At 41.0% G+C, this 101,879-nt stretch overlaps 2 protein-coding genes across 2 annotated transcripts; one reads left to right on the forward strand and one right to left on the reverse strand.

Annotated features, from left to right (window-relative positions):
- Positions 1 to 6,965: 6,965 nt before the first annotated feature.
- Positions 6,966 to 16,772, forward strand: LOC144513202 (zinc finger protein ZFPM1-like; the record flags this gene model as incomplete). Its single annotated transcript, XM_078244192.1, has 5 exons — positions 6,966 to 7,113; positions 9,206 to 9,448; positions 10,546 to 10,779; positions 10,951 to 11,193; positions 11,345 to 16,772. Coding segments are annotated over 5 exons (3,498 nt in total), but the record flags the coding sequence as incomplete, so codon positions are not given.
- Positions 16,773 to 28,801: 12,029 nt separating this feature from the next.
- Positions 28,802 to 88,651, reverse strand: trhr2 (thyrotropin releasing hormone receptor 2). Its single transcript, XM_078244193.1, has 6 exons — positions 88,269 to 88,651; positions 83,065 to 83,197; positions 81,117 to 81,268; positions 79,265 to 79,388; positions 64,859 to 65,448; positions 28,802 to 28,985 (listed from the first exon to the last, which is right to left on the reverse strand). Exons 1-6 carry the CDS (start codon positions 88,649 to 88,651, stop codon positions 28,802 to 28,804), a joined length of 1,566 nt encoding a protein of 521 aa, XP_078100319.1.
- Between the last annotated feature and the right edge of the window lie 13,228 nt (positions 88,652 to 101,879).

Here is a 101,879-nt window from a genome sequence, read left to right on the forward strand (position 1 = left end):
CATACACTAACATGGACTATTGACTATGTTTTTCATTTAATGACCATGACACTGTCCTGTTGAGACTGTCACAGAGCAGTGTAAACCATATTAGACAATGTGAAACAGTATACACCACTGATACATAGATGTGCTAGATGTGCCAGTAATGATTTGCATATACAAACATACTTATTCCCCAGTGGTAGCAGTAAAACTGTGGCCGTTGACAGCTGTACAGAGAAAGCTTAATCTGCTCATCTGCAGGGTAGGGTGGTGGTGGTGGTGCTGAGAGGGGGGCAGAGGTTTCTCTATTTCCTCCCCTTTAATTGAAGTGCATGTATAGCATGAGGCGATGTGAGATGGGGTGAGACGTTCCCATCGCAGTCATCATCATCATCATCATCATCATCCCTTACCCATGATTGGCTTCAGAGAGAGAGAGAGAGAGAGAGAGAGAGAGAGAGGTGCCATTCTGATACTGAACAGGGGAATGGAGGAAGAAAATTAAGAAATGAAATCAGCCTGGCATCATTTGCATTCAAGTTTTATCAGTGTTGAGGAGGGCGTTTTTGGGCCTGATAAGAAGTGGGTGTCGCAGGCTGCGCTGGAGGTGGAGGGGGGTTGGTGGAGGTGTGTGTGTGTGTGTGTGTGTGTGTGTGTGTGTGTGTGAGAATGGTGTATGCATGTTTTATGTGAACTGACTTTGGCAAAAGAAGGTGGCTCTGGAGTTCAGTTGGTGTCAGTTTGCACTAACACACAAATGTTAATGTTACAGCAGCTATAGTGAGGACAGGACATTGGGGCTGGGAATGGTGGATGTGTGGTGGGGGTGTGGGAGCGGGGGGTTAATATCAGACCAAATAATTAGATTCACTATCGTCTCGGCGGCAGCAGTGCGGGGATCAGGCAGATTAAAGCCAGGCTCGGGGCTGGTTAATATTCATGAGGGGACCGGGGTCCGGGCGAGGGGCTTAGACTGCAGCTCAAAGACTGTCCTCCGGCTGATGAGGCTTAAGGCAGCGCTCTCAACCAAGATGTAGTTCTGCCGGGGAGGCCTGACATCCCACTGATAGATGAAGGACTGAGCAGATAGTTAGGGTCAGACAAGAGGAAAAGAGGGTGACAAGGTATCTTAAGGTCTTGCATTTATGTGGATCTATAAATCTATTTTTTGATGATGTTGGGTTTTTTTCATTGCGGAGAACCTGACATTTCTGGTCAATCATCCTGGTCCTCTTTTCTTTTCTTTTCTCCTTTTTTTTTCATCCTCTCCAAACTGTCGCTACTTACTATATACAGTCCTGACACCTGTAGTCTCCCAGGAGCGTTCATCTTCTTCTCAGAAAGAGGAAACACACATACTATGAATACATTTCCATGTCTCGTGTGAACATTTTCAATACTGTTGCAATACGATACCTGACTTTCTATACTAATACCAAAACAACCTGATGCCTAAGTTCGGGGAATACAAAAATTAGCCACTTTTTTTCCTTTTACCAAAACCATCCATTCCTCTAAATGACTAAATGTACTGCATTCTAAAGCTAGACATATCTGATCAGATAATAAGGCAAGCATAAAATCTGACTAGACATTCTATGTAAACTTTTATATAACTTTGATACTCTGCACTAAGGACACATTTAGTTCAGTACCAAACAAGTATGAAGGTTCAATACTGTACCCAGCTTTACTGTTAGGTACTGTAGAGGCTACATTTGTACTGCACTGCTCTCTGTGGGGTGAAACGTTGTCCAGTCAGTGAGAACACAGCAGGTGTTTTCTAGCTGCTGTCAAAGGAAAAATAATCTTTTTTATTATTATTGATGGGGGTGTGGCCAGTCCCCGCAGTGAACACCACAACTCGTGAATTAAACAATGTGCTTGAGTTTGTTGAGTTTGTTTTATTTCTTATCTTGACATAATACACTGAATACACAGTCCAAAAACCTTTTGGCGCAGCCCAGGTTGACTCTTGGTGGGTCCAGACACGTTCCTCAAGTGACTGTTGGCTATTTGAGTCAGACCAAGAGACGTGAACAAGGTTTTAATACCATCCAGTGGCCTTCTACGCTCTCCTTAACTCACACCCACATCTTTGGCATCTGTATCCTTTACTGGCCTGGTTAATTACACCCACACACACACAAAGTGGGATTTGGCCCCGTGCCTCTCTGATTCTCATTATCTCATTTGAAGTTGTGTGTGTATTCATGGCTTTACATTGTGTATAGTAGCATGTCTTTTCTTGTTGCAGGGTTACATTAGAGATAATCTATTTACTGTAATTGGTGGTTATGTTGCAATTTAGTTCCATGATTGAACACCTCCACTTTTGCTTTCTCAAAGTTTAACCAGCAGCAAACAAATGATCAGTATCTCCTTTAAATCCATATGTAGCCATATTGAGGACATGCTGTTTGAATGCCCAATAAACTTCCAAGTGATTTTACCCAGCATGTATATGTAGGTGCTTATATTTGCATTCTACTGTAGCTCCTGCAGTGTTTCCTGAATCCCAATGAAATAAGACTGCAGTCCTTCAGGCTTCTTGTCTTCACATCTGATCCTGAACTGCACTTGGCTGGAGTGTCTCTTTCTACTTGACGGTGCTTGAATATGCAAGAGCCTATATGGGATTAGAAAGGTTTCTGGAATGAAATTAGATCTTAAAATAGTTTAAGTTAAATGCTAGAGTTATGAACATTTCCCCTAGAAAGTTATTTTAATAGTTATTTTCAGGATAGAAGTACCTTTATAAAACATTTAGCTGCCACGTGCCACTGAAAGGATTTCTCCAGTCAGATATCAGATATGAAAAAATCATCAATGATGTTACATCAATAACTTTCCCCAATATACTGTGTATTATGTTTCTTTTGTTCTAGTGACTGTACTATAATAAAATCACGTTGATGTAGCTGTGGTCAGGGAGGAAACAGCGTAAGGGAGTGGACAACATTGACTTTTAATAAGTGTTATTAATTATCAAATAAGGAAATATAAGAGTATCACACTCACAGTGAGTAATTACATAATATTTTTTGAAGAACAAGTGTTTCATATTTTCTCTTGCTGTGTGTGTGTGTGTGTGTGTGTGTGTGTGTGTGTGTGTTTTCCACTTGTGCGTTACTGAGCTCTCCCCATTGCCCTATCATGGCGAATTCCAAAGCCGTGGCCGTGATGAATTAGTCTGAAACAAATTAGCAGTACTTACAGCTCAGACGGCTCCAGCATTGGGTTACAAATTAAAACAAAAGAAGCAGTATCTCCACATCAGCGCTAGTTCCCCATGAAATCCAATACGCTCTGCTTCAGTCTTCAACGTACAACAGACTGAGAGGCTTCCTTCCTTCTGTCCTTCCCTTCTCTCTTCTCACTGTCTTCCCAAGCTGTCCTACAGACACCGTCCATCTTCTGCAGGTATTTCAAGATTTACCTCTAGCTGTGTAGTATGATCCGTCTGATCATACATACAGTAAAGAAGTAAAGGTTTTCACCGCAGGTAAACGGATACCTTATGGAGCGGCAGGGCACTGATTAGGAATTTAACATATGGATCAGTGCAGTCTTTTTTTTTCATTTATCTACACAATATGAAGTTTTTCTATTTGTAATTTAGCAGAATATCTAAAAGACTATTATCTTATTTTAATGAATGAAGTTTGACTGTTTGAGGACCATACCAATGGTTTTGCATGTTATAGCCAACTCTTTCCTAACCGTTTTGTCTTTGACCCTTTTATAGCCATGAAATGTGAATCGCAACACTTGTGAACATGAAATGTGAGCTCGTCATACCTTTCGAGCGATGTTCCCTATTTAAAATTGTTTCATTTGAATGTTTTTAGAGTCAGTGTTTAGAGGTAAAACAGTCCAATGTTCAATCTCTTTTTGAACATTTAAGAAAAGACAGAATAAAATTAATACATTTGTGTGTGGCAGTAATTTTTTTTTGGGGGGTCCCAAAGCCCAGCTCAGATCTTTTACTAAAATTAGCAATACTACAGTGTAATACTCTGTTACAATTAAAAGTCCTAAGTACTAAGTATTGGTATCAACATATACTTACAGTACCAAAATGACTCACTATGCAGAATGGCCCTTTTCATAATTACATGTATGTAAATTATATCATTGGATTATAATTATTGATGCATTAATGTGTTCATCACTTTAATGCTGCAGATGGTAAAGGTGGAGCTAATTGTGACTGCTTTATACACTGCTGGGTAACTTTATCAATAGTAATATACTGTATTATAATGTATTAGTTGAATTATTCTGTTTTTTCAGGGGCACTTTAGCCTTTAATAGACAGGACAGCTGTAGACAGGAAAGGGGGAAGAGAGAGGGGGAAGACATGCAGCAAATGGCCCCAGGTCAGACTCGAACCCTGAGCCGCTATGTCGAGGACTGAGTCTCTGCATATGGGCGCCTGCTCAACCAGATGAGCTACCCAGGCGCCCAGTTGAGTTATATTTTGTATTAATAATAAGTACAGTACCTGATAAGTATACTTAAGTACAGTACTTGAGTAAATGTAGTTTCTTCCCACCATGCCACATTGGTAACCACTGTTTCATCCCATTTATTACAAATCTCAAACACTTTAAATCACAGGTAATCTTTTTTTTTTTTTAAACCACGCTTGTGTGCTTAGATTGTATGTATTTTTCTGCCATTGTAGGCTGCCATTGGGTGCCATTCAATTCATAACTAAAAAATGTATAATGCAGAGTCTACTAATACATTTTCATATCATACAGAAGTGAATGGAAAACCAATGGCTGCCCTGAATCACTGATACAATCATATACGTTCAGAAATCTAAACTGGCACTGTATGTTTTAATGAACTACTGCAGTCACAAGCTACTGCACATACTTACACTTCTGCACCTGTATCTAATGCAGATACAGATTCATATTTCAAAACATTCTCTATTAATAAATGAATAAAGAGGATTGTATGTACACTATGAGTACATTGTAGTACTCTAATGAAGGGCATTTAAGTAAGAATTGACTGGGAGGGGAACCAGGTTTTTGGCAGTTTATTACAGATGGAAAGAATAGAAGTCAGATACATGTGCAATGAGAATACTCATCAGTCTGGGCAATCCTTTTTTGGCCTAATGCATGAAATGTGCCAGTTTGTATCAAACACACTTCCTGTTCTGTGCTCTCACTGGTTTTCCACCATATCATACTGTCCACTGCTTAGTTTTCCTCCCAGAAAGCCAGTGATAGATCCCTTTGTCACTCACTTGGGGGTTCATTTTCACACTGATCAGCCCATCTTTATATATAGCAGTATTGACACAACACAAAGGAGTAGAAATCATTGTTAAAATGCTAGAATAGAAGAAGTAACATAGGATTTGAATTTGATGACAAAGTACTGATTTGCTCCAAAAGATTGTAAAAAGGCTCCCATTGGTCATGGCATTTCTTGAATATGTAATGTATTTAATAGTACTGATATTAAAGCTAACTATGGAGTGTGACAGAAGAAACCCTTAACAAGCAGGACACACCATCATGTCAACTTTGACCCTTATAGACTTAATTGCTCAGTGAGTGTGGCGTAAGCACTCTCAGGTCCAGTGCTGAGGGAATGCTGCCTCCTGGCGGAGAGTTAGCAGTACTGCATCACAACGCGGCGCTGCCGCTCACACACTGGGTTTGATAGAAAAGAGATGCAGCCATTGCATGGACATCATACATTTTAAGTGTTTTGTTCCCTTTTTAATTGTTGAATTAGTTATATTTTATATAAGATAGAAATGAAAAGACAACAGAATAGCTGAGCCATGCCATACATGAATAGAGAAGTGCTTCCTTATTCACCTTTATCTCGTCAGTTAGACGTTGGAACACCAGAAGCACAAACATACAGTACAGTACTTGTGCATGTACCACTTTAATAGTTATTTGTTAAAAGCTGTTAAAAATCACTTTTACTCACTAGTTTTTACCCTGTTTTGCAGTAAAATCATATGGGGTGATTGTGGCATAGTGAGGTACTGAAAAAAGTGCGTGCGTGCGTGTGTGCGTGCGTGCGCGAGGGAATGCTCCGGGAGCCTCATATGAACAAAGACAATATTGTACTCAGGACACACAGGTGTGTGTATATCTGTGTGTTTTACATGTTCTCCCTCCCTCCCTCCCTCCCTGTCTCTCTCTGTCATACCTCCACACATACAGAAACTGGATGTTGACCCTACACTCTTTGTCTAGTGTATTCACTGTGGATCTAATTATGGCAGCCGTCTGAATAGCAGCCTGTCGGCCACATCAGATCTTTCTCTTCCTTTTCTTCTCTCACTCTCTCCCGGGGTCTCTCTTCCTCTTTTATTCCTTTTCTTTCTCTTCTCCTTTTATTTTCTATGCAGCTTTGTTCAGCCCGTGCTCCCCTCATTTCCTCATTTCCTTCTTGGGTTGTAATCATCCTCTGACCGCTGGCGTTTTTTTTAATAAACGGGTGTTCACCACTGGCCACACACTGGACAGTACCGTGTGACTGTGTATTCCCAATTGACAGCAATTAATGCTTGGATTTTTGTGATTATCTCATGGTCTGCATACTATACAGAAGCCCAGTTAAGGAAGAGAATGGACACTTAAAAGTGACAATGGCATATACTTTAAGAGTCTCTCTCTTATTTCATTTGACTTGTTTCCTTTTGAAATGATGTTAAGGGAGGCATGAGAGGAAAATCAAGTATCATCAGGTTAGACTCTTGTCTTTTTGCCACTGTGGTCATTTTCAAAGAGAATGTTTCAAAATTCAGATACGATGCAAGGCACAATATAATTCTTTAATAGCTCATTTGTTTAAATTTAGGCATGGGTGGATTTTAGTTGATGTCAAGAAATAGTGAAAAAATACCATCACAGTTTCCCAGAGTTCAAGGTGGCATCTTTAACTAGTTTTTGTCAGACCAACAGTCCAAAACTCAAAGATGTATACAATGACATGGTTATGTTCATTCCTTATCTGCTTTCTGTGTTTGTGTGCAGAGCTCTAGGTTGACTCTGGTATGTGAAGATCTAGACTGTTGGATTGGTCTGCTCCCCCTGACCTCTGACGTCTCAGCTGCCAACTGTACCATCTACAGCCAAGGCGAGTTTTTCTATGTGACAATGGAGAACGCCTTAAGCATCATGTCCACCTGTATTTGGCTCTTTATGATGTACAGTGTATTCTAGGGGTGTGAATCTTCACTGGTCTCACAATTCAATTTGATTGTCCTGTCAACGATTCAAATCAATTCAATATCACAATGCATCACGATGCGTTACCTCCTCAATATTATTATATATTGTTACACATGGTTTTCATCAACAAATTCAAGCAGTCACATATATATGAACTCCCCTTATTATTGAATCTGCTCTTAAAGAAGACCCTTCCTGAATGTAACAGACAACAAACAGAAACAACAAACAGAAAAAGCAGCAACTGGAAAATCAACAAATAACATCAGTAGGCAATAATCCATTATGGTCTGTCACTGCATCGATACAGAATCGCCGAGGTCCGCATCGCGATGCAATGATTAATTTTACCGCCCCTAGTATATTCTTGTGAACCCTTCATAATGTGTGCTGACTGCCTTGAAAGTGAAAGTGTTCCTTATTTAGTGTTCTGTTAACAGTTTACTTTAGCTCTCCATATGAAGCATTTATACGCAGTATATATATATACATTTAATTAAATGGTTTATAGCACACTACAATGTATTTGCATGCAGAAATAAGTCATTATTAATGTATTTATCAACAACTATAACTCCTCCTATGGGCATCCATAAGTGGAGGCTGGTGATTATGAATGATAATATATTAAAACACAGTTGTGATTACATAAAATGTCTTCATATTAGAAGTTTACAAATTTACTTTTACATTAATGAACACCTAAATGTCCTTATATCTGTTTACAACTACATTGTAGTAGGTTATAGACATTTATTAAATGTTTATATACTGATTATAAATGCAAAATATAGGGGTTGAAGTAAAATGTTACCAGTTGTCCTGCTAGTACTACCGTCATTACTAACCAATTACCATCTTTTCAATAGTCCTTTTTCAGGGCAGACATTCTGGCAAGAAAAGCACAGGGGTAATTAATCCTCAATGATAGCTTCATTCTATTTAGGTGTCAGTTCCAGGGCTTTGCTTATGTGGACTTAATGGGACACTAGAATGTCCATATTTGTGTTTCCTGCTACTACAGTTCAAAATGTCTCCAATCTCTCTGCAACTACCACCTCCAAAAAATAATCAATTGAGTTTGTTTTACAATATATGTATTGTTTTTTATTAATTTTTTTTTCCACAAGAACAATAATAATGACACCAAACAAAGATATAGACAATACTAACAAGCAAAAACAAAACAAAAACAAAATGCAGCTCATGTCAACAGATATATTTGAGGCCACAGGAAACAGTCCACATTACAGGAAGTTACATCACAGGTCACAAGAGCCTATGTTCAGGAGATTCCTTGCATAATAATCAAAGAATTGTCGGGTCCTAAATAGTTCAAATAGGGCTGCCAGACTTTGTAAAACTGCTCCGCTTTGTGATGTATATTTGTTAAATATTCCAGAGGAATCAATTCCAATCTAACCTTAAACCAAACCTTAACAGAAGGGCCCTTATCATTAATCCACTGTAACAATATACTTTTTCTCGCAGCAAAAGTAAGAATGTTCTATAACCTTTTGCCACTTGTAGTAGGTATACGTCTACTTGGAAGGCCCAAAATCAGAACTAATGGATCCATTTCTAAATCTTTACCAAATATTATTCATAATTAATCTAATATGTCAGACCAATATTTCTGTAATTTATGACAAGACCATAAGCAATGAGTTAGGGTACCTATTTCTGTTTTACATTTAAGACACAGGAGAAAGTGATGGGTTGAAAGAATGCCTGCGATTAGGAGATATATGCACCCTATGTACTATTATTTTTAACTGGATTGCTTTCGTCCGAGTACAGATGGAAATCTTTTTAGCGTAACTCCAAATATCCTCCCATGTCTTCTCAACAATAATGATAATTCCGTCTGCCATACACCTTTAATCCTATTTGTATTGGTCATATGAAAATTAAAAAGTGAACTGTTACCATATCTTACCACACTAGGGATGTGCCTTGTCAGTTTCCAAATGTGACCCAAGCTTGTGTGTTTTCAGGTGAGGAGTTGTTCTGTAAGGTGACCAGAGAACTTGGGGCTGGTGAAAGGCTCCTGGCTTCCTTGTTGCCTCCTCCAGGATCCTCCTCCTCCCCCCATCTCTCTCCTCCACTCAGCCTCGTCACCCAGAAACAAGCTGGGGTAAAGGAGGAGTCACTGTACCCGCCGGCGCTGCGCTCAGAAATCCAGCTCCTCCCACAGCAAGCTGGCATGGCCGCCATCTTGGCTACTGCCGTTGTCAATAGTGAGTGTTGTATTTAAGGCATGACAATATGTATTATTTATTTGCTAGCAGTTAGCTGCTTTTTTGTTTATATAATAGAGGATAGAGAAATAAAAAGACATACAGACACACATTACACATAGGCCTGGAAAAAAGAAAAGTTTTAATTTGGCTGACTAAGTTATAACAGATGGATTGGTATTTTGTGGTATGAAAAGATACTAGAAACACAAGTAATATAGTATAAATACAAAGAAGAAGATAATTCCTTAGGACTATATATTTAAAATGTACAAGACATATGGGATATGGCCCATGAAGTATTACATCAAAAACAGTATTCCATTCTAATCGTTTATACTACACATTTTTTGTCTTGTCAGCCTTTACATCTTTTATTCAAGCATGGTTATTATGATCACTGCAATATAAGCTACAATGATATGATATACTGTTATTTGTGTATATGTGTCAGTTGCAATGATGTCTTTGGCCACAAGATGGCACTGCAGTTATTTAACTCTCCTGTCAGATCCACTCAATAAAGTTTCCCTTGGGCCATGTGCTATGCTGATGTCTGTGGCTGATGCCTAAACACAGACATGATGTGGCCGTTGGTAATCATCCTAGATCATAACACATTCCTATATCTGGTAACACTGCAGCAAATAATTGTAATGTTATTAAAAATAACCCAGATGATAAGATATGATAATTAGTTTCCTGTTGCCTTGGATACTCATAGCAATTGTGTGTGTGTGTGCGTGCGTGCGTGCGTGCATGCGTGTGTGTGTGTGTGTGTGTGTGTGTGTGTGTGTGTGTGTGTTTCTATTTTTCTATTAGAGCTGTAGATCGACTTCTGAAATGTGGTTCATGTGACATATGCACATACTTTATGTATATTAACATCTTCGGAATAAGGGTATAGGTAAAGACTAGTATATTCAAATTAGAACAACATTTTTACTTAAGGTACTTGAAGTTGAACATCCACACCTTACCTTACCAAAACAGGTCTCTATTTGATCAGTGGTGCTTTTCATCAAGTTGCTCAAACCTACGAATTTGTGTTTCTGTTCAGTTAACTAACTCTAAATGTATGTTCTGCTGTCTATCAGAGGACATTTTCCCATGCAAGGACTGTGGAATCTGGTACCGCAGTGAGAGGAACCTGCAGGCCCACCTTATGTACTACTGCGCTAGCCGTCAGAAGCAGCCAGCCACAGCCTCGTCCCCGCCACAAGACAAACCCAAGGAGTCTTATCCCAATGAACGCATCTGCCCCTTTCCACAGTGCAACAAGAGCTGCCCCAGTGCCAGCTCACTAGAGATCCACATGCGCACCCACAGTGGTGAGAGCAAGACTTTCTGTATATGTATGCCAAACAGACAAAGGATCAGAACATTGAGATCTACCTTGTTACTTGACTAGTGTGCCTTAATCAACCACTTCATTTGACTGTGCGGTAGATGAGCTCATTGATTGTCCCTCTAACTTATTGTCTCTCTCGGTCCTTCCACAGGTGAGCGTCCATTTGTCTGTCTCATCTGTCTATCAGCCTTTACCACAAAAGCAAACTGTGAGCGCCACCTTAAGGTCCACACAGACACACTGAACGGGGTGTGTCATGGCTGTGGCTTTGTCTCCACCACAAGGGACATCCTCTACAGCCATCTGGTCACCAGCCACATGGTTTGCCAGCCTGGATCTCACAGTGAGGTCTACTCCCCTGGGCCAGGACTTCCAAAGCTGCCCCTTTCCACTGGTAACACATATCATCATTATGATAGCTGATTTTCAAGATTATCAGTTTTGTGGATCAATGTAAATCTTGACCAAACTTGAATTTTGCCATTCTCAAACCATTCAAATCTAAGCAACTGTTATAGTTCGCTAATTTTGACTCTCTTCTTCAGGTCTCAGTCCAGGAGACTCAGGTGTGGTGCTGAAGTGTCAAGTGTGTGGTCACAACTCTGACTCCCCTGCCCAGCTTCAGCAGCATGTGCGGACTCACCTAGAGGTTAGAGTCCCAGCCGAAAGGAGTCCCACCCCTCGCCAAAGTACGCCATCATCAGTTGACCACCCCCAGCTCCAGCTGTCTCCCCAGGAAAGGGAGCCCCTAGCCTGTGTCCCTTTGCCAGACTCATCCAGCCCTGGCGCAAACGGCGGCTCAGCCACGCCTCGAGACTGCAGTCCTCCTGATGCTCCAACCACTGACCTAAAGATCAAAGAGGAGCCTCATTCAGACTCAGAGACAGAAGAGGAGCAAATGGAGTTTAAGGAGGATGGGCAGGAAGAGGAGCTTGGTGGAGAGGAGGGAGATCAAGAAGCAAAAAGGAAGACAAAGGAGGAGCAAATTGCCACATCCTCCTGCCAGACATTAACCTCTCCGAAGAGTCCAGCCACCGCAACCGTGAAGGCAGAACCAACTAGTCCCACCCCTGGTTCTAGCCCTGCACATTTGGGAGGTACAGGGTCAGTTCTTCCTGGAGGAGCAATGTTCTTGCCTCAGTACATGTTTAATCCTGAGGCAGCCATTTTGCCTCAAGCCTCGGAGATATTGGCTAAAATGTCAGAGATGGTCCACAGCCGTCTGAAACAGGGCCAGGCAGTTCCTCAGAACAACCCAGCGGCTTTCTTCCCATCTGGACCGACTGCGCCTACAGCCGCAGCCACTCCCCCTCCTAAAGGAGCCACCTGCTTTGAGTGTGATATCACCTTCAACAACATTAACAACTTCTATGCACATAAGAGGCTGTACTGCTCCAGTAGGCACCATGGAGAAGGTGCAACCTCAGCTTCAGGCCCTGGATCGACAAGGGATGCAGCCCCAGCCACGATGCCTTCCAGTGGGGCACATGGCTCGTCCGCATCTCCTCAGGGTGGAGCAGCAAGTAGAGCAGCCTCTGCTTCTCCTACTGACTCTGAACCCCTTGCAGGAAGTGGAGTAACAGAATCCAGGAGGATGGTGGAGGTGAAGACAGAAAACCCGGTGGTGAGAGAGGGAATATCATCCTCTTCTGAAGGGGAAGGTGGAGGTGGAAGTGTGGGAGGAGGAGGTGGAGGAGGAAGAGCCAGTGAAGGCAGCCAAAGTCCTGCTAGTGGTTCTGCAGAGGACCAAGAAGATGATCCCAATAGAACCTTCTGCGTGGCCTGCAACATTCGGTTCAGTCGTCATGAAAACTACACTGTTCACAAACGCTTCTACTGCGCATCACGCCATGACCCATCCAACCACCGAGCCGTACATATGGCCAAGGCAACCACCACAGCAGCCTTCCTTCCCCAGCCCATCCGCACACGCAAGAGGAAGAAGATGTACGAGATTCACATGGCCAGAACTGAAGCCTTAGCCAATGCCGCTGCTGCTGCTGCCGCTGCAGCCACTGCTGCTGCCTCAGCGCCATCCCCTTCTGTTCTGGGCTTGGCAGTGAAGCAAGAAGTTTCTCCCAGTGGGGCAGGCAGCTCCAGCTCTGAAGGAGATGGCCCGATTGACCTCAGCAAGAGGCCCCGTCTGAGAGAGGTTTCACGGCACAGCAGTAGCAGTAGCAGTATTCTCCCTGCCCTGCCTCTTACTGACTACCACAAGTGCACCGCCTGCAGTATCAGCTTCAATAGCATTGAGAACTACCTGGCTCATAAAACCTACTATTGCCCTGCCACCACCCTCCAGCCCCACACCTTGGAGCAGCTTCACAGGCTCAAGAGATCCACCTCCACCTCTCCCAAAAGCAAGCCTCAGCAGGAGCGCCCGGAACTTTTGCACCCTACGGAGGCTAAAGCTCTACCCGCTGAGTGGGTTGCTCAGGCTCAAGGCACATCATCCAGTCCTCACCCCTCTGCCTTACCAGCCTCTGATGCCACATCTTGTCCCAATACGACCCCCGCACTTGCAGCCACCCCAGGAACTGGAGCCAAAGGCATAGGCGGTGGTTCCTCTCAGGTGGTCTGCCCATACTGCCCAAACAGGCTCATCACCTGTGACCTGATGGAGCACTTCAAGACTACCCACGGTCTGGTTGTAACCATTCAGCCACCCCAGCCAGGCATTGCAGTCAGTCACAGCCCCAGCCTTAGTCCCAGGGATGGACCTGCTGCAACCACCTCCACCACCCCGACCAGCCAGCCCAGAGTGGTCTCTCGTGTTCACAGAGACCGCATCAACGGGCAGGCAAGAAGCGGTACAACTTCTCCTGTCTCCCCACCGCTTAACGGCAGCCCTTCCGGTGGGGATGGATCACCTTCGGCCTGTTCACCTCTACCGGTGTCTCCCCCAAGGGCTCCCTCTCTGACTTTATCACCTGTGCCTGAGGTCCTGAAGGAGACGGTGGGTTCATCCCATCTTCCAGACAAGGCTGTCACAACCACAGCCTCCACACCCCAGCCTGCCCCCATCCCCATCCCTAAAACCACGGTAATCTCCCCTGTCCTGAACGGTAACTCCCGCTTCTGTCGGCTTTGCAACATCAAGTTCAGCAGCCTCTCCACGTTCATAGCTCATAAGAAATATTACTGCTCCTCCCACAGTGCCGAACATGTCAAGTGAGCTGAGCATTTCACTTCTTCATCTTCCCCTTTCTTTATCTTTCTGAGTGTAGGCTTTCCTTTGCCAAAATAGCGCTCAGCTGGTATGACCATGAATGACAATGAATGACTGTTACTCACCTGGCAGGGCCTGATGCCCAACTGCTCCAGAGCAGAATTTGCAGGTGGTGTTACTAACATACATTAACTGATATTTCTCCTCTAATGGGTCAAAGTTTGTAGTACACTAAGAGCTGAGACGGATGCTATCTGTACACATTGGTGTGCCGTTGTCCCCTAGATCACTCTCTGTCTTCGTACCCCAGTCCCCAATTCAACATCTACCACTCCCAGGCCTCACAGTATGTTGCATTATGAGGGCGTTAAAAACATTTATTTCATCAGCCTCTTTTCTGTCTCATTGTTAAACTGTCAGTACCTAGAGTCTGACAGTTGGAGGCATTTATGACTGCTGATAATACAGGATGATGATGCTGATTATGATGAATCTCCAGTCTTCTCCTGAGCTCTTAATGTTCCAGACCTAAACAGAGGAATAATTTCTCTTGTGTGGAAAAGACTTGATCATTGTTAATGTTTTTATTATCTGTGCATAGTGTATGATGTCTGAAAAAAAGAATTCTATAATGCTTTTGGTTTCAACACTGGCTCTTTTTTGCTTACTAGAGAAGCTAAGGCATTTTTAGCTGAAAAACAAATATGTGGTATCACAATGTTACTAATTACTGAAGGATAATATTTCAAAATGGACAGTTTTTTTTCTTCTTTTATTTCATACACACAAATTTTTATTTTCTCTTTAAAATGCAAGGGAGAAAAAAATGTGAAATATTTATCTTTTGGTCCTCACTGATTTCATGTCAACAGAAAACTACCTACCTGGTGTCTGAGAGTACTTGTATTTTTTATTTGTATATTTTTCATACTGTTGGAAGGAACTGGGTGTGTTGAAGTGTATTTTCTAAGTGTAGATATATAATATCTTCTCACAGTAATCACTGGGATCACACTGAACTTCATGACGTTTGCATTTTGTGATACATTGTGTCACAATTTGGTTTTCTGTTTATGTAGCTGTTTATTTTGATCCCCTCTTGTAGCTTGCTGATGAGCAACACAATTAGTTTAGAACAGCTTCCTCACTTACAGCTTTTCACGTGAGAACGTTAAAGGGAGCACTTCTGAGACTGTTGTGTTTATACTTTAGTGAGAACATTGTAGCCTCCACATTTTAGGGTTACAAAATCCAAATATTGTGTTACCAGCCTCCATACCATGCAAAGTATGACCATCACGGACACTCCACTTTACATTATTTGTTGCACACTGCCATTTCATACGCATACTAAGGCATACACAAAATACAAAAAATGCTTCTGTGTCTAATACACATCTTAAAAGATGTTATTTTTCTTTTAAATTATTGTGTTTCTGTCCGGCAATGAAGGCATAGCAGGGAATAGTCGTTTCTTAGTACAACACTTCACACAGTAGATAGAGTAAGCACGTATGTAATAACCACTTATTGTGGCCCATGGTGTGTGTAAGAGAGAGACCCTTTCCACTCTTACTTTATTGCTCTCTCACTCATGCACACATACACAGACAGTTTACACTATGTTTCCATGCTGCTGTTGCAGTTGCAATACAGTGTTAGTTAGAACTGTGAAATGCTTTCTTTTTTTCCTTTCTTTTTTCAATTATTAATTATTATTAATATTGATGCAAACTTAGCAATGTACAGTAAGGATCATCTTAAGTTTTTTAGGGCCCAGACTTCATTTTAATTCATTAAAGCTGTCAATAGCCAATATTGCATTCAGATGCTCAATTCGTTACAAATGTAATCAATTTCCTCCCCCAAATTCTAAGAAATTTCCCTCTCGATTTTACTTTTGTCAATGTACAAGAGCCTCTAAAACGGCCTTTGGCCCTTTATGATATGCTAAAACTACAGAGTTGGGAATTAGTATTAGGTCATCGCAGTTTCATTGCAAGTTCTGAGACCAGTCCTCCCATACGGATTTCTTTGGTTAGCAAGGCAACACCTAAACCAGCTATTAGACATTTTTGCAAAAATGCTAATGTCAGTCAAAATGTAACACACGGACACCTAATCAAAGTCTTCACTCTCAGCAGTGGTTGTGATAAATATTGTCATACCTGCTAACCCTACAAGCTGTAAACATAACACTGACATATCAGCGTATGAAAGTGTTATGGTGACTGTGGCAATGTGAGCTCCTCATTCAGTGATTGTTCACCCCATTTGTCACGTAATTCAAAATTCCTGGTTGATTTTTATGCTCTGTTGTGGTTTGGAGCAGCACTGTACCAGACACATCTTTCTACTAAGTGTTTACAATAGTGCCGGTCTATCTCTCAGTTCAAAAGGAGAAAGAAAAAGCAGAAGAAAGTCACAGAGTCATGTCAACTAGTCACAAATCGAGTAAGCGAGTGCTGGAAAATCATTTGAACTTACTTTAACTGCACTGTGTTGTATAAAAATGTGCTGAATGTTTTAGGGATTTTTTTTGTAATCTATTTATGTTATACAGAACTTTTCCCCGTCCAAAGTCCGTCACCTTGAAGGTCTTTCTGAAAGATTTTAACCCTGACATAAAACCTTTTTTTCTAGTTGTTAACATGTTTTCTCAATGATTCCTCTCATGTCCATAATGGAGAAAATCACAATGAATGTCAAAACTTTTATTTCCATATTTTTCATTTCATTTCAGTTCCATTACACTCTTGTCCAAACTATGCATGGGAAATAAAAAAAGTTCTGAGAGACACTGATGGAGAATGTGACTGTATTTTATTTCTAGTGGCTTCAATCTTTTTTTATGTGAACGCCTACACAGAACTCTTGTCATGTTCCATGAGTGGAAATCCTTGACTTTTGTAGGTGCTTGATTCCTTCTTAAAAATCACTTCCTTTCATAAGAAAGTTTCCAGTGTGCTGTTTCTGTTTGATACTCTTAAATAACGGCTGAGTGAATCATCAGCTTTCTTTTTAAAAGTAAAGTGCATGAGCACTAGTACCTGTAAGAAGAAAAGTGTGCTCGGAGATCCAAGGCTGCCCCAATAATTGACGAAATAATGCAACGAAAAAAACACTGGTACCTTTAGTGTGCACGGAGAAAAAATGTATTGATGCATATTTATTGATGCATATTTTTGAGATCACCACTTTTGAGCAAAATTGAAATGTTGAGCATATCAAACACTTCATTACCTGCATTCTGGTGATTTTTTCTGCAACAAGTTTTGCCTTTTCTGCATCAATTTATTGCGCAAATGTCTAATTATGTAAAGGAAATTATTATTAGATATTTGGGGGGTTGCACTGGCCAATTTTGATCCCTGCAAATTACGCCTGTGTGTGTGTGTGTGTGTGTGTGTGTGTGTGTGTGTGTCTTTCAAATATCTCAAGAATTTTGTCGAGTCCAAGACAAGTCAAACACCAGGACTAGTCGAGTCCGAGTCAAGACAGAGTCCAAAGAGGTTCAAGTCCAAGTCAAGACCGAGTCCAAATGAGGGACAGTCAATACCGAGACAGAAAAAAAGAATCCTCTTCAAGACCACTCACGTACCTGTTTGTTCATAATGTATGTGATGTGAAAGACAGTATATATTCTACTTTCAGATGATAATTTTGCTTTATTATTTGTAATAATCAAAAAGAAAGTGCAGAGTAACACTAAAGGATTAAATTAGGCCATATTATTTTACTTTAAGTATAAAATGAAAGTGTTCCCTTTCTTGAACTTATTACTTGTCCTGAAGAATTCATGGTACAAAGTTCTCACTGACATTGTGTCTGTGGCCTAAATGAAAATGCTAGATACCTGGGGCCTCATGTATGAAAGACTGCGCAGCTTTCATACCAGAAGATGGCGTACGGCCAAAACTTAACAAATACCTACGCACAGAAATATTCACATGTATAAAACTGGGCTTACACCAGGACCTTTCCTTTATACATGACAATCCACGTGAAATTGAGCGCACGTGAACGAGCCACCGACCCCGCCTTGCCTCCTCCCATAAATTAATATGGAAATGACTATAAATGCGCCCCCGACGTCATTCTTTGTCCAATCACAACGGGTAATACCTCTGCAGACGGAAAAAAAACTTCACCGAATGTGAGGTTGAGGGGCTGATCACGGGGGTGGAGGCGAGAACAAAAATCTTCTGTTTGTAGTTTTGTCATCTTGGATAAGCAATAAAAGAAAATGCCCTGAGTGGCAAATGGTGACCGGGCGGTGAATGCACTGAACCATGGCAGAAATAAAAAAAAATATTCGTACTGGAAATCAAGAGAATAGTGGCAGCGCCACACCAGTTACCAAACAACATTCATCTCAGTGTCAGTCCAAATTACACACAATAAGCAGTTTGAAGTCACTGATGATTTATTTTCTAAGTGTTAGTAGGCTCAGTGAAAGACCCGACTCAGAGGAGGAGAGGTTAGTGAGGCCAGCGTCTCCACGGCAGGTGACTGCGCACGGATCCGCTGCGCCACGCATGGATGAAATAATTAAATAGTAAATAGGACTACAGCAACAGAAATATGTGCAGAATCAAGACAGTCAAGACGGCCCAGTGTTTGGTGGACCGGGTACACCTTGTTCACTTAATAGCCTACAAATCATCCACGGGATCAATTACGCATCACATGAGTTTGCCCCTCCCGACACAACATTTGTTTCTGGGGAGATGGATCCGTGTGTCCCGCCTCCTGTACGCCATGGATGTCTGAGCCTCAGCAACTACAGAATCACAGACACTATTGCATTTTCCATGCCGATCTTTTTGTTGCACAGTGAGTAGATATTTCATCTATGGGAAATACAGAGGATTACTGAAAGTATTTTCTAAGTGGATTTTTCATTCATTTCCCGTCCTCATGTTCAACAGAGGTTAAGTAGCCTGCAAATTAAACAGTAGTGTGAAAGATGTGAAACATTTTCCACATAAATGATCAAACTTTTATGGCGTATTGGCGGATACAATTATGTTTTCTCATAGACAACGTCACAGACATATGCCAGTAAGTGAAGTGGAAACTTTATTTTGTAATGTTTGGTGATTTTCGGCACTTATCAGTTAGAATTCGCCACGTTACAGAGCCAGACAAGACTTTGCGGACGGCCTGCACATTCTCACAACTGCATGACGAGAACGCTTCATCAATGGTTTGGTTTTGAAGGAGGAAGTTACTTTAGAACAAAAGCATATAGTGCTGGGGCCTCATTTATAAAACTGTGCATAGATACTATTCTGAAAGATTTTGTGTGCCAAAAAGTCAGAATATTCGTATGCAAAAACAACATTTTGAATTATAACACCTTGCGGCGCACACCGGTACGCACTCTTCTCGTTATAAATACGGCTGTGCGTTACCTTATGCGGTCGTGCACAAGCCTCACGCTCCTCCCAAGGTCGTCCCATATTTGTCCTAATAAGGTCCATGTTAATCAATCAATGAATATAGCAGCCTTGTAAAGAAGCCCTTGAAGACCAATCATCAACCCTAATCATCATCTAACCCTAACCCTAATCATTTTTTGTTCATATTTGCCATTTACCCCTGTGAGATCACATTTACGATCATATGATCATTTTCGTTTTTTTGTGAGAAAACAAGGAAATTCAATTATTAAAAAGGTAAAAAATAGAAACAAGATTTTTGATCATTATTGGTGCTTATTTCTTAGAACTTAATCAGAACAGGTGAAAATGAACATGTAACAATTTTGTAACTTTGTGTGGGAATAGCAGGTGCAGAAAGACAACATTCACACACACCGACACCTACAATCAGACATGCCCACATACAGACGCACAGACACACACAGAGACGCGCACACACACACACACACACACACACACAGCAGGCCCAGTTAGGAGGAGGACACAGTTAAGTTTCATAGCACCTACAATTATTACACTCGGGTCCAGTAGACCCGAACACCTCATATGTAATAGTTATGTGTAGGGGGTTGTAACGTGTGCAGTCATTGAAAATAAGTTATTTTTTATGTTCTTCACAGGAAATGAGCCAAGGCCAATGAGTCTGAGTTAGAAGAAATAATAAATAACATAATATTTCTGTATTGTTAAAATTTAGAGTATGCTCACATCAACAGATTCTCACTCCCATCTCGTAAAATACAGACGTTTGGTCAGGTGCCTTTGTCGTTCTTATTGACGCTAAAAGGCTCCTTTAGTGTCCGCTGCACGGTGTGGGAGGATCCCCTGCCTCTCCCCGTTGCTGGCAGCCCCTCGCCGGGTGCCGCAACCGGCTCTGGGTTGCCATTGGGTTCAGAAAACGGGGATACCATCGCATGGTCAAAAGGTTGCGGAAAACTGGGCACATTTTTACGCATGGAAATTCTTTATGAATCCCGGCTTTTGCGAGGAATGTTGCGACGGCAAATTTCACCCTGCTTCACGCAACTTTTTCTTGCGTAACAGGTTTTATAAATGAGGCCCCTGGACTCGGTCGAGACCAACTAGAATATTTTGCGAGTTGCAAGTTAAGTCAACTAACCTTTATCACATTATTTGAACACAGCATGTGTTGGTTAAACATAATATTAGTATTTGCATTCAACTCATTTGCATCTTGTTGAATTTATATTCAATTGTTTGTTCTTAGTTAATTTAGTGAAATCAATTTCAGTGTATTCTGCATTGGTCAAATACTTCAGTAGAACAAATCGGCAAGGAAAAAATTGGAACATCGGAACATCTCTAATAGATGAGCAATTTTGAGCAAGTTTACTCCATGAGCTTGTTTTTTAGGAATTGTGCCTTGGACGACAACCTCTGCCCATCCAGATTCATGAGAATCTTCTGCATCACTTCGAAAGTGCATTTGAGGTCTGCTGGGTAACTCAGGTTCAGACAGTATATCACAGAACACAGCCTCCCTATCTCCCCTTCTCTGCAGCTCTTAGTTATGCGGTTATAGTTTTAGACTACCAGGGTACCTCCTTGGACACACTGAGCTTCTCTCTCCTCTCTCTTTCCATCTGTGTGTATTTGTGTCACAGAAATGCTTGTTACTAACATAGCTCCAGGGAGCTTATTCCCTGGAGTCCTTATGTTCTTTTTCCGCCCAGCATCATCATCTTGGATCATGATGGCACCTACATCATGGTGGCAGCTGTTGCCGTGGTCCTGCCCTGCTGTGCCCTATTACACCCTGCTACGCACTGCAATGCCCGGCTTCGACTTGTTATGTCCGGCCAACGCCCTGCCACACCCTGTTACGCCCTGCTGTGCTCTACGACACCATGAGCTATTATAACTATTACAATATCTTTATTGTGACTATTATTGCCATTGTTCATCATACCCCCAACCGGCACCGTCAGACACCGCCTACCAAGAGTCTGGGTCTGTCCGAGGTTTCTTCCTAAAAGGGAATTTTTCCTTGCCACTGTCGCACTTACGCATTCATGCTTGCTCTTGGGGGAATCACTGGAATTGTTGGGTCCTTGTAAATTATAGAGTGTGGTCTAGACCGACTCTATCTGTAAAGTGTCCTGAGATAATTCCTGTTATGATTTGACACTATAAATAAAATTGAATTGAAATTGAATTGAATTATATTAGTCCAAATAACATACCTCAGGAGTCTCCAATGTTTCCTAACTCACTGAGGACCTCCACACCTTCGATCAGGACACCGATGTCCTCTGGGTTATCTTCAGGCTCTGCACCCTCCTTCAGTATGACATACACCCCCATCACAGTTTGCTCCATGGAAGCACAGTACTGTATACTCCGATCGAGCCGCCATTAAGGTTCTTTTCAAATTCGGGAGTAGCCCAATCCACGTGACGCGTTCGTCCAATCAGCTGCCGGTCAAGGGCATGGGGCATGCACAATAGCTGACAGTACAAGCGGTCGTTGTTTTGATTAATCCACTTCTCATTGCATTGAACTGTATGATAATAATTCATCTGAATTTTCTTTTAATCATGTTTTACAGACAAGCATGAATCATTTAATGAAGATAAACACCATTCATTCATGTAATTTAAGCAAACTCCTAATTTGCTAATCAAACACATGCCCAAGTTTATTTTTTGAGTGAATCATCCATATTGGAAGTTTACAAAGAGGGAGCAGGGAAGCTATAGCCTCACTCTGGCCTTTCAACGTAAATTAAAACAAGCATTACTGTAGAATAATTAAGAATTATTAGAGTGCAAATCCAACTAAATTGACTGCACTCATATTTGTAAATACAGAATAGTATTTTTGATTGTTGTTTGGATGAATCATTACAATGTATATTTGATTAATAAATTAACAATTTGGAAAAGTGTTTTTCCCCTTCTTTTTTCCGGGCCAGTAAAATATACAAGGGGCCAGTAAAACCCTGTTCTGGGGGAAAATGTTATGTTGGACCCTGCTAGGGCTTTACAATTAAATCAACTTTTGATCGTGATTTCAATTTTGGCTCAATTACAAAACAATTATATTTATTTTGCACATTACGTTTAGCAAGTAAAGTCTTATTTTGTCTTGTGTTCTGAATGAAATGCACACTTTCACCCCTCTAAAGGCTAAACTCACTTAGCCAACATGTGCACATATTTTTTATATTATTCAAAAAGTTTGGCAGGAAAATATTAAGGAACATTTCACAGTTCAAGGTGTTTTTTGTGTGTGTGTTTTTTTAAAGATTATTTTCGGCCTTTATTTTGACAGGACAGCTAAAGACAAGGAGTAAACCTCTATATATGGGTGCCCGCTCTACCAACTGAGCTATTTGGGCACCCCAAGACGTGTTCAATGTTGATTTGTTTATCTGTTTCACTGTTTTTTAAGTTCAGTAATGTTGGTGGGGTAGTCTCTTGGGGGAGTTGAAATGCACACCACGCTTCCCTCTGTAACAGCCCTGTACCCCACAGTCAAACTGACATAGCTCCACACACCCCTATAAAGGGGTTTTCCATTTATTTTTCCAGCCATTGAATCTCAGTCGGTTATTTTCCTCTGCCATCCGTCTCATTTTGATTCTTATTTCTTTCATGTCTGTAAGTCTGTCCATAGCTCAATACAAACCTCCATCGGATGTGCTGTTTCCAGAAGGGGATTAGCGTGCATGAGTGTTGGTATAGTCCAGCTTTAAATACTCTGTGGCTATCTCACAGCGGCCAGCGATGGTAAGGACCTCATTCAAATCGGTAGCCCCCAGCTCATGACATTTAGCTCTCAGGGCTGGGTCGAGTCTGGCCATAAATCTGCGGAACTTCTCTTTCTGAGCTATTTCACCATAGCCAGGGAATGCTCCATGCACTTCATGCCGCTGGGCCCAGCAGGGAAAACTTTCATTCACCTCTCCAGCAAAGTGTGGCGGGAGTTCAATCCTGACGTTTGATGACGACGCTCTCTGCAGTCCAGTGAGTCTCCTTTAAACTTCCACATCTTCTTCTTTTCTCTTACTACACTCTCCTACTATTACTGTGACGAGAAATTCCCGAATGCCAGGGGACCAGAATCTGATAGTCATGCTAATTATACACTGTTAAAAGTTAAGCTAGCTGAGGTAGCAGTGGCTAATGTTAACTGACATAACTTCAACAAACTGCCTAACACTATGCAGTAAACTTATGATGGGAGTCCAGGGAGAAAACATTTCACCACTGCCACCAATGTAACCGAGGGTTTGGTGTCGCCTGAACTTGGGAGAGTTATAAAATAAAATAACAACAACTTCTGAACCGAGACTCCACTGCATGTGAAAATATTCCCGGATGGATTTAACTTACAGAAGAAGGCAAATTTGTTTACAGTTCACAATAAATATATGTCAACAGTATAAGCCAATAGCTGAATTTCAGCTGTAGTCAGCATTGTGTTGGACAGTAAAATAGGCTACAAGCATTAAAAGTAGGTTAGGTATATTTATTAAGGTTAGCCTGACTATAGTCTCCAGCAACAATGAGCAGGATTATTAATTATTAATTCAGGTCTTTGCAAAGATTCAACATGCCATCCTCTGTACTCGCCTGTCGTGGAATGTAGACTGCTGTGATACTGACATATGTAAATTCCCTTGAAAGAAAGTATGACCTGCATTTGATGGACAATAAGTCCAGATCAGGTGAGCAGAAATACGATAGTGTTTTAATATTCCTGGTGTCCTTATTCTCTATAAAGCACAAGCCCCTTTTTTTCATTTCCGAAGTCCTCTGTTCTGTCAAAATTGTGTATAGATAGAGTCACCTGGTTAAATGGCACTGCCCGGTATCCCAGGATTAAGCCACGTTTTGGTGAAACATTACATTACAGTGATATATCCTGGTGATCATTCAGTTTTTGATCCAACCCCTAACCTTAACCCTATATATATATTCATGACTTCACATTAGTCATTCAAATGAAACCAAGGTGAAAAGTAGTGTGTGTCATTGTTAAATCAGCCATGGCTAGAAGTCAAGTAATAAATCACTAGTCTGCAAGTCTGAATGGTGCCTTCCTCTCAGCACTCTGACAAAGCTCTGTCTGACAGATAAATCCTTTGTGGATTAAGTTTTTCACAGGAGACTCTCTGCAATAGTTAAGTATGTCCTGGTCCCTCACCCTACATTCATGATACCATGCAATACTCCATGTCTTGTGTTGTCAGCCTTAGATATGGTGTGCTTGAGCTAAAGTTAAAAGATAAAAACTCTGTTGTGGCATCTGATGACAAGCTGGCCATGAGAAGGGATCTCAGGGAGTAGCTGCTACACATGCACTCAAGCATGCCCGCAAACACACACACACACACACACACACACACACACACACACACACACACACACACACACACACACAGAAAGCTGTCATCTTTCATTAGGAGACGGTATACCTCAACTAATCACACCTCACTACAGCGGGTATTGGTTCGCTGTATCATATCAGGTCATCAAGTCAGGTCATACACACATGTGTAAGTGAGTGAGCTTTCTCTGTGTTCTCCTTTTGAACTGTAGGTACAGTTTTTAAAGTGGTAATCTATGACTGTGGCCTTTCCTGACCTCATGATCCTTCCCATAATACCTTTTTATTCCTCGAAGAGAGACATACTTGTAGTGCAGAGAACACTGTGTTCAGAAACTCACAGCAGAAAACTGCCTGCCAATCAGAGAGATGAAATAGAGATTGGAAAGGCCACAGTGTGCATGAAAACCCTGAAAACGCCCTTGAAAATCTTATTATATACGTGCATGCGTTTAAACCCTCTGAGACCAAGCTTGTCATATACGATAGCAGTTTATTGATGATTTAATTACATCGGTAAATGCTGACTCCTTACCGTCTTCTTCCTCTGAAAGCTAACAGCTGTGCCTATCCGATGTTTTCCTGTTACTGGTGAGATCGTAGGACTTTCAAAAGCTTTTCTATCCAGTCTGGAACTTCTGCTTCTTTTCGGGGACTTGTGTACAATAAATCCATACTCTTTGATCCAGTATTGTTAGTCTTGTTGTCCATAATTGAACATCCATTAACATGTCGTTAGCTTTTGTTGATTAAAAAAGCGTTAGCATTCCCATGAGAGTCTAACCAATATCAGGGGTTTGTGTGTTTTTTGTGTGAGGTGGGTCAGTGCTAGTCTGACAAGCCAGACCCACATCCAGATGTTGGGTCTGGGAACTCACCATTGGCAGGGCTCAATCCGAGGGGCGGGATAAACGGTTGTCTTTCAAATTCCCTCTGCACTCATAGCCAACCAGAGCAACGCTAGTTGATAGATTAAACTTTTGCCGTATCCGGTCGGCAAAACTCCGAACGCTAGGGTGGTCTAGATTTCTAGGCTAGGTCAGTGCATATACTTTACTTCAAATACAGTTGGAAAGCACATAGGTGACTGACCCAAATGCTCTCTGGCTAATTGCAAACACACAACTGCTTTGTTTATAAGTTCAAGGTTATTGCCAGGTGAAAGCTAAAGGGGCTACAGCCATTACCAGGGGGGCGCTCAGCCCCTAAAGCCCTCCACTTCCAGCACTGGTCAGGAGGGATTTCAGGCTTGTAAACCAAAAAAAGCAGCAGGACCTGATGGTATCAGTGGGCAGGTCCTCAAACCAGCCTGCATGAAATACTACCACCCAGCTCACCTGGTAAAGCGTGCACCCATATACAGAGGCTCAGTCCTTGCCGCAGCAGCCGCAGGTGCGGTTCTGACCTGTGGCCATTTGCTGCATGTCTCTCTCATTTCCAGGATAATTGCCTGCGCCGGATGTCAAAATCTCTTCGCTTCGGGAAACAACAACAAACATCGAGGTAGCAAGCTATACGCTGAAAACGGCAGGTTTGAAGAAATTTGGATAGTGCAACAAGGCGGGTAATGATTGTAAAGATTTACAAAGAATATGACATTTCCTCTCTAACTGTGACGTTTTGGGACCGATTGGAGAGGATTGCTGTGGACGAAGTACACACGGTGATACACTGGTAAGAGCTAATTATGTTTAACCATTTATCCAGCTAATTTAAATAGCTAACATTACTGTATTGTGTGAACAGTTAATAATTAATATTTCATGTGGTGTTTTCTTCCCGAGACTATTTTGCAGAGCTGTTGCTGCTTCCGGAGCTTTGCTCGCCCAAGAAGATTGGGATTGGTTTTAAAGAAATGCAATCAAGAGTTTTTTTCTACTTTCCCAAAATATATGTGTGGTGTAGCCAGACCTTGCATTGCGAGACTACCCACACACCGACACCACCCACACACTGACACATACAGGGCAGAAATCTCTGTCTGTCTCTGTCATTAAAAATAACACAGTGAAGCTTTCCCCAACAACAGTGAGTATCAGTCTTGCCCTCTGTTCCACTTCCTTCCTCACAGGTTTGCCTCCTACTCCCTTCAGGCACAGTAGCCATAAACATATGCCTGCATACAGAGAGGCCAACAAAATATTATGTAAACATGCTTTTATTTATTTTGATTTAATGCATTTAATTTAGGGCTGTCAGCGTTAACGCGTTAATCGCAATGCGATTAAAGCCCGACGCAAATCGATAAATTTTTTGTAATCACATTAATCGCATGCCGGCATTTATTAATTTATTTTACACTTCACTCGGCTTTACGTCGTGCCTAACAGGCTACTATTTTGACCCTTTGCAGCACCATTACTTATCATCAAGCTGCCACTTCCTCCTAACACATCCTGCTGCTGCAGGCTGCAGGCATGACGGAGAAACACAGCAGCAATAACTCTGAATGGAGCTTTTTATTTTCCAAAACTCCCGGACGGCTCGTAGACAAGTCGAAAGCCATATGCACATTGTGTAAAGCTGAATTAAAATATCACCGAAGCACGTCAAGCTTGTGCTACCACCTACGGAGCTAAGCATAGTAGTACAGTTAACGTGATGCTACCAGCTAGCATAGCGTGCTACTTGCCGACCTGTGGATGAAACCAAATCCCCAAAAATGACTTGTGAAACGGGTGGCAACTAACTGCAGACCTGTCAGCATCGTAGAGGACTTGGGTCTTAAAAACGTACTACGGTTGGCACGTTCTGACCTGTCTCATTGTCATTGAGGTGGACAGTAGTTTTCACAGATACTCAGCCTGTAGGACACGGAGAAAGCAGCCACAGTGGAACTGCTGCAAGGTGCTGCAAACGCTGTCTCATTAACCGCTGATCACTGGACGTCAGTGAGGAATCTACATTATTTAGTAATTTAATTTTTTTTAATCGTATGAATCTCATGCTGCCATTTATTAATTTATTTTCACTTCACTCGGCTTTGCGTCGTGCCTAACAGGCTGTTATTTTGCCATACTTCCTCGTAACACATCCTGCTGCTGCAGGAATAGCAACGGCGATTTCGGTGCCTCATTCTGGTGCCACTGATATGTCTGCACTTCTCTGTGATGGTCTGAAACAGACGTTACAGACAACAGAAACACCTCTGCACATGACGCTAGTTAACACTATCCTCAACAGCAGCTAACGTTAGCCTACCGCTAGCTAGTTAACACTACACTCAACAGCAGCTAACGTTAGACTACCGCTAGCTAGTTAACACTACACTCAACAGCAGCTAACGTTAGCCTACCGCTAGCTAGTTAACACTACACTCAACAGCAGCTAACGTTAGCCTACCACTAGCTAGTAGCTGGATTAAACACGGTTACAATGCTGACAGCTAACGCTAAACAGTGTAAAGTTTGTCTGTGTTTCACTGTAGCGGATTCAACACCGGGATGTAACAATCTGCAGATGCTGTTGTCGGAAAAACACAGACGGTGCGTTCAATGAAACTGGTAATTTACAGCCTCATGGTGCATTCAAAGTTGTTGTTAAATTACCTTTTCCCATCTGGTGGTTGTTTTTGTCATTCAACAGCTATTTACTAGTGAAATAAGTTATTGTTATAGTGATTACATTATTATTAAACATTTAATTTTGACGATATGGCCTTAGCAATAAACACGCCATTCTTTAATGTCGCCAACTGTTTAATACCCCTTTTTTTTTAAACTAATATTAGATATTAAAGTATCGGTTCAGGCACCGGTACCGTTTTAAAAGTACCGCTTTAGCACCGGTATCCAAACAATACCCAACCCTAATATTGACTCTAGATTCAAATGTGTGACTAGATTAAATATATAATAAACAAACAAATCTTAAAATCAAGTTCATAAAGTCATTTTCTTTGCATTCATTTGATATGTTATTTATTTATGAATACTGTTATGAGGGAAGGACAGAACGGACCCAAATGCAAAATTCAAACAAAATGTTTAACAAATTGGGGAAGAAGGACGCCAGGAGCAGAGGCACGTGGACTAGGGAAGGTTGGCGAGGGACTCAAGACCGAGGAGGAAGTACTGGAGTCCAGGGAACAGGGAGAGTCCAAGAGGGGAAGCCTGGAAGCAGGAGCGGAGGCATAGTGAATTGGAGAGTTGTGAGGAGGGGACTGAATGGTGAAGCCAGCTGACTGAAGGCGGGAGCGGGCTGTGGAGTCGATGACTGCGGGGAGAAAGACAAGGAGAGGTAAGTATAGGCACAGGATACGACATGAATCTACAGCTGTTTGAAGTAAGCGCTCGTCGCGAGTGTAACTGGTGTGGCAGAGACAACAATCCAGCCTAAATGGTGAGTGGGGCCGGGGTTGAAAAACTGAGCTTGATTGTAGATGGCTGGCAGGTGTGTGTGTGGCGGGAGAGCGGTGATGGTGGAATGAGGAACAGGTGTGCATCGTCAGCTGGCAGTAGCAGGCTGGAGGGGGGAAAACACAGGAGACAGAGAAAGGCAGGGCCAACAAAACACAACAAAGAACAAAAAAAAAACCCAACCACAACAGTTACACTGGTAAGAATTGCTTTCCATTGTTAATATGTACTTAAAAACAGTTCTGAAATGCAAAATAATTAGAGATGCACCGATTGACCGGCCGGTGACCGGAATTGGCCGATTTTCACGTCATCGGCCATGACCGGCGACTTGCCGGTCAGACTGACATATGCCGATTTTATGCCGGTCAAATGCACTCGGGCGCCGCATGATTTACATCGCCGCAACATCACACGTGCACATGCAGGGTTTTCGCTGTATGCCTGTAGCAGCGGCGCACTGCCGCTCAATCAGCTGTTTATGAAATGTCATAAAGTCGTAATAATACACGGCTCGACCAGTCAGCCGCTCTCTCTCTCTCCCCTCTGAGGCTGAAAAACTGGAGCATGAAAACCGCACTCACGCGGGTCCCGTGAAATATGACAGCTACAGTTTATCGGAAAATAGCGTTGGGCACACTAACTTTGATGAGTTTATCAGACCCCAGATGAGACAAGAAGCTAACGTTAGCAAACGCTGTGTGGTCCCTCTGCCTCTGACGCTCCGCTGGCCGCTGTAGGAGACAAAAAAAAGAGACACTGTATTCCTCCGACATGCTGTATTAACGTTACTGGTTAGAACGCTTTCCAGGTTAGTGGGGGTACATACCGCTTAAAACCAACATTAAAAACACAGTAATCTTTAAAGAGTTTAGTTTTGTTGTTAAACTGTGTGTAAAATGAGCGGTGACGTTAAATCATCTGTTTCAGGTAACAGCACCCTAGGGTACCGTCTATTTGCTGGATTGTTCCGAGGTAACCATCGGTAGCTAGGGTTAGCAGATAAGCCCGTTGACAGCAACGGTAGTGTTCACATTTATGCACAACGACACATAAAGCAAACTTGCTAAAAAAGGAACTACACGCTGTTTTCAGGTAACGTTACTGTTGACGTTCAAACAGGCCTGTGTGTGTGTTTTGAGAAATATCTTTATACTGCATTAAGGCTATATTTATTTCATTTTTATTTGTTATTTTTATATTATTTTATTGCCATTACCTGTTTTCCCTGTTTTCATACATACAGAAGTTTAGTTTGCTAAATATATCACATTTGTTTAGTTGGATATTGGATGTGAAAAGAAGAAAATGGTTCTTCCATAACATTGAACTTTAGATGTGTGTTAATTTCCCACACCAGGAGTCATTTATATAGTTGTATTTTATAGCGATCAATTATCTATTTAAAAAATGTTCTATGCAAAATGTAACATTTTCTATTAAATAAAAGATAGAAAATAAATATTTGTGCGTGCTGTAAAGTGGTTAGAAAAAATGAAATCAGAATCGGCTAAAATCGGCTAAAAATATCTGGCCTAACTCAAAGAAAATCGGAAATCGGAATCGGCCTAGAAAGTTGTAATCGGTGCATCTCTAAAAATAATAGAATTTTAATCATGTGATAAAACATGCGATTAATTGCGACTATAGAAATTCAACGTTTAATCGCGATTAAGAAAATGTAATCGTTTGACAGCCCTAATTTAATTGTATTTAAATATATGATCCTCTGAATGTTTCTTGCTCTTACATAACACATAGTGATGATATGCACATGAATGCACTTAGATAAACTGTAACTCTACTCTAGTTTACTACTACTACTACTCTCTTTCTCTGTTGAATCTTCCTTCCTTTGTACTCATACTTATTAGCCAGCCAAAGTCAAAGTTGTCCTCAGTGCCATTTTTTCTGTTTTTTACATGTGTGTGTCTGTGTTCTTGTTTAACTATATTCGTGGGGTCCAAAAACCAGGAATGCAGTATACTTGTGGGGTCCAGACAGCTTTGTGGGGCCAAACTTTAAAGGGCTGTTTGAGGGTTAAAACTTGGTTTTAGGATTGGGGTTAGAATTAGGTTCTGGTGAGGGTAAGGGTTAAGGTTAGGCATTTAGTTGTGATGGTTAACGTTAGGGTAAGGTGCTAGGGAATGCATTATGTCAATCGGGTCCCCACAAAGATTGTGTGTGTGTGTGTGTGTGTGTGTGGAGAAGGGGTGGGGAAATACAGGAGAGGGAGATTGGGATTGAACTCCAGTTTGAGTGTATGTTATGTTCACTCTGGTGGAATCTGGAGGTCTGTAGAGAGGCAGATCTGTCCCATGAGAGCTCTTGTCTATTTCTAGAAAATTTCTGCATTTTTCCCATCTGCAAGCTCCAAGATTTAGTCGCTGAACAATGTATATCCATCTGAAAAGTACCCCATCATGCATCTATCATGTTCTCTTATCATCAATTATTTTCTGCAGCTGCTGTCTTGTCTGCACTGAAAGAGCTGAATATATGTCCTTTAACACAAACCTTTGAAATGACAAAAGATTGCAATTACTAAAAGGATAATAAGAGCAACATGTTTTCAAAAAAATATCTTTCAGGTATCTATATCATCACAGCACAGATTGTCATCTGAATAAAAACTATATGGATTATGGCTGTTTGTTTGCCCTTTAAAACCAGTTTAACCATTAAATTATTGTTGAAAGAGGCCCAACAAAAAAAGAACTTAAATCTGAGAGATCAAAGAGGAAAAGGTTTTTATTATTATGCCTCCATGCTAAGTGGTACAAAGCAAATGTGTACATCTGTCTAAAATTCAATCTCAACTAATATTGTATATATAACAAGGTGGACTAATACAAATACATTGAGAACATCTAGTCTGTGAAATGTTAAGTAGCAAAATAACCTTCCAATCCTAAGAGGTTCACCAACAGGTCAGCAGTACATCACAACACCACATATTAAAGTGAGACAATGTTTGCCAGGTGGCCAGAATCTCCATATCACTTATTATGTGATGATATTTTAGTGTTTACAACTTCCTTCTGCTTTCCCCAAGTGACCAAAACGGTTTTTGGTTAAAATATTTGTTTGCATTTTTCACACTGTGCAGACTTTTTAAGTATCTCATGTATCAATTGTAAAGCCTGTGCCCTACACTTTAAAAAAACGAGTTGAACGTGTTTCCTCTTACCTATGTTTTCATTGTGTTAAAGCAGACAATTAGATGTAATGGTGGTGACACAAGAGGAAAGGTCAGGGGGTCACCAAAATAATAGCGTATCATTGGAGCAAGAATATTCACAAAAATCACAAATTTGTATAGTGGTGCACACAGGAGCAATTTTCAGCAAAAATAGAATATTGTAAAAGTTCATAAATGACAGCACTTTATAAACTATGCTAAAATAGAATAAAATGTAATTTTAATAAGGAGCCACGCAACAGCAACAACCTCTCAATGAGCTGTTGTTACAATATTGTGTTAAGTCAATGAGCAGAAGTGTCCTTACAATATGATACAACTTTGTCAGTTCACACCGAAATTCATTTTGCATTCCCGAGCAGCTCCACTCAAAAGAAGAAATAAATAGAAAAATATACACAGAGCCAGACAACAATTATACATATAGTACAAGGATGAATACATATCAACATCCTATTTTTTCACCGAGCCGTCTGAGCTGCCTTCCGGAAGCGCTGCAACCTCTGCGAGCAATCAATACCATTCAAGTCAATGCTTGATATTCCGCCACCCGCGTCACGTCACGTCCCAGATGCGTGTGAAGTGGCTCTCCGCTCCGCCCATATACTCACACCCCCACTTTACGTTACACAATGCACAGAATATATACCATGTGTTAACAGCAGAACTTAAGAACGACGTATTGGAAGAAATTGGTTTGGTCGTCCTCCAAGCTCTCTGCAGAAGCTTGTAAATTGATGCTGAATTTCTTTGATGTAATAAACCTTTTTATAATCAAGAAACGGTGTCGGCGGATTCCTCTTCATACAGCATCACAGCATTACTATTAAAGACACCACACTATATAGTGTAGTAGTACTATGGGAAGGTGCCTGGGTTCTTTTTTTACTTTAGATGGCGCTATTACCGGTACTAACTAATGCTTGTTAGCAATCTATGTTTCTCAATAACATTAAAATAACTGGCGGTGCCACCAATATGAATTAGGTAAGTTTAGTGTTAACCTTGATTAGACAGAATGAAACCTCATGTACAAAATCTAAGTATTAAGATTTAACAAGTATACTTTAAATACAATAAACCAATTTATTTAGTACAAACATAATATGAAAACACATTTATGGTGTATTAGAAAAATAAACACAAGTGAGGCCAATACTAAGTACTTTTTGTACTTTTTTATGACACAAAATAATATTTTGCCTCAATATAGCTTTCAGAATATACTATAAATTGTTACCTCTGCTTAGGTTTTATTAAAATAAATGCATAAAACCTTTTGACATGTAAACCTCAATAATTATCTGTGGGCGCACACTGACACATTCATACTCAGCAATCAAAAAAACAAAGAAAAGAAAACCCTGTTGCAGGCCTGAGTAGAAGCTTGGGAGCGTGGAGGCCTAAAACTGTGACGGCTGTTTCACATGTTTACACAAGCAATAAAATAAAATGCACGTGCAATATACTAAGTACTCATGAATCCCGGTGATAGTCACAGTGATACAGTATATCAAAAAAAAGGTGAACTTGGCAATGGCAGCAGGCAGAGCACTGGAGAAACCACAGCAGCAAGATAACCGGAACAGAAAACAGCAGAGACAGTCTACATCACAATTATAAAAAAAAATTAAAATTGTAAAATTGAACTTCTAGCAAAAAACAGGTGTGGGGAGGGGGGGGGGGGCACTGCGGCAAATATTGGGATGGCTCCTCCCCTAACGCATGTAATCTCATTCCAAACTTTTGATAAAACTTGAGAACCCTGATAACGTGCATGTAATCATAGTCAGTGAGAACTCTGTGGTGTCTGTGGCTTGGAGTGCAAGGCACCTGGGTGTAACACTGAATGACCAGCTATTCGTCACTGCCAACAACCCACTACCAAAGATTCATGCTCCACAACATCAGAAAGACCTAAGAAGGTGACCCAGGTTTTGGGCCTTGCTCTTCTGATCTCGTGTCTAGGCTTCTGCAACTCCCACCTGTCATGATAGATCACAATCTATCATGGCCTCCTTACATAGAGAATATTTGTGCCTTTTGTTTTATGCTGTACTGCAGCACAGCCTTGTTTAGCAGCCTAGCTGTTACCAGCTACAGTAGAGGAATTACCGTATAGTACAGGAGAAGCGTGCAGGCAGTTTCGTCTCACATTAGCTGTTTAAGTGTAATTACTAATGTTAACTAGCATTTTAGTTAGCAATAATTAGCCTGTGCCTATGTTATCTCCTTACATATACCTACGCTCTCCGTCTCTGCAATATTCAGAATGATTGAGATTTCTCTTGGCACAGCTACCAGAAGACTTACAACTTTCAGACACGTTGCTCACGGCACATTTACGTCGTCTCTCTCAGTTGGAGGCTGCGCAGTAACGCTCGGCCATCACCAGAAAAGTGCTTCTAATGGCCTTCACTGGTCTCCGTCCAGAGCAACGGGATCTGTTGGTCCATTCTTATATACTGTCTATGGTAGTGTCCATCATTCCACACTGAACTTTTAGACCGTTTTTAGGGGGTCATCCGGGTACCTTCAGTGCACTGACTTTTTGCGTTATCTACACTATATACTTAAAACTAAGTGTTTGAAGTGTGCAAGTAGGCGGTTTGAGACACAGCTTCTCTCTTTCTCTCTCTCTCTCTCTCTCTCTCTCTCTCTCTCAGCAGTTTACAGATATTCATGGCCTACATGTCATATATTAAATATGTAGGTGTCACATATATACTATTCTACTATAATTACTATAAAATACTAAACAAATCTGTAATTTTGGGATCCTAAGTGGTTGTGAGTCCCTCAGGCTGTGGCAGGCAGATCCATATGTAGCTGTCAGTGTAGCTGCTGTCCCCTCTCCTAGGAGAACTTCCAGCTTCTTTTCTGGTGTTAACTTTGGTAAGTTTTTCCAAGTTTTTTGGCTATTTTTCCAAGGTGTAAATCTATTAGTGAAGGTAGTTTTTCCCAGTGGAGGAGGAAGTGCACCTCTGTCTGACCCAGTTGGTGGTCACTGAGCCTGTCTCTCTCTCTGACCTGTCTGTCTGACCCAGTTGGTGGTCACTGAGCCTGTATTTAGTCAGGATCTGTCTCTTCTTCGTATCTCTGACAGTGTGAAGATACTCTGTCAAATAACAATTTAGTTATTTGTTTGCTTTCTCCAATGTTCTAAATATTGGTCTTTTGAATGATCACCATAAGAAGCTCATCCCTGTGTATCACCGAATGTCCAGTGACAGTGCAGCGTGGAGGCACTCAGAATGCCATCGAATGCCTCAACTTGGTCATATGGGCCCGATGTCCAAAAATTTCAGCAGACAACCCTTTCTACCTTCAGTGAGGGTGCCTCTGCCATGCTGGCTGTGATGGAGAAATTGTGGCTTCAGAGCACAGATTGTCAATGCAATGAAGGATGACGACATGGTTAGGATCTCAAAAGCCAATAGTGTCCATTCCGCCAGTGCAAAGTGGAGCCTTAAAAGTGTAAGCACAGCCAAAAAAGTGAAAAGACACCAGCAGGAGATGGAGGAGGGCCCTACATATGGTGCTGGCATGGGTATGTAGACTGTAAACTAACTTGGGGGAACTAGGCTGTGTAATGGTTGTGTTCTGTCAGTTTGAAGTTTGTGATGTAATGGTGTTCAGTTGAAGGCCATGTTGATGTGTTGTTTTGGATGTTATGATCAGTGATGGATGAAGCAATAATGAGTTTTGGATGTTAAACAGTGTGATACATGGATTTTACTTGGACCTAACGTATATTTTGTCTGTAATTCATGGCTTTCAATAGAAATTAGTGGAATGTTGCCATAAAAATCTTTAAAGGCCGTTTTTTCTCACACTCCGCGTGACGATTTTCCACTTCTGTAACACCTACATACACCAAACTTTACAGTCATATTCCTAACTATATTGTGAAGGTTTGTCCAGAGGGATTTGTTGTTATGTCATTCTTGGCCTGATTTATGTGACATTTTATGCCTAAAAATAGGGCGGAAATTCATTTTTTAAGGCTATTGGCAGTATTTTCTGATTTACTGGGTAACAAAAAGAGATATTCATAATCCCCTCTGGTAATGTCTTTTCATTGAATATATCAACAAAATGCAAAAATAATTTTGAACCTTGTTTTTTTCAATGGTCAGATTCATCACGTCAAAATATATGCAAATTAGCACATATTTAATTAGATATAGCCTGATTAGCATATTTAAACATAAAATTACAGAAAACTTGCAATACATATTTTTCTCCTATTCATGTGAGTAATCAACTGGTAAAGTGTCATGGTGATATCTGTAAGTTAAAAATGTTACCCTATTCACCTGTAGTGTCTCACCTTAACATCACTTGTTGTCAGCTTACCTCACGCATTTAAACGATTTTCCTTTTAGTAAATCAGATAACCTATGGAGCTAGAACAGTGACAGTAACCTGTGGTATTGAAAATAAAAATTAGCATTGAAACAACAAATATTGGCACTGAAAAATGTTGAACTGAAATATAAAACACAAACATCAAAATGTATAAATCTCAAAATGCTATTATATTTTAATTTGATTTTTTTTAAATTTTTTTTGCATTTTTCAATGTCAATCTACATTTTTTCTTGATGTCTGTCTTCTTTTGTTTACACTGTCAGGATTTTTATGTCACTGATTTTTTAACTTTCTGTCACCGTTTTGGCATAGAGAGAGGGGCTTGAGGGGAGGGACAAAGAGGGCGCGGTTTACAGGTAATTTGCATATAATTTGCTTAATGGCGAGAGACCGCACCTCCACAGGCATCCTCACAGATGTGTTATAACTGCATATCTGCCATGGCTTCCACAAGTTCACCTGGAACCTCCACATCTCAAGTAAGTCTGTTTATCTCTGCCATTTCTTTTCACATAAAAGCTGGCTGGTTTAGTGTTAACTTTTAATTTCACTATCCTAAATGTCAACAATGTTCAAACCCAGAGAAATCCACCTGTCAGTGGTGTCATAAAGCCTTTGACCCCTAGAGTTCCTCTAACTTCCGTCAAAACACGGACATCCAGATGATACGTTCGAGAGTAATCGTAAATCATACAATGTCACAGAAAGAATATTACTCAGTAACTGTAATACAGCTTGCATTCTGCCACAGCATAATTTTGTATTGATTACATGCCACTTACAACACAGTAATACAGCAGAGATCTTATTTATTGATACAGTTCAATATCGATTGATCCAGCTTAACGTACTTTGTTGACAGCCCTGGGGGACACAACACATCCACAGTTAGCCAGCAGCCTGCCATTATTATAAACGTGAAGAATTATAGTCACTGACCAGGGTTCTCATGTAAAGATGTGTTCCTCTGGTGCAGGTGGGAGAAGGCAGCGTGGAGGACTAGGGTGATGATGTTGTCTAATGATTATTATTTCTGTTTATTTGAATAGGGACAGATACAAAATACATAGATTATTACACAAAGAACAATCCGATGCCTGTATCACAGTGTTTATAGCCATGGCTAATTCGCAACACCTGTCCCTAGAAGGGCTTTTAACAGTTAAAATAATATAGGAGTCAAATTTTTACAGTGAGTACAATAAAAAGTCCAAAAACCAGTTAGTAGCAATACAAATAAGTGTAGTAAATAAACACATTCACTCAAGCTCACACAGATGCACACCTCGCATACACACAGCTATACATTTCATATGTCATGATCACACTGCTGCTGCTGTATGAACCATGCTTTTGATAGTTTTTTAAAGGTGGACATTTTAGTTAGTCTAGAGTCTTTATATTTGTAGGAAGCCAGTTCCACAGATTGGCTCCTTTCACAGAAAAAACATTTTGGGCAAAAGATGTTTTACAAAATGGAACTTTACAGTCTCCACATACAGCAGCTCTTGTGGATCTGGAGGATTCCAGCCTGTTCACACATTTACAAAGTGGCTCAGGTGCAAGTCCAGTCAAACATTTAAAAAACAACTTTATGTATTTAAGATTAACAAAATTAACAAAGTTTAAGATTTTATGTTTATTTAAAATGTAACAGTGATGGAATCAAATGGGCTTTTTATCTAAAATTTTTAGGGCACGGTTATAAAGCCTCTCAATAGGCTTTAGGGTAGTTTGGCTAGCCTGGGACCAAACAGTGGTGCAGTACGACAGGTGGGACAGGATCATTGTGTTCAGAAAGACATGAGCACATTCAAATGTTAAACTGCTCCTGATCAACCTGAATCAGTTCATACTGGCCTTCATTTTTCTTGAGAAGTTTTTAATATGACTTTTAAAATTTAGCTGAGAATCTAAAATTACTCCTAAATAATTTTCTTCTTCTACCTGATCGATGAGTTCACCATTCATTTTAATGTTAAGATAATTTATTATCCGCTTTCTTGTTATAGAAAAACACATAGATTTAGTTTTCCTCAGATTAAGTGTTAAACATGAATTGTTTAGCCAATCAAACACTTTCTCAAGACTTTTATTCAATGTACTGCTGATAACAGGGCTTTTGCCGGACACATAAACCACAGTGTCATCGGCATACATCTGAATGCCAACTTCAGGACATACTTCAGGCAGCTCGTTCACGTAGGCCCCAGTATGGTTCCCTGTGGGATTCCGGTCTTAATTTCACATGGGGCAGATTTTGCATTATCAATAACTACACATTGTTCTCGATCCTGTAAGTATGACTCAAACCATGATAATGCCTGGTGTGATGTATTATAAGATGATAGTTTTGAGATAAGACAGCTATGATTTACGGTGTCGAATGCCCTCTTTAAGTCCAGGAATACTGCACCCACGATGTTTCCTTTATCAAGCGGCTGCACAATATTTTCCAATAATGAAATAGCTTCCAATACCACTGCCTGATTCACTTCTCTAATTTTAAAGGAATTCTCATTCTCTGATGACAATATGTTTAAGTTGCTACCATTAGGCTCGCCATCTAAAAAATTAGAAGCAAGATCTTGTACAGATTTAATAAAAAATTGATTAAAGGCATTAGCAACTTGAACAGGGTCTGATATGTCCTTTCCTTCACATTTTAGTTCATATGAATTATTTGTATTTGCATTAGGTTTAACTAGACTGTTTATTTGTTTCCACATTGCTTTACAATTTCCTTTAGCTTCAGTTAGAATTTTCATATAATAGTTTGCTTTTAAGTTGCGCAATTCTTTTACTACTTGATTTCGTAAACCTTTAAATAACATCAGATCTGTGTCATATCTGGTTTTAAGATAGGATTTTAGAGCAAAATCTCTTTTTTTAATTAGCTGTCGTACTGCATCACTTACCCATGGAAGCTGTAACTTTCTTTGTGGCCTTTTACATTGTTTTAAGAAGTTATTTAAAATGTTATTCATTGTAGTAGTAAATATATCACTCGTTCACTTGACTATGTTGTGAGACTTCATCCCAATTTGTGTTTGCTAACTCATTCTCAAATTTAATAAGATCCTTGCGGGGAATTAATTTGGTTGCCTTTCGGTCATACTTATATTCATTTAGACGTTTTTTTGAGATCCATCCATCTTCGTCTGCTTATCCGGTATCGGGTCGCGGGGGAAGCAGCTCCAGCAGGGGACCCCAAACTTCCCTTTCCTGAGCCACATTAACCAGCTCCGACTGGGGGATCCCGAGGCGTTCCCAGGCCAGGTTGGAGATATAATCCCTCCACCTAGTCCTGGGTCTTCCCCGAGGCCTCCTCCCAGCTGGACGTTCCTGGAACACCTCCCTAGGGAGGCACCCAGGGGGCATCCTTACCAGATGCCCGAACCACCTCAACTGGCTCCTTTTGACGCGAAGGAGCAGCGGCTCTACTCCGAGCTCCTCACGGATAACTGAGCTTCTCACCCTATCTCTAAGGGAGACGCCAGCTACCCTCCTGAAGAAAAACCCATTTTGGCCGCTTGTACCCTGTATCTTGTTCTTTCGGTCATGACCCACACTCGGCTGCGAACTGATCCAGTGAGTGCTGAAGGTCACAGGCCGATGATGCCATCAGGACCACATCATCTGCAAAAAGCAGCGATGAGATCCCCAGCCCACCGAACTGCAACCCCTTTCCACCCCGACTACGCCTCGATATCCTGTCCATAAATACTACAAACGGGATTGGTGACAAAGCGCAGCCCTGGCGGAGGCCAACTCTCACCTGAAACGAGTCTGACTTACTGCCGAGAACCCGGACACAGCTCTCGCTTTGGTTGTACAGAGATTGGATGGCCCTGAGAAGGGACCCCCTCACCCCGTACTCCCGCAGCACCTCCGACAGTATCTCCCGGGGGCACCCAGTCATACGCCTTCTCCAGATCCACAAAACACATGTAGACCGGTTGGGCATACTCCCAGGCTCCCTCCAGGATCCTTGCGAGAGTAAAGATCTGGTCCGTTGTTCCACGACCAGGACGGAATCCGCATTGTTCCTCTTCAACCTGAGGTTCGACTATCGACCAAACCCTCCTTTCCAGCACCTTGGAGTAGACTTTACCGGGGAGGCTGAGAAGTGTGATACCCCTGTAATTGTCACACACCCTCTGGTCCCCCTTTTTAAAAGGGGGAACCACCACCCCGGTCTGCCACTCCTTAGGCACCGTCCCAGACTTCCACGCAATGTTGAAGAGGCGTGTTAACCAAGATAACCCCTCCACATCCAGAGCTTTAAGCATTTCTGGACGGATCCTGAGGTGGCGAACGGTTTTCCAGAAGCACCTTGGTGCCGACCGAAAGTCCTTCACCATGTCTTCTCCGAACTTCTCCCACACCCGCTGCTTTGCCTCTTTCACGGCAGAGGCTGCAGCCCTTCGGGCCCTTCGGTACCTTGCAACTGCCTCCGGAGTCCTCTGGGATAACATATCACGGAAAGACTCCTTCTTCAGTCGGATGGCTTCCCTGACCACCGGTGTCCACCACGGTCAGACAATCCATGACTAGCACAGAAGTCCAACAACAAACAACCACTCTGGTTTAGATCAGGGAGGCCATTCCTCCCAATCACACCTCTCCATGTGTCTCCATCATTGCCCACATGCGCGTTGAAGTCCCCCAGCAGAACTATGGAGTCCCCCACTGGAGCCCCATGCAGGACTCCACTCAAGGTCTCCAAGAAGGCCGAATACTCCGAACTCTTGTTTGGTGCATATGCACAAACAACAGTCAGAGTTTTCCCCCCCACAACCCGCAGGCGTAGGGAGGCGACCCTCTCGTCCACCGGGTTAAACTCCAACGTAGCGGCGCTCAGCCGGGGTCTTGTGAGTACCCCCACACCCGCCTGGCGCCTCACACCCTGGGCAACTCCAGAGAAGAAAAGAGTCCAACCCCTATCCAGGAGTATGGTTCCAGAACCAAGACTGTGCGTAGAGGTAAGCCCCACCAGATCTAACCGGTAGCGCTCCACCTCCCGCACAAGTTCTGGCTCCTTCCCCCACAGAGAGGTGACATTCCGTGTCTGCTGCCCGGGTCTGGTCCGTCAAGGCCCCTGACCTTCACTGCCACCCATGTGGCAGCGCACCCGACCCCAGCGGTTCCTCCCACAGGTGGTGGGCCCATGGGATGGAGAGATGTATGCCACATAGCTGTTTCGGGCTGTGCCCGGCCGGGCTCCGTGGCAAACCCGGCCACCAGACGCTCGCTGACGAGCCCTCCATCTGGGCCTGGCTCCAGACGGGGGCCCCGGGCTTCCTCCAGGCAGGGTCACTCCATTTCTTCCTCGTTTTTTTGAGAGTTTTCTCTAATTTCTAAATTAATATCGTGTTATGATCTGATAAGCCACACACCAGATTGTATGTTTTTAAGACTCTTTCCGGCTTATTTGAGAAAGCTAAATCTATTGTAGTCTGTGATGTTTTTGTCAAGCGAATCGGTCCATTTACAAAGAAAAATATAAAATATTGTCTCTGCTTTATTATTGCTTGTGACTGCAAAGTTTTTATATTGTCAATAGTGTCCCTTTTTATTTCGCTTATACTTGACTGTATGAGTTGTATTGACATTACTCTTAGTATAATCAGTCTTACAGTTATGAGCGCCTCTGGATCCTTGCACACAGATGGATGATTTAAAATCCGTCTCCAGTATGGCGTCCTCCGCCTCGTCGACAGAAGAATCCGCGAGAAGAAGGGCGCAACTCTGGGCCAGGTCGTTCTAGCAGCCCGTTGGGCCATCCGCGGGTGCAACCCCCGCCGCAGAGCGGTCGACGCGGGCACACGGAGCCACTCCCTCCGTGTCCTCCGGTGCCGGTGCACAGTAGTCCGCACAGAGGACCCACAGCTATCTCCCACTGGAAATCCGCGAACCACCTCCGGGTCCGCCGGCCACCGCAGATGACGCACTAGCTCCGCCACGGAGGCTCCCGCGCGCCCACCAATCCAGCCTGTCGCTTCCCGCCCGCCTCCCAACCGGGACCCGACCCCACGCCGGCAGCATGGACCCGCTGTGCACAATCAGCGTCTGGACCGGGATTAAGCTGGATATCTCCCACTAACAGGACCAGGAAGGAGAGATATATTATAGCGCGCCCATTATCTTTTATCCTGCTACCCAGCTCCACTTTGGTGCGTAAGCCTATTACGCATGCATTTCCAAACTTCAGGAGGGAATAGTAGATGGTAAATCGGCCGTATCCATCATTGTTTAAGTATGGCGTGTGGCACAAAAGACCGTCAGGCTCGTTTTGTGGAATCCTTAGGACAAGTGATCCAAATATTAGCAGCAGAAGAAGCCACACCAAACAGGTGAACAGCAGGTCTGAACGCTGACGCTGCTTGTTTGCTCCACGCCGACATTTCATTTGTTGGTGTTGTTTATCCTTCTTACTTACGGCTTCTGGTTTAATAACATATTCACGTATTTGCTGCTTATTAATCTTGGTGTCAGTAAATAGTCTATTAGAGTGCGTATAATTGCCAGTTTTAAAAGGCAAAAGCAAGAGCAGCACAGAGCCCAACCAACCGTGTGCCATCTTGAATTCCAGGTAAAAATGAAGAAATCAGAGAATTGTTGTTTTCAACTGTTGTTGATACAACTGTTATTTCTAGTCTTTATTGTTACTATTACTGCCACTGTTCATCATTCCAACTGCTACAATTATTATGAATCATACTTGTCTATATCTGTATCAGTGTCTGTGTCCAAACTGGCAGTGACAGATGGCTGCCCACAAAGAGCATGGGACCCTAACCCTAACCCCGCAAACTGGGTGACATTACAGAAATAATCATCCTATAACAATAATCATCACAGCCCTGTTTGCACCATTATTGCTGCATGTGCAATAGTGCAACATACATGCTAGATGTGGTGCACCCTAGATATATACTGTCAGCTGTGTGAAACGATGTAATTGAGCCACACAACTGAACTGACCTACTATTTTAATTATAGATATTTATAACGTTAAAGCCTCGCAAATGGCTTGCCAAAGTTTACTTAGACTAGTTTTTTTAAGAGTTCCTAGAATCTAGCAAAACTAGGTGGCGTTGTCAGACAACATTTTATTTCAAGCGTCCGCCACTTACCTGGCGGCGCCCTGGCCACATATCCACGACGTTCCACTTCTGGGATAGCTCCGTTGCCGCCGGAAATTCCGCCGGATTTCACTCTTTTATGGCCGGATATCTGTTATCTTCCTCTTTCTCTGTGTTGGCTTTCTAACCTCCGGTGGATTTCTGAGGACTATGGTTAACTGCTCCTCAGATCTCTGCAGGGTAAATCCAGACAGCTAGCTAGACTATCTGTCCAATCTGAGTTTGTGCCTACGGAGCATCAGTGCTCGGACGTCCCACCTTAAAGACAGTTTTACCCTCAGGCAATGAGACTAATGAACAGCAGCACTTAGTGATGTAGTGGCTGTGGATATATTAGATTGTACTACTTATTTAGGACAATTTATTATATTTTATTTATATTATATTTATATATTGTTTATGAGAAGAGAGGGCCAGGACAAAACACATTTCATTGCATTGCCTCTGTACTTTTAAATGCACATAACTAATAAACTTTTCTGTTGCACGACTAAAACAACCTTTGAACGTACACATGTTCCTTCAAAACAAGTTCCATCCTGAGACTTTTTTGCAGAGGCACCGGGGCTCCAAGATGATTGATATTGGTTTTAAAGAAATGCCAAAAAACGAGCATGTTTTTCTCCCATCCCGGAATGCTGTGTGGACTAGCCAGACCTTCCTCCGCAGCGCTAACCCTAACCCTAATCCTCTGGCAAAGCAAGACTAATCACTATATATAATTAGAAATGTCAGCAATAACCCTCTATCTGCATTTTTTTTTTTTATTATTATTAGTTTATTTGTCAGGGACAATGCAACGCACATTATTACATATATAATTATCACAGTCAAAGCCATAACAATATGTGTAGATGTGTTGCATAAAAGGTTTCTAGCCAATTGGCTAATTTGCAACCCCAGTCCCTGGTCAAGCCTTTCTAAAAAGATAATCCAAGTATATTTTTTAAAAGAACGACATAGTGTGAGTTACACAATCAGTCAGCAGATACATTGTATACTAATATATTACATCAACATTTTTCAGAGTCGTGACCACATTACACAAAACAGCACATCACATAACAACACAAACCCCAAGCACCCGGCCACTCACACTTGCTCACCTAACCCTAACCCTAACCATAACCATAACCTTGGCAGCCATACACAACAGCCATGCATCTACAAACAATACATGATTACAACACAACTGACTCAGTGGTTACATGTTTGGTTTTCTTTCAGCCAGTATTTCACCATTCTATTAAATGTTTTCAGTTCGGTTTGTGTTTTTATTTCAGTTGGTAAATCATTCCAAAAATGGCTCCCTATCACTGAAAAACATGACTGGCCGAAAGTGGTTTTGCGCCCCTCTGCTATGCAGTTGCCACCCACTGCTCCCCTAGTGGCCACTCTCCTTGTATTTGTTTTTGTCACAAAAGGACAGAGTACGGCTGGAGCTAGATTATTTGCACATTTGAAAGTGAGTTTAAGAAAAGAAAACTTAATAAAGCTATCAAAATTTAAAAGCTTGTATTTCTGTACTATCAAACAGTGGTGCCACATTGTTGGTTTCTTATCCATTATTTTACATATCCCCACTGGGATATACCCTCCATTTCCTTGGTCAGGGTCTCTACTACTGCACTTGGTGTACTAGTTGATGGCTCATACTTTGTGGTCTGATTGAATTCATTTGCAATAGTTAAATTGTTAGTGCTGGTAACTCCACTTACTTCCAATTCTGTTATTATTTTTTGTTGACTAGGATTGAGTTTAGTAAGGCTGTTAGAAAAAGAGATGCGCTGTTTCCTCAATCAGTTGCATAAAATAGGCTGTCTTTACCTTACGAAGTTCTCTGACTACTGCATTTCTCAATCCTTTAAAGATGAGGAGATCGGTATTTGTTTTAGAGAGCAGCAATTTTTTTCAATGCATAGTCTATTTTTTTCATTAGCTGACGAGTGGCATTGTTCAGCCATGGTAGAGAGACTTTTCGTTGCATACCTTTAAATGTCTTAGTGTATTTCCCAATCAGGTTTGTGAGGTTTTTCATCAGGGAGTTACAAAAATTTTCTAAATCATTCGATTGCAGAATATTATTCCAGTCTAAATTATTTAAATCATTTTCAACTTGTGTTTCAACTTTATTTTTGGGGATACCCGGGTTCCCTGGTTTACTTTCGTTCGCGAATTTTGGTAAATGCTGTGTAGTAAGTTTTTGGACAGCCATGGTCATATTATGATCAGAGAGCCCCGTTAATAGATTGTACGTTCTAATGATTCGCTGAGGTCTGTTAGTGACTATCAGATCTACCATAGTTTTACTAGTTCGCGTAATCCTTGTTGGGCCCTTCATCATCTGCTGAAAAAAGATTTGACAGCAGCCTCTTTAAGTTTTTTCTATGGTTTTTCTCTAGCCAGTTAATATTAAAATCACCAAAAAAAATGGATTTGGTGCGACTATTTACATATTTAAAAAGTTTATCTAGGTTATCATAAAATGAAACATCATGGGATGGTGGATTATACAGCACTACAATGTTAAAATTCAGCTTAGGGGATAATACAACATTCAAAGCCAAACATTCTAATGGTGTATCCAGTTTGATTTCATTACAATTCAGAGTGTCTCTAATATAGAATAGTACTCCCCCCGCCACCTTTGTCAGATGTCCTTTCTGTGACAAGTGTAACCGGGGACATCAATCATGCTGGTTGGGATGTTACTGTGCAGCCATGTTTCGCTCAACGCCAAAAAAGTCTAAATTAGAGTCAGTTAGCAGATGTTGAATCTGATCACATTTTGGCAATATACTTCGACTGTTCAAGCGTCCCACCCAGAATGCCTTTAGGTTTAGACATAGGCTCCCCTATTACCCTTGCGTGATTTACAGTATGGAAAAATCAGAATTCTCGTTGTTTTCTTACTGATTGGATACCGTTGTAACCGTGTGGAATTCCTGTTACCTCGGCGAGGACGTCCGTCCCACCGGAGCTCCGCCGCCACCCGTGCAGTCCACCTGCCGGTGCACCCTCCAGGGAAGGTTAGTAGATGGACCTGGGTTTAATTGCACGTCCCCAGACAGTAGGATTAGAGTCAAGAGAACGTTGAAACCATGTCAATTGCTTCTTCTCTGGTTGTCCTGCTTTGTCGGCGTGCCGCGATGGGGGAACTCAAATTGTTTGGTGTTCGAGCAGATGGCAATGTTGTTGTGTTTGCTCGGTGTGCCGCGACGGGGGTGATCAGATTGTTTGTTGATCGAGTAGATGGCAAGATATCCATGTCCGAAAACGTTCAATCTCGGCATTCTATTTGTATTTACCCACTCGTCGTTATCGACCTGGGACATCTGTTTGTTTGCGCTTAGGTATTGACCAAGTGGTAACAGCAGAAGCCAACAGCAAAGTAGTCATGCACAGACATTTCCTTCATCTCTTTGATTGTTATTTGACTGGTTTCTTTGTTTTGTTCTTGAGCCAGTAACTAGTTGATTAAAAGCAAGGGCTATTCTGCCAATTAATAGCAGAAAAAATAAGTTAAAAAGGATTGGAGTGGAGCCTGACAAACCACCCAGCCCTTCAGCAGCCATCTTAACTTTCCATAAGATCATGTCATGGTATTTTCCAGATTGGAGTGTTTTTTTGTGTTTTTTTTCCCTCAGTTTTGCTCACCCCAGGCTATAGGTGGTAGGTGCCAATTAGGTGAGGCTGAGTTCAAAAAACTTCAGGAGAAGGGGAGAGGGATGAAGGATTGGGCTGCTTACTGAGAGGTTGCTGTTTTGCTTGTTTGCTGTTATTTGGCCATAGGTTAATTTTGTTTTTTGTATATATCTGGGATCAGTTTGTGCCCGTTGTTTGAGCATTCATTTTTGTTAATAAACACACCAGTTTTTGCACTTCAAAAGCTTCTTGTCCAGCTTCCCCAAAACGCCCCACCACCTCATTGGCCTTGGCATGAGATGGGTGGTTTGACCTAAGCATAACATACAAGATGTATTAATGTAATGCAATTTTTTGGATTTAAAAGTTACATTGTTTAACTTTGGATGAGCAGCAGGTAGGCCATCTACCTGCAGTGCTACCTATTAATAGCAACGATATTTATCTCTGCTCCTCTATGGCTTTATCCACTAAGCCCTGTCTGCACACCAATGATAGCGCAGTAAGAGCAGAAATCAATCTGCTCAGCAGTTGGCTGGCTGGTTGCTTGGTAATCGACAGGAGGGAATCGCAGGACTCACTTTGTCTGGAGATTTATGTAAGCTCAAAAAGCAAAGAATTTTCTGAGAACGACCTTCGACTATCACCACCATCACGTTTTCTGATGGGAACACAGAAGGAGGGTGAAAGAGGGAGGAGAAATGATTGTTGTCTCTTTCATTGGTTTTGATCCTGGTGAAGGGTCTTTTAGGATGATGACAAATGCCCCTACTGTGATCAGTTGCTCCACCTAAATAGCACCCACCCTAGCACCTGCAGATAATTCAACTGTTTACTGTATGCTTCAAAGAAGTACTGCATGTGGGTGGGAAGAGTAGGGGTTAGGCATTGTGTCTGACACTATGATAAATGGCTTTGAGACTTTGAAAGAAACACTGAAAATCAATCGAAGCAATGGATTTAATCTGTGGACCAACAAACAAAAGATCCACAGTAATGATGCAACATGTGGCTTGGCTATTTTTATTGTTGGACTTTTGTTGATGAGGTGGGTGGGACGGTACAACTGAGATAGTGTTTATGCAGAGCCTGCAGCAGTGCAACTTTGCACTTTTTGTTTCGTATAAAATGATGTCTCTTGTTTCTGCCTGATTAACCCACCTAGTATTGAAAGTGCAAGTGTGTGGAACAATTTATGTGGATTTATATGGCATTTGCACACACTCTAAAATCACAAAAACACTTTGATGTATGTTGAGTTTTATGCAACAATTAGTGCTGGTTTATCATGTATATGTTTGGTTCTAAAAATCAGCAGCTAACCCATTTTCAGTTAACGTTACATGAACGCTGGTACTTTTGTCACCGTCGTAATGTTACATAATTAACATGTGTTACTGTGTTACGTAACTGAAGTACGATAAATAACTAATACACAAGTTAGGAGGGTGCTGTTATGACATAACTAAATGGGTTTTGGATAAAATGAACATGCACACATGTTGCATTAATGTTATATAACAAGGCATGAAATAACACTAAATAACTGGCACTTGAACTTGTGCGGTTTCTCCGCCATCATGTTTAAATTTGCCAGCTGTAAGGGGCAGAGTTAACATCGGCTTTTATCTACACGGCTTTTGGGAAGGCTGCTCTTTTGTATCCTCACGTATGGCTCCTCGTAGATCCCTCCATTATCCACGCTCCTCAGTCCTCAGGGCATGAATAAGAACTTTAAGTTGAAATTTACGGGATAGTTCCGGTGCCGCTGGTGGTTCTTCAGGATGTCCCTCACCTCCTGCTTTCTTTGTGTTCCTTGTGGCATTCCAAACTCTTAACGATTTGGGAAACATCCTCTGATCTAGAACCAACAATCAAATTATATTTATCTTTTTTTTTATGAGGAAAGTTCTCATCACACACTCAACAGCCATTTTAATTCCAGAACTCACCTCGCTACGTCCACATGTTCCACCAAAACAAGTTCCGTCCCGAGGCTATTTAGCAGAGGCACCCCTGCACCCGGTGCTTAGCGCTGCCCAAGATGATTGTGATTGGTTTAAATGGAAATTGGAAAATGCCAATAAACCAGAGCACGTTTTCTCCTATCCTGGAATGTTGTGTGGATTAGCCTGACCCTCCTCTGCAGCGATGTGGACATAGGTCTGGCAATGCGAAAGGGATATTGGGGGACAGGTGAAACTAATCAGGTAGGCAGTCACACAGGCAGCAAAACAAGGGCAGGAAGTAAAGTATTTGAAACGAGACTAGAGGTTTGTATACTAAACAAAACTGCTAAATAAAATAATTAAATCAACAGACTGGGATGTGACAGATATTGTTTGAATATAATCAGGTCAGTTTGATTGTATTCAACATCACAGGGACATAAGGCTAATTCTATCCTGGGTACAGTGGGCAGTACCTGCTTCCCCCCCTCTCATCTCCATCACCTTCTCTCTTTCTTTTTCTATCAGTCTCCTCATCTCGTCCCGAAGTGGAGCTTTGATTGATGTCTTATCATTTTTGTCGGTCTCAGTGAAGAAAGTAAACACAGGGTCAATTGGTATTTATATGTAAATGTTAGCGGCTTCCACTAGGATCACCTTGCAATGAAAATAAAAATGTATAAGCCCTAGGGTGAAAGTAAAAGTAAAACTTATTAGCCAGCATCACGATGGATGGTAAGAAACTATCCGTCAGATGATGTCTGGATATATCAATTAGCTTTGGATGGACTCAGCTGCCTGTCTGGTTTCCTCAAGTTGTTGACATAATCAAAGAACCACCCTTGTTGATGAAGCTCATTCACTTTACCCACACACACACACACACACACACACACACACACACACACACACACACACACACACACACACACACACACAGACAGAGACTTTTCCTTTTTCAGCTTTAGCCCCAGACTTTTCTGCATCATTGTGTTGCACTAAAATAGCATATCATCAGCTCATAGGCGGTGCCAGGGGTGGCTTTGTGGTGCCTAAGCCCCAAATGTTTTCAGCAAGCCCAGAATCTTGACTGTTTATCACGTGTGGCATTTTTTGTACAAAACCCCAACCAGCGATGCGCTGATGGAATGGAAAACAGAATGGCACCCAAGGCCACCAAAATAAAGCAAGTAAAATAAACACAATGCAGGACAACTAAGTTTACTCAAAATGAAGTTGCCAAAGCTTTAAGAGTTCGCTGAAATTGATAATATTTTGGGCGCAAGCATTGTGTCTCTACATAATCATACAGATTATAAATCGTAAACATTACGTCAAGAAGCAAGTCCTTGACATAAAAGATCTCAGAAAGCCAAATGCTGCCTTGTCCCTGGTAATGATGAAACTGAAGTGTTGAAGTTGCCGCGGGCCACATATGGTTATCCTGCCTAGTCTGAGCCCAACCTGCAGACTGCCTGATTATCCCCCTCCCCTGGATCCCAAGATAAATTGCCGCTGAACAGCAGAGCCTCACAGGTGTGACTTTATACATAACTTACCCAGTTTGTTTATTCAGTTGCAGCTGATAATAACTCATTTATTAGCATTTTCTTTTGTTTGCCATTACATTTTTTAATTTGATTTTAGCGTTTGCTTGTTTGGAAATAAAAAACGAATGGACCACATCATTTTGTCTATCCATGCATCCATCCATCGTCATACGCTTATCTGGGGTCAGATCGTGGGGGGCAGCAGAACCAGCAGGGGACTCCAAACTTTCCTTTCCCGAGCCACATTTACCCAGCTCTGACTGGGGGATCCCGAGGCGTTCCCAGCCCAGGGTGGCAATATAATCCACCAAGTACTGGTTCTTCTCAGAGGCCTTCTCTCAGCTGATCATGTCTGGAACACCTCCCTAGGAAGGCGCCCAAACCACCTCAACTGGCTCCTTTTGACGCAAAGGAGCAGCGGCTCTACTCCGAGTTCCTCACGGATGACTGAGCTTCTTAACCTATCTCTAAGGGAGACGCTAGCCACCCTCCAGAGACAACCAGTTTCGGCTGCCTCTACCCTGGATCTCGGTCATGACCCAGCATTTATGAACATAGATGAAAATTGACCGGCAGATTGAGAGCTTTGCCTTATGGCTTAGCTCTCTTTTCGTCACAACGGTGCAATAAAGTGAGTGTAATACCGCCCTCGCTGCTCCGATTCTCCGGCCCATCTCCAGCTTCAGTGTCCCGTCACTCGTGAACGAGACACCAAGGTACTTGAACTCCTTCACTTGGGGTAAGGACTCATTCCCTACCTGGAGTAGGCACTCCATCGTTTTCCTGCTGAGAACCATGCCTCAGATTTAGAGGTGCTGGTCCTCATCCCAGCCGCTTCAAAATCTGCGTGAGTGCTGAAGGTCACAGGCCGATGATGCCATCAGGACCACATCATCTGCAAAAAGCAGTGAAGAGATCCCCAGCCCACCGAACTGCAATCCCTCACCACCACAACTATGCCTCGATATCCTGTCCATAAATATCAGAAACAGGATTGGTGACAAAGCGCAGCCCTGGCGGAGGCCAACCCTCACCTGAAACAAGTCAGACTTACTGCCGAGAACCCGGACACAGCTCTTGCTTTGGTTGTGTAAGGATTGGATGGCCCTGAGAAGGGACACCCTCTCCCCATACTCCTGCAGGCACCTCCCACAGTATCTCCCGGGGGACCCGGTCATACGCCTTCTCCAGATCCACAAAACACATTTAGACCAGATGGTACGTAATTTTGTTAGTTACAAAAACAAAAAACGTGCCTTTCCTTGTTGGTTTCAAACAATATAACATATTGTACAGTAGTGTTGTTTTCGTCAACGAAAATTATGACTAAATATCGTCGTCAACGAACCTTTATCACATGACTAAAACGCTGGCTGGTCATGTGATGATGACTATAATTAAATGTGCAATATTGTTGACAAATAAAACCGAGACTAAATGTGGTTTACAAAATAAAATGTCTCCATTTCGTCATGTCATAATGTGACGTGTAATAATAACTCAACAAAAACATCATACAATTTTAGAAATATGTATTCACAATGTATTCAACAATAACACCAATACATAAAATGTAGCCTACATATGGTCATAAATATGTAAACAGTCTACACAAGACGCAGTATGTGCAAAATGTGTAAGTGACGTGTTCCAGGAAAAAAAACTAAATAACCAACAGACTAAAGAAGACATGAACAGGTGTTTTCAACTTTGGTTCGAGTAAAGTGGCGAACTTTTTGAAGTCAATCGAGTCACACAGTTGTGTAGACATCCCAGTATCAATCCACATATTAACCCACGCTTCCTCCTGCTTCTGGTGTTCCTGCACATTTACTAACGCTGGTGAAAGCTCTCCTATAGTGTTCTCTGTCCTGCTGTTGTCTCTGTCATGCTGCCTGGCCCTGTATCCATACATCCATGCCCGTAACGTTACCGGGGTTAGCTTCTGTTTCAGGGAAAGGGGGCTTTGCATTCTCCTTTACCTTGTTAAGGTAAGCTAGGTTACCCTCCTAGCTTGTGTGCGCTTCTCAAATGTACTTTCAAATTCGTGGGATTTCTCCCTGTAATAAATTGACCACATATTTTACCACCTTCCACTGCAAGGCACTTGCTTTTATCTGACACAGCCATAATCAAATAGGACTGTCACTTTCTTCCGACTTTCGGTACCGCCATGATGCCAGGCGAGAGGGACGGAGCCACGGACATGTTGTGTTCAATTTGACGTGGAATGTCAGAATTTGTGGATTCCCAATCGGAAACTATACACGTCTACGGGAAATGTCATGGTCGGAGAGATATAAAGTTATTTGCTCTATGAAAGATCGACAAAGACGAAAACTAAAGACATTTACTCGATAATTTTATTTTAGTTAGTTTTGCAAACAGACATTACAGTTTTAGTTTAGTTATCATTTTGTTGTAATGCCTCGTTTTTATTTTTATTTCAGTTAACGACAATGTTTTTTTCCCACCTAGTTTTCGTTATTTCATTCATTTTCGTTAACGATTATAACCTTGGCCCTGTCATGGCATTATTTAATTCAGAAGATGCAGCGGTGAGTTAGAGAGTGAGACGAGTGTAAACGACAACAAACTAAATGAAGTCTGACACAGAGCAAGCTGGGACAGTGGCCGGCTAGCTGGGGTTCGTCTTTGGGAGAAAAAGAATAAACGGCATTTGGAAAAACTTTCATTACATAGAAGTGGAACGTAAGAAAGCTTTTTTGCACACCTCTTTTGTCGGGCAGCTGTGTAAGATGTGATCAAAAGTAGCAGATCAAAAGCTTAGCAATTACGCAAGCAATAATTTATTTAGAAAAATACAACGTTTCGGTCTCAGACCTTCATCAGGTAAATTCACACATTCACCTCAACCATAACCTTAAATAGTTTGGTTGACTAACCAGGACCAATCAGGTCATAGAAGTCGAAAAGAAAATGGAATGTGTTGTGGAAAAAGATGGGGAGAAATGCGGCCACAAAATCACAGGAGAAAACACCACGAACCTTAAAAGACATCTCAAGCCATTCCATAATGAATTTGAGGTAAGTCAAGACATTAACATAACCTTACTTTCTATTTTAGAAAGCTAATGCCAACTCATGAGGCTGTGGTTAATGTGTCTCATTTTAACGTTAGCCACTAGAGCTGAAAACGACTGAGACAAGTGTGTGTGTGTGTGTGTGTGTGTGTGTGTGTGTGTGTGTGTGTGTGAGAGAGAGTGTGTGGATTCTTAGTTCCTACCTGACTGACTCCATGTGTACTAAGCATCCCTTGTTGGCCAACATTTTGGTTTTGTCTATACTACTAGGTACTTATACTATATTGACTGGATTAAATAGAATGGCATTAGTAAAAAGAGACTAACATACAATTTCCATTGACTAAAACTAGACTAAAATAGTCATGGATAATTCTGACTAAAATAAAACTAAAATGCTCAGACTTTTAGTCGACTGAAACTTGACTAGACTAAAATGAGTATGAACGTGACTAAAACTAATAAAACCTAAAATAACAGCTTGACACAAAGACTAGACTAAAACTCAAATTAAAACAGGCCGCCAAAAACAACACTACTGTACAGACTTTTTCATTATTTAATCAAAAAGAAATAATGATAAAGAAAATAGTTGTTTTTTTAATTTTCTGACTATAAATTAATTATAGATTATCCAATGATACCCGGACCTCTTAAGTATGTAACAAACACAAAAACTTTCATCTGCTCCATTGTTTTATAGAACAAATTTGCAATCTAAAAAATGTATGTCTGTTGGTTTGTGACCAAGCATAAGCAGTGGGAGGGGTAATGGCTCTTTACACTGAATGTGCAAAAGGGCTACCCAGGTAAATGCAGACTGCTCAAAGCTTACAGCAGGGCTATTCAAATATATTGTTCAGAGTGACACTGTCAGAAATCTCAGTGCCCGGTGGGCTGGACATTTCCCTGAACTATCGTCAATAAAATAAATCATCAACCGAAACTGCTGCCGCTGCAGCGAGGACCGAGCATCTCTACATGGGGCGCACACTCTACCAGGTAAGCTACCCAGGTGCCCCTGAAATATTGCTTTTCTACATGTTTATGCCTGTGTTACTATGTTACTCAAAGGTTTTATTGTGTTATAGTAGCAAGCGTAATGTAGGTTGTCATCTGCACCAGGGGCCATTGCTAATCTTCTCTGTGTCGTTACCAGTTTAATACATATGCTACGTGTTGTAACACACTACACCTCTCTGCTCTGCGGAACGCAGACATTACTGTTCAGAATGCCATCCATCTTTTAAAATGCAAATAATGCACTGTGGAGATATAACCTAATTGCCTGTGCATTCACTTCAATTTTTGCATTTTCACATCAACGCTAATGTCACACTTGTGTGAACAAGATAGAGATGTGGCAGCAGAGAGTAAAGACCACTACATATAGGCTGGTTTACCTGGTCATAAGCAACTGGCATTGTACTTTAATTTTGAGTTTGAATACACAGTTGCAATCAAATTTCTAATAATGAAAAGAACAACTTGCAACTTGTGTATTTAAACTAAAACTGCGTACATTAAGGATTATAAAATATGAAAATGGTACGGAAAATTATTTCCATTATAATTTATCTAACAATTGTACGTAGATACACGTTCCCAGTTGAGATTTGGTATTTCACCACTAAATATTGAAAGTGGATGGTATTTCAGTATGGAAGATTATTATTATTATCGTCATTATTATTGTTTTTGTCATTATTATAAACATGCTTTAATAGACACACATAGACAAATGTGAAAATAATGAAAATATGAAATTGCAATTGCACAATATGCACATGAGGTCAATGCAATTTCCCTGGGGTCTCGCTTTCCAAGGATAAAGTATCTCAGTCACGGTGTTAATTGCAGTCTGTAGAGGTGAGATTTCTGGCCATGACAAGAAGATGGGCAGATAGCGACAGATGAGTTCCTTAGAGTGGGTCTAACAATAAAACACACACACACACACACACACACACACACACACACACACACACACACACACACAAACCAACACACACACTCAGCAAGCAAACACAGAATTCATGTATTCCTTATCACAATCGAGGGCATCACTCTGCAGCATTTTATTTATATCTTTGTCTCTCTGTGTGCTTCTCTGCGGTGATGAAATAGTGCTTTCGATGGCCTATCTCTTTCCAGGGGATTGAAGCTCCTGAGAGAAACAGCTATAAAAACCAAGACAGACAAGGTCACTAAGTAAGAGGGAGAGATATTTGTCAACGGAAAAGAAAGCGAGTCATTTTAAACACTGACTTCTTCATGGTGTGACGATGGAGCTCAACTGGCATGTTCGATACATCAGAGCCAAACCAGAATATTTTATTAAGGACAATGATGTGGTTGGAGGCCTAAAACAACCAACCCCCAGCTACTAACTGTGTAGTTGTAAGGATGGCAATGTTTATTAATTAATTATTTAACCAAGAGTAAAAGACTCATTGAGCTCAAGAATGTCCTGGCCCAGACAGGCAGCAGCACAAATAACAGACATAAAACAATTTAAAATAGTGACACAAGAACAAATTACAGACTTGTAACCTTTTTCTTTATAGCTTCTCCTTTAATTCGAGTGTACATAAGATGTACCGTACATTTTACTCATGTATACCACAATGCAATGTGGATGTGTTTTCCCAGAGAAGAAGAAGAAGCAGAAGTCACTGCGAAAACTGAAAAGGAAAGATGGAGTGGACTTTCGTTTCTAAACAGTGGAAATTTAACATGCAAAACATATTATATACAACCTTTTACTTTCCTCCTGGGTGCTCACTTTGTTTCAGGGACATATTAGAAGAATTTTTGTCTCAATTTGTTTACATGATGCTGGGCGTGCCCGCCTCCATCACACAAACAACAGGCGCATCTCCTGGCGCAAGTCAGGCAACCATGTGTTTTCAGTGAGTGTCCGAAATCTGGTTTGGTCGTTCCCTATATATTTCACTATTTAATAAACACTATATAGGGGATAGTGAGGGAATGAATGAGGGAACGGTTTCCAACACAGCTATTCACTAAGGACACATTTTGCAAGTAGAGGAATAAGCTGACTAATTGGAGCAGAAGTGGGTCAAGTCGTTTTATGTCCCTCATGAGATTACTACTGCTCCACTAGACCTCTTCAACAACAAAATATGTGTAAATGTCAGCAGCAGTTCTGTGGCATAGAACAGAGCATCTGTCAGTCCAGAGTTCAAAGCTCATATTGAAGCCACACAGTCACTGAAGGACCCTCTTCACCTGGCTACATTTCCTTATGCTAATTTGTCCTCGCTAATTCAAATATCCAAATAAAATTTTTAAATCACAACACTTCCCCTGTTAATATTAGAAAAGACTAAACAAAAAGTTTACTTGGAATATATATAAATTCTCAAAACGAGAATGAGCCAGCCTGGCTTTAATGATTAACATGCAGAATAATTTTACATCTATCACACACTCCTTCTTTTCTTCTCTTATTAGAACAACTATTATCCTCTTAGTCTGAATTCACACAGCCTGCTTTGGTCATCAGACGGTGCGGCAAAAATGCAGATGTTTCCATTCAATTTAAATGGGGATAATGTGTTTATGCTGCTGTAGTCTATATCCTTGATGTTCCACTTCCGGGATTGATCCGCTGCCAAAGGGAAATTCCGCCGGATTTCACTCATTTAGGCCAGATACCCGTTGCCTTGCGTTGGCTTTCTTTGTGCTGGCATTCTAACGTCTGGTGGGTTTGTGAGGACTATGGTTAACTGCTCCTCAGATCTTTGCAGGGTAAATCCAGACAGCTAGCTATACTATCTGTCCAATCTGAGTTTGTTTTTTTCACTTTCGGCCTGAAAATATAGCCACACAGCCCTCCTCTTCCTCTCTGCCATTCTTCTGCTCCGTCTCTGTCCTGCTTGTGGGTGTGTGCCGCTGACCTGTAGCTGAATATAAGTAGGGGTTTTATAGAGGCTGACGTAAGCCCTTTGTCACCCTGTCAGGTTGTAATTTGCAATAATGACATTATCACACTACATTATCCAGATTATTACACAGCTTTTTTCATATGAAGGTTATCCACTTGTGGTACCTGTGTCTGTGGTTGGGCCAGTTTACTTTACCACCAATGAGCACTGCTCTCCCGCAGAAGCCAGGTCAACCTTTTAATAGAGCTAAACATTGAGCTAACTAATGATCTCTTTGCAGTGTTTCCATTAGCGCTGTTAGCAATCCCTGTTTCCTCCACCCTCTCTCCCTTCAGCAGTATGAGCTCCTCTTATTGAGCACAAATTTATTTTAAAATGATTTTATTTATTAAAAATGATCCGCCAGAATCTATAATCAGAACTACGTCCTTATTAACGGTCTGTTATTCAACAAGGCTGTGTAAAAATGGGTCATAACAGACTATAAACTGAGTACTGGTAAGGTACTTCAATTTTACACAACTTAATGATGGACATTTACGTTTCACTAATGTAATTAGGCGGCAGGGAGCCTCCACAACTGCACCACCGGCTGGTGGTGCATTTTTTTGAAGTGCCCTTTTGACACCAACAGACACTGAAACATTCTGCTGCAATGAATGTCAGCATGGGCAGTTTTCGCCATTTTTGCTGTATACTGTTGCTGACGACATCTCACGAGGCTGTGTGTTTCTGCATGTTTAAAAGTTATTTCTTCAACAGACTACATATACCATCAGTACTAATTGGACATCCACATTGAGGGTGATTTCCCTTTAACCAGTCCTTCCAGAAAAAATGCAGAGTTTTTTTGTGATTGTTGCGGGCAAAAATCCTTGATTATGCGGCACATTTTCTTAAAAATTATGCAATTTTATGTGATGAAATAGCGGGAACTTGCAAAAATTGCGGGAACTTGCAAAAACTGCGGTTTCATCATGGCTTCATCGCGGGGTTTGCAGCTTTTATGCATTGAATTATGCGATGGCATAATCACATTTTTTCTGGAGGGACTGTTTAACACTTGTTATGTGAAGCAGCAGCAGTGGGAAATGTGCATTAGCAATATGTTGTTAAAGCTGTGACACAGCTGTAGGAGAGTGAACAGTAAACAGTCAGGCTGAAAGAATGTAAATAGATGTTGCAGAGAAAATGCTGACCATACATAGTATCAAACACAGGGTTTGATTTAATTCAAATCTTTAGAATGATAACTTTAAGCAGATTTTCACGTCATTCATTTCATATTATTTTTTTTTCAGTTAGAACTTACTATATACTGGGCGCCTGGGTAGCTCACCTGGTAGAGCTCGCATCCATATATGGAGGTTTACTCCTCGACGCAGCGGCCACAGGTTCGACTCCAACTTGTGGCCATTTGCTGCATGTCATTCCCCCTCTCTCTCGTCTTTCATATCTTCCGCTGTCCTGTACAAATAAAGGCCTAAAATCAAACTTACTTTACATTCACAGAACTAGTGCTGCCTGTTATACTCTACCAGAGAAAGCTGGCTCACAGCTGATAAAACAATACTCCGAACATCGTGTGAATTATGCTGTTTCGATGGTTCAGAAAACTATCATTCAAAATTTGCAGCAATAGGCCTAGTAGTAGTACTACTACTTAAAACAGTGTACCACTAGAAGTAACAGTCCAAAAGAGTTGTTTCTGAGAGATGCTTCAACAAATGTTTTATTGACTTTTTTCAAAATACTGAAAGAAAGCTAATGTACTGCACATGCATACCATTGAATCAATCAATCACCAGAGTGCATCGCATTTTTCTTAAAATGAAAACTAAAACATCATCTTCATGCAACAATACAGATAAAGCCACTTTAACAATCAATATCAAAATAATCAAATCTGTAATTACAGAACATTTTAAACACAACCAACCTGCAGCTCTCCAGGACTGAATGACAGAATTGCACACGCACATGCACACACACACGCACACACACACACACACGTCCAAAGGAGTTCTACAATGCTACTATCGACCACTTCACACACTGTAATTATCCGAAATGTGGTGTAGTATCCAATCCAAATCATTTCAAGGTGTATTTTCATGCGTGCTGTATAAAAATAAGTGGGCGGGTCACTGTGCTCTGAGTTAACGTTTTAGAAATAATTCAATATTCTCATTCCACTGTTGTTCCTCTAGCATCGGTCAAAGACTTGAAATGCATTTCCATCTTTGTATGTACTGTTCCTTCATTAAAATAACCCCCAAGCAAGCAGTGCACGCACACACACCCTAACCCTTTCACCATAAACTCTGCTTTCATCAACCTCATTTCCAGTTGCAGACAGCTGCTGTTTTCAGCAAGAAAGCTCTGATAAACCCACTGTACCTACTGTACGCTACCAATCCAGCAGAAAAAAGTACATGCTAAACATTTCTCAGCTAAAAAAACTTCATAGGATGATAATATGTCATTGTTGTGTTTATGGCTTGTTACACTGCAATGGCGAAACCTTTTTCTTTAAGTTTTAACAACTCTGCAAATGTTTAAGGGTATCTATTTTCATTGACCACCAGCAGTGCTACATACACATTTTGAAAAACCTAAAATATCCTGGAAATAAGCAAGAAGAAATTATGCTTACTCAATGTAATATAGCAAACTTCTTGGAGCATTAAAAAAGAAATACATTTTGTGTACTAATTACCTCAAAAGTCAACTAGATCCAGCAGGATCATTGAATGCATGCAGTGCATTTTGGAAATCCCAGAAAAACAAAAAAATTAAGGCAATCCAATCATAACTTACATATCACTTACATCATAATTAACAGTAACTATACTGAAAGAGAAAGGAACAAGAACAATAACATATTGACCATATTTACATGCAGTATGTTCAAGAGTTACATTTTTCAGATCTTCTGCAGAGAGTCTTTAAACTTTCCTTAATCCCCCCTTAGCAAATATACAGGTGCTGGTCATATAATTAGAATATCATGAATAAGTTGATGTATTTCAGTAATTCCATTCAAAAAGTGAAACTTGTATAATGTATACATTCATTCCACACAGACTGATATATTTCAAGTGTTAATTTCTTTTACTTTTGATGATTATAACTGACAACTAATGAAAACCCCAAATTCAGTATCTCAGAAAATTAGAATATTGTGACAAGGTTCAATATTGAAACACCTGGTGCCACTCTAATCAGCTAATTAACTCAAAACACCTGCAAAGGCCTTTAAATGGTCTCTCAGTCTAGTTCTGTAGGCTACACAATCATGGGGAAGACTGCTGACTGGACAGCTGTCCAAAAGACGACCATTGACACCTTGCACAAGGAGGGCAAGACACAAAAGGTTATTGCTAAAGAGGCTGGCTGTTCACAGAGCTCTGTGTCCAAGCACATTAATAGAGAGGCGAAGGGAAGGAAAAGATATTGTAGAAAAAAGTGTACAAGCAATAGGGATAACTGCACCCTGGAGAAGATTGTGAAACAAAACCCATTCAAAAATGTGGGGGAGATTCACAAAGAGTGGACTGCAGCTGGAGTCAGTGCTTCAAGAACCACCACGCACAGACGTATGCAAGACGTGGGTTTCAGCTGTCGTGGGTTTCACACATTCCTTGTGTCAAGCCACTCTTGAACAAGACATAGCATCAGAAGCGTCTCGCCTGGGCTAAAGACAAAAAGGACTGGACTGCTGCTGAGTGGTCCAAAGTTATGTTCTCTGATGAAAGTACATTTTGCATTTCCTTTGGAAATCAAGGTCCCAGAGTCTGGAGGAAGAGAGGAGAGGCACAGAATCCACATTGCTTGAAGTCCAATGTAAAGTTTCTACAGTCAGTGATGGTTTGGGGTGCCATGTCATCTGCTGGTGTTGGTCCACTGTGTTTTCTGAGGTCCAGGGTCAACGCAGCCGTCTACCAGGAAGTTTTAGAGCACTTCATGCTTGCTGCTGCTGACCAACTTTATGGAGATGCAGATTTCATTTTCCAACAGGACTTGGCACGTGCACACAGTGCCAAAGCTACCAGTACCTGGTTTAAGGACCATGGTATCCCTGTTCTTAATTGGCCAGCAAACTCGCCTGATCTTAACCCTATAGAAAGTCTATGGGGTATTGTGAAGAGGATGATGCAACGCGACAGACCCAACAATGCAAAAGAGCTGAAGGCCACTATCCGAGCAACCTGGGCTCTCCTAACACCTGAGCAGTGCCACAGACTGATCCACTCCATGCCACGCCGCATTGCTGCAGTAATTCAGGCAAAAGGAGCCCCAACTAAGTACTGAGTGCTGTACATGCTCATACTTTTCATGTTCATACTTTTCAGTTGGCCAACATTTCTAAAACTCCTTTTTTGTATTGGTCTTAAGTAATATTCTAATTTTCGGAGATACTGAATTTGGGATTTTCATTAGTTATAATCATCACAATTAAAAGAAATGAACATTTGAAATATATCACTCTGTGTGTGATGAATATAATATACAAATTTCACTTTTTGAATGGAATTACTGACCTAAAACTTTTTCATGATATTCTAATTATATGACCAGCACCTGTATTACAGCCTATAGCTTTAGACTGCATGTTTAATTGACACACTGCCAATAAACATTAGCTAATAAAGCCTCATACTGACTTAGTCTTATAGGAAAAGTTATTTACAATCACTTTCTCACATTAGTAATGCCAAAAAGCTAATATGCCTCAATACATACAATGTACATGTGTATGCTAAAGTGCTAAGGTTCTAGCATGATAGAGCTGGGACACATGATTACTGGTGTCAGCGCTCTAATCGGTTAAAGGGTGCCTTATTGGACAAGTATATGGCCACAGAAAATGAACTAACTAATTAGCAGCACAGATGAAAAACCACCTTTCAGTGAAGTGAAAATGAACATGTAAATCTCTGTCTTGATATTTGGCTTTTCTCTTCACTAAAAGACTGATAACAAGTGCTCTTGTAGCTAGCTAAGTTAAAACACATTAATATACAATGTCAGGAAAATTCACTCTTAGTTAAGAGATACAGTATATTTCTAAACACTCATGTTGTCTTTGTAAGTAAGTATAAGCAGTGTGGGTAGTTTTATATGGATAAACATCTCAGTATCAGTTGGTAGTTGCACATATTCGATTATTTTGGTATGCAGATCATGGCTCACTCATAGTATATTAATATCTGGCCAAAATCGGACCTTTGTTAAAAAAACAATTCTAAATACTGCATTCAATGCTTTAGCATTCTGACACTAATACAGTTCAAGGGTAAACAGTTCACACATTTTAAATATTTTGCAATAAAGACAAAGAAGTCTAAAAATATCAATTGTTAGTTTACATATCACATGTTTATCCATATAAAGGAGCAAACAAACAGCAAGACAACCAGTCAGTGTCCACAGATATGTGTTAACATCCAACACCTTGTCTGTCAGCCAACAAGGGATTGTCAGGTTACATCAGCAGACAATCCTTGGACTGTATATGTGACTATGTACAGGAATGTGAATAAATGATCAGTGCAGGGACGTGCACAGGTAGGGCTATTGTTGCCCGTTTGCCCTGATTGGCTCAGCTACCCCTCTGGTGAAAGAGCCTAAATAAACTTCAGCTTCAGCTTGTAACATTTGCATCAAATCGCGCAACATTGCCTTCTATTAATGTATCATGCTACGTTACATAAGGGATTCTCTTGATGGCTCTGGAAACATTCTAGATTACACATTGGTTACTGTCACTATGTTACTTACATTTTCAACCAAGAAGCAGATGTAATGTTAGATAAAGCTAATAAAAGTCACCTTAGCTTTTTTATGGGATGATAAATGAATGTCTTAATTGGATAATGTAATAAACTTTGCATTAAAAAAAAAAAAAAGTCTTTGTGTTGGCGTTTTAAACTCTGGTGGATTTGTGAGGACTATGGTTAACTGCTCCTCAGATCTCTGCAGGGTAAATCCAGACAGCTAGCTAGACTATCTGTCCAATCTGAGTTTTCTGTCACATGACCATTTTGTAGCGGATCTGTGTGGAGTTTAGCACTGCCCATGACGATTCTGATTGGTTTAAAGAAATGCCATTAAACCAGAGCACCCTTTCCTCCCATCTCCGAATGCTATGTGGAGTAGCCAGACCCTCCTTCAGCACGCTTTGGAGGAGGGTCTGGGAAAGCGAGACTACCTTCTATCTGACCTTTAACACTGTTTGGTGAACTACTAAATCTGGACAGAATTGTCTTGACTTGATCTTTTGCTGAACTTCTGTGCTTGCTATTGTACTAGAGAAATAGTACTATAGTACTCTGCCTCTTTAACTATCATACTGTACTGTATCTCAGAAATGAATTCCACTTGGATTGGACTGGAGCGTGCAGATTAGAAAACATGAGCACCATCATAGAATTAGTGATGGATGGCAATGTTAAAAAGATCATTATGTCTTCATTTTATACACTAAATTGTGTCCCGTGTGTCTGTGCAAGATTTAGGATAGGACAAATTATTTAAACTATGGTATTTGCACTGTTGTTTCTCCTTTGAATTTATAATAGAGTGTTGCAGGGATGACATATTTTAATATTTGAAATTATATTATTTATGAGTGCTCCATACCACAGTGTGACTTCTGCCATTTCCTCATCATCTTTCATATTTACATGCAACCTCAGTGGTCAAGGTGAAATCTACCACTTTTACATCATGAAATGAATGCAAGTCACAGGTTTCTTCTCTCTTTTTTCATTACCTAACGGATCCTGTCCATGGGTAAACCACGGCTGTTTTGTCACCGGATGGAAACAGCTAAATTGAATAGGTTTGTTGTTTCAATTCTTACTGGATTTAAGTGACACTTACAAATTCATAGATATCCTACAATATTTGCATGCTTTCCTGCTGGTCGTTTGTTGTATGTCTCTCTGGTAAATTAACTGTAGTATCATTTAATGAAGGCCAAACAACCTCCTCATCACCAGATGGCGTTGTCTCAGCTGGACCCACACCAAAGCTGAGAGTGGCTGGGCTGAGGTCGATGGTATGGTCTGCTTTCTTGCCAGTGACTGTTGCTGTCTCCTGATGACCACTTCTATTCTGCTTTGTAGTCACATCAGTGACCGTATTCATATCTCTCCTTGCCTTTTCATTGGTTCCATTGCTATTGGCCTGGGAGGCTCGGGGTTCTCGGACAGTACCAAAGCCGGTCTGGATCATCGACAGTGTCCTCTGATTTCCTGCAGGCTGATGGCAGCGGTAAAGCCCACGAAATGCTGAGCGAAACTTGTGAGACATGGCATTGTATATCACAGGGTTTATAGCGCTGTTGGCATAGATGCATGTCCGACAAAACAGGAGGAACCAGGCATCCAGATAGGGTGTGGACACAAAAGAGTTGATCAAAACTAAAGTCCGGTAGGGCATCCACAGGAGAGCAAATAGGATCACCACTACTGCCAACATCTTTGTCACCTGTAGGGAAATAGCAGAGATACAGTTCATTAAGACCCCATTAAAGAAAGAAAGACTTAATTATTAATTTTTTTCAATTTCTGAACAGGGACTTGAACCAGCCTCTGGTCCCCAGGCCAAGCCCCCACGGACTGAGCTACTGCTGCATTGACAGGGGGTTACTGTCACAGGAGGCGAGCATAGACTGTAGGCTTCATTCACCCTGCCTCAGCTCCAGCTGCCCACTTTCAGCTTCATTTTGGCTTTTCAGAAAACTATGGTTGACATTACGGAGACTACATCCATATTTTATACAGTCTATGGAATAAGAGGTGTCAAACGCATTATAGTTCATGGGCCACATACAGCCCAATGTGATGTCAGGTGGGCCAGACCAGTAAAACCATTGCATAATAACTGATAAACAACAACCAAATTTGTCCCTTTCTTTTAATGTAAAGGGGTACAATTACATTCTAAAAAGTCCACACTATGCGCCTGGGTAGCTCACCTGGTAGAGCGTGGGCCCATATACAGAGGTTTACTCCTCGTCGCAGCTGCCGCGGGTTCGACTCTGACCTGTGGCCCTTTGCTCTCTCTCTCTCTCTCCCCTTTCATGTCTTCAGTTGTCCTATAAATAAAGGGCCTAATATGCCCCAAATAATCTTTAAAATGTCCAAAGTTAAAGAGCAATCTATTTACAAAACAGTTGATGAACAGCCAAAGTTATCTTAAGAAGATTTGGTGTAATTTCAACAATATGTCTCAGTTTTCAACTGTATTCTGGTCAGGATGGAAAAAGAAATGATAGAGGCACCAAAAATTATTTTCATTGAGCACAGAAAGGTGCTGTGAACACACCAAGAACACTAGCTTCCTATTTACCTCTGTGAAAAAATAGGAACTGGTGATTTATTTCTTGGAACACACTCTGTGCCCACTTCTTTTTGACAATTTCCGCTGGTGGCACCTGCATGTACAGCAGCAACCAATTTTTTACAGTGTGTAGCCTGTACGTATGCACATGGGATCTTTAATAGTGTATCCATCATAGGGCCTGCTACTGTTATTAGCCCCCAGTGGACAAAAAAAAAGTATTGAAAAATTCAAATCAATGACTTCTCTGAAAATGTCACATCCAGTGGGCGAGATTGGACCCTTTGGTGGACCCGTTCTAACCCGTCCGGCCATATGTTTGACACCCCAGCTCAAAGTTATTGGTAGACAAATAGCCTGTAGGAAAAGCTGCTCCTCAGCAAAAAGTTTGGCCCCTGATGAAAGCTGACATTTTCACCTTCATAGTTTACATCAGAACTTTTAGTTTTTCATAAATGTAAATAATAATGTAAATAAGAGGCTTGTGTCAATCCTAATAAACATGAGAAGAGAGGCATGCAAACTGAGGCTACTATGCTATACCTTGTTTTGCACCAGACTATTTGACCAGTGTATGGTGATGAATGAGAATAATAAACAGATATGAACCTTATATAATCCACATTATTTACACAAAACAACTACCCCTTGAATTGACAACAACAAATTTGTGTCTTACAAACACAAATAGGCGGCAGTCTAAAAGAAATGGCATAAATACTGATGACATTTTAAAGGCATCAACAGCAGCCATTTAAGTACTATCATTCAACTATGACTAATAATCTGGCTATTATTTATTTTTTTGTGGATAACCGATCAATCAAATCAATCAATCAAATGAGTATTAACAAAAGCTTCTTTAAATATATTTGAGTATTAATCCAATTTACTAATAAGAAAATTAAATTACAATCACTGTTGCCTAGTACTGCCAAAACCCACTTGGAATCAACACCTTTAGCCACTTAAACCACAGGCAGGTCCTCCAATCTCACAAGCTTCCTGCCAACTCCAAGGCTATGTTTAGACTGCAGGCAAATAAGATTTGTTTCTCAAATCAGATCTTTAAGACAGACTGTCCGCACTGTTATTTCCAAGCGATCAGATTGGATCTGTGTGTACAGACATCACCAACCTATCTCAATGAGTTGCTGGGTAACAACGTAGGCGTGTGTCAGTGTAGATACACTGGTGACGCAGCTTTCCAACGAGGAAGCTTGAGAAATGGAGGGCCATTATTACGCCCTCCAACTGCACTGTCAAGTCGCAGTGAACTGTTGTTCTCTTCCATGTTGTCCTCCATAGCTCTAGTTGCAGCATCTGCTCATCACTTCCGTCACTCTGGACTTGACGTCGTTGTTGTGTATCTCGTTGCGAGTAACGTTAAGCATTTAGTTGAGTTGCCTCTTTAGCGGAATGCTCGGAGTAAATTTAAGTTGTGCTTTAAATGTGAAAGGTAAAATCAGAATTATGCACTTGATAGTGGAAGTAAATAAAGGCTGTCTTGGTTCACGCAAAAGTGACGCAAAATACATTTTGAAATCCAATTAGAGCGGCCAGAGTTTCCGGACTAAGAAGCATCTGTAGAAATCCAATTGGAATCGTATTTCAAACCACCTCTAAATGTGATTTGGATCTGATTTGCAAAAATTGCATTCTATGTGTTTTTTTACTGTTCAGACTTCAAAATCCTGGATACAGTCTGGATATGCCAAAAAATGGATTTGGGCTGGCAGTCTGAACAAGGCCCACATGGCACCATATGAAATGGAAATATGAATCAACTAATACATTATGATATATTAATATATATTAAGATGGCAGAATACAATGGAGATGCAATTATACCTGGCTTTATCAGCTGCAACTTTAGTGATGCTTACACATTAATGCATCACTAATTAGAATTCAGAGATACAATATATATTTTTTCTCTCAAATGGCCATTCTGCATAATGAGTAATTTTACTTTCTGTATTTTAAGTATATTTTGATATTAATACTTATATACTTTAACTTTAAGATATTGAAGGTATGACTTGTATGTTTACTTTAATTGGTAGTAGAATATTTCTACACTGTTGTATTGGTACTTTTAAGTAAAATATCTGACTACTTCTTCCACCACTGCAGTGGTGGAAGAAGTAGTCAGATATTTTACTAGTAAGTTAGAGGAGAAGGGAGCAGCTATCACCATGACAAAGCTTTATAGAGCTGCAGGATTGGGTGTTACTCTGCCTCACTTGTTTAAATGTTTCCAGCTGAATCTTTTGAAAACAAGCAGCCTGAAAACGGTCTTAAATACTGGTATGCACTTGATTATATGAATATTACATTACATTTCATTTAGCTGATGCTAAATCCATGGCAACTTCCAATAAGTGCATTCAACCATGAAGGTACAAACTCATAACAGCAAGAATCACAAAAGAAGTACATTAGCTTCAAAGAGCCAAACTAAAAAGGGCCACATGTAAGTGCAACATGTAAGTGCAATTCTTTTTTTGTATAACCATCATCTTCTTAGCCAAGGTGCAGTCGGAAGAGATGTGCTTTAGCCTGCAGCGAAACAGAGTGTAGACTTTCAGATGTACTGATGTCAGTAGGGAGCTTGTTCCACCATTTAGGAGCCAGGACAGCAAACACTCAGGATTTCCTTGAGAGATTATGTGTCCCTGAGGTAGCAGCAATATGCGCTAAAAGACTGAGGCTAAACCTACACATCTCAGGCAAAAGGTCAGCATCCTCACCAGCTGATGATCCATGTAGAATAAATAAAGAAACAGCACCATTATTGTGTTAAAGCGTACAATACAAGATGTTTTCACTTTCAGTGTTGCAAGAGATAAGGGATGAGGATGAGGACTTGCTGGAGTGTAAACTACCCTCAAGAGCAGGACAGGGTTGATAATGCTAACCTCAATTCTGATAGCATTCAGAACTGGCTTCTACACAGTGGGCTAATACTAGACAATGGGTGTGTTATTTATAAATTGGTCTTTTTTTAACATTGACTGCAGCATACCTTTGCTGGTACAATTTATTTTTTAACACTTAAAGAATAAAATATGGAAGCTTTATATACATTAGCATGTAACATTAGTGCCAAATTTATAAGATAGACGTCTATCTTATACATTTACATTTTAAACACAGGAATGTAATGAACTGTGAGCTACTGTATTGTTAGTACTTAAAGTAGTTATGCGTATAAGTAGAAATTGTAAATGAATGCTGTGTTTGTGTGTGTGTGTTTAGATATACATACAGTACATAACCTGTAACCCTACAAACTAATGTAGTTATTGATGTGCTCCTTGGCCTTGGAAGTAACGCTTGTTAAGCTACCAGTTAGCTGGACATGCTAATGATTGAAGTTAACATTAGAGATGATAAACAGTTAATGATCAATTTTAATCTTATTCCTTTTTGGTCTGAATAACGAGTAGACAATGACATTCACAACAAACAGAAACCATTTTTGAATTGAGAGAGTGCTGCACATTACACTGATATGTATTTTGTAGCTGCCAGTAATGAAAAAAAAAAAACATTCTGACTGTTTTCAAGAGACAGAGTGAGTATTTACACAAATGTGTGATTTACATCCTGCTTTTATGTATGTACTATTTATGTATTTTTATGTTTCACGTTTACAAGAGAAAAGGCTTCAAAGATGGGAAATATCTTCTCCTTGGCTAGAAATATCTTGATCAACGTTTCCCAACAGGAAAAGAAGAAAAGAGGGGGGGCAATTTATATTCAGGCCAATGGGGAACACGCAAAATCAAAAACATTGGAACTCAACATAAGTAATGGCAGCCAATCAATAGAGCAAGAACTAAATGGACAGCAAGGACAATCAACCTCAAATTGCAAAGCCCTGCAGTGTCTCAGAAAGCTATGTGTGTGTGTAACAACCTCAGCATGCCTTGACCCTCCTTCCCACCTCACCACACCACTGGCTGGTAACCATGGTAACAGCTCAGACATCTCTGAACCCATGCACGCCAATAACACACCTACCCGCCTCCCAGCCTCACCCTGCAACCAAGTCAACCGCCTTCAGTGTGTCAGGTTGATACCAGGTATCATGCACACGCCTCCTCTCAGCAAAATGCAATTTGAGATAAGGGTCTGTGTCCATGCCCTAAACAGTGAGCTAGTGACAGCCACCTCAGCAGGTAGTTACGTTACACAACAAAGTGTTTAATTGAACATGAAGGAGGTGGGCTGGAGATCATTTCTAATTATGTCTGCAATGCCATAATGAGAAAAAAAAATCTGAAATCAGAAAGCATTGGGGTGACATCGATTAATCTGTTGATTATTTTCTTGAATAATCAATTAGATGTTTGGTCTATGACACGTCATAAAATTGTGAAAATTGTTGATCTGTGTTTTCCCAAAGCCCGAGACAACATCCTCAACTGTCTTGTTTTGTCCACAACTCCAAATATAATCAGTTTACTGTCACAGAGGAGTAACAAAACCAGAAAAAATTCACACGTAAGAAGCTGGAATCAGAAAATTTTATGGAAAATTTTTTCCATTAGAAAATGACTCAAACCGATAAATCAATTATCAAAATAGTTGGCGATTAATTTAATAGTTGACAACTGATCGGTTAATTGATTAATCTTTTTAACTCTTGAATCCAGACTCTAATAGTTCGTCCCACTCATAAAAAGCTGTGCTGTGGACTCACCCAGGGCAACAATGACCAAGCTTCTCCATCTCTCCACCTTGACGAGATCACAGACATGCAGAAACTCAGAGATTAAAACTATATAATCTCACACCACACTGTATTAATATCCAATCGTAAAAGTGCCATTCTTTGGCATACACAAAATTATCAAACTCCTAACAGATTGAATTGGCCTATCAAACGATGAATGAAAGACCATGAAGAGCCTATTGAAGAACTGAGAGAGTAAAATCATTTGTGGTATTAAGCACACTTCAATGTAAATCCCAAATCACATTATGCAAATATTCTGCTCTTAGATGGAGCCACTTGAACACATGAGATTGGGATCGTCTCTCTGCTCTCGCATGAGTGTCCCACAAGCATACAGTGACACAGAAACAAGCTATGCTAAAGGTTGCATGAGACAGTAAAGCACTGAAGACCCAATAAATTAAATGGTTATTCTTTAATCTGTGACTTTGTACAACCTCTGTGAGTTACCTCTAGAAACTGCAGCTGCAGTAGCAGTCCTTTCATGGCATCCAGAAGTCCAGAAGTGAAACAGATTTTCTGCATTTTCTGAGACATTGGACCTCATACAGGAAGTGATATGAGAACAAATCTCCTCTAATTTTTGTTCATTTCCACAATGTGTTCTTATTTTATTACTACATCAGCGTCATGGACTCATGGCAGTGCTACCCATCCTAGAGAGGGCTAATCAGCATATGCACTGCGTTCATCAACCACCAGAAACAGAACGAGTAGAGAGACAAACTCACATTTAGCTCCGCACTCCTTTTGTGTGTGTTTGTGTGTTTGTGTGTGTGTGTGTGTGTGTGTGTGTGCACAGAGAGAGAGAGAGAGATAGAGAGAGAGATAGAGAGAGAGAGAGAGATAGAGAGAGAGATAGAGAGAGAGAGAGAGAACATTGTGTTGTCTTTTTCGTCAACGATATTGCATGACATCACCCCAGTTTAATGACGGCGGCGTTGTCTCGTCTCTGGTGCGATGTCAGCAATCAGCTTTTGCTCCGGGAATGCGAAGAAAAGTTTGTTAACGTTATATCCTAGTTTGGCTATCACCAGACCAAGCTCAATCTTTTAAGATTGAACATTAGTCTGGGGAGTCTGCTCTCTATTTTCTCTGCACAAGAGGTGGGATCAAAGGGCATAGTTCAAATGACTCATGTATGCAATTGGATAGTACTTCAACCAATCAGAGCAACGATCCGGGTGACGGAGCAGCGACAGCGGCATCAACGGGTTACTTCCATGGAGTGCTGCGCTTCGGTGGCAGCCATGTTGAATGTAAACAAAAAGCTGCTTGATTGCTTCTCTATCGTCATCGTGTTAAAAAGCGCGCCAGGTGGATAAGCCAGTTTGTGATTGGTTCCCGCAAATTTGTAACGGAAGCAGGATAGAATGATATGCAGGTTTCCAGCCTGAGCTTAATCAAATCACAGTAATCATCCAAGTAATACTATGCTATTAAAATAATAATTGTTGGCATGCTTTTATAAATCATGTTTTAATGTTAAACATGTGGCACAGTGAATCCTTTTACTGTATCTGTGGATGGCCTTAGAGACTACCTCACCTATAGGACAGAGAGCCCATCATTCATGATTTTTTTCATTAATAGGCTGATTTATATTTGCTAATAATATGTTGGATTTATGTTAAGACATTTACATTTTTGAAAAAACTTTCAAAAAAATTACAATAACTTGCTGGCTCACCTGCAGTAACTGTGAGGATCCCCTAGATCTCTGGTTTACAATAGTTTGCAAACCTGTTAATGACTCCGTGAAAAAGTTAGACTGAACAACAAACTAACAAGATTTGTTAAAAAGTCTAATCTGCCTTAACGCGTCGTTGCACCAGATGATTTTTCTTTGGATGTTTGCATCATGTTAATGACAGGTGTGTCATGTCATGGTTACACATTGCACATCCCTTCAAATAAAGTGATACCAAATCCTTTCACTCAGTATTTTAAAACTTAATTCAAAAGGTGAATGGGCCCATCAAGGGGTACCAGACACACAACACTGTCACCATAATAGTGGGATAGAGGAAAAATGGCAAATGCCTGTTGATTGCATATTTAATATGATTTTTTAAATATATTTTATGCCTTAGAGAATGCAGCAGTGTTTTAAATCCGTAAAAACAATTAAATTAAATTTACAATTTAAAAATGTAAGTCATTACTTTCTTCTAGCTGCATCTCACTGCCTTTCTGATTTCCCTGCTCAAGTGACAAAAATAGTTGGACACAATCAGATACGGGGGGTTCAGCTGCTGTTAGACAATCAAAGAAGCACTTCATTTGAAGCATACTGGGGCGCTGGGGGATTATTACATTTTGTAAATGTAATAATCTTACTGTAAGAGAATCAGGGCTTTACACGGATTCAGTCATAACCTGGGTGATGTTAAAATAAAATCAAGAAATTTATAATTTTTTTATAATCATATTAATTTATTTACAATTTAAATCTCATTTTACCAGCCATGACACTAATGCTGTTATTTTTTTCACCCTCTGTCTGTAGGACGTAGAACCGGGGCCATGGGCTCTTCTAACCTAACGCCCCTTTGGCATCGCGACTGGTGTTATTGCATTCAAACTGACTGCATCGGCCGTCAGACGGTGCGGTGAAAATGTAAGTCTGCCCATTCTTTATGAATAGGGCTAGTGTGTTTAGGCTGCGGTGGGGGGTGCTGCAGGGAAAAGCCGGAAAAAAAGTTCAGAATGATTCAACTTTTGGAGTTGACTGTTTCCTGCAACAACAAAGCACAGTCCATCCATTTCTTTTGAAATGAAGCTGCCTTCAAGTGCGATCGGAAATGTCGTGATCTATAAACAATCTGATGGAAAACAGTATCGATAAGGTCTCTTCTGGGTTAAAAACAGCTTCTTTTTCACAGTTGGTTATGAACTATACACTATACATTATTTCAGGCTACACTGGGTGGCCGTTTTAGGTAACTAACACAAGCTTTTGAAAATCCAGATAACTACTAGGTTACTGATCTTTGTTTACAGCCTAAGGCTGACATTACAAATATTGTTTTATGTAAATATTGTATATTAACTGTTTTACATATTGCGTGTGTTGATTTCATGTTGATTTTGCTTGTTTTAACTATGCATGGTGGTTTATTGATTTGAATTGTGTTTTGTTTTCTAATATCCATAACATACCTTTTAATAGAAAAGATGTTGCTATTTTAAACATATATAAAATTAAAATTGTATATTTCTATAATTACTTTATTGTCTCTGACCCCTAACTTGGTAAACGAACCTGTGTGCTTTAAAGGTCTTGGGCCTATCCCAAGTGGCGTTGTTGGAAATCTTAAATTCCCTGAGTGTCATTACAACGTACTGCCACATAAGCAAAAACCAGGGAAACACAGAGCAGAGCCGGCCCCTGACCTCACAGCATCTGCAGCTGCAACGGGGAATTCAACCAAAGTTGGTAAGCTTGTTAGCAACTTTATTGTTTGTTAACGTTGTTGTTAAAGGAACACGCCACCATTTTTTGAAATAGAGATTATTCACTGTCTCCCCTAGATTTTAAATAGGTGGGCAAACACATTTTTGTCTCAGTGCTAGGGATGTCACCGATACTACCAACACCTTCTGGTTCTAAAATGACAAAACACAGACGACGCCCATTTTTTTTAAGCACTGTAGGTATGGAGCTAAATCAGGGTCAAATGTTTTGTTAATTTCAAAAAAAATATATATAGTATAGCTTGAAATTGAAAATTTAAGTTTTGGTGTAAAACTTGAAAAATAATGTATTCAAACTAAAAATAAGTGTACCAATTTTTCTTTCAGTTTGAATAAAATGTTGATTAAATTCTGGAATTATTTTGAATAAATTATTCATTTTCATTTTTCACTTTTATATTTGTTTTCAGTTCCACATTTCATGTTTTCAGATTCAAAACATTTTTTTTACGGCTTCAAATCTTTTTTTCAGTTTCAGATCTGTTTTTTTTAGTTTCAGATCAGTTTTTTTCAGTTACAGACTTTTGGCCCTGATTTTGCGTAGGGGGCGTGGCTTCAACTCAGAGGGGCGTGGAATTATGAGTGACAGCCTAACAAAGAAGGCAGAAAACTCTCCTCAGTCATGTTGCCTTCAGGAAATTGTGTTACTGCGAGAACTATGACTGAATGCTTTCTATCCACCATATACATGTGATTTTTACTAAACAAACTGATGCCAGTGACAAAGTCCCATTTAAAAAAACAGTTTTGGACAACACGTGGTACCAATTACACTATACGAGCAATAAACTGTGCCAGATTGTGCAGTTCAGCAGGAACAATGACTTCTCCCACTTCCACGTACCAAGCACAAGCACTTACCCCCCGTTGGCATCCCATTGACTGCCATTCATTTTGACGTCACTTTGACAGCGAATAACTTTACACCTGAAGCGTTTAAAGACTTTATTTGTCCATTGTTTATTTCTAAAGAAACACGACAATTGAATACATGGTTTCATTTTTCAAGTTTTAGACCAAAACTTAAATTTTTTATTTCAAGCTTTAGTTTTTCAACTATATATATATTTTTTCAAATTAACAAAACATTTGGCCCTGATTTAGCTCCATACATAGGCACCGTTAGCGACGGCGTGTTAGCAGCATCGATGCTGCGCCTCTTCTGGAACTGATGGGAGCAGTATACGCTTAAGAGTGGTCCAGTCAATACATTTAAAAAAAGGAGGTCACGAACAAGTGGCCGAGAGTCAACTCTACCCGACTTAAAAAACGGCATGTTCACTGCAAACTCACGGTCCTCTCTTCCTGATTTACAGCCCCCCCTCTCTTGGCTTCAAATAACTCACTGTTGTCGGCTACGGCCTGCTGAACACGCTACATGTTGTAAACAGCCGTGGCCGCTTGCCTGCTCATCTGGTAACGTTAGCCATTAGCAGGGTTAGCATGGCGGCGTTAGCCACGGTTAGCCATGACCGAGGGGGTAAGCCTCTTTAGAATGCGTAGCTCCTATGGCGCCATTTTGATGCTACCAAGCCATCACCTCCCGTTAGCATTCCATTGACTGCCATTCATTTTGGCGCCACTTAGCAGCGAATAACTTTACATCTGAAGCGTGTATCAGAATCAGAAATACTTTAATAATCCCAGGGGGAAATTATTTTTGTTACCACTCCAGGTATACAAACAACATATACAAACAACATATATTATCCAGACTTTTAACATATATAATAAAAACAATTATACAGTAATAATATATAAAATATGAAATGTACAATGTTAATGTGCAAATGAGAGAAATGATTGTCTATGTTAAGATGATTATAGTGCAATAAAAAAGAGAAGTGATTGTCTATGTTTGAGATGAGATGATTACAGAGAGGGGGTGTGTGAATCTCTGAGGGAGACGTTGTAAAGTTTAATGACCACAGGCAGGAAAGATTTCCTGTGGCGCTCTGTGGTGCATCTGGGTGAGAGGAGTTTTCTGCTGAAGGTGCTCCTCTGCTGGGCCAGTGTGTCGTAGAGAGGGTGTGAGACATTATCCAAGATGGACTAAAGACTCTATTTGTCCATTGTTTATTTCTAAAGAAACATGGCAATGTATAAAAGGCTCCATTACCTTGTATCTCACGTTATGGCTCCGTAGCAGACGTTTTTATAAAAATAGGCTAACGATTATGTCATAACCAAGCGACTTACTGTTGCATAGTAGAGTAATTACCATATAGTACAGGAGAAGCTCTCAGGCAGTTTGGACTTCCATTAGCTGTTTAAGTGTAATTACTAATGTTAACTATCATTTTAGTGATCAATAATTAGCCTGTGCCTATGTTATCTCCTTACATATACCTACGCTCTCCGTCTCTGCTAGATTGGGAATTATTGAGATTTCTCTTGGCACAGCTACCAGAAGACTTCCAACTTCAGACAGGTTGCTCACGTCACATTTACGTTTTTGAGCTCAGTTGGAGACTGAGTATATGGAATCTTAGAAAATCCTTTTTTTTTACCGTGGTATCGAAATCAGCATCGAGAATTGTGTTATTTTACTGGTATTGGCACAGACTACTGAATTTTTGGTATCGTGAGACCCTTACTCAGTGCATGCATTGTCTTAGTCCGGCAGAGCCGCCACTAGTTTAGCTTAGCATAGTGAATGGAATCCTTTGTTGCCAGATAGCAGGTTTAGTTAACCTAGCTAGCCGTCCACAGCTATGCTTGCTAGGTCCCCAGGGGACTGCAGCAACAGCCTCGAGTGCGTGAAAAAAAGTTGCGCTTATTGCTTTAGCTAATGAGTTTGTTCGCTCCCAGTAGCTTTCCATGTAAAACGGCTCAGGCCTCGCTTTCCACTGACCTGTCAGTCTGTTCAGACAACATGCCCGGAGGTTACAGTTTCTTTAACCAGACTACAGGCCTATATCAGAGGGGGGCCTGATGACGACTCTTGGTGTGAAAATGTTATGGATCATGCAATGTGGGGAAATATATCCAGTGACAAAGTAAAAAACGATTCTCATTGAAAGAGGGGCCTTTTCATTTCACAACAAATACCCCACATCAGCAAGAGACTGTGGAATAGGTGGTCAGGTTCACTTGTTTAATGACATGTTCTGCAGCCGATTGCCTAATAGACATGTGGCGCCATGAGAATGGCTGTTATATTCATTATCAACCTTGATAAATTGTAGGTAGGATATTACTTTCACACTTTTTCAAAATGGTAATCCATCATGTTGTAATGTATTGGTTTGTATACATTTCTGTACCCTATTAGATTGTGTGGTTCCCTGTGATGCGCTGTAGGGCACTTTGCGCTCTTTGTGATAGTGAACGTTTAGGCTACTACTTGCATGTGCGTGTGTGTTTGGGTAGGGGATGGAGGGGGGCCCATTCCGATTTTGTGCTCAGGGCCCGTGGTCATGATAATCCGTCCCTTAACGTGTTTGTACGAGTCAAAACTCTGCAACCGCTCAATGTCACTGACGTTACTACTTACTGGCATACTATGCAATTTTCCTGCTCGCAAGCTGTAGTTCAAATGAGACAACCTGTAGGGGGACCAAAGCGGTGAACCGCCAATTCGCTCTCCTTACAGGTTGTCTCATTGGAACTGCAGCTTGCGAGAAAAGTTGCATAGTATGCCTTTAACATTACTTACGCCTTGGCAACATGCTGTGACTCTACCTGAGACAGGTGCATCTTGTCTACCAGCTCCTCAAACTTTTAGACACAGCAGCTAGCAGGGCCGTTTCTAGCCCAAAAAGAGATTTAGAAAGACAGCACTGTCTTTGTTTGATTCACCTCTAGTCTCTAATCTTTTCAGATGAATTTAAAAAGGTTGATGATTGATCATATAATCATTTTCAAAACATTCAAAACTGTTACTGTTATTTCTGTTTCAAAAGGCAGCAATAAATAACACATTAAAATCTAGTGTTCATGAAATTTCATACATTAGCAATGAAATTAATTAATGCATAATAATTGTGATAATCGTGAAACCGTGATAATTTTTCAGACTATAATCGTACCAACAAAATCTATAATCATTGCATCCCTATGCACAACCCTGCGGCAAATCACCAGATCCCCTTTTGCTGGTGTGAACACACCCTAATCCAATTGCAAGATGGTCTCTAGTCTTATTGTTTTTAAGGTCATCTCTGATATTCATAGACAGAAATGCTATTACTTTTTTAGAGAACAAAGATCTTTGTACTATGGCTTTTCAATTGCTAAAATAATTTTAAAAGAATAATATGTGGACACAAAACTAGTTCCTTCTGGACTAAAAAGAACTTTGTCGTATCCCTTCTGAGTGGATAAAGGCTTCTGAAGGTAAATGGTTTTAAGACCAAAAAGCCTGAGAGAATGTGTTCTACATCCAAGAGCATTAAGACAAAGCACCACTGCAGCGATACCATGTAACCTGGGAGAGAGAGGGCTTACTTAGTAAAAAGGCTTTTGACTGCTTAGCCTGAGGAAAAGTAACCATTACCACCACAATTGCCTTCAGGGCCTCGTAACAGCCAGGACATAGAGCCGACAAGAGGCCACTTTTCGAAAGCAATGGACATCATCATCATGCTGTTAAGAGGGAATCATAACCCTATTTCCAGAAGATCACACACACAGCCAAAGATAAGACCGGGATCAAATAAGAAAGGATGTAACATGAAATGGAGAGCACAGAAGGGGTTAATGGGAAAGAGGTTAAATTTGGGATGAGGCAGAAACCTGTTTCCTGGAGGAGAGCGTGCTCTTTTGCCGGCCCTGGCGACCCCCCTTCCCCACTTCAGAGGCTTCCCGGCAGCTCCGACGCAGTGTGGTGGCACTGGAGTCAGGATGGTTGGGCAGAGGGCTGGGGGGACACAAGCAGCATGTTAGATGTGTTGGTTGGTTTAGGTTTCTTGATTAAATCAGGTGTTAGGAGGTGGTTTGATTTATTATGTGCTGTAGGGTTTCTTTATAAAAACAGAAAATTTAAAAAGGGTTACCAGTTAACCCTAACCAGAAATAGGCTGCAAACAAAACATTGACATAATATCATATTATAAAGTTGTTGGCAAGCAATTCATTATTCAGACCTCAAACAGACACATAACAACATGATCAGTTATTTTAGAGTTTTGATTTGGATGCCTGATGAATGTAAATCCAATATTCATTTTCCTTTCAGCTCTGTTTTGGTCTCCACTAACTCCAAGTCTTGGCTCTTTAGCTTCTAAATCCTCCGCTATGCTAACTTTGCCAGAGGGCTTTGCCAGACCTTCCTCCACAGCGCTGCGCAGGAGGGTCTGGCTAGTTCACACAGCATTCAGGGATGGGCGAAAAACATGCTCTGGTTTATTGGCATTTCTTCAAACCAATCACAATGGTCTTGGCTGGCGCTAAGCTCCAGACAGAGCCACAGTGCCTCTGCTAAATGGTCTCAGGAAGGAACTTTTTTTTTTTTTTTTTTGGTGGAACATGTGTACATTCAAAAGTTGTTTAGTCTGTCCAATTAGAAGACTCAGATTGGACAGATAGTCTAGCTAGCTGTCGGTTAGCCACAGTCCTCATAAATCCACCGGAGGATAGAACGCCAACACAAAGAAAGAGGAAGGGGACGGACATCGGCTAAAAAGACGGAAGCACCGGAGCAATCCTGGAAGTGGAACGTCAAGGATACAGACTACTTCTAGGCTAATGTTTGAACATCCCTCTAGCGAACAGCACTTTTAACAACAAGAGTAGTGTAGTTAATAATTGGCTGAATTTAAGCATATTCAAATATAATCGGAAATGACGAACGTGTCACATGGGTCTGGCTTCTCCAGCTGAACATAATGGCGGCTCGTTCGGAATACGATCTCATTTTACGAATAAAATTCACTGAAACGTGTTTCTGAAAACATTTTAAGAGAGAAATAGGCCATGCAGTTGCTGAATCTGTCTTCATTTCAGATCGACAAAGGTCAGTTTAAAAGATTTTTGTCAGATTTTGAGAGGCGTTTGTCGCTCATCCAGCTCGTTATTTCCGGGTTAGCACTCCACCAATCAGATTGGTCATTGAGTCCGACTGCCAGCCTTCCGATTGAACATGTCAAATCGGCCAAAATGAAGGCTGACGGCCCCTCCGACGGACAACGGCACGGAACACACCGAACAGACAGTGGTGGTTCTTGCAAGCAGAGTCAGAGATTTCCTGACTTTTAGTCCCTATTCCCTAGTATGGTTCAATCACCAAATCTACGGCAGCCTATGTTTTCCATAATGAAGTTTGAAAGTATTTAATTTGACTTCCTGCCTGGTAGATACCCATCTTTTTCGAACTCCATGCCTCCAGTTTGTAATGCAGGCTTTCTCTTTTAAATCATTACAAATTGTAAGCTCCTAAACCAAGCTGAGTTTAAAAAATGACATCATCAGGGTTATTTGCTCCGACTTGACAAAGCTCCTCCAGAGCCGCTTAAGACATTATACAAGTCTTTTCACAGGCTGAGTAGTACTCCACATGGTGAATACACTGATACATTACATATGTCAAACTGGTGGAGTGACCCTTTTGTAACTCATTTATTATGGTTTTAAAGACCTTGTACAGTACCTGAGATAGAGGATTCGTGCTATCAAGCCATACAGCACAATGGCAAGGAGCAGTGGGATGACGTAGAAAATGGTAAAGTCGATGAGGTAGATGGGTAGGTAGAGCTCTCGTTTCACTTTGTAGCCACACTGCACATGTCCATCCTGGCTGACCTGAATGTCATACAGTTATCATAGAGACACTGAAATAAGACTCTGGGCTGAGTTGCACATTATTATCTTTCACATCTAAACATAATAACACTACTCTCAGAAATGGCACAGAGCTCTTAAAAAAGCTTTTCACATTCACTTGCAAGTTGTCACAGCATTTGGACAAAATAGGCTTGGTAATAACAAAGACTTTATTCCTCTGTTCTTGACACAAATGAAAAATCACCTGATCCAATTTAAAGAATGTCATCACCAAAAAGAGATATACATGTTCTTTGGTAATTGCAGTTGAACCTATTGGCTCAATTAAACAACACAAACACCTATAATATAATGTAGTATTAAATAAACATATTATTGTAAAACACACATTTTACATTTAATGTTTAAATGATGCAAATTGACACATAATTATGAAATAAAATAGATGTCAGGTCTCCAGGCTGCAACAAAATGTCATTTTGCGACCATTGTTTGAGACAATGCAAGTGTTTTTTTAACTACTTGCACATGTAAGACCTGCAAATTTGATGACTTCTTTATTTCTATGTTTCATGTTGAAAAAGGAAGAGAGAGCGAGTCTGCCAGAGTTGGCCAATGTGTGTGAGAGGGGGAGGGTCCGTGAGTGATAAGTCAACTGCATAACACTGTGATCTACACTTGTGTGGTCTCGCTTTAGTGACGTCAAACTCATCGTCCGCACATGCTGTTGCACAGCTCTGTTATTACCATGTTTCCGTGAAAATCATGATGTTGCACTCCGTAATACATTTACGAGTGGTGATCCGCAGCCGAAGGTCATCCATTTTGTTTACTAAAGATTGTACATAGGCGAGGAAAATGCTGCATAGTAATAGCCGATAACGAGTTAGCCCTCGTCCCACTTATCCCACTTTGTTTACGGTCTCAAACCCTCTTGCTTGTACTTCCGGTCGGCGGAGCTGTGTTGATAGACCTTGACAGTGTTGTATTCGATCTCGTCACAAAATCGACCGCATTTTTGTTGTCTCGGTCTCAGACAAAAAGGACAGGATTTTATTTCAACACCATAACTGCGGGATATCACTTAATTGCCTGTGCATTTACTGATTTATTTGCATTTTTACATCAATGGTAATGTTTGGGGTGGCAGTAGCTCAGTCTGTAGGGAGTTGGGTTGAGAACCGGAGGGTTGCTGGTTCCAGTCCCCATAAGGTCCAAAGTATGATGGTGAACTGGTAGCTGGTGAGGTGCAAGTTCACCTCCTGAGCACTGCCAAGGTGCTCTTGAGCAAGACACCGAACTCTCAAGGGTTAGGGTTAGGTGCAAGCAGGTGGTGGTAACTGACAGCTGCAGCCCCCTCACTCTGACTCCATTACTGCATGTATAGGTACTGAGCGTGTGTGTGTATTTCAGGCCTGTGTATAATGTGTTTTCTAACAAAAGAGTAAAACATTGTAATTTCCATTGTGGGATCAATAAAGTATAAATTATTATTATTATGTCAGCACCGACATTGACAAATGACAGAGGTATTTGTATGTTCTGTGTGTTCTAAATATAAAAAAAGCTCTGTGTTTTATTGATTATTTTCCATTGGAAATTGAAGTCATAAAAAAGTGTTTTGGCGTGGCTGGCCGAGTGGCACTATATCCATGTTATGAAAAGGGGGATTTAATTAATTAGTTTTGTTTCATTGTGCATGACCAAAAAACGCCCCCCGCTGATGCACGCTGATTGTTACTCTGCTGAGATCCTCAGCAAGTTAAACCAGTAACACACAAAATGTAATGCAAAATGCAGCATATTTATCTAACCTGAATGTCCACCAGGAAAAACCACAGCATGCAATAGACACAGGTGAAGATCCAAACAACTGCAATGATCCGCTTGGCCCGGGACACTGTGCACACTGTCTGAGCCTTCATTGGATGGCAGATAGCTAGGTACCTGCATGTAAAGAGGAAATGGAGGGTTTAAACACAACCGTGGCAAGGAAAGTCTATTTATATAGCACATTTCATACAGAGACGCAGCTCAAGCCATTTTATATTAAAAAGTTTAAAAAGACAGGTAGGAAGAATAAAAGTGTAAGCAATTAATAAATAAAATAATAATGAATGTTTTTTATCGCTTTGGTACTATGATTGCAACTGTGTGGTGTCATGAGCCGGGGGATTTGAGGACCCAAAAGCAGAGATCAGTCGGAAGTTTCGTTGCTTGACGATTTATTAACAGAAAAACCAGAGCAAATACAAAAAGTGAAAAATGCAAAACAAACGACACAAGGGGTATAAACTGAGGCAGGCAAAAACTAAGTCCAGAATGAACGTCAAACAAAAGAACAGGATATCAAAAAAGCGGGAACACAGAGAGCGCAGGGACGATACTGCACACAGACACACAGACTGAAACACACTAACAGACACAAAACGATCTGACAAGAGACAAGGGAAACACAAGGGCTAAATACACTGGGTAATGAGGTAATGAGGGGGTAGGTGACACAGCAGGTGAAACACATTAGGAGAGACAGGGTAATCAACAAAGGCGGGAAAACAAAGTAAAACTGGACACGATAAGACAGAAAACCAGACTATCAAAATAAAACAGGAAAAAGAAAAAAACTTGACACAACACTAGACAACACAAGGGGGAACAGAGAACACAGGAACTAACAAAACATACACAATTCAGAATAAACAACAAAAAACAGGAAAGAGCAACAGAAATATACAAACAGGCAACAGAAATGTCCAAAACCACAACAGAGCCCCATCCTCAAGGGCGTATTCCAGACGTCCAAAAAAAAAGTCAATCCTAGAGGGCGTAGCGGGACCGAATGAAAAGAGTAAAAAAAACAAAAAGCGTCCAGGAAACCAAAAACAACCCAAGGAGGGTGGAAAAAGTCCGGGGAAGTCAGAGAGTCAATGGAGAGAAAGGGCATTCAGGAACTGGGACTGAGGGCACTAAGGCACGGGGGAGCAGAAAGCACTGGGGCACAGGGAACAGAGAGCACTGGGGCACCGGGAACAGGGGAGCCTAGAGGGCACTCGGGGAGCATAGAGGGCCGGAGAGACCTCAGGGAAACAGAGGGCCACACGAGACAGGGAACAGAGAGGCCACATGGGACAGGGAACAGAGGGGCCACACGGGACAGGGAAAAGAGAGACCACATGGGACAGGGAAAAGAGAGGGGCCACTCGGGACAGGGAACAGAGAGGCCACACGGGACAGGGAACAGAGAAGGGCCACTTGGGACAGGGAACAGGAGGCCCCGAGACAGGGGACAGGGAGGCCTCGGCAACAGGGAACAGAGAGGCCCCGGCAACAGGGAACACAGAGGCCCCGGCAACAGGGAACACAGAGGCCCCGGCAACAGGAAACAGAGAGGCCTTGGCAACAGGAAACAGAGAGGCCCTGGCAACAGGAAACAGAGAGGCCCTGGCAACAGGAAACAAAGAGGCCTCGGCAACAGAAAACAGAGAGGCCTCGGCAACAGGGAACCATGGGCACTTGGGAACAGGGGGCAGCAGTGAAGGCAGAAGCCTTCAGGCGGCCGGCGGGAAGGCAGAATCCTTCAGGTGGCCAGCGGCGAAGGCAGAATCCTCCGGCGGCCAGACAGGACGGTAAAGGTAAGGCCCCTCAGGCGGCTAGGCAGGACGTTGTGGACCCTTGAGCAGCCGCCGGCAAAGGCGAAACCCAGGCGACGAGTCAGCTGGGCTGGCGACAGGTCAGCTGGGTTGGGGTCAGGCGGCGGGTCAGCAGGACTGGGGCCAGGCGTCGGGTCAGCTGGGCTGAAGTCAGACGGCGGGTCAGCTGGGCTGGCATCAGGTCAGCTGAGCTGGAGCCAGGCGGCGGGTCAGCAGGACTGGAGTCCGGCGGCGAGTCAGCAGGGTTGGAGCCAGGCAGCGGGTCAGCAGGAACAGAGGTCGACAGGACACGAGGGGCAGAAGTGGGTCTGACCGCCGACAGGACATGAGGGGCAGGAGTAGGTTTGACCGCCGACATAGGGAAAGTCTCTGGGGGGCAAGACAAAGGCAAAGTCTCCAGGGGGCAGGACAAGGGCAAAGTCTCTGGGGCGGTCTCAAAGGTGATCTCAGGGGAGCCGGAGATTGGCAAAGTCTCAGTGGCAGTCTCAGGGGTGTCAGACACAGTTAAAAGGCATGAAGACAAAAGTCTTTAGTCGGTTTTTAAAGTAGTTACAGTTGGTGCTAATCTGAGTTCTTCTGGCAGTTTGTTCCAACAGTGGTGGTATAATAACTTAAAGCAGCTTCACCATGTTTTGTTCTGACTCTGGGAATGGTTAGCTGACCTGTTCCAGATTACCTAAGAGGCCTGGGGGGATCATATGGAAGAAGTAGGTCAGAAATGTATATAGGCCCCTAAGCCATTAAATGAGAAAAGGTCATTACAGTAGTCTAAACTATTTGAGATGAAAGCATGAATTTGTTCTTATATATCTTGTTTGGACATGTATCCTCAAAGTCTCTCTATATTTGTATGGCAATAATAGGCTAATTTTGTTATTGACTTGATATTGCTGTTTAAATTGAGATCTTGATCTGTTACTTGGTATTTTCACTTCAAAGAAATGGAGTCAATGATCTCAGTTTTGTTTATATCATAACAGGAAGCCATGGGTGTCAAAATGATTGAAGATTTTATTGAACAATAAGAAAAGGCTATTTCGAAGTTCCTAAAAATGATAAAAAGTGAAAAAAGGAGTATGAAACTCAAATATAAAGATAATTAAAAAAGAGAACTTGGCAATAATAATTTGGGTTCTGCATGCAATGGTGGAAGAAGTACTCAGATACTTTACTTAAGTAAAAGTAATAATACCACACTGGAAAAATACTGTTACAAGTAAAAGTCCTGCTTAGAAAATGTTACTTAAGTAAAAGTATGTAAGTATCCTCAGGAAAATGTACTTAAAGTATTAAAAGTAAAAAGTACCTACTGCAGAAAAATCCTCCTATTTTAGAAACTGAAAACAGTTTAATCGGCTAATTATTTTCAGGTGTACTTGTAGGCCGTTATATTGTTGGGTAGTTTAATTTATAATAAAACATCAGATTTTATAAACTACATGTGTTTTGCTTAAGCCCACAACTTAATGTGTAAAGTAACTAGTAACTAAAGCTGTAACAGATGAATGTAGTGGAGTAAAAACTACAATATTACCCTCTGAAATAGGAGTAGAAGTAGAAAGTGGCATGAAAAGAAAAGACTCAAGTAAAGTACCTCAACATTTGGACTTAAGTACGTATTTGAGTAAATGTACTTAGTTACATTCCACCACAGTGCATGGGATGGTCTAAAAACTATTGTTAGGTCAAAAAACAAAAGCAACCAAAAGGTGGTTCATGATTGTTTTAAATTTTACAAACAACTGGCACAGGAGTTTAATGAGTTGTATCTTAGGTTTGACACCCTTGATTTTAGTAATGATGTTTCAGAAATAAAAAACTAACTGTAATGCACTGGTTACATTCCCTTGGTTGTTCAATCGCTGGCCTAGACTCTTTGAAACACTCCAGAGCTAGAAAAAGCCCAGGGCCTGACATTATGAGTAGCTGTCTGCGCTCCTGTTCAGAACCAATACGTTCTCACTCCCAATTCAACCCATACTGACACTTGGACAGTGGCCCCTTAGTACTGTTACTGAGCTCTCACGGCCACCGTATAACGCCCCTATCAGCAGGACATCATTTGTGTGTGCTTTCAAAACCATTACAAATCACAGCACTATGGTTTGGTTAGGTTGAGGGCCAAAAATGACTTGGTTAACATTAGGGAAACATTGTGGTTTAGGTTAAAATAAATTAATAAAGTTAGGGGACATTTGTCGTCATGGTTACAATAATAAACATGTTTGAGGGAACGATCTTGGTCATGGTTAACCCTCTGAAGACGAAAGACGCACCGGCGCGTCCAAACAATGTTTGACAAAACTCCTACTCAAAAAGCGATATTACAGAATTTCATTTCAGACATTTATTTACTATTTTAATCATATATAACCTAAGACTTTGGTAAACTCATTTCAAGCTTCAAAACAACTCGTACAACACATCTTGAGTTAAGGTTTGTTATCAAGAGATTTGAAGAATTTCAAAAAGCCAACATCAACGTTTCAGCTTTAGTGCCAAATTATCTCCTCACACATTGCTCTAACAAAATGTGGGCATCACTATATGGAAAGCGGAGTTTGTTGGGGGTCAGTTACATGGAAATACCCTAAAAAAAGTACATTTAAGAAGATAAGTGAAAATGCCTTTAGACCTCAGAGGGTTAAAAAACTATGACTGTCAGCAGGAAACAACAAGCAGTGTCCCAGGATTTACTGATCTATGTACCCTGACCTCCCCGCTACACAGACTTTGTTGCTCTACAACAATGTCGCACTAGTTCCTTTGCTCCTATCATACTTTATACAGCCACTAGAGGGCTTAGACACTTAAACATAGGCCTATGTTGTTATGGGGCACTTGCTGAAACAACTGTTGCTGTTCGTCTTGGGATGATAGTCTCCTGAGGTCATAGATGAAGCTATATGTAACGAAGAAGTCTAAAACCAATTATTATAGATGAGAATGCAAAACCATTGGCTTGCATCATATTACATCACTTACACCCACACACTGTTTACCTTGTTCACATGTAGAGCCTGTGTTAATGTTAAATACTTTGCCTTTGTAACTTATGCAAATTAAAAGCATTCTCCAGTAAAAGTAAAATGAATACCATTAACAACTCAAAATTATAGTGGCCCACCCAGGCAAACAGCCCCAAAACACTTCCATTAGGAGAAACATGGTGCAAATACAGAAAGGATGCACAGTAAAAAACAAACTCTAAAACACCTGTAACAGCAAGACGCTGTAAACACAGAAACGATGCAACATAAAAAAACACAGTATGCAAGTGTGAGTTTCTCTTTTCTTAACTCTAATACAGCAGATATTGCAAAATCTGTACTAAGAGCAGTTGTATTTGGTTGTTTGTCCATTCTCACCTCTCTACAGTGAAGGCGGTGATGGAGCAGGAGGACACGTTGATGCCCAGGTACTGAAGGTAGGTGATCCCAAGGCAGCCAGTGTGGCCAAAAATCCATGTGCCTATCAGACTGTCCGACACATTGGGCAGCCCAGCTGCCACCAGAACCGTCAGGTCGGCTATGGCCAGGCTGACTAGGTAACAGTTGGTGGGTGTCCTCATGTGGCGTGTGGTGAGGACCACAGTGACCACCATGATGTTTCCCACAATGCCCACACCACACACCAGCATGACCAGGAACACTGAAACCGTCTTGTACTCCAACGACTCAGAGACGGCGTCACTGGGACTCAGAGAGATATTGGTTGGGGTGTTGATTCTGGAGCTCACGTTGTCCGCCATATCTGCTTGCGACCTGGCTAGTGTTAGTTAAATACAGGTTATGTTCTTTTGATTAAAGTGATGAGAGACATGACTGAAATGTTATGTTTTTTCTCCTTCATTAAGAGCATTAACTCCCATGTATAGCCAGTCCAGTTAAAAGCATATGATATTGACTGTTGTGAAGCTTTAGCATCTCACAGCTCACTACAGAGAAAGAAACAGCTGTGAATTTGCTTGTTATAAGTCTTTGATCACTGAGAAGAGAAAATAAGCACTGTTTTCTTGTTTTGATATTTCCTTCTGTCATGCCCCCTTCACTTCCCTTCTCTATCTTCCTTTAAACTAATGAAGAGGAGTGAAAAAGAATAACACGTTGCATATTATCCCAGGACTTCCAAAGACCGAGTCACCTAGAAATAGAAGATGAGTTAAATTACTTGGACAGACAGGGAATTAAATCGACAATAACCTTTGGATTGAATTTGGACTTTCATGGGTCAATGTCAAACACACATTAACACATCTACAGAATTCCTCTCAGGGACTCCATCAGGTAGCTCCAATTCTGACAGAATCAGTTGATAAATGCTGCTTGGAAGAAAAAGTGCCCAAAAAGCAAATGGGGAAAAGCAAAAAGAACAAAGCATGCTGGTAGTTTTAAATGGCAAGGAGATGCTGTAATGGCAGACAATGTGTAAGGAAAAGATCAGCAGTAAATCAATTATAAATTCTCTGATCTCCAGATTATAAAATATCTTGTGTACAAAGTTGATATTTTGTCCTAAGGGTGGGAGTAAAGCTCATAGTGTGTCCAAAGGTTTCATCCTCTGGTGAGTTTGAATGTGCTTCATGGCACAGTACATTTGTACATCAGTACATCTGACAATACATTTTATATTTCCTGTGTTTGGCTAGATCGGGGTGCGTAAGTAATGGTCAGCAGGTCACAAGGAAATTTGGTAGGATTAATTTTCTCTGATCGATGACATTTTTAATAATTGTTATCATATTATGGAAATCTTCACATATACTGTACCTCAACTTTGACTCATTCTTTTCTACTTGATCTGGTGAGGACACAATAATCTGTTAATTTCTGGTGATGGCAGCTGATTGGCAAGATTAAAAAACTGCATCAACACAATACTGCATTTTTTAGATTGTTCTGTATTTCCGATTCTTTTAAGTGAACAAAAAAACATTTTATAATTTATCTGACACATTTTTCTTATTAGCAGCAAAAGTGTTTAGCAACAACCCCCTTCACATTGCTGTCTGTCAGTGATGAACACATTTAATTGTCTATCACCGCCATTTGTATTAAGACTTAAGGCCTCCTTTCCTGAGGCCTGTACTACGAATCAAGATCAACATGTCCTGGATTTCTTTCAGTTCCCCGGCTTCACCTAACAACCGCGGTCCCGCATAACCTGTGTGACAGTGACGGTGGTTATCAACTAGTTCAATCAACCATCAGGGTTTCCCAATCCAGTGACGCGCACGTTCACATAAAAGAGGCGATGTTTGCACAGCACAACCAAATGCAAACATCTACCAGAGCTGCATATTTTACATAAGAAGAGCAAACTATAATTCTACATAAATATGAAGAACACAGATACGGTTTTACAGACAAAACGTAATACAGTTGCTGCTTCATAAGATAGGAAGGACAGCTGGCAACAAAAATAGCCGATGCTGTAAATGCATAAATCACGTTTATCAATATCATTTCCCCATCAGTCAGGACCAAGATCTGACCATAATTACACTTGTGCTTTCCATAAAGTGTCATTGCTTTAGCCTGTTATTTCAGTCTCAACCCGGGCAGTGGGAAGCAATCGTGAGAGCAAATAAAAAATATAAAAACATAATTCCAACCGATGTGCGCATTGGCAACACACGGCTCAACAAGCCAACAAATAGCCTATACGTAATTCCCTCTGCAGAAAATTAAATCTTTCATAAAAATATCCATCAGGGAATATTAATGGGGTTGTTGGTCTCTAAATGTTCTCTCTCTGTCTGTCTGTGTCTCTCTCTCTCCACCGAGCTCCAGCTGATCTTCTAAGAACGGTGACGCTGTTATCAGTCGAGTATTGATTGGTCGGTAGGCAGTGCTTTTACACCGGTTGATCTCTAATCTCCAACATAACCATAATGCTCCGGAGCGGGTTAGGTGTTTAGCATAAGTTACCATGGTGATTTAACTGGGTAACAAGTGATCCACCGTCGTCGTACAGAAAACCCAGGGTTGAACCTGAAGTTACCTAGGTAATGCCAAATCTTGCTTCGTAGTACAGGCCTCTGGTAATTCAATAATTGTGCGTTGGGCAGAAACTATTTAGATGTGAGCTATAATTTAACCATTTTCATCCCTCAAAACAACTACCCCACAAAATAATTACTTCACATGAGGCTTCAGCTGTCTGAGTAGGCCTATTCGCACGGGACTAGTATTACCTGGGGACCTCTAGTAATTTGTAATGATTACAGAGGTTGTCTGTGATTTTAATCCTGTGCGAATCTGTCTGTAATTTGTTAAATGAAAGTTCTACAGAAAATAACCTACCATATTTCACAAAACACAGAGGTGGGAAAACACAGACCTTCGGGTATTGCGGACAATTTGCATGTTTGGCACTACAGAAAATAGGAACACTATCCCTTAACTAACCAGCTAAGGCTTTCAATATCTATCTAGCTTGGTTGGCAGAATGTGGTACAAGACATATTTAGGTGACCAAATGTAAAAAAAATTAATGGGACCATTATTTAATAAAATAAACATCCATCTGTATGGAAGAAGACTTGAAAGTGGTGATTGAGGTCACTGAATTATTCTAAAAAGGTTTACTGAGGTAATAAAACTAGGGTAATTTCTAAATTCCACGAGGTCTCCTTGTCTTACTAGTCCCATGGAAATAGGGCTTTAGACAAAATATCTTCCAAAATCGTTGTTTCAATTACAAAATTCCCTCATTGTCTTCCTATCCCTTGACTGTTGTTCAGCAAGGAAACACTGTCTAAGGAAACAAAAGGGAATTTTTTTCCAAAAAGATGTGATGTTGGAAGATACCCACTTCATTTGTCTAAAATACTGCTTCATCGTCACATTAGCTTGAGCTGAACTTCAGAGAGCATTTTTGCACAGAATGAAAACTGGAATTGCATCAGGATGGCCAGTGTGAAGATGAGGAAGGATCACAGCATTAGGTAACTTTCAACATACATACAGGCATGTGATTATTGTCTTAAGACAGACAACCAGACAGGTGATTCAGCTGTGCTGTCCAAATCTCAAACTGACATTGCATATTCACAACAACTGTCATGGCAATGCAGCCAGTAGTAAGAGACAATAATAAAATAAATCTTAATCTGAAGTATTGGACCTACCAACAGATCAACTGCAATGCATAGCTTTAAATAATGCAAACATAATAAATGGAAAACCCCTGATTTTCCCCCGAAGATCTGCAGACCTCAGATTGAGAGCCAGAGCTCAAACTGTTCCTGGTGAGGCTTTAATAAGATCCATTGTGGATAGGCATTAATAGGCAATATTCAAATGAGTCATACTGCTCTCAAAGCGTAACACTCAATGAGTGCATTAGGATCATTCCAACATAATATTCTGACAAAACACACACACATACGTAAGTGAGGGTTTATTCTCCCCTCATAATGCTCTTATGATGCCTCCTAGTGCATTTCTGCTAAAGTTACGGACACATTCCTAAAATACTGTACAAAAAGAGTAATTTCTCATTAAAGCTATTTCTTTAACTAAAGATTTTGAGGTTACCAGAGGACAAAGTGTGAAGAATCCTGAGGTTTGTTAACCAGTGTGCAGCACTGTGAAACTCTACAAGTCATCTGTTGCTCTTTCACTCATCTCCCAGCCTGGTCTCTCTCACACACACACACACACACACACACACACACACACACACACACACAGGACCTCCCCTCCTGAGGGCTGCCTCTAATATATTGAGGTGGGAAGGAAATGAAAGTAATTTAGTTGCACTATGCTGCCATCAATCAAACTGCATCCACTCTCAATTTCGTTACACATGCACATCCACAACCCAGTAGAGCTGATCTTCTGCACATTTCTGACTTTCCATCATGATTGACTGAGTGAGGTGCCTCAGGAACACTTTAGTTTGAGGGCTTCCTGCTGTACTGTAGTTACATACACAGATGCAAACCATCTTTTCTACGTGAGAAATGAATAAAGGACATAAACATCAATTTAGGGGGAGGGTTGGTAGCTATTTCCAGTATACACTTTTTTTATAAACTCTAATAGTCTTTGCACCCCGACAGCAATAAATAACGTATGGGCTCTGAAAGACGAGCAAGAAGATCCTTCATCAGTATCTGCTGTAATCCTGTAAAAATGCCCACTAATCACTGCCTAGCGATCTGCTTGAAAAGAACCAATAAAATGCTTCCTTGACCTGCTGCGCGTACTCTACCCTTCCCGTGTACAAGCCTGAGCTCAATGCGTGTCGTCGCCATATTGTTAACAGTTGTTATGTATGTTTTAAACATTCAGTATGATAATATAGGTGTTTGCTTACCGGTGATCAAGACATGAAGTAAACTGCTACAGCCAGCAGTTAATAAGCTTACCTTGGCACAAAGCCTGTTTCCAGCCAAGAAATCCCCATTTCTTGTCTTAATGCTAATCAAAGATAATACTCCTGGCTGCAGTTTTTTTTATTTAGCATACATACATTAGAGTGGTATCAATATGTGTGTTGCCAATGAACTGTGGACAGAGCAGGTTGAAACATTTGTACTTAAACCCTAGACTATATCCACTACTTCCACTTCTGGGATTGCTCCGGTGCTGCTGGAAATTCCGCCGGATGTCCTTATTTTTGGCCGGATGTCCATTACCTTCCACTTTCTTTGTGTTGGAATTTTAAACTCTGGATTTCTGAAGACTATGATTAACTGCTCCTCAGATCTCTGCAGGGTAAATCCAGACAGCTAGCTGTCCAATCTGAGTTTTCTGTTGCACGACTAAAACTACTTTTGAATGTACACATGTTCCACCAAAACAAGTTCCTTCCTGAAACTATTTAGCAGAGGCACCGTGGCTCCATCTGGGGCTTAGCAGCGCCCAAGATGATTGTGATTGGTTTAAAGAAATGCCAATAAACCAGAGCATGTTTTTCTCCCATACTGGAATGCTGTGTGGACTAGCCAGATCTTCCTTCGCAGCGCTATGGAGGAAGGTCTGGCAAAGCTAGACTACTTAAACCCCAATATACAACAGATCTAAAGCCTTAACACACAGATTAGGTGAGTAGATTTGGGGTAAAAATAACCTATTGAGTCTTACTTGGTTACATAAAAGTGTGTACATTTCTATGCATAAAATGGAGCTCCCCTGTCATAAATACTTGCAGGTAACCAAACACATAGCATATAGGGAACACTGTTTTTGGATTCTTGTAAGATGTAGCTCCTCAGTACATTATGGTAAATCTTATTTCTTAAAGCCCACATTATTAAATTTGGGCTAACTTTAGCTGAGCTATGGACCACCAACCCTGAATTTTAAGGTGGTCTTACTTCCACCCTCCCCTTGATTCAGACACACACACACACACACACATATATAAGATACATAAACCTCCCTTTCACAACACAACGGAGTGGCACTATGCTAATGTTTATAAAGCTTCCAAACTGTGTTAAATTGTTAAAAGGTACAAATATAACATTTCTGCATTAAAATGTCTAAGAATGACTATACTTATGTTATATATTTGGTTGAGTTGTGTACTTACACTATCCCAAAAGTTTCTAACAATTTTTAAACCCAGAAAAATTTTATAGCACAAAACACTGCACTTTCAAGCCGGAGAGCAGAGTTTACTATACGGGGAAAACAAAATACTTTCACCCAGGAAACGCTCATCTGTTCCTCGTGAGTGTTTTACTCCAATTCCGATCTTTTTTCTTAAATTTTGAGTCGTTTTGTGTCTAAACTTAACTGTCATCGCCGCATAATGCTCACTTTTTCTGGGCTGGACTGGGGTAAAAAAAATCAGACGTGGACATTTGAGATCTAGACCAGCAATTGGCTAGACACCAACCATCCTTGCACTCCCTGTCAACACATATACATACGAGCAGGGTTCAACCTTAGCACCATCTACCAGCCAAATACTGGTAAAATATCTAAGTGGCTGGTAGACTTGCTTGACTCACCAGTCAAAAAAAAAGTAAAATTTTACCATTTAACGTTAGCTGGTGGACAAAAAGTTAATTTTGAACCCTGCATAACAGCCCCTAATACTGCCACAGAGCTGAGTGGTAACGTTAGATAAACGAGTACTCAGTGAGTACTGAGTGAAAAAGGCTGCCTGGCACTTGATGGCAAGATGGCTGAAGGTTGAGGGTGGACCATGACATTTTGCACACAGTATGTAACTTGTGTCATTGTGGAATGTTGATAAATCAGAAATCTATAGTACTATGTTTGCAAGTGCCTTAACATGCTAACATATAACTAACATTAGCTTACTAACTGTCATGGGTCAGTGTCTGTTTCCCTGTCCTGCCGGTTATCCTCTTCCCTTTTTCCCTGTGTTGTCTGTGTGTTTGTCCCTACCTGCTGTGGCGAGAAGTGTGGCCTACGGAATCTAGGTCAAGAGGCGTGGTCATTCTCTCCTGCTCTGTTCCAGCTCAGCTGCAGCACATCTCCACTAATCACAGTGGATCACAACAGTTATCAGTTACCCAGGCTGTTCACCTCTTCAGCGCCAGTTCGTTACAACCTTTCCTGTGGTAACTTGGCTCAGTAACCTACTAGCGATTCTATTCCAAGTATCTCAGCTTTCTAGCTCTGTGTTTGTGCTTCCTAGTGCTTTAGTTCACATGTTATCTCCTGTGTTCAGATCCTGTCTCTGTACCTGCTGCTCGCCTGCTGATACCTGCTTTCCTGCCGCCTGCTCCCCTCTCCACCCCGCTCTCATTGCTGCCTTCCTCTCCGCTCAGCTCTCCTCGCCGCTCACCTTGTCACTCATCTCAGTGAGTCAGGACCGGACTCTCTCCGCAACCTCCGTTGAGTCTCAGTCTGTCCAGCCACACGTCTGCCTGCCTCCAGCTGCGCCCCCACCTGGAGCCACTCCACCTGCACCATTCCTGCTTATTCCAAGTTTGTTCAAATAAACACCTAAACTGCTCCCCTGTTGTCTGTGTGTCTGTCTCTGAGTTCTGGGTCAAAATATCAATCCAATACCAAATGGGCCAATCATGTTCTCTCTCCTCTCTAAGGGCTGATCAAAAAAAAAAAAAAGGTTTTCGACCAGAGTCCCCATTCAGCCCACACAAATAGAGCGGCCCACCGGGGAGATCTCCTGGTAATCCCGATGGCCAATCCATGCCTGAACTCAACTACTATGGCCCCTGAAAGGACAGTCATCTGGAGGTGCCTGTACCCGGCTCGCAGTCACCTGTTGGCAGCTAAACAACTGCCGCTGGTAGCTGGTGTCCCAGAGCTCTGTAGCGGCTAAATACAACCAGCAACTGCCGCTCCGATTTTATCGTTCTATGCATATAGATTGTTCACCTTACAGCGCTTTACTTAGTTTCAAATACTTCTATTTTAGGTATATAATTAAAAGGTGCAATATGTAATATATTTACTGTATTAAATCCAAAAATGACCACAATATGTCATCAGATATACATGCTAAGGTGAACTATGTTTTCTGACAACGCTAAAGCCAGTATTTTCTCCTTTGAAATTTACGTTCCGTGACAGAATTTCTGCCTGTTTGTTGGTGTCAACTGCCCATTCTGACAGCCCGGCCGGCTTGCCAGCTGGTCTGTAAAAACGCAAACCCAGAGCGCTACAGCTGTAGTACAGCCAGGGAGGCAGCAAACAAATAACTTGGTCAATAGAGATAGATTCTACCTGACCTAAAAAACTTTGGCATGTTTCTTACAGTTGCAACGAGTAACGAACCCTGGGTTTATAACAACACACAGGCCAAAACAAACATAAATTCCGCCACGGAACGTAAATTTAAAAAATAAAAAATACTGACATTAGCATTGTTGTAAAAAAAGATAGTATTTCAACTTAACATGTTTCCTTAATATCTGATGAGGCATTGGTGTCATTTTTGGATTTATTACAGTACATATATTACATATTGGACCTTTAACACATTCCTTTAGCCCTCGGACCTGGTGAAATATTAAACTAAGTCTGTCACATCATATGGATACAACTATAAATATACAATGTGCCTGTTCGCAGCATTAGCACAACACGTTGCGATGGTTAGCTTGTTACCTCTGTAGATATAGGCTAAATGTAATGTCTCTTTCACTTAAAAACAGTGTCTAATGTCGAAGTGGAAATTAAGAGAATAGTGGCAGTGCCACACCAGTTACAGAACAACATGCATTTCAGTCTTAGTCCAAATTACGCACAATAAGCAGTTTGAACTCACTGATGTATGCCATTTATTTTCTACATTCATTAGCTCAGTCGCTCCAGTCTTTGCGGGGATGCAGTGCCACCACACCGCAGCAAACTTGCTGTGACAGACCGTGGTAAAGTTGATTTTATATTGGGCGTTGGATATTCAACACATTGGAAAAATCTTTTATGCAGCGTGACCTTCCAATATAAAACCAACTTTACCACGATATGTGACAGCTCGTCCTCGCTCGCTGCGCAGGAAGCTACAGACACTGTTTTTGACGTGATTTAACATATTTTGATTGAACCGGCTGCAAAAATCTGCATATAATTGTGTGTTTATAATGTGATCTAACATAATATTTGACGGAGTCCAGGGCCCCTTAGATGCCCTGTGCCCCTGGGCAAGTGACCAGTTGCCCTAATGGTTAATCCGGCCCAGAGGTGTGTTTGTCAGTCAGGGAGGTAGGACGGCGAGGTAGTGGTGTTTTTAGCAGCTGCTGCCCTAATTTTAAGCCGAGATAGGGTGGTTGTCAGTCGGGTACAGAGCTCTGCTTGAGCACGGGCTTTTATGACTGTCAACATAGCCAGCATCTAATGTTAGCTACTCCGATGTGCTGTGGTGAGTAATGTCTGGCTATGTAAGACTAGCGTCGATCAACATTGATGCTGAGTCCTTTCTCTACTTGAAGGGGGCATACATTTCGACCGGGAATAAAAATAATTGAGCAGAGGCAGGTAGACCAGAAAGGGGGAAATCCCACGCATCCCCCCCAGCAAATTGCACCCTGATTATAAGACAACATCATTCAACACACTCATGAAGTTATTTTTAGTATGATTGTTTTGACCATGGTTAACACCACATGAATAGGTTCACCAGTAATGTTAGCTGTATAGATAGGCAACTAATCAAACCAGCCCTGGGACCTATAGTTAACGATAGCCCCCAGCCAGCTAGCAGCCAACCAGCAATTACATTACATGTGATTTAGCTGACGCTTTTATCCAAAGCGACTTACAAATGCATCGCAGTGGGACTCGAACAGAGGTCTCCCACACCAAAGGCATGTGTCACATCCACTGCGCCATCACCACCCAGCACTTAACTCCATCGCCAGGTGCTAATGACGCTAACGGCAGTTTAATGGCTGTAGGGAAACAGACCATATCAGACCCCAGGCACCCGAGTCAGAACAGCGGCCATCCGCAACTTTACGTCTCCGTTAATGTGCTGAAAATCTCCCCTGTTCGTGAATAGCTGTCTTTAGAGTTAAATTTACCTGACAAAAGGTGGGTTAGGCACTAAATCGACGATTACAAAAAAGTGAAGGGGGAGATCATTCTGGGCAGCTGGGAGATCTTCTGCTGCTGCACAACAACGGCCATAGCACGCAGAGCTGAAGATCCAGGTAATGATATGCGCGGAAGTCAAACTTTTTTGGCTTCATGTGCCAATGAGCAACTTTAATAGGAATGAACATGTCCCAGCTCCAACACTGTATCCAGTTCTCTTTATACATCTATAGATTCATCAGACTTTACATTTACATACACTGCTACATGTAGCTACATGCTGTAATGCCATGGAAACCTGTAATCCTGGTTACATATCTAATGGAATATGTAGTTTTTGGTTTAGAAGCTTTTATTGGTGATATTTTTTTTTACTGTAGAAAGTGCTGCTATGCTGTGTTACGGTCATTCCCCTGCAGCCATGACGGATGTTCGCGTTGTAGTCCGATTCAACCTTCTATTGAACCGTGTTGAAGCCCAAGTTGTTGACGCCTGCGCAGTATGGCCATGCTGACATTGAAACGTATGTTGGGTCTGCTTTAGGATCTACCCAAAAAACCTCTATCAACTGCACAGTGGTCATTAGTAAACGATGGTGTGGCATTTGGTGTAACAGGTGACGCCCCCTAAATTTAAGAGAATAAAACAGCTTGGAGCTGCTTAGGAAATGTATTTGGTTGAAAAGATGACCTTTTGAGAGTTCAAGGAAATATTTACGACAGAAAGATAGCGGATAGTTTACATGAAAGAAGATGACAAACAAGTGACTTGACTGTTAAAATATGAAAAGAGTGCAATGAGAATGGATAGGCTATTTGATGTGTGAGTTCCCAGTGACTGTATATATGATATACAGTCCATGTGATTTCCTCAACAATTTCTAACATAAAAACAAATATTTGTTCTGTTGTGTTGTATTATATACTACTGTCATATTTCGTTGTTTTCATTCATGATTCATGAAACAAATCATGAATCATGAAAGTATCAAAAAGACAACTGTCAAATCATGTATTCATTTCCCATTTATTTTTCTCTTTCTTTCCGTTTTATGTTTGTTACACTGTAAATGAATGGATGGCTGTCAGTATGTCATGGTTGGAGCTTCGGCTAACGATGACAGCAACAGGGATTTAGAGACAGACATAACCGATTGTAAACTTCTAATTATATTCTTACTCATTTACACAAGGAAATAAAATATGTATATCTAATATAAAATAATTTACCTTTTGCGGCTTTGCAATGTCAGATTAATCCATAACCTTCTTCAAGCCTGTATCTCTCATCACAAAGTGTGTGTCGTGTCAGCCTCTGGTTAAAGCCAAGTCGGCAGCATAGCCATGCTCTTATCTACACACTGTACACTACAGAGCTCTGCTACTACTTACTGCTCTCCGTCACACTTACACAGACAGCATGAGGAAAGCAGCACTTGTGCCTTCAAAATAAAGCACAATACCTACCCATTTTGGAATGAGCCAGTCATGTTTTCAGAATAAAGTCTTATTTCTTATTTCTAATTCTTATTATTAAATTATTTAAATCTGTGGTGGGCTGAATATCATACTGATCAACGACATTATACTGTAAATCCCACGACAAAGACACAACATAATATTACAATACTATTTGTATACATGGATTTTTGCCTCATGTTCATCTTAGGTCAAAATAATGTTCAACAGGTAAAACTATTTAATTTGACTTTGCTTCTTTGTCATTGTATGATTTATTAAACCTTAACTAGTCTCACTTTGCCAGACCACACACTGCGGACCAGACGAGGGTCTGGCTAGTCCACATAGCATTCCGGGATGGGAGAAAAACGCAGACATTCACAAAAACATTTAATATGCCCGTCCAATAACCTCACATGCTATTTATTAATGTCATGTCCAGATCATACTGCAGTGTTTCAGCACGCTTTGTGATTTCTGTTCCCTCATGAAATTGCAGAGATTTCTTCTCAGAGAACCCTTCTCAGTTGTAACTGAGAGTGGGTCTGGGAAAGGTTCATTGACAGTTCATTTCCAAAGGGGCGTCACCAACAGATGCCGCTCAAATGCCTCTGGGCGCATTGGATAGTCCTTCAACCAATCAGACCAACGATCCGGGTGACGCTGCGCTTCGGTAGCCGTCATGTTGAATGTAAACAAAAAGCTGCTCGCAGTCGCTGCGCTATCGTGGTCGCATAAAGCCTGCCTCAACGGTTGTGATTGGTGTAAAGCCCGCCTCAGTGGTTGTGATTGGTGCCTCGATTTTGGGGACATTGTAAATGGGTTTGAATGGGCTCTTCGCCAGACTGACTTGCAGAGCCAATCTCAAATTTGCCAGAAGTTCGTCAGGGTTTACCCAGGCTAGAGATTTGATTTTTGTTTAGCAGTGACTATCACATAAAAGTGACTGTATGTTTTATTCTCATAGTCTAACATTGGTAACTAAGTACATTTACTCCAGTACTGTACTTGAGTCCAAATGTTGAGGTACTTGTACTTTACTTGAGACTTTTCTTATCATGCCACTTTCTACTTCTACTCCGCTACATTTCAGAGAAAAATATTGTACTTTTTATTCCACTACATTCATCTGTTACAGCTTTAGTAACTAGTTACTTTACACATTAAGATTTCTGCACACAAAACACATGTAGTTTAAAAAATTGGATGTTTTATTATAAAGTAAACTAGCCAACAATATAGCGGCCTACAAGTCCAGCTGAGATGATTAGACCATTAAACACACAACTGGTTGGATCCTTTACACTTTCTACAATGTTTTAATACTTTAACTACATTTTCTGATATTTACACACTTAGTTAAGTAACATTTCAATGCAGGACTTCTACTGTAACAGAGTATATTTACAGTGTGGTATTAGTACTTTTACTGCAGTACAGGATCTGAATACTTATACTGAAACAATAAAAGCAGACAGTGTTGACTATGGTAGATGATTGGGGCTGGCTGCCGTTCAGTAAACAGTTTATTTTGAGTTTATGTTGAAAGAATATGGGAGTTATTCCTAGGTAACATATTATCTTTAAGCTGGAGGTTCTACAGCCTTTAAAAATAGAAAAACAAATACTATTTTACAAGATAACACAAAGATTTAAAGAATGCAACAACCCTTTGGATTTAGATTGAGTTTACGTTGATAGCATATGTGATTCATTCCTACGTAACATATTATCTTCATTAATAAAACCTTCTGCCATATTATGAGTCAGAAAGACAAGTCTGCAGAATGTCTCAGAGACACAAAGTCATCTTTGTGTTGACAGTAGTTAAACTTTTAGCTAAAAGATACAAAAACATGCCCTCAACTGGATACACAAGTAAAGTTTTTATCCTTACTCTGTCCATTTATGGGATAATAATACTAATAATGATTAGACATGTTCATGCAGCTGGGAGAGCTAAATTTGTTAATGTGTTTAGCTTGGTAAATTGCTCTTTAATACAAATGCATATTTAGCTTTGAAA

This window comes from Sander vitreus, unplaced genomic scaffold (genome assembly GCF_031162955.1).
Source record: "Sander vitreus isolate 19-12246 unplaced genomic scaffold, sanVit1 ctg125_1, whole genome shotgun sequence".
NCBI lineage: Eukaryota > Metazoa > Chordata > Actinopteri > Perciformes > Percidae > Sander > Sander vitreus.

What these genes read in the sequence shown, in the direction of transcription:
- trhr2 (XM_078244193.1), bottom strand. Translation starts at nt 88,651, where the DNA reads ATGGCGGACAACGTGAGCTCCAGAATCAACACCCCAACCAATATCTCT. An exon ending in GCACGAATCCTCTATCTCAG is followed by an intron (nt 79,389 to 81,116) that starts GTACTGTACAAG and finishes GTGTCCCCCCAG; the next exon opens with CCCTCTGCCCAACCATCCTG. An exon ending in CAGGAAAGCATGCAAATATT is followed by an intron (nt 28,986 to 64,858) that starts GTAGGATATCTA and finishes TTCTCCCCGCAG; the next exon opens with TCATCGACTCCACAGCCCGC.